Raw genomic sequence first — 126,549 nt, 5'->3', positions numbered from 1 at the left:
TCATGTAATAAGGATACATGCTCTACTATGTTCATAGCAGCCCTATTTATAATTGCCAGATGCTGGAAAGAACCCAGGTATCCCTCAACAGAAGAGTGGATGCAAAAAATGTGGTATATCTACACAATGGAGTACTATTCAGCCATTAGAAACAATGAATTCATGAAATTCTTAGGCAAATGGATGGAGCTAGAGAACATCATACTAAGTGAGGTAACCCAGACTCAAAAGGTGAATCATGGTATGCACTCACTAATAAGTGGTTATTAACCTTGAAATCTGGAATACACAAAACATAATCCACACATCAAATGAGGTACAAAAAGAAAGGAGGAGTGGCCCCTGGTTCTGGAAAGACTCAATGAAACAGTATTTGGCAAAACCAGAACAGGGAAGTGGGAAGGGGTGGGTGGGAGGACAGGGGAAGAGAAGGGGGCTTATGAGACTTTCGGGGAGTGGGGGGGCTAGAAAAGGGGAAATCACTTGAAATGTAAATAAATTATATCAAATAAAAAATTTAAAAAAGGGCGGCGGCAGCGGCAGCAGTGGCTGCTCCAGCTGAAGGGCCATCAGCAGTGGAACCAAGGCGTCACAGGGACCAGTTAGGCCCTGCGCCCACGACCACTGACCTTCGCTGACCAGCCGGGCAGCAAGCAGCTGCAGTTGTGCGGCGCCTTTCCTGCAGGGAGGCCACTTCAGAACTCGGCCTCCCACCAGTCAGGAGAGGAGCATCCATCTTGGTTCCGTACTCCAGGAATCGGACAGACTGAGGTACACAAACATAATCCGAGGCCAATACCGCGGTGGTCTGAGCCCGACGGGTGTTGGCCTGTACCCAGGCCCTGGGCGGGTCGGGGGGCCATCGGGGTGCCAACCCAGCCAGGAGGTTTTTTGCCCAGGCCTGCGAGCGCGCCGCCGCCATTTTGCCTGCAGGATGACAGAGAGCTCAGGCGGGCAGACCTGTAACAGGCATAGCCTAAGGCTAACAAAGCGGGGGTCCAGGCCCCAAAAGGCACAGGACTGACCCCAAGAACTGGGCGGCTTGGTGGGCAATCTGTGAGTCAACCCGCCCAGGTGATTGTTAGCAAAGCAGACTCTCCCGGCGCTTTCAGGGAGCGCGGGCGCGCACGCCCGCCATCCTAGTCACCTGGCAAACCCAATTAACAGTCATAGCCCTAGGGGAACTTTGCTCGGACCTTGGCCTCCCAGGCTTTTGCCTGGACTCAGGGACTGGGCGGCCAGGCTAACCTTGTGTGCGACAGCCCGGTTGGCAGATCGGCTGCCCAGCGGAGTGAGAGGAACACAGGGGAGGTCACAGTAGCATACACCGTCGGCACTCCCTGGGAGTGCACACGGGCTCCATCTGCTCCACAGACACAATCTGGGGCAAGGCCTCAGGCAGAAGCCCTTAGCTCTACTCTCCCCGCTTCCGGATCCAGATCAGTCTGGGCGGCAGCATTACATCTCCAAGTCCTGCAAGTGGCTAGCTGGGCTTCCGGGCGGCCAGCTGGGAGAAGTCAGTGTGCTCCAGTGAATCCAGCGGGCCCCAGCGGGAGCCTTCGGGTGCCTGCTTTGGGATCGGAACAGCCTGGGCAGCAGCACACTGTCTACAAGCAGTGCAGGAGGTAAGCTGTGCACCAGAGGCCAACTGGGAAGGGGCAGCTTGCACTGGTGAGTCCAGCACTGACAAGATAAACTAACACCAGTGAGATCTAGATGGCAAAAGGCAAACGCAGGAACGTCACTAACAGAAATCAAGGCAATATGGCAACATCTGAACCCAATTCTCCTCTACCAACATGTCCTGGATACCCCATCACACCAGTAAAACAAGATTTGGATTTAAAATCACTGGTCATGATGCTGGTACAGGAACACATGAAGGTCATACATAAAGAAATTCAGGAGAAAATGGATCAAAAGTTAGAAGCCCTTGCAAGGGAAACACAAAAATCATTGAAAGAAATCCAGGAGAATACAAAAGCCAACAAGGAGGAAATGCAAAAAACACTTAAAGAAATACAGGAGAACTTTGCTCAACCGGCTGAGGTCATGAAAGACGAAACACAAAAATCTCTTAAAGAAATACAGGAGAACTTTGGTCAACAGGCTGAGCTCATGAAAGAGGAAACACAAAAATAAGAGGAAACACAAAAATCTCTTAAAGAATTACAGGAAAACACAAACATGCAAGTGAAGGAGCTAAGCAAAACCATCCAGGATCTAAAATCAGAAGTAGAAACAACTAAGAAAACTCAAAGGGAGACAACTTTGGAGATAGAAAGCCTTGGGAAGAAATCAGGGGACAGAGATACAAATATCAACAACAGAATACAAGAGATAGAAGAAAGAATCTCAGATGCTGAAGATTCCATAGAAACCATGGACTCAACAGTTAAAGAAAATGCAAAATGCAAAAAGCTTGTAACCCAAAATATCCAGGAAATCCAGGACACAATGAGAAGACCAAACCTAAGGATTATAGGCATAGATGAGAGTGAAGATTTACAACTTAAAGGGCCAGCAAATATCTTCAATAAAATTATGGAAGAAAACTTCCCTAACCTAAAGAGAGAGATGCCCATGAATATACAAGAAGCCTACAGAACTCCAAACAGACTGGACCAGAACAGAAATACTTCCCGTCACATAATAATCAAAACACCAAATGTTCTAAACAAAGAAAGAATACTAAAGGCAGTAAGAGAAAAAGGCCAAGTAACATATAAAGGAAGACCTATCAGAATCACAGCAGACTTTTCACCTGAGACTATGAAGGCTAGAAGGTCCTGGGCAGATCTCACGCAGACTCTAAGAGAACACAAATGCCAACGAAAACTACTATATCCAGCAAAACTCTCAATCACCATAGATGGAGAAACTAAGATATTTCATGACAAAACCAAGTTTACCCAATATCTATCCACAAACCCGGCCCTAAAAAGGATAATAGGAGGACAACACCAATACAAGGAGGGAAACTTCACCCTGGAAAAAGCAAGATAGTAACCTTTCATCAAACCCAAAAGAAGTTAAGCATTCAAATTTAAAAAATAACGTCAAAAATGATAGGAAGTAACAATCACTATTCCTTAATATCTCTTAACATCAATGGACTTAATGCCCCAATAAAAAGACACAGACTAACTGAATGGATACGTAAACAGGACCCTACATTTTGCTGCTTACAGGAAACACACCTCAGGTTCAAAGACAAACACTACCTTAGAGTAAAAGGCTGGAAGACAATTTTACAAGCAAATGGTCTTAGGAAACAAGCTGGAGTAGCCATTTTAATATCAGATAAAATTGACTTTCAACCCAAAGTCATCAAAAGAGACCCTGAGGGACACTTCTTGCTGGTCAAAGGAAAAATACAAAAAGAAGAACTGTCAATCCTGAACATCTATGCCCCAAATGCAAGGGCACCCTCTTTCGTAAAAGAAACTTTATTAAAACTAAAAGCACACATTGCACCTAACACAATAATTGTGGGTGACTTCAACACTGCACTTTCCTCAATGGACCGATCAGGAAAACAGAAACTAAACAGGGACACAATGAAACTAATTGAAGCTTTGGACCAATTAGATTTAACAGATATATATAGAACATTCTATCCTAAAACAAAAGAATATACCTTTTTCTCAGCACCTCATGGTACCTTCTCCAAAATCGACCATATAATTGGTCACAAGACAGACCTCAACAAATATAAGAAGATCGAACTAATCCCATGCCTCCTATCTGATCACTATGGAGTAAAAGTGGTCTTCAATAGCAACAGAAACAACAGAAAGCCCACATACACGTGGAAACTGAACAATACTCTACTCAATGATACCTTGGTCAAGGAAGAAATAAAGAAAGAAATTAAAGACTTTTTAGAACACAATGAAAATGAAAACACAACATACCCAAATCTATGGGACACAATGAAAGCAGTGCTAAGAGGAAAACTCATAGCCCTGAGTGCCTCCAAAAAGAAAATGGAGAGAGCATACATTACCAGCTTAATGACACACCTGAAAGCCCTGGAACAAAAAGAAGCTATTTCGCCCAGGAGGAGTAGAAGGCAGGAAATCATCAAACTCAGGGCCGAAATCAATCAAGTAGAAACAAAGAGAACCATACAAAAAATCAACAATACCAGGAGCTGGTTCTTTGAGAAAATCAACAAGATAGATAAACCCTTAGCCAGAATGACCAAAGGGCACAGAGAAAGTATCCAAATTAACAAACTTAGAAATGAAAAGGGAGATATAACAACGGAAACTGAGGAAATCCAAAAAATCATCAGATCCTACTACAAGAGCCTATACTCAACACAACTGGAGAATCTGGAGGAAATGGACAATTTCCTTGACAGATACCAAATACCAAAATTAAATCAGGACCAACTTGACCATCTAAACAGTCCCATAATGCCTAAAGAAATAGAAGGAGTCATAGAAAGTCTTCCAACCAAAAAAAGCACAGGACCAGATGGCTTCAGTGCAGAATTCTACCAGACCTTCAAAGAAGAGTTAACACCAATACTCTTCAAACTATTCCACAAAATAGAAACAGAAGGAACACTACCCAATTCCTTCTACGAAGCCACAATTACACTGATACCAAAGCCACACAAAGATCCAACAAAGAAAGAGAACTTCAGACCAATTTCCCTTATGAACATCGATGCAAAAATACTCAATAAAATTCTTGCCAACCGAATCAAAGAACACATCAAAACGATCATCCACCATGATCAAGTAGGCTTTATCCCAGGAATGCAGCGTTGGTTCAATATCCGGAAATCCATCAATACAATCCACTACATAAACAAACTCAAAGAACAAAACCACATGGTCATTTCATTGGATGCTGAAAAAGCATTTGACAAAATTCAGCATCCCTTCATGCTTAAAGTCTTGGAGAGAACAGGAATTCAAGGCCCATACTTAAACATAGTAAAAGCAATATACAGCAAACCGATAGCCAGCATCAAACTAAATGGAGAGAAACTTGAAGCAATCCCACTGAAATCAGGGACCAGACAAGGCTGCCCCCTTTCTCCTTATCTTTTCAATATTGTACTTGAGGTACTAGCTCGGGCAATTCGACAACATAAGGAGATCAAAGGGATACAAATTGGAAAGGAAGAAGTCAAACTATCATTATTTGCAGACGACATGATCGTCTACCTAAGTGACACAAAGAACTCCACTAGAGAGCTCCTACAGCTGATAAACAACTTCAGCAAAGTGGCAGGTTATAAAGTCAACTCAAGCAAATCAGTGGCCTTCCTATACTCAAAGGATAAGCAGGCTGAGAAAGAAATTAGGGAAATGACCCCCTTCACAATAGCCACAAACAGTATAAAGTATCTTGGGGTGACTCTTACCAAACATGTGAAAGATCTGTATGACAAGAACTTCAAGACTCTGAAGAAGGAAATGGAAGAAGACCTCAAAAAATGGGAAAACCTCCCATGCTCATGGATCGGTAGAATCAATATAGTTAAAATGGCCATTTTGCCTAAAGCACTATACAGATTCAATGCAATACCCATCAAAATCCCAACTCAATTCTTCACAGAGTTAGAAAGAGCAATTATCAAATTCATCTGGAACAACAAAAAACCCAGGATAGCTAAAACTATTCTCAGCAACAAAAGGAAATCTGGGGGAATCAGTATCCCTGACCTCAAGCAATACTACAGAGCAATAGTGCTAAAAACTGCATGGAATTGGTACAGTGACAGGCAGGAGGATCAATGGAACAGGATTGAAGATCCAGAAATGAACCCACACACCTATGGCCACTTGATCCTCCTCAAAGAGGCTGAAAACATCCAATGGAAAAAAGATAGCCTTTTCAACAAATGGTGCTGGTTCAACTGGAGGTCAGCATGCAGAAGAATGCGAATTGATCCATCCTTGTCTCCTTGTACTAAGCTCAAATCCAAATGGATCAAGGACCTCCACATAAAGCCAGACACTCTGAAGCTAATAGAAAAAAAACTGGGGAAGACCCTTGAGGACATCGGTACAGGGAGAAAGTTTCTGAACAGAACACCAATAGCGTATGCTCTAAGAGCAAGAATTGACAAATGGGACCTCATAAAATTACAAAGTTTCTGTAAGGCAAAGGACACCATCAAGAGGACAAATCGGCAACCAACAAATTGGGAAAAGATCTTCACCAATCCTACATCAGACAGAGGGCTAATATCCAATATATATAAAGAACTCAAGAAGTTAGACTCCAGAAAACCAAACAACCCTATTAAAAAATGGGGTACAGAGTTAAACAAAGAATTCTCACCTGAAGAACTTCGGATGGCGGAGAAGCATCTTTAAAAATGCTCAACTTCATTAGTCATTAGGGAAATGCAAATCAAAACAACCCTAAGATTTCATCTTACACCAGTCAGAATGGCTAAGATTAAAAATTCAGGAGACAGCAGGTGTTGGAGAGGGTGTGGAGAAAGAGGAACACTCCTCCACTGCTGGTGGGGTTGCAAATTGGTACAACCACTCTGGAAATCAGTCTGGCGGTTCCTCCGAAAACTGGGCACCTCACTTCCAGAAGATCCTGCTATACCACTCCTGGGCATATACCCAGAAGACTCCCCACCATGTAATAAGGATACATGTTCTACTATGTTCATAGCAGCCCTATTTGTAATTGCCAGATGCTGGAAAGAACCCAGGTATCCCTCAACAGAAGAGTGGATGCAAAAAATGTGGTATATCTACACAATGGAGTACTATTCAGCCATTAGAAACAATGAATTCATGAAATTCTTAGGCAAATGGATGGAGCTAGAGAATATCATACTAAGTGAGGTAACCCAGACTCAAAAGGTGAATCATGGTATGCACTCACTAATAAGTGGATATTAACCTAGAAAACTGGAATACCCAAAACATAATCCACACATCAAATGAGGTACAAGAAGAAAGGAGGAGTGGCCCCTGGTTCTGGAAAGACTCAGTGAAACAGTATTCAGCAAAACCAGAATGGGGAAGTGGGAAGGGGTGGGTGGGAGGACAGGGGAAGAGAAGGGGGCTTACGGGACTTTCGGGGAGTGGGGGGGCTAGAAGAGGGGAAATCATTTGAAATGTAAATGAATTATATCGAATAATAATAAAAAAAAGAAAAAAAAGAAATGTAAATGAATAAAATGATTAATAAAAAAAATTTAAAAAAATGAAGCCTTTAGAAATACACACACACTCACACACAGACACACACACACAGACACACACACCACGGATTACAATTAGTCAAAATTGTTCCTTCATTTTGATACTGCTAATTCTTAATTTTTACACTTGTTTATGCAAATATAATTTGAGTTTTAAAAAGATATGTTCTTTAAATAAATGACTATCCTCAGGATATTTGAGAACTGATCCAGTGCCAAAGTGAAGGGAGCAGTCTGCCCATAGGCTGTGACTGCAGACTTTAATTTTTCTAAAATTTTAAAGTCAAGGGGCTTGTTTTGGCTCTGGCTTTTTCTGGGTATTTGTCTTTGAAATAAATCGTGAAGTTAGAGTGACCATTTGTCCTTCTAACTCTCCTAGCTCCTTTAAGAGAGCTACTTGTTAGAAATTTTTTCAGTGGCTCTTCTGCTGGCAGCTTTCTCCTCCAAGCTGGCTTCCTCCCTGGGAGATAGAGTGTCATCACCTGAATTATGACTAGATTTCAGAGTTTATAGACAAGGATAGATGTTGGCCTTTTTGAGAAATTAGGGAAAAGAGCAGACATAGACAGAGACTGTTTTAAATGTCCCTCCTCCATATCTATCAGAGGTGGGAGGGATAAGAGAGCACAGAGACAGTGTATGGATGAGCACTTTTTCAGAGAACTAGATCCTGGAAGCCGGAGGAATTCTGAATAATGTCATTAATCAGAGACCAGTAGTTAAAGGCAGTAACCAGAACTTTCCCCTGCCCCCCTCCCCCCCCAGCCCCCCACCCCTCTACATCCCCCCAATAAAAAGTTGCATAGTAATCTAAAACAATTACTTACTCTAGCCATGTTTTCTTATCTATGGTTCCTTCCTCTGGGAACCAGGGACAAATTTGTCTGACATGATACTTAAGACCCTACGTACTTCTCAAGAAGTAAGTACCTAAAATCTCTTTTTATTAACCCAGCCTCTCGCATATTGAGAGATCCCTTGAGCCTTAAAAAAGACTGGATAAATTCTTGTCCCATGGGGTCTCAGCTTCTGAGACGTTGTTGCCATGGAGATTTTCCTCTGGCCGAGTGCTGGCGGGTCAAACATGCCTTGACTTAATCCGCTCCAGGAGCTGCACATGAAGAGCTCTTCCTTTTTTTCCCCTACAGCCTCCTTCCCCATTGATGGATCCATTTTGGGTGCCAGAGTGCCAGACCTGCAGGACAGTCAACAGGGTCCCCGGAACTACCAAGGGAAAGGCGAGACACAAGAGACACGAGATATGGACAGCAAGTCTGTATTCTGATCAAGCAGTCAAATTTTATTTTTTACAAAGTCAATATAAAGGGAAGCTCACAAGGTTTGGGAGGGGTAAAGGGGGAACAATCTCAGGGGGTTGGCATCATTTCTAAGAAACAGTTTATCAGAGTTTCTGGGGAAAGCTAGTTATTGCTGCTGGAATTTTGGCATGATAAAAAGGGGTTCATGAGGAGGTGAAGTGGAAAGGAGTTGCTATAGTAACCTATCCACAGGTAAGCTTCAAAAGAAGAACATTTTGAGATCTAAGTAAGAATGCCCCCTGGCATCGAGATCTAAGTGAGAAGGAATCCTGGTATTGAGATCTCCTGGTATCGAGATCTAGGTGGAGATAGCTCCTGGTATCACATTGAGATCTAAGTGAAGATGGCCCCTGGCATACAAAGAATTTAAGAAGTTAGACTCCAGAGAACCAAATAACCCTATTATAAATTGCATTCATAGCTAAACGAAGAATTCCCAACTAAGGAATACTGAATGGGTGAGAAACACCTAAAGAAATGTTCAACATCCTTAATCATCAGGGAAATGCAAATCAAAACAACCCAGAGATTCCACCTCACACCAGTCAGAATGGTCAGGATCAAAAACTCAGGGGACAGCAAATGGTGGAGAGGATGTGGAGAAAGAGGAACACTCCTCAATTGCTGGTGAGATTGCAAGTTGGTAAAACCACTCTGGAAATTAGTTTGGTGGTTCCTCAGAAAATTGGACATAGCACTATGTAAGGACCCAGCTATACCACTCCTGGGCGTATACCCAGAAGATGCTCTAACATGTAATAAGGACACATGCTTCACTATGTTCATAGCAGCCTTCTTTATAATAGCCAGAAGTTGGAAAGAACCCAGATGTCCCCCAACAGAGTAGAAGATACAGAAAATGTGGTACACTTATACAATGGAGTACTACTCAGCTACTAAAATCAATGAATGAATGAAATTCTTAGCCAAATGGATGGAGCTAGAAAATGTCATCCTGAGTGAAGTAACCCAGTCATAAAAGAATACATATGGTATGCACTCACTGATAAGTGATTATTAGTCCAAAAGCTTGGAATACCCAAGAAACAACCAGAGATCACATGACCCTCAAGAAGAAGGAAGACCAAAATGTGTATTTTTTGATCCTTATTGGAAAGTGGATCAAAACATCCATGGTTCACTGCCAACCAATAGAATGAGCACAGGGTCCACCAATGGAGCAGCTAGAGAAAGGACCCAAGGAGCTCAAGAGCTTTGCAGTCCAGCAGGAGAAACAATATTTGTACCAACCAGTACCCCCAGATCTCCCAGGGACTAAACTCCCAACCAAACAGTACAGATGGAGGGACTCTTGGCACCAGCTACATACGTAGCAGACAATGACCATTTCAGACTTCAATAAGAGGAGAGGCCATTGGTCCTGTGAAGACTCAATTCTCCAGAATAGGGGAATGCAAGTCAGGAAATTTGGGGGGTGAGCAGGGGGAGGAGGGATAGAATGGGGGTTTTCAGAGGGGTAATGAGGAAAGGGGATACCATTTGAAATGTAAATAAAGCAAATATCTAACACACACACACACACACACACACACACACACACACACACAAAAGAAACGTAGAGACAGGCAGATCTCTGAGTTCCAGGGCAGCCTGGTCTACAGAGTAAGTTCCAGGGCTACATAGAGAAACCCTCTCTGGAACACAAAGCAAGAAAACAAAAAGAAAAAGAAAAAGAAAAATTTACTAAGAAAATACAAAGCCGCCTCACACATTCATCTAGGTTACTCAGTACCCTGAGTTCAGGCAGTGGGGCCTGATTACCTGAGCTTGATTCCCAGTACACATAAAGAAAAAGGAAAGAACCACCTCCTGAGGGTTGGGTTCTAGCATCCTCACCAGGTGGTAAATGACCACTGCCCATAGAAATGCCAGCAAATTATCTAGACTCTTATTTTGAGACTAAATACCTTGTTGGCGTTTGTATATATACACCAATGTACGCATAGCATGTGCATAGTCAGATGAGGGCTTCGGATTCCTACAACTGGAGTTATAGATGGCAGTCAGCATCCATGTGGTGCTAGGACCCAGGTCCTCTGCCAAGAGCAACAAGGACTCTTTGTGTGTGTGTGTGTGTGTGTGTGTGTGTGATTCCACCATGGAATGATGATGCTGGACATGGAGATGCAGTATTTGGTGGTTACCCTGCTGGATTTGTCTTGTCTTGGTTTTATCATTGCTATGTTCCCGCTCTTATCTTTGGACTGGGAATGTTTACTTTGTATATCTTCATGCTTAAAGGATGTAACATGTTTTTAATTATGTTGAAGCTCAGAGTTAGGACATTCCCTGAAATGTCACAAGAGACCTAGAAGTTTTAGAACTGTTAGATTCCAGACACTTTTGAAGTTGGAATGAGCATAATTTTGTGTTAGGAGGTAGCATGAACCTATGAAGACAAACAGTAAAGGACTGTGGATTAAGAACAATGTGTTTGGGGGCCAGCACGATGGCTCAACAGGTAAAGCTGTCTATTATCAAACATGACTCCCTAAATTTGATTTTCAAGAACCACATATTGGTCTTCTGACCTCCACACATGTACCTTGGTACTGACACAGTTATATACATATACAAACTAAAGATGTGATAAAAAATATGCTTGATGTGTTTGGGTCAAGTTGACAAGGGGTAGAGGTATGATCATTAATCCTGTCAATGACAGGATCTAGGATCACTGAAGGGACTATGTGTGACTGGTTATCCAGATTAGGTAAGCCTCTGGGCATGCCTGGGAGTGGCTATCTTGACTTCATTAATTGAGGTAGGAAGAACCACCCTAGAAGTGGATATTATTCCCTGGGTCCTGGACTACATGAAAAGGAGAAAGTTAATTGTGTGTGTATAAAGTTTGTTCTCTCCTTCCACCATATGGATCCCAGGAACTGAACTCATGTCTTTAGGCTTGGCCTTTACCCACTGGGCCATCTTGACAGTTCAAGAATAGTTGAATTAAACAGAGGCAGTAAGGAAGAAGGAAGGGGACCAGGCATCCAGATGTCTTAGCTCATTACTATCATCCATGTACTTACAAGGATGAGACAGGAGAAGTGCCTCAAGTTTAAGTCTATCCTCAACAAGAGAACATGATCTTACCTTGGGGTGGGGGGGCAGTGGGGGTGGAGAAGACAGGAGGAGGAAGAAGAGAAAAAAGGAGGAAGAAGAGGAAGAAAAGGAAGAAGAAGGAAGGCAGGAAGGAAGGAAGGAAGGAAGGAAAGAAGGACAAAGCAACAGAAGGGAATAATGGAGTACATCTTGCATTTCCAGTATGAGAATGTATGCTTGCACAAATAGTTTGGGAAATATTTTTACAAATTTAAAATAATTTAAAGCAAAATGTTCACATTGTTTGATAAGGATAAGATACTGAAAGTAGACTATATGTAGCCAAGACATCCAAAACTACTATATAAGGGTAGGTAGCAGGAGATGGAAGGAATCTCTGAGTTTGTGAGGTTTCTACATTTAAGCAGAAGCAGACATTAGCGCTAATAGACTATGAAAGAATGTACAGATTCCCCAGTGTAGGTGCTGAGAATTAAACTCATGTCCTCTACCACACAAGTATGCACTCTTAACCAGAGCCATGTATCCAGCCACTTGTAGTAAAGTTTAAATGGGACCCTAAGCGTTCAACTAACTCAAAAGAAGTATAGGAACAAATCATAAAGAACCAAAATTAAAAAGACAGACCCAAATCCAACCCTAATAATATTCATTCAAATGCTTTCGGGCTAAACACTTCAGTTGTGATGGCTTGTATATGGTTGGTCCAGCGGCACTATTAGAAGGTGAGGCCCTATTGGAGTAGGTGTGTCACTGTGGGTGTGGGCTTTAAGACCCTCATCCTAGCTGACTGGAAGGATTCTGCTAACATCCTTCAGATGAAGATGTAGAACTCTCAGCTCCTCCTGCAGCATGCTTGACAAGATGCTGCCATGTTCCTGCCTTGATGATAATGGACTGACCCTGTGAATCTGTAATTTAGCCCCACTTAAATGTTGTCGTTTATAAGAGATGCCTTGGTCATGATGTCTGTTCACATCGGTAAAACCCTAAGACACCAGTTATGATTGACAGAGTGACTACAAAGATATCCTACTTGTATATGCTATCTATTATTGGGGACCTGTAATATAAATAAATAAAATAAATAAATGGGGGCTTGAGTGATGCCTGGTGATTTTAAATTGTGTACTAAGCTCTAAAGGACCTGAGTTCGGTTCCCAGCACCCACTTCAGGTGGCTCACAACTACCTGTAAGTCCAGCTCCAGAGGGATCTGATGCTTCTGCACTTGGCAGGCACCTGCACTCCCATGCACAGACTCACATAGCACACATACACATTTTTAAATTCACTACAGTTCAAAATCATGCATCAATGAAACTACAGTATGTAATCACCAAGCACAAGACGACTGTGATGGCTATTTTAATTTCAATAATACAGACTTTAAGACAGAGACTACATCCAGATAGTTAAAGACAGGCTTCCTAATGACAAAATATGTGAAAATATTCAGAAGACATGATAATCTGTTGCAATATCTAATAACAGAACTTCGAACTACACATACTGAAAACTGACAGCAGCAGGTCTATCAGACAACTCCATAAGTTTAAAGAGTACACTTATCTCTCTCAGCTACTAATAGGACAACAAGAAAAAACTTCAGTGAAGAATAAATGATCTCAGAAATATAATTTATCTTTAGAATTTACAGAATACCTCATGGCCATTAGCTTTTGCTAATGTGTTAAGGATACACATTCTTTTCAAGTACATGATGTGTATTTACCAAAATGGAGAATATTTTGGGTCTCAAATATTAAGTTTATATTGAAGGGAGGAAAATTACCAAATGATTTTTGACCATATCAGAATCAAGTTAGAAACCAACAGCTGTAAGCTATTCTAAAACAAGCTGGTCCTGTTAATTCTGTCGTACTGGAGACAGAGGCAAGTGGATCTCGTGAGGCTAGCCTGGTCTACAAGGAGAATCCAGGACAGTGAGGGCTGTTACACAAAGAAACTCTTCTCAACAGAACAAGAAAAGAGAAAACAAAACAAAAAGATATTCTAAAACAAAACACAAAAATATTCATACATTTAAGAATTTAATAACCTTCTCCTAAATAATTCACAGGTGAAAATGAAATCATAAAGGACACTGGAGATATTGTATAGTGAGCAACGGAGATGCACTGACCCTAGAGTGTGAGACAATTAACACAGCACCTGGGAGGGAACAGAAATGTTCATCCAGGAAGCAGAAAACAGGTCTGAGGTTCTGGCCAGGGCTGACCCCTCTGGTACTAAGGTAAGAAACAGAGACCAGAGGAAGCCCTCTCTCTAGAAACCATTATGCCCCTACCAATGAGGCCTAGAGCCTAAAATTCCAACACAGTAAGAAGTGAACTCCTGGAGGCTTCATGTAAGAATGGCTCTTTTGTGAAAACACTGTCCTTTGGAAGACACCTGCAAACATATCTTTATAATCTTTTCTGAGATGAGAGGAAGCAGCATTGTAGTTTTAAAAAAATGTTCATTAAAGGATGTCAGATAATGATGAACTACACCCAGAGAAAGACCTTCTGTGTAAATAGAAAGAACATAAGACAAGATGGCTTCATGACACACGACCATGTGTGGGAAATATATTATGCTGGGGGAAGGGCTATGCCTGTTTCCACATAAAAGAAAAGCTGTGGGTTCTTTCCAAGGTGATAAAAATCAGACATGACAAAGAGAGACCTCCTGAAGACCTTAGTGACAGAGACGTAAAGGGAGACTAACACAATCAACAAAATAGTTTTGTATACTACAGGATAAAAGAAGAGAAAGACAGCCCTAAAAAGACTCACACTCTGGGGATGCTGAGATTCTGGGACCTTCCATTCCAGCTTCACACTTGACTCTACTTCAACTCCATCAAAGCTGATTGTTTTAGAGACTTGTTTCCAGAACTACTCACCTATTCAGCCTTTCAGAATGTCATGATCAAGATGTCAGCTGACCAATGAACGTAGCGACTGGAAGGCAAATAATGTCTCCTCTGACGAGTCAACTTTCCTATTTCCCTTTGGGCCTCCAGATGGGAATTCTTCGCCATAATTCAGCTGGAAGCAGACAGAAGATAATCATTATCCCAGTTCCCTATGTTGGGGTAGATGGTTCTGATTATTTTAGGAATTATAGATATGTTGTCATTTTAGAGGTACTTTACAAATGTAGATTTGGACAGGGAGGGAGCTAAAGAAGTTAAACTCAGGTACTTCTACCTTTCTTCTTTCCTATACTTCCTTCTTAGGTAAAGGGGAAGGGGGCAGAAAAGAAAAAGGGGGATATATAGAAATTATAGAAATTATAATTCATAGAAATTATAGAAATAGACAAATAGGGATAGGTTAGCAAATGTACTTTTAAGCAAAACATTACATAGCCAGATCTAACATTGTTAGAAGTCTTTATAACTGATACGAAGTTGAAGTTGTAATCTCTTATATTGGTTCAGAATTTACTTATGCAAATTTAAGGTTTTCGTTGGTATAAATGTATTATTGATATAAAACTGAGATTAATATTATTATTCCCATGTAGGCATTGTGTCCATATAACACATTTAAGAATAAAAGGAGCTGGGTGGTGGTGGCATAGGCCTTTAATCCCAGTACCTGTGAAGCAGAAGCAGATGGATTTCTGAGTTCTAGGCCAGCCTGGTCTACAGAGTGAGTTCCAGGACAGGGCTACACAGAGAAACCCTGTCTCTAAGAACCAAGAAAAAAAATACAACAACAGAAGACCAGATAGCAAAGTTGTGGTTGTGGGTTAATTGGTTGTGGGTTAATTAAAAGTGTGTTACTGAGTTATTTTAATTAGAAATGGCCAAGAGTAGTCAATGCTTAACAGTTTTGAGATGCTTTAGGTAGATAGATGGTCTTCAAATGTGTCAGAAGTACACAGAACATGACATTTATTGACATTTCTTTTTTAAAGTTCATTTGACTGGAGACCTGTCTGCTCCTGACAGCACTCCTTTCTTTAATTCAAAAAGGAAATTGAGCATCAATAGAGTTGCTTCAGTTGTGGCAAGACAGTCACCAAGCAAGAATTGCCTCATTTCATCTACAGAAAAATACTGTCCAAAAAAAAGGACACACTATGCAAAATAGTCGATTGATAATCTCTGCCAAGATAGAGTAATTAGCCCTTCAAAATTCTCCATTACCAAGTCTGTCAGATGATCCTGGGCCAGAAGGCTGAAGACTGATGTTCCAATGTTTTGGTGTATAGGCTCTGTTCAGGTGATCAGCAGTCTCTATAAATTGGCTAAGTTTTAGAAGGTATATGTTGTGTTTCTCATACATTCAGGTAATATTAGTCATTCTTGGATTTCTGATGGGGTTGAAGACTAGTAGGCTCATAGTCAGTTCAAGCTGTTTAGCATTTAGAAATATGGTACAGATTTGAGAGGATGGTTTTCAGATGGGTTACAATTTAAAGCCAGGACTTGAGTCATGTGTAGAATTTTAAGTCTTTTAAGTTCAGATAGACAACAGAAGTACTATTTAATTGATAAAAATTGATGGACTGGGTGTTAGGTCTATCCTGTATATTATAAATTACAAAATGGTAATAATTACATTCAATTGATGTCTGAGATAAAAGAGCCTTTCAATTGGACAGAAAGGGGGAGGAGTTGTGGATACCTCTGGGCTTGTAATTTGATGCTAATTCTACTCCTCTGATGTGCTGCACAAGAGGAGTTGCCTTGTGAACCTTCTCCCCACCCTAACTTTTCAAATAAAGGCTTGAGCCTATGATTGGGCAGGAAGGAGGAGGAGGGGCTGAGAGTTTGTGGGACTAGCTATGGAGGATGCATGGAGAGGCTGCAGAGAGAAGCTCATGGCCTAGAGAAACTGCAAGTTAGATGGGATAATAGAGATGGGAATAGATTAGTGTAGTGGGAGATCAGCCCAATCTAGGCTTATAGCTTATATTGTTACTGATTGAGTTGAGATTTCTTTTACCTGGTTGGAAAAATATAGCAACAACATTTTGTTTGTTTGTTGTTTGGTTGTTTGTTTTCAGTCAGGGTTTCTCTTTGAAGCCTTAGATGTACTGAAACCCTACCTGTTAACAGGGACTCAGGCTTAATCCCATGATCCACCCGCCTTAGACTCCCAAGTTCTGGGACTAAAGATATGTGTCACCATACCTGGCAGTAAAGTTGGTTTTAATGTCATATTTAAAAAACGAAAAACAATATCCTGGAATAGCAAGATGGCACACCAGGTAAACTGGTTAGCCGTTTTAGCATGAGCACCTGACTTCCGTTATTCCATGTTTTATGTATACTTTTCATATACAATCACACTGAAAATTCATAGATGGGTATTGAAGTTTCATTAAATAATACGATTTAAGGAAATTAATTACCAATGGTGAGGAAGTTATGTTGGTAAATGGAATATGGGGGCTGGAAAGATGGTTCAGAGTTTAAGAGAATTGTCTGCTCTTCTAGAGGTACTGAGTTCAATACTGAGCAGTCATGTGGTGGCTCTTAACCATCTATAATGAGATCTGGTGCCCTCTTCTGGCCTGTAGGCACACATGCAGACAGAACGTTGTATAATAAATAAATCTTAAAAAAAAAAAAAAAGAAAAAAGAATAAGGAATTGAGTCCTAAAATGTGACTGTTCTCCTCCTCCTTCTCCTCTGAAGAAAATATACACTACCATTATCCACTTTCTTCAAAAATAAGAATAAACTCCACAAGTAGATGGATTATCCAGGCAGGAATGCTGGTCACCTGAACCACTACTTAAGAGTCACATCGAGGCGGCCAGGATTCTGGGTCTATCTGAGGGAGGAGAAAGCACAGCATTTGTTGATGGTTGGAGTTGGTGGGTGTCCAAGAACTGGAACAAGGTTACGTGACGCTCTTTGCCTGTTCCGGAATAATGGAGTAACCATTTTCTCAACAGGAAGGCTATAGGTGCTGCTAGCTTATTTCAGTATTGGACACAGAGTAAGAAGCGAGGGCTACTAAACACACAGAGAGATGCGCTAAGTCTCCTATGGGTGCCTCCGCATCGCAGGCTCTTCCGTCCTGCGCTCCTCCCTCCTGCACCCACCCACCAAAGCACTCACGGATGGGGCTTAGCTGCCGCTGTGCTGGGCAGTCACAGCCAACTAGCAGGGCCCTCTGTCATCCTCCAGGTCGCCCTGACGCCCCAAACCCGAGCTTTACAGCACTGACCCTGTTCTGCTGAGGGTGCGCTGCGCATGCGCTGCGCAATTGGTGCGGGACCCAGGAACCTCCCACTAGGCCCTGAAAGCAGATTCGCTTTGAAACTTGGGGCGGGCAGGGTTAAGAGAGCGTGGGGGAGTGTGGGTGCGCATGACCAGCGTCCTGCGCATGCGTTGTCTCCAGGCTTCCTGTGGGCAGGAGTTTGGGAGGCGGGGCATCCGCGTCCCTTGGCAGAGCTGGGCAGGTCGGTCCTGACTAGACTAGGAGGTGAGGAGGTGTCGCGCTCTGCCAGGCTGACACGCACCGCGATCCCTGTGTCCCTGGACATCTTCAGGAAGGAATTCGAGTTTTCAGCCTCGGGGTTGGCAGCTCGAGGACTCCTTCGACACGAGGCTGACCTCGCAGGGCGGCCCGGGACCCCAGTTTGCGGTTTCCCGCAGACTCCCAGTTGTCGGGGTCCTGGGAGCGGCCCGGGGCACCCGGACCCGGAGCACCGCGTTCCCGGGCGAGGGGTTGTCCCGGGCCCCGTCGGGCTCGCTCCTGCTTGTCAGATCCCTGGGGTCTTTATTCTGTGTCCCGGTGGCGAGGGACAGGTAAAGGTGCCCATGACGCTCAGCAGGTGGAGGAGAAGCCTCGCCCATGCTCAGAAGTTCGGTTCTCAAGGTAGAATGAGTTAATAGCCTATGTTCTAATAGACAAACAACAGCCCGGGGATAATGTCTTTGTGCAGTGTTTACATTTTCCTTTCATTCCATTCTTATTGCCAAACAGTCTCTTTTTGTTTATCATTGTCTTTACGAAGTTAATTCTCTAGTGAGAAGTGAAACCACGCTGTCCTTCCATATCTTAGTGGTTGCATTTATGAAACTTGGTATTTAATATTTAAATAATCCTTACATGTAAGGGCTGGAGAGATGGCTCAGTGATTAAGTATACTTGTTGCTTTTGATAGGGACCTGGGTTTGGTTTCCAGAGCCCACATGATGGCTCGAAACCATCTTTTTCTCCAGTTCCAGGGGAAACCAACACCCTGTTTTGACCTCTGTGGGCACCAGGCACACATGTAGTCCGTATACATACATGTGGGCAAAACATTCCTACACAAATAAAAAATTGCTTACATATATATTTTACTTTTTAAAAAACTAATCTGTTCATTTAAGGTTGGCATTAAGAACATCAATAATGGAGCTAGCTCACAGTTTATTGCTAAATGAAGAAGCATTGGCTCAGATCACAAAGGCAAAGGGACCAGTGTTCATCTTTGAATGGTTAAGATTTCTTGATAAAGTCCTAGTTGCTGCCAACAAGGTGAGTATTGCCCACTCCCCACCATAAGATTGACATAAAGAAAGATGAAAATATTGTGTTTTTTAAATGTTATGAGTCATTTACCTCAGGAATTGGAGGATGTCATACTATGGGAATTTCTAGCTTATCCGTCTCTTAGTCAGCAGTAAAGCCCAAACCCTGTTTACATCTGCTTGTTGCATGCGTCATATCTGTCTAGGCAGTGCAATGTGACTGGATTAAAACGTCACTGTGCTGGTGTCACTTATAATCCACTTATAATTCCAGTGCCTGGGAAGGCCTCTGCGATAAGAGATTTTTACTTTCCCTTCTACAACCTCTTTGATTCAAACTTGTTTTGTGTATGTTTTTTTTTTTATTTTGTTAGTATTAGATGCTTTCCTCTAGTGGGAAAATGTAAGAGTGAATCCTAAAAGGTTTTCTGGAAAAGGTGAATTTTACAAAGTGAATGTCACAATTGGCTAGACCTGACCTTATCTTAGTATGTTTCTCTAGACTAATTGTTCCCTAGAAGATGCCTTTCTACTCTGTTGTCTGAAGGGAATGTGGATAATTGTCTGGGACTGAGGAATTGGGATAGGGAGACTAAAGACTTTAACATTCATGATGTAAACATTCACTTAATTCCTATTTTAGTACAGCGACCTCAGTCCACAGTTTTGTCTGATCCTTCTTGTTCAAAGATGTCCTATCTCATTTTTTTTCCAGGACGCAAGCCTCTAGCTTTCTTCTGGAATGGAAGAAAGGAGGGTAGAAAATTTTGTTTGTTTGTTGGCTTTGATTTTACTTTGTCTGACCGCTTTATTAGTTATTCCTGGCTGGCCTGGGGCTCATTGCATATCCCAGACTGGCCTCAAACATTCAGCTGTCTTCCTGCATTAGCTGTCTGAGTGGTGAAATGCTGGGCATGATGGGTGTACTCCAGTATAGCCTCTTGGACAGTCAACTAGTAATTCCTTTTATTTCTGGGTGCAGATTTATTCTCGCCTGAAAGACCAAGAATCACTTTTAGGTTCCCTGTTGGCTTTCAAGTTTTGTCCAAGTTCCTTTCCTATTGTTGTGGCCATGGATACCCTAGTAACCTTTAACTGGAATTTTCTTTTTGTCTTTTAAACCTCCTGTAACTGGGCATTTGTTGTTTCCCTTCCAAGGAAAAGTCTTTTTGGAGCTGGCCCATGACTCACACTGCCTACAGCAATCATCTGGATGTGTTGTATTTGGCTCCCTTCTATCTTTACATGTGGCTTATCCTCTGCTTTAAATACTTAGCCCTCACTGTGTTTTGTTGTGAGAGTTGTCAGTCTTCCTTTTCAGTGATACTCACTCCTATGACTCCTACCACCACTTTACATAACTGCTTTGAAAAGACATCTGGGCTGGCCTGGAGCTCAGCTGCTAGAGTACTTGCCTCCACCATGCAGAAAGCCCTGGGTTTAATTCCTATCGCCACATAGAACAAGTGTATGTGGTGGCCGTTGTAATAATCCTAGCCCTGGGAAGTGGAGGAGTGAGCAAAAGTTCACAGTCATTCTCAGCTACATGATGGATTCAAGGCTAGCAGAGATTCATTCGTGTTCTCTCTCTCTCTCTCTCTCTCTCTCTCTCTCTCTCTCTCTCTCTCTCTCTGAGTTAAGACATTTACACCAATTTATTGTTTTCAAACCCATCCTTTGCCAACCCCCTAAAATCATTCCCTTCCCTTATATCATGTGGATTAGCAACTGTTAAGGGAGTTACCCACAAGCATATCTAGAACATATAACCTGGAACACTGGCAAAAGCCTGTAATGTTCAGGGAAGGAGTGTCTATGGGACCTCAGTGGCCAGTGACTTTAGAAGTAACTCATACCTGGCATTGGGCTCTTCTTAGCCTCTAGGAGGAGCATTGTTGCCCTGTTATAGCGTCACTGCATTTTAATGCTCTGCGTGTGTTTGTTCATATATATACATATATATGTATATATATGTATACATATATATGTATCCAGTTATTCCTGGACTAGTTTTCTAGTTTTCTAACCTTTTTTGTTTCCCGAACATTTTACATTTAAGCAAATGTAGCTGCAGTGAAACTTTAAAAGTATACATATGGAAACCATTCACAGAGGTTTACCAATTAGCAATTAGAAGGCTAAGCATTTAGAAGGCTAATGAGGATCACAAGTTCAAGGCCATCCTAGGATGCAATAAGACTAACTCAAAACATATTGAAGATATTTCCATGAATATAACAATTTAGGATTCTTGATTCAGTATAGTGAATTGTTTTCTCCAACTAAAATGCAATTATGTTTTATCTTAGACTTGGTCTCATCATTCCTTGTCCTGAGAGTGGATTCTAGTGGCCCAATGTACCGTGGATACTTGGAACCCACGCTGTCCCTGGTTGTTACCTTGCTGCTGACAGTTCCACCTTCACACACAGAAGTTCACCAGTGTTTGGGCAGATGCTTGGGGGCCACCATAACTACTGTTGGACCAGAGCTGCAGGGTAAGCAAATTCATCTTCAGTTAAAGAGAGTGCCTGGGCAAGTACTGTTCCGCTGGTTTCCTCAATATCACCATTGTGTTGCTTGCAAAGCATTTTAATAATTATCATCTACCATACATTTTGTTTTCCAAAATGTGGCACTCAATGTTTTATATGTGCCATTTTTAAAATAATATGGATGTGATGGTTTGTATGTGCTTGGCCCAGGGAGTGGCACTATTAGTAGGTGTAGCATTGTTGGAGGGAGTCTGTCATAGTCTGATGGGCTTAAATTCCCTCAACCTAGCTGCCTGGGAGTGAGTCTTCTGCTAGCAGCCTTCAGATAAAGATGTAGAACTCTCAACTCCTCCTGTACCATGCCTGCCTGGATGCTGCCATTTTCCCACTTTGATGATACTGAACTTTTAAGTCAGACCCAATTAAATGTTGTGCCTTATAAGACTTGCCATGGTCATGGTGTCTGTTCACAGCAGTAAAACCCTAATTAAGACAGCAGGCAAACCAGAACAGGTGTCAGGGTTTTACTGGCAGTTGTAGAGGGCTTAGACATCTCTATGTAGAGCAGGCTATCGTTGAATTTGCAGTCTCTGGAGTGCTTGGATTAAAGGTATGCATCACCACTCCTGGGTAAAGCATTTTTAAAAGTCTTGAACAGAGAAAACATTTTAAATGAAACTCTACTTGGACATCTCCTCCACCACAAAAAATGGAAAGGAAGTTCTTTTAGTCTGGGATGCCAAATACTGCCTCCATGAGCTTACTCTTTGATTTTACCACCCCTAACGGTGTGTTACCTGTCACTGAGGCAGCTAGTTCAGAGGAAAGGTTCATAGAAGGTTGACTGCTGCTGTACTTGGAACTGGATCTTCCTGATGGTGACTTCAACCTGAATTCAGTGAGTCATGACTGGACCCTGAATGCATACACTCAGAATTCCTGCTTCCCTTTCTGTTTATTTTATGTTTTGAGGAGGTCAACTTCAGGTCTCTGAAGAAGGAAATTGAAGAAGGCCTCAAAAAATGGAAAAATCTTCCATGCTCTTGGATTGCCATGACTAATATAGTAAACATGGCCATCTTTCCAAAAGCAATACACAGAATCAATGCAATCTCCATCAAAACCCCAACTCAGTCCTTTATAGAGTTAGAAAGAGCAATTCTCAAATTTATCTGTAATAACAAAAAAACCCAGGATAGCTAAAACTATTCTCAACAGTAAAAGAACTTCTGGGGGAATCAGAATCCGTTACCTGAAGCAGTACTACAGAGCAGTAGTGTTAAAATATGCATGGTATTGATACGGTGACAGGCAGGTAGATCAATGGAATAGAACTGAAGACCCAGAAATGAACCCCCACAGCTATGGTCACTTGATCTTTGACAAAGGAGCTAACACCATCCAGTGGAATAAAGATAGCCTTTTAATCAAACGGTGCTGGTTCAACTGGAGGTCAGCATGCAGAAGAATGCAAATCGATCCATTCTTATCTCCTTATACTAAGCTCAAGTCCAAGTGGATCAAGGACCTCCACATAAAACCAGACTCACTGAAACTAATAGAACAGAAACTGGGGAAGACCCTTGAGGACCTGGGCCAAGGATAAAATATCCTGAACAGATCACCAATAGCTTATGCTCTAAGATCAAGAATTGACCAAATGGACCTCATAAAATTGCAAAGTTTCTGTAAGGCAAAGGACACTGTCAATCGGAGAAAACGGCAACCAAAAAATTGGGAAATATTTTCAGAAACCTTACATACGACAGAGGGCTAATATCCAATATTTAAAAAAAAGTAAAGAAGTTAGGCTTCAGAGAGCCAAATAACCCTATTAAAATATTGGGTACAGAGCTAAACAAAGAGTTTTCACCTGAAGGATTTAGAATGGCTGAGAAGCACTCTGGAAATCAGTCTGGCGGTTCCTCTGAAAACTGGGCACCTCACTTCCAGAAGATCCTGCTATACCACTCCTGGGCATATACCCAGAGGATTCCCCACCATGTAATAAGGATACATGCTCTACTATGTTCATCGCAGCCCTATTTATAATTGCCAGATGCTGGAAAGAACCCAGGTATCCCTCAACAGAAGAGTGGATGCAAAAAATGTGGTATATCTACACAATGGAGTACTATTCAGCCATTAGAAATAATGAATTCATGAAATTCTTAGGCAAATGGATGGAGCTAGAGAACATCATACTAAGTGAGGTAACCCAGACTCAAAAGGTGAATCATGATATGCACTCACTAATAAGTGGATATTAACCTAGAAACCTGGAATACCCAAAACATAATCTACACATCAAATGAGGTACAAGAAGAAAGGAAGAGTGGCCCCTTGTTTTGGAAAGACTCAGTGAAGCAGTATTCAGCAAAACCAGAACGGGGAAGTGGGAAGGGGTGGGTGGGAGGACAGGAGGAGAGAAGGGGGCTTATGGGACTTTCTGGGAGTGGGGGGGCTAGGAAAGGGGAAATCATTTGAAATGTAAATAAAAAATATATCGAATAAAAAAATAATGTAAAAAAAAAAGAAATTTTCAACATCATTAGTCATTAGGGATATGCAAATCAAAACAAGCCTGAGATTTCAACTCACACCAGTCAGAATGGCTAAGATCAAAAACTCAGTAAACAGCAGGCATTGGTGAGGATGTGGAGAAAGAGGAATACTCCTCCACTACTGTTGGGATTGCAAGCAGATTCAACCACTCTGGAAATCAGTCTGGTGGTTTCTCAGAAAACTGGGCATGACCCTTCAAGGGGACCCTGATATACCATTTCTGGGCATATACACAGAGGTTTCCCCAGCGTGTCTTAAGGATACATGCTATATGTTCATAGCAGCCCTATTTATAATAGCCAGAAACTTGAAAGTACCCAGATATCTCTCAACAGAGCAATGGATATAGAACATGTGATATATTTACACAATGGAATTATACTCAGCAATTAAAAACAATGAATTCATGAAATTCTTAGGCAAATAGTTGGAACTGGAAAATACGATCCTAAGTGAGGTAACCCAATCACAAAAGAACACACATGGAATAATGTGTCACTAATAAGTGGATATTAGCCCAGAAGCTCTGAATCCCAAGACACAATTCACATATCAAATGATTTCCAAGAAGAAGGAAGGAGAGGGCCCTGGTCCTGGAAAGGCTTGATGCAACAATGTAGGAGATTACCAGGACAGAGAAGTGCGAGGGGGTTGACTGGTGAATGGTGGGAGGGAAGAGGGCTTATAAGAGTTATGGGGAGGGAGGAACCGGGAAAGGGGAAATCATTAGGAATGTAAACAAAGAATGTAGAAAAATAAAAAATATGTAATATAATTTCCTTCATTTCCTCTATAAGGTTTTATTATTAGACAAACAGTATTTAAAGTTGTCATAATGAAAGTAGAGTTGTGTTTGTTGAGTAGAGAACCACAGAATGAGAAATCCTATGGTTCTTTAGCCAGAAGACTGGTGGTTATAAAGGATAATATGATTTTTTTAAAAGTAATTCATTTCTAAGACCTAAATTCTTACCTTGCAAATACAGTTGTGTTTCAAAGTCATATTTGTGGACTATATGGGTTGTTTTTTTTTTTTAAAAAAAAAATAATCTGAATAATGATTTGAAGAAGGGTTTAGCTGGAAGATGACTACTTTCTGAGAGTCTTTTTGTGACACTAATAGCATAGTTACATTTAATGTTATCTTTTATTTTCCTATTAGGAAATGCAGCCACCATTTCCACCATCCGCTCCTCTTGCTTGGTGGGTTGTGCCATCACCCAGGACCACTCTGATTCTCTGCTTCAGGCAGCTGCCATCTCTTGCCTTCAAGAGCTTCACATGTTTGCCCCACGACACGTCAATCTGTCCAGCCTTGTTCCAAGCCTTTGTGTGAGTATACAGTCATTCACCATTTTCTATCGAGAGCTTTAAATTTTCTTTGTCCAAAGACCAAACTGGACTAAAACACAAACATACTGGCTGGATTATATGTTTTAGTGTTTAAGTTTCAATAGTTATCTTCTTTTCTTTTATTTACTTTTGTTTTAAATTTTAAGAAATATTTTGATGAACTGCTTATTTCCTAGCTAAGAACTTGCAGTCTGTGGTCCCATTCTCTTAGAACTGTATTTCTTAGCACTTGATTGATGGCTTCTGAGATCTGCTGATGTCATTGCAATGTTCAATGTGTCCATTCAGCAAATATTTATGGATTGCCTGTTAGATGTAAGGTACAAGGCAGACTACTGCAGACAGTTATATAAATAAGACAAGATTAGCCTTTGTCATGAGGCTTAAGCTAAGGAGACCGTTAACAATAGCTATTTACAAAGAAGGTAAGAGCTAGGGAGGCTGTAGAACATTGGTAAAAGGTTGAGGATATTGCTCAGTGTTAAAGCACTTGTGTAGCGTTTAGAAGGCCCTGGTTTTGATTCTCAACAAACAGAAAACAGAAAAGAAAAGGCATACACTTCCCATAAGGAGTATATAACACAGGGCCTATCATAAGCCAGACATTGAGAAATTAGTTTCCTGAAAAATAGTACTAAAGATGTGTTTTGTAGAATAGGATTTAGTGTCAGTACCAGAGTATTCATTGGGAAAAGTAGGAAGGCCTCTATATGAGAGGTATGATGTGCTTAAAGGTGTGGTTAAACCTGGAAGAGGTGAAAGTATGGACAGTGGAAAGCAAGGTGGGAAAGCAAGGATAGCTAGCCAGGGGCCAGATCATGCAGATGTTCATAGATAGTAAAACCTTGGAGTTAATTCTGTAACAAGGAACTTGAAAGGCAGGTGACATGATCAGATCTGTACTTTCTCCATTCTGTCCTCGATGCATAATGGAGACTGGATTCTCCTTTACAGTAAGCTAAGAATCTTGGTATTGTAGGAGAATGATGATAACAGTTGTTTTAGGTTGTTTGCAATTAGAATAAGGGGGAAAAGGATGGTTTCAAATGACATTTAGGAGGAAGAATTGACAGAATGAGTTGATTAATTGGCCCTGAAGGAAAAGCAAGAAGCTGTTTTAGGTTCTGTCCTGAGCATGGTGATGGAATTTCCTGTGATTGGCATTGTTGGGCAGGGTTGGGAGGAGTGGAATACCATTATTTGCTTATAGGTGTGTGACTGATTACATGAGCCTGGAGCTCAGTTAAAAAATGAGTGGATTAAGTTAGGGGGTGGTAGCTCATGTCTTTGATCCCAGCACTTGGAAGGCAGAGGGCAGGCAGATCTCTGTGAGTTCTAGGCCAGCCTGGTCTACAGTGAGTTCCAGGACAGCTGTAGCTACAGAGAGAAAGGTTTTGTCATAAATCAAACCAAGCAAACAAACAAAAGACTGGATTGGAGCAATTGGTTTGGTACTGTAAGTCGTTTAGATGACCAATGGGAGTAGATGAGATCAGAGAGAGTGCTGAGTGAGAAACCCACCGTGGTAGATTTATAAAATAAAAGAAGACTCTCAGTGAACTGAGAGGAAATGGGAAGGGGAACAGGAGGATAGCAGTGATATAAGAAAGACTGAAGGAAAGTAGAGGGTGTATTCACACAAGCCAAACGCAGTAGAGGAGCAGATAGCTGTATCAAATACTGATAAGGCCTGAGGAGAGCTGCAATATGCCCTTTGACCTTTGTCACATGATTGCTCAAAGCAAGAACTTGCTGGAAGAATGATGGCAGTAAGAGTCAAAGTGATTGGGTTAGAGATGGAGCACAAGTAGAAAGTCTGCATAGACGTTTTCAATGTTGGAGCTGGAACAATGGCTCAGTGGTTAAGAGCATGAGCTGCTCTTCAGAGGACCCAGGTTCAATTTCCAGCACTCATGTGATGGCTAACAATTGTCTGTAACTCCAGGTCCAGGCGACCCAACATCCTTTTGTGGACTCCTCAATTACTGGCTGCACATGGTACACAGAACTACATGTAATCAAAACACCCCTACACATGAAATAAAAATAACAAATAAAATGTTACCCTTGAGCCATTTGAACTGTGTTTCCAAAGGATAAGAACGTTGTCTTATGTAACCATAGAACAGTTATTATGTGCTTTTAGTTCAGTATTGACTCCTTGCTTTTATTAAGTCTGTCACGCCTTTAGTCATTGAACAGAACTTTTGACTGTCTGTAGACACTACTGTGTAAACAATGGAGTGACTATTGGTAGAAATCTCAACATAGCAGTAGACTTCTTGCAATGTCTTTATTCAGCCTACATACATTACACCTCATCATCTCTCTGATATGATTCTGGCCTTCATGACTGATGCTGGCTTCCTTAAAACTAAAGCTTGTTTGTATTCCTTTACTTATTGATATGGTGATAATAGGAAAGCTTACTAACATCATAATCTTACCTTTATTGTGTGTACAGTGAGAGTGAATACATGTGTCAAAGAGAGAGAGTTGTATACACACATAAATGATTGAATGGGGTCAGAAGACAGTCTTCGAGAGTCAGTTCTCTCTTTCCCCCGTGGTTCTCAGCCATTGAACTCAGAGTGTCCACCTCGATTGTCAGCTGCTTTTACCCATTCCTAAAAGGCAATACTTTTGAGGTGAGATGGTTTTGAGGTGTTTTTGTGCCTCTTAATTTTTATTATTCCTCAGTTAGCTAAAGAAATTGATCCACTTACATGGGATTTGCCCAAGAAATACATAAATGCGATTAGAAATATGTTCAGAAATACATATAGGGGTGAGGAAGAAACACAAATCACAACAGTCTGCACATATCTTTGATTACATATGACTGTATCAGAAAATCCCATTTACTGTTAAACAGAAGCAAAAACAAAGGAAACAAGCTTGTCCTTTGGGCATTCTTCCCATATAGATTTGATATTGATAACTTCCTAAAACGCAAAGTTATGTTTAATCTTACTATAAAAGAAGTGGATAAGGAGGAGGTGATAAAGAAGAAAGGGACATAGATGTATATTTGGTATTTTTTTTTAAGATTTATTTATTTATTATATGTAAGTACTCTGTAGCTGTCTTCAGATACCCCAGAAAGAACATCATGCTCATTACAGATTAGCTACTATGTGGTTGCTGGGATTTGAACTCAGGACCTTTAGAAGAGTGGTCAGTGCTCTTAACCACTGAGCCATCTCACTAGTCCTTGTGTATTTGGTGTTTTAACCTCCAATGACTCAACAGGCTTTCTGTTTAGTAGTTGTCTCTAAAATAAAAATTTGCTCATTTTTCTAGGTGGGAGCTGCCCTAAGAGCAGCCTTTTCACAAGATACGCCATCAGATATAATAGCAAAAGCTTGTCAGGTAAGAAGAAAGCAGGCTTTCTATAGCCACCTTCTATAAATTCCTAGAAGTCTTAGATTTTACTTAAAGGGAGAAAAATCAAATAGTGGCAAACACTATTGAAATACAGTAGTGTTCATTCCTTTTTTATAAATTTTCAAATAAAATCATTCATTCATTCATCCATCTGTTCATTCATTCAGTTGTCTGATCTGTGTGAGGCACTGCGCTCATATGGATGGCAGGACAACTTGTAGGTGTCAGCCGTCTCCTCCACTGCGTGATTCCCACACAGGTCACCATTCTGACCAAGGGGGGGAACCTGCCAGCTGAGCCATCTTGCTGCCCCTCCTCATCTTGTCTCCTATTTTATTCTATAGGAAATGTAAAATAGTAGGCGTTAATCACACTCCTTTTTTGTCATAGCTCAGGCTTCGACTTTGGATCCTCAGCTACTATATTATGTCCAAGTGAACAGACCTGTAAACATCCTAAGGGGAGCCAAAATAAACATAAAATATAAAATTTGTGATAACAAATGAGTGTAGCAACAGTTAGGGCACTAGACATTTTGACCATAGGTTATGAGAATTCCTGGATTCCTGGAAAGAGCTGCACATTATGGAAGTGACATTGTACCATCAGTCCATGAGAGGTAGTCTCGAATTGTCCCATCTGCAGGGAGAGAGCCACCCAAGCACACGTGTCCTACCCCTGTGCTAAGGGCCTTCCTCTCCCATGTCTCCCCGAGGAAGGATTCCTGCACTGAGTTCCAATCTTTTCAAAAATGGCATTCTTTGTGTGCACAGCATTGAACAGAGCTGTCTCCTCCGCAGTCTGCTGGAGAGCAGAGCCATGGCCCTCATCTTTGCTTGGGATCCATAGGCACACTGCCTGCGACTGCCCTCAGCAGTGCCCAGCATGAAGTTCTTTATTCTTGTGGTTGAATGGTTAACTCCATGTCATTGAGTTGGTGTCTCTGGTACTTCTTGCTCTTTAGGGAAATTAAGTCCTTCCACAGACAGTACGGCACAGAGAGAAGAGGATCTTTGCTGTAAGGGGTAGATCTTTGCTTTGTGGTTGAAGTGTTGGGGTGAAAGTCAATCCTTTGGGACACTAACAAAAAAGTATTGAAAGTAGTCATGTGCAATTTTCCGTTTGATGATGGCGTTGTGAGCACAGCACATCACAGCACTCGGTCCTCCCACAAAGCTGCTGAGTGCTGGAATAGTGAAAGCCCCTAGAATTTCATCTCCCAGGGAGCGGTATGAAGGCTCCTAGTGTTGAGTTCCCTGGAACTTGCTTGTTGGTGGCACAAGTTGCTTTTTCTATAATGGTTATTGTTTCCTGGTAGCAGATTCAAATGTCTGGCCTCCTTTCCACTTGCACAAGGAAACTTAGTGTGGAACTGATGAGACAGTGAGTTGCACATTTGTTTTCTTTATAAAGGAGGGAGCAGCTTACAAGGTTCTTGTTTGTTGGTGAGAATAACTTCACTTCAGAAGCTTCTAATCAGTGTTATCTGTAGGCAGACCGGAAAAAGCTTCACCTGTAGGACACTGGCTGTTTCCGTGAGGCCGAAAAACAGACAGTGAAAGCCAGAGCAGAGTCACAAACAGACACAGTGTACCTTAAATATTTCACTTGAGCCTAAAGTGCAAAAAATGTACACTTGCTTGCTTGGTGTGGGGCCAGGGTCTTTTCTCTGAATACGGTTTTGTTGACTCTTCACCGCATTGTCTTTCTTTACACACAAATCCATAAAGCATTACTTGCATTTTCCAGATATAAATACTCTTAAAAACCCACTTACATTTTTATTTCTGTACGTGTGTTTGTGTGTATATGCTCACATGCATGTGGGTGGCCACAGATGCTAAAAGAGGGTATCATGTCTCCTGGAGCTATACTAGAGTTCTGGGCAGTTGAGAGCTGCCTGACAGTGCTGCTGAGAACCAAACTCTGGGCTTCGTCAAGAGAGCAAGGGCTCCTAAGCACTGAGCCATCCCTTCAGCCCCTAGATGAGTGGTTCTCAGCCTTCCTAACGCTGTGGCCCTTTAATACAGTTCCTCATGTTGTGGTGACCCCAACCATAACATTATTTTCAGAGCTACTTCCTAACTAATTTTGCTGGTATGAGTCATAATGGAAAATATTTTTGGAGATAGAGGACTGTCAAAGTGGATGTGACCCACAGGTTGAGAACAGCTGCCCTAGACTCCTTAAAGAAGAGGAAGTAGGAAGGTGTTTTGCAAAGAAAGTTTAGAGCCACATTTCTGGTGTTCACGAAATTCCCTGACTTTTAGTTACATTTCAACCAAATTGCACAAACGTCCTGTATCTCCAGGATGTTTAGTTCTGTAGGAATCAACTCCTTTATTTCTTCTGACACTCTTATTATATTGCATGTCATTTTGAACTTGGTATTTGCAGAACTATTTTGGTGGAGGAATTTATCTTGCCAGAAGTATGCCTTTAATAGCAATGTTTTTAAGTGCTCTTATTTTTACTAAACATAGTTTTCAGTTTTTGAAAATAAGTTTTTCGTTTTTATTATTATTATTATTATTTTCTAAATTCTTTGTTTATATTTCAAATGTTTTTCCCTTTCCAGGCTCCCCTCTCCCCATATGTCCCATAAGCTCTCTTCTCTCCACCCATTCCCCAGTCACCCCCCTCCCATTTCTCTGTCCTGGTACTCCCCTACAATGCTGGATCAAGACTTTCCAGGATCATGGGAGTCATTTGATGCTGATTGTGTCTTGGGTATTCAGAGCTTCTGGGCTAGTTAATATCCACTTATCACTGATTGCATTCCATGTATATTCTTTTTTGATTGGGTTACCTCACTTAGGATGATATTTTCCAGTTCCAACCATTTGCCTAAGAATTTTATGAATTCATTGTTTTTAATTGCTGAGTAGTATTCCATTGTGTATATATACCACATTTTCTGTATCCATTCCTCCATTGAGGGATATCTGAGTTCTTTCCAGCTTCTGGCTATTATAAATAAGGTTGCTATGAACATAGTGGAGCATGTGTCCTTATTGCATGCCAGGGAATCCACTGGGTATATGCCCAGGAGAGGTATAGCAGGGTACTCCGGAAGTGTCATGTCCAGTTTTCTGAAGAAACGCCAGACTGATTTCCATAGTAGTTGTACCATCTTGCAATCCCACCAGCAGTGGAGGAGTGTTCCTCTTTCTGCACATCCTCGCCAACACGTGCTGTCTCCTGAGTTTTTAACCTTAGCCATTCTGACTGGTGTGAGGTGAAATCTCAGGGTTGTTTTGATTTGCATTTCCCTAATGACTAATGATGTTGAGCATTTTTTTTAAGGTGCTTCTCGGCCATTTGAACTTCTTCAGGAGAAAATTCTTTGTTTAGATCTCTAGCCCATTTTTTAATAGGCTTATTTAGTTCCCTGGGGTCTAACTTCTTGAGTTCTTTGTATATATTGGATATTAGCCTTCTATTGGATGTAGAGTTGGTGAACATCTTTTCCCAATTTGTTGGTTGCCATTTTGTCCTTTTGACAGTGTCCTTTGCCTTACAGAAACTTTGTAATTTTATGAAGTCCCAATAAGATTTTAAGCAAATAAAGTTGTTGATGTAAGTATTTGGTCAGTTTTTAAGGTTTTAAACCTTAAAAGTCCATCAGCTATGATTTGAAACCCAAATACTCCAGAAACCTAGAATGGTTTTATAATCTTTTTGGCAGCAAAACCTGAGCTTACAACACTTATTTGCCCCTGAAGCTGGATGAGGTTTTAGTCTTCATTTGTCTCTGAGTGATTTCTAATGAGTTCTCTATTACAATGTCCATGTGTCCACAGTGTGTTTCACCCCCGACCCTTCCCACTGTGTTCCTCAAGTGGTTCCTTTGTCCATTTTACCCAGAAGTCGTGGGCGTGAGCAGAGTTGCCAAAGCTGGCGCTGCCCAGGCCTCTTCCTGGTTGGCATCCTTCTGTTGACTTCGGTGTCTGTCCTCAGTGCGTTTCCTTTATTTCCCTGGGTTTCCATTTATTTTTCTTGCTCTACTTACCCCTTCAGTATACCTACTTCCTCTGTTGTCTTGGTAGAGGCCTTTAAGATATTCTCTTCCTGAACAAATCTGCCTCCTAATCTTACTTTAGTTATTGCCTTCGTGTGGAAGTTTCTGGTCTTATGTGGTTACCTTCCACTTGCGTCTAGAACAGAGTTTCCAGCTATCTTGTGGATCTTTTAGTGTTACGTACAACTCACATGTGAAAGTGTTAGGAATCAAACTTATGCTGACTTGTCTCTGCTGAACTTTTCCTAGGTTTTAGCTGTACTCCTGATGGTGGTGCCACCTTCCTTCTGTTCTTCAAGGTTGGAGCTCTGACTCCCCAACCCGAGTCTCAGTGTCCACGCCCGCCATACATGGTTTCTCACTTTGCATTCTTGGAGTCCTGTCTCCAAGGTTACCTTGGCTATTATTCCCAGGTCCATCCACGTCATGCATGTCTCTTGCATTGCTGTAGAGACATGGAACTGAATGTGCTATTTATTGTATGTATACTTTTTATAAAGCATAAATCTAACGGCAAGGATCCTTGGCAACTCAGTACCATCATCCGATTTAGTCATGGGATTCGGCAGTTTCATCCTGTCTGACCTCAGCTTTCCCGGTCTTCACTTGTTCCTCACCTCACACCCTGGTGTCTTTATAATCAAGCTCTCCTGATGTCTGAGACTCTTCTCTCCTTCCTAGCTATAAGTGCGTTTATAAACTCTGTACTTATAAATTTGACTTTTCTTTTTCCCTGTTACAAAAGTCTTTCATGATAAGTAATTTGATAGTTTGATAGTAAATAGGTAATTGTTGAAGAAGTTTTCAAGTAGAAAACCACTTATTTTAATTTTTTCATTAAATAGTGGAAAAATAGAATCTGGACATGGTGGCACAAACTTGTAATTCCTGTACTTAGGAGATGAGTTCAGAGCCACCCTGTAGTGCATGGCAAAGCCCTGTCTCAGACAAACAGAGTGGAAACTCAGTGCTGCTCTGTTTTCTGCAGGGGGATGGAATGAGCCCTTTTATTCTCTGTGCAGGGATATGAGGAAATCCATCCCACTCTCCTCTGTTCAGTTACTCCGTACACTGTAACTTCCGCTGTTCCTACCCAGGTGTGCAGCACATGGATTGGAAGCGGTGTTGTCAGCGATCTCAATGATCTCCATCGGGTGCATAATCTACTTGTTTCCTCTCTGGACAAAGTTCAGGCTGGCAAGGGATCTTCTAGTCAACTATACCGAGAGAGTGCCACCACCATGGAGAAGCTGGCTGTTCTTAAGGCATGGGCAGAGGTAAACATGGCCTCCCACGGCTCACCATTCCTCCATTTGAGCCCACTGGAGGACCCTGTGTGTGGAAAGCCTTTCCAACCTTTGTCAGTCAGTCTTTGGCAAACTTTTATCTCATTTTGTATGGTGGCATCCACCTGTAATCACAATGCTGGGGGTGGGGCCTGGAGCAGGAGATTGCCGTGTCAGGCCCACTCTTGCACTTCACAGCAAGTTCTAAGACAGTCAGAGTTACAAACCAAGACCTGCCTGAAAAACAGAACACAAATTCTCTGTATTGTAGAAGAGTTATTATTACTTTCAGAGACCAGAAAAGGGATCTTCTGGAACTGTATTTTTGGGTGGTTGTGAGGCATCATGTGGTGCTGGGACCCAAACTCAGGTCCTTTAGCTTCTGAGCATCTCTGCAGCCCCTCAGCCATACCTCTCTGTTCCTGTGGTTCTGGTGGTTAGGACCACTGAACAGCAATGCTGCCTCAGCATGTGTAATAGTCAGTTGGCATAAAGGATACTGGGCTTCAGGCTAGGGACTTAGATACATTCCTCCAGAGAAAGAAATTATGGTATATCGATGAAGTACCATAAGAATTAATTTTCTCTCCAGGTTTTAGACTATAGATCCAGCTGTCTTGCAAATAAAATATCCCTGGGATCCTGCACTTCACTCTGGTATTTTGGCAAAATAATGATTTTTGTTTATTTTAGTAAAATGTTTGCTTTTATTTATTAAATTTAGTTTCTTAAAATGAATGCAAATATGGAAAAGATACCATTTAGTGGACTTTATTTATTTTTTAAGAATAAGCCCCTAACAGTTGTTCTTCAATCTCAGCTCTTCCTTAACTAATCGGCCCAGGTATGTGTAGCAGTGTGTGTTCTGATGACCACGAAGATCCTTTTTATGGTAGCAGGTCCTCTGCACATTTGCTTCTGTGACTGATGGGCCTGCTGCGAAGTTTGGCAATGCTGAGGGTAAAGAACATTAAAATGGAGTCAAGCCCTGGAACAAGTTCTATCTTAAGATTTATCATCTGTGTGACTCCTGCAAGAGACAACTGGCTCGCTGCCTCAGTTTTATCATTAAAAAGTGGAAATATCTTTTGTAGACTATGCGGTATAACAGTGCAAATATTTGTGCCTGGCACCTAACTGAGATAAATAAATGCCTTCAAAATTTGGTCAGAATGCCACTTAACAGAATTAGTAGTGTGCATTCATTTGGAGTACTTTTGTAGTCGGGGCTAATAGTTTAGCAATTTGTACCTCAGGCTTAGTTTTTTCTGCTGACTGGGAATTGTTACACCACTTCATTTCTTTTATCGCTTTCTTAGGTGCCAGCATGTCCTAGGTCTGTCCACTGAGACCTATTTTACCTCTGTTTACTTCACTTAGAGAGTTTGTTTGACAACTCCTCCAATTCTTTAGGTTTATGTGAACTGTGTGACATTGGATATTACTTACTTGCTTATTCAAAACTTATTTTCTTCACATTCACTTTTATCTTTAATTTTGTTTGCATGCGTGCATGTATGTATGTATATATGCATGTATGTATGTATACCACTTGCATGTCTGATGTTCTGCACAAGTGCTCTTAATCACAGAGCCATATCTTTAGCTCTGTTCTGTTTTTTAATTTAAAAGTTTGGAAATGACTGAATATTTCATAGGATTATAATGTGAATTAAATTACATATAATTTATGTAAAGGACTGTGTGCAACACCTGCTATTTTATTCATAATGAACATTACCTTCTGTAATTAGTTTTACAGTTATTAAAGTTTTGCTTCAATCCAGGGCTAATATTTCTCTTCTTGACACTCTGATTTATCCACCAGTGTGTTATGGATTGTCAGCGCTCTGGCAGGATAGTAAAGAACAAGGCAGCTGTGCTGTATTTACTGAGCAAGACCAAGTCAGAACGAGGAGATGGGACAGAAAGTAAAGTGAGCTACCACAGGAGAACCCAGAGTTCTGAAACAGGGCAGGGCACTGAGCTGCGCTGTAGTCTCAGGGCTAAAATTTTGGAGCAAGTGATGTTTGAGTGGAAATTTGGAGGACAAGAGTAGATAGCAGGCAGGCGCTCATATGAAGAGTTCAAAGCTCTGGTCAGGTACTCTCCCCCCCCATCCTCACATCACCTTCATGCTCTTTGTCTTTGTAGTCTCCTTTTTTCCCTGAAATTTTCTCATTCCCTGACGTTTCCTGTAAGCATTCCTCTATCTGTCAGAAGCTTTCCATGTTAGGCACGTGCATTAGTTTCCTCAGTAGACACAAGGAGCAGTGCTGGAGCGTGAGAGGAGCCTTCACGACTTTGTGTACTGCAGCTGCTTTTCTCACTTGCTTGTTTTACTCCTTTTCTCTAGTTTTTTGTTTTGTTTTTTTCAAGACAGGGTTTCTCTGTGTAGCCCTGGCCGTCCTGGAACTCACTCTGTAGACCAGGCTCGCCTCGAACTCAGAAATCTGCCTGCCTCTGCCTCCCAGGTGCTGGGATTAAAGGCCCCCACTGCCTGGCCCTTTTCCTGTTTTAATTAATATTTTCCAGCACTGTGTTATCGCTTGTACAGATTCTAAATATAAATGTTAAAAAAGAAACTCAAGTAGAAATTACGCTGAATATGCTTTAGGAAACTTGCTATTACATGTCTTTTTTAAAAGGTCACAAACTACAAAGGACACAGAAAATACATGTGGCAAGTACATTGTATTCTTAGATCGGCTATCTGCTGTAATTGTGAGATTCTTAAGTATCATTTAAGGTCTGTGTAGGAGGCAGATTTGGGGTATATTTATGGTGATCCTTTCTCTGGCCACCTCCCTTCTCTCAGTCCTTTTCTTTGAATGCTGTTTGATTGTGTCTAGTAAGCCTGGGAAAGAGGCGTCAGATAGGAAGTTATACTCTGTGCTGCGAGAGACTTTCAAAATGGACCCAGGATGCCAGACTAACTCAGGGAAGCCTACTTGAGATGAATAGTTAGAAATCAGATACATTTAAAAAAAATGCTTGGGAAGCAGGAGGCAAAGTCTCTCTGTAGTAGTTATCAAGAATTCAGAAAGTGACTGGCAGTGGTAGCGCACACCTTTTATCTCAGCACTCAGGAGTCAGAGGCAAGTGATCTCTGTTAATTCAAAGCTAGCCTGATCCTCAGAGTGAGCTTTACAACAGCCAGGGCTTCACAGAAAATCTTGTCTTGAAAAAAGAAAACAAAACATCAAATAAAAGAATCATAAAGTTATATATGCCCTAATATTTATACCACTTTCTGTTGGTCATGTAACTGCATGATTATAACAATCTAAAATATTCCAATTTTTATTTAAACCATATTTTCAACTCATGAATGTCTTATTAGGTATATGTGGTTGCTATGAATATTAAGAAAGAAGCTGAGTCAAAACCAAAGAGAGCAATGAAAAATACTGATGATGATGACGACGATTATGGTGCCATAGACGAACTGCCTCCAGACAGTTTAATAACCCTGGTGCAGCCTGAACTGCCGACACTCAGCCGCCTGTGGCTGGCAGCATTGAGAGACTATGCACTTTTGACTTCCACCAGCTGAGTTTTCCAGTCAGCTTCCCGCAGATGGTAAGTATTATGTGTGGTAGTTTGCTTTTATGAAGTTCAAACTAATAATAAAATGGACTTGGCAGGGTCTAGAACCAACAGTAACATAATAACATCTTGAAATTTGTGGACGTAAATCTGGAACTATTTCCTTCAGGGTATATGTCCTTTGTACTGGTTTTGTGAATTCAGGGTATGACAGCAAGGAGTCTATTATTAACTGAAGCAAAACCATTAGCGATGTTGTAGTGATAGCGGTACAAATAGAGCATTCTAAGTAGCTATAGGAAACAACTAGTGACCTTTAACCCTGATCGAGTATTGTACTGTGCTGCCCAGTGATTGTGTTTTCATGTAAACTATAGTCAAGCCAAAACCTGTTCCTAAGGCCTTTGCTTATATCATATAACTAGTTCTCCTGTTGAATCAATAGAGACACCATTATGAACATATTTTTTGTTTAGGAAAAATTCCTCCTCAAAACTGAGCCTTCTTATCAAATATTTTAATGATAATCATTGAGTTCTCCTTTATTCACTTCTCATCAGGCACCATCAGGTGACAACGAGGAGACAGTAGCAGCTCAGTGTTGGCAGTAGAAATGGGAGGTGTGGGGGGGGGGGAGCAGAAATCAGGAGCCAGTGCCTTAAGAAGTGCGGCTAGTCCCACCAGGGGTGCACAGTATAGGTTACATGCTGTCCCTGGCTGCAGAGAGGAGAGGCTGGAAGGCGGGGGTCGGGAGGCTCAGAGAGGAGCTTGTTGCCAGAGCACTCTTGTAGGAGGCATCTCAGCTAGCCTATGTTATTCTTAAATGTGTGAACCTTTGTAACAGAAAGTGTACTGGATGGTTTTGTGTGTCACCGTGACCAGGCTGGAGTTATCACAGAGAGAGGACCTTCAGTTGAGGAGATGCCCATGAGATCCAGCTGTGGGTCATTTTCTCAGTGATAACGGGGGAGGGCCCACTGTAGGTGGTTCCGTCCCTGGCGTGGTAGCCTTGGGTTCTGTAAGAAAGCAAGCTGAGCAAGCCAGAAAGGAGCATCCTTCCATGGCCTATGCCTGAGCTCCTGCTTTCTAACCTGCTTGAGTTCCACTCCTGACTTCCTTTAGTGATGAACAGCAGTGTGAAAGTGTAAGCTCAATAAACCCTTTCCTCCACAACTTACTTCTTGTTCGTGATGTTTGTGCAGGCATAGAAACCCTGACTAAGATAGAAAGTATGTTTTTACTTGATTTGGTTTTTTTTTTCCCACAGGGGGAGCATTTTATACTCCCGAAACCATTGATACAGCAAGACTTCACTACCGGAACTCCTGGGCCCCAATTCTCCATGCAGTGGCACTCTGGTTAAGCAGCACAGGATTTATATGTCAAGAGTGCACAGAAGCAACAACTGAGTCTGGTGTACAGAAACGCTCCCCAGCGGTCAGTTTAAAGCAGGTTCCAGGAGCAATGGCTAGTGCGGAAGCCTTGCCAGAAGTTAACAAGGACAGAATGCACCTGACCCTAGGTGGGCTCACTGTGATGCACTCCAGGCCCTGCCGCTGCAGAGCTTGGAGCTCTCATTGCAATGCTGTGTAAAGCCTTGTGTAGCACACTTCAGAGAAAGAGTAGTACAAGGACCTTCAGCTCCACTTATGAAATAGATGAATTTCTATCTACAAATTATCTAGAACTACTGTAAAAGCTCAGCCATTATGTTCACTCACAGAACAGTATTGGTATTTCAAGGAAAAAAATGTACGGTTTTTTATTCAACTTGCTTTTTTGAATTGGTATTTATTGTCCAATGGAGAAAAAACATTTTATGATTTGGTTTTCAATAATTTTTAATTTATAAGTGTTCTTAGTTATGAATTTAATATTCTGCAGGGAATTTGTCATCTCATATTTTTCTGGAAGTGCAAAGTAAGACAACTAGTAGGTGTAATTAGTGAAATTTTAAGTAGATCTCACAGTTGAAAATATGTAAAACACCAGAGTCTTGGCCTTGTACACTGTGAGCACTTGTTTGGACAAGCCTTGTATTTAGCTGGGCATTTATAAACCTTGTATGGGAGATGGATGGCTCAGTGGTTAAGAGTACTTACTCCTTTTAGAGAGGACCTAAGTTCAATTCTAGCACCCCTCAGGTGGGTTCCCAACTGCTCTAACTCCAGCTCCAGTGGCTCTGACACTGTCCTCTGGACTCTGCAGGCATGCACACTCACAGGAACAAACCACACACACACACACACATCATTAAATCTTAAAAAACATATGTATACGATATTGTTGGACAACTCTTTAGTGAAAGTAGTAAAATAGTCATAAATTTATTCTTAATGTAGTATATTTTTTTGAGATAAAGTCTCAATGTGTAGCTTGGGATGTCCTCATTTTGTAGACCAGACTGGCCTCAAACTCAGAGATAGACTTGTCTCTGCCTCCTAAGTACTGGGATTAAAGGTGAACATCACCACTGTCTGGCTAATGTACTGTATATTTTTTAATTCTAGAAATTGAAAAGTGATTATCTTCATAACACACCTAATTTAAATATTAAATTAATTGAAGCACTCACTACAACCCCATATTGTGTTTGTCTGTGTAGCCTAGAAAACATTTTTTAACTTCCTGGTATGAATAAGTATATAGTAATCTGGGAAAAATAGAGAAAAATATTATATCAAAGCAACACAAGTGTTTTGTGTTGAAGACTCATGGTTTTACTTTGTGCATTCCAGGTGTGAGTATACAGTTTCTTTGTTCCCCTCGACCAGAGGAGCCCATTGAACATGTTACAGCATGCCTGCAGGCCTTACATACCTTACTGGGTTCTCCTTATGCACGAATCCACATTGTGGAAGATCAGGTACAGTGTATTTCTATAATGGATAATTGTATGCTATGTTTTAATTGCATCTATCTTGGAATAAATTTCTCACATTGGAATTAAACATTGTATATTGCTAACAAGATTGTGTAACTAATACCAACAAAAGGGATTTTGTGTCTCCTTACTCTTAGATGACTACACAGAGTTAGACTGCAGCTACACACCATGGCTTTACCATCTTAGATCGGGAGTAGTGAGTATGGGGGTCAGCCCCCAGGGCCACAGCACTGTGATGCACAGGCAAAGGACACCTTCTCACAGAGAGGTAGTCGAATGGGATCTTAGAGAGGAACTGCCAAGGGACAAGTTTCCTTCTGAGAAAGAGCAACACAAATACAAAAACCAGATCCAGGAGTGCATGGCAAGTTCAAGGGTGTACAGTCATTTACTGTCACTGATGTAAGGCAGATAGACATCATGGGTGGGGCTGGGCAAGGCTGGGAAGGCCAAACGTGAAGCTTTCTTTACAAACAAAGGAAATTGGACTCCATACTGAAAGCTAAAGGAAATGCTTAACAATGTTTAAATAGAAGGACGATTAATTTTGTTTGGATGTAACTCAGTTAAAGAGCATCAGCACATACAGATAGAAAAGTAGATAGATGACTGAGAGTGACAGACACAGAAGGATTATACAGTTAGCCTTGAAGAGGTTGGTTTATGAGGTCTGAGAAGGGAGCACGGAGACCAGTTATGAGGCTCTCTATCTAATCCTCCAGAGAACAGTAGTCTAGAAAACTCGAATGAAGGTGAATAGGGGATCATATTGGGAACCTGAGGATAAACAGCAGTTATGGGTCAAAAATCGAGAACTAGATGGGCAGTGGGGACCAGAGAGGGCAAAAGAGGGAGTAGGGCAAAAGCCAGCAGCTCTCAGGGGCAAGGGATACTCTGGGAGAGGCAGGGACATGGAAGGGAAGAAAGTACAGACAGATTCAGGACTACAGCAAGGGCAGAGGAGGCCTGCAGGGGCTTTAAGTAAGAAAGTCTAGAACATTCAGTTACCGAGGAGAGTAGCTTGACAGGAGAGGCACTGGTCTCTCAGTCCCTGGAAGCCTGCTAGGATCTGTGAAGAACATGAAGAACAAGGAACAGACTGAGATGTATTTTGGTTGTGAATTTCTTTGCAATTGAGGGAATTGGCTCCAGAGCCTCATGTATGCTGAGCCAGCACTTTCTGACTGAGCAGTGCCCCAAGCTGTGTAGGGGCGTTCCTGTATTAAGAGAAGAGAGGAGAGTTCTGACTGAATTAACTTTCTTTTCTGTTTCTTAATTTATGGCAAGCTCATTGTATCAGTTAGATGAAGAAAAATTTAGAGACCTAAAATTACAGTCTGTGGTTAAGAGCACTGACTGCTCTTCCAGAGGTCTTGAGTTCTTTTCCCAACAACCACATGGTGGCTCACAACAATCTGCACTAGGATCTGATGCCCTCTTCTGGTGTGTCTGAAGACAGCTACAATGTACGCACATAAAATAAATAAATAAATAAATAAATCTTTAAAAAAAAAAGATTACAGTTTGTAATAGTTGTTAAAGTGAAAACACACCAATTCCTCAGCTTAGGTGGGCAATTAGGAACTTCAGTGACATTGAATTCTAGCAACACTAATAGCTTAGGTGTTTTATTCCAGTAGGAGAATAATAATCTCTGCATATAAAACATTTAAATATTTAAATACTATATGTTGCTTGAATATCTTATAGGAGAAAATGTGATCTCTCACTCTTCTTATTTCATATATTAAATTTTAGTTATAAAATCATTATTGCATTTGTATTTTCTCAGATTTTAATAGTACACATCTGTCATTTGAAATTGAAATTAACTAAGTGCATTTGTATTAACTATAAAAGCTGATTGGTGTTGAGCTGCTAAGTGTCCTGCACCGCCTGTTACTGACCTGGAACCCACCCGCTATCCATTTGCTGGTCACTGGAGTTGTGCAGCAGATTGTCAGGGCTGCTCAGGACTATGGACAGGAAAAGAGAAGCGCTCTAAGTAAGCACTGGAAGCAACCTTGTTTGTTCCCCAGGGTTTGGAATTGGTTCTTTTATGTGTATGGCTGTTTTGCCACATGCATGCCTGGGGCCCACAGAGACCGGAAGAGGGCATCGGTTCCCTAGAAGTGGACTTTCAGATGGTTGTGAGCTGCCATGTGGGTGCCAGGAATCAAACCCAGGGCTTCTGGAAGAGCAACCAGTGCTCTTAACTGGTTGCTATCTTAACTTGAGCCATCTCTCTAGCTCTACACTCTGAGTTTTATAACCAGGCATGATGGACATACCTGTAATCTCAGCATTTGGGAGGTAGAAACGAAAAGATGAAAAAGTACAATGTTTGTTCAGCACCATATAGCAGATTCAAAGTCAATTTGGACTAGAGACCGGTCTCAAAACAAAATTAAAATGAAAATGAAAATAGTTTATTTTACTTCTTCCATTCCAAAGTATCAATGTTATGTGGTTCACCTAGCATATTTGTTATTCCTGTTGTGAAGTACAAACTTAATAAAATGCCTAGCAATGATTTTCCAGGTGTAATGGCCTGCTCATGGCTTTCAAGGATGTTTCTTCCAGCCTGAGCACTGTACCAAGGGCAGATGGCACCCATTACATATTGACTTATAAATCCTTTACAAATGGCTTTAAATATACTTATTATTTTGTGTATGTTTTTGCTGGAAATGTCAAATTATATCTTTTCCTAAGATGAAGAGGATGTGGAAAAAGAGTCCTGTCCTACATTAGGAGAAGGGGGTGACACCGGTGGCCTCATTCCTGGAAAGTCCCTTGTGTTTGCAACCATGGAGCTGATGATGTTCATTTTAGTACGGCATATGCCACACCTGAGTACCAAGATGTTGGACTCTCCAAGTCACATGGTCACGAAAACTCAGCTGTCAGAGGAAAGTACTCGCTTGGTGGCAGCCACGGTGGCCATTCTCTCAGATCTGCCATCGCTTTGTTCACCGGCTGGTGTGTATTGATCAGTATTTGAGAGTGTGCTATGTGGAAGTAGACAAAGATGAGTGTCCTTTGATTTTTACAGTTTCTGTTTCCTTTCTTAAATCTCAGCTGCTAAATGAGAAGTTTTTTAAAGGGTTAGTTTGCCTTTAACAGCCTGGAAAAAACTAAAATTTCTAAAGCTTACAACCTAATGTAGCCTTGCCCACATGTTCAAAATCCTCATCTTGGTTTTGATTCCCAATATCATAAAACAAACGAACACCTGAAGGTTGAGGGAAGACATGAAGTCAGCAGACAAACATGGAAAGAATGACAGCTCCTGTTTTATAATCTGGTTCCCATTCATGAGTGTCATTGCTAACTAATGCATGCCTGAAGACAGTGACAGTCAACTGTAAGGAGCACTGAAAAGAACTGGTGAATAAAGGTGATAGTTGTCAGTAGATTGAACAACTATGGCACGGAATAGACTTCCCTCAGTGTTAAAGCCAAAACAGTCCCAGGAAGTGTGTGGGCCCATTCAGCCCAAGCAGACCTTTCAGACGCCTACCTGGCAAGCATGAACTGGTGACTTCTCCATCTCGGTCTCTTGGAAGGAGCCTCAGTGAGGGCAGGCTCAGGCTCTAGGATGCTTTTGTCTGCACTCTCTGCTCAGGAGTTTATTTCCCTGACCTGAGTTGACTCTTGCCTACTGAAAGGTGATTACATATCTTAGATTCCCCAGGCTACTCAGAGTGCGTGGCTAGTTTTGGACTGTTCGTGGCTCTCCTCTCTTCCCTTATGAAGGGCAGTGTTATATAGCCACCATTGGACGTAAGAAAACCGAAATTCAGTTGGAACAAAAATGAAAATGCCACTTCTGTTTTAAAAACGATGTGGCTCTTTGTCATTTTTAGATATTGATTTATGATAGTAATACAGTAAATTTTGAATAAAATCAAGGATAGAATTAATATTAAATCACTGTCAGCCAGGCACAGTGATGCTGAGGCAGGATTGTTTGAGTGCAGGAGTGTGAAGCCAGGTGAACACAGTCATGAGCCCTTATCTGAGGGGGAGAAGAACACAGTTAACTGTTTAAAAACAGTGTGTGTGTGTGTGTGTGTGTGTGTGTGTGTGTGTGTGTGTGTGTATGTGTGTATGTGGTGTGTATATGTGTCTGTGTATCTATCTCTGTTTGTGTCTGTGTGTGTATCTGTGTGTGTATCTGTGTGTGTCTGTGTATATATCTGCGTGTGTGTGTCTGTGTGTGTGTGTGTGTCTGTGTGTCTGTGTGATGGAAACAGTTATCATGGGAGAATTGAAGGAGTTACAAAATATTTTATTTTATTTGTTTTTATTTCAGGATGTATGACAATCCTGCCCACAATTCTGTTCTTAATTGCAAGAATATTGAAAGACACAGCAATAAAGTCTGCGGACAACCAGGTTCCTGCCCCAGTCAGTGCAGCTCTTCAGGGAATAAAAAGTATCGTGACTCTGTCCATGGCCAAAACTGAGGAAACTCAGAGACAGTGGACAGCTCTAATTCGGAGCACTCTTGCCTGCATCCTGGAATATTCTCAACCAGGTAGCCTGTCTGAGTTTTCAAAGTTTTAATTTCTGAAGATGTTTGTTCCTGGGGCTGGAGAGATGGTTTAGTGGTTAAGAGCACTGGCTGCTCTTCTGAAGGTCCTGAGTTCAATTCCCAGCAACCACATAATGGCTCATAACATCTGTCATTATATCTAAGGCCCTCTTCATGTGTTTCTGAAGACAGTGATAGTATACTCATATTTATATATATATTATGTATATAAAATAAATAAACAGATCTTTAAAAATAAAAAAGATGTTTGTTTGGTAATAAATTATGACTTGAAGAACCTTGTCAGGAGACTGCTGTACAACACTGCATCAGCCCAAGAGATGTTTTGTCACATCTCAGACTTGAAGTATAAATGCATCTTCCAAGAGCATGGGCTCTAAAAAACCTTTTTCTAAGTGCTTATATGCATGTTCCCAGGTTAAAAGGAGAGACAGTATAGACCCAGAACTGACATGTACTGGTACATGTATGCTTACTTACAGGTTTTCTTCTTATTCTCTCCCTTTGGAATCCTGTTCCTCCCTCCCTCTCTCCTTTCCTCCCTCTCTCCTTCTTTCCTCTTCCTCCTTTTGATATTGTTTCATTTATTTTTTGAATCAGGGCCTTGTTATGAAGCCTAGGATACCTTCAAAGTCATGATCATCCCATGTTAGTCTCTTGATTCCTAAGATTACAGAAATATACCACAATGTCTGGCATGTGTTGCAATGAAAATAACAAAATCATAGCAGGACAGGATAGCACATCCTGCTACCCTATAAGAGGCAGGGCAGGTGTTTCTCTGTGAGCTCAAAGCCTCCCAAGTCTACATAGTGAGTTCCAGGCCAGCCAGAGCCAATATAATGAGGCCCTATCTCCAGAGAAAAAGTAATAAAAGAGGAGACTAAATATTTATGACTGTATCCTAACATATCCCCAAATAAAACTACAGTCTTGATATTGAAATATTTTATCCTATGCTTGTATATAGAAGTGAGGGATTTCTTATGTTAATATGTAATATTAATATGTTAATTATATTTTATGTTAATTATATTAGTATATGTTAATTACATATTATATGTTAATTACATATTATATATTAATATGTTAATATTAATTAGCCCAGAAGCTCTGAATTCCCATGGCACAAATTGCATAGCAAATGACTCCCATGAAGTACAGAGAGGGTCCTGAACCTGGAAAGGACTGATGTAGCATTGGAGGGGAATATAAGGACAGAGAAAAAGGAGGGAGGTGATTGGAGAATGGATGGAGAGAAGAAGTTTTATGGGACATATGGGGAGCGGGGATCTGGGAAAGGGGAAATCATTTGGAATGCAAACAAAAATATAGAAAATAAAAATATTAAAAAAATATGTATTAGTTAGCAAATATGTATATGTTCATGCTTATAATGAGTAAGATAAGTAATTATGAAATATATGGTATTTGTTTATGTTTTTAATTAAGTAAATTTATTATATTAGTAAAATTTCATTATTTTATCTTTTTAATCAATTTGCCAGTTACTTGTTATCTGTTAATGAGTATGTTTTTTAATTTCTAATTTTCCACAATTACAAAGATAGTTGTGATAAACATCCTTAAAGATTCCTCATGTTTTTTAATGGCACATATGAGGACTGAGAATACATATTTTTTAACACCACTTTCATCAGATAATGCCAAATTGATGTCCACTGTGTCTTTATGAATTTATGATTCCATCAGCAACATCTGCTAATCTAATCTCTGTACATCAATTTGTATTGTCCTTGTACTGGTGAATATAACCATTTTGATATTCATTTTTAATTCAGGGAAAGTACTTTTTCATAGTTTTTATCTTTTCCTACTTAAATTGTATTTTCTTTTTAAATAAAATATCATTGCTGTGAAAACAGAGTAAGAAGGAAAAGTCTGCCACCTTGTTTTTGAAACCTTTTCACAGCCAGGCATCAAGGCTCATATCTAATCCCAGTCCTTAGACAGTGAGGGCAGGCTCGCTATGGAGAGCATTTCCAGCCTGGAATGTTTCTTATTTAAAGAATTGAGGATCTGCACTTAAAAGTTGTGTGTACGTTCACTCAGAAATCCTCCAGGGAGCAATGAGTCCTTTAAAACTGTTGCAATACTTTTCGTCATTTTTAGAACGTTTGATTTTGAAAGAATTTCAAACTTTAATCAGATGGTGGAGAATAGATTTGTGGACTTCAGTATTGTCCAGTATTGTCCTAGATACTGCCTCCCACTCCATTGGACCCTGGTGAAATTAATATATCACTACTGTTCCTCATCTTAATTAACTCTACTGAGCCATTTGAGAATATGCCGACATCTTTGTGAGGTTTTACTCCTGAATACTTCATAGGTATCCTAAGAACAGAGAAATTCCTTAAATACCCACAAAAGAATTGCCAAACTTAGGAATTTAGCAATCATGCAGTGTTATTGCTGTTCAAATGTAAATTTCGGAAGTTGTCCTAAGAATGCCTTTTTCTCTGCGTTATTCTCATGTTTCGTTGGGACATTTCCCTAGCCTTTATCTTTTATAGTATTCCGAGTTTGGTTTTATTCTGTTTTGTTGTTTTCTGTGTAGCCCTGGCTGTTCTGGAAGTCACATAGACTAGGTTAGCCTGGAACTCAGGGATACTCCTCTCTCTGCCCCCCCTTACCCCTCAGTGCTAGGATCACGAGCATGCAGTCAATGCATATTCCTGGATTTGAAGACGACAGGACACCTATTGTGTAGAATGTTCCCTGATTTATAGTTGTTCAATTCTCCCCTTGTTTTAATATACATTCAGTTTATACCTTTTGAGCAGGAATATCACATAAGTAATGTATATCTTTCTCAGACAGTCATGTAAGACAACATATAATATTGCTTTGTCCAACATCCAGAATGTCTTGGCCACCAGAATGTCTAGGCCAGGGTTGGTGGCACACACCTTTAGTCCCAGCACTCAGTAGGCAGAGGCAAGTGCATCTCTGAGTTTGAGGCCAGCCTGGTCTATATAGTGAGTTTTAGGACAGTCAGCCAAATCTATAGAGAGAGACCTTGTCTCAAATAAGGAAGCAAATAAACAAACAAAATCTACTTCATTTATTTATTTATTTAATTTCCATATGCATGTGTGCTTGTACAAGAGCATTGGATCCCCTAGAAATAGAGCACCAGACAACCATGAGCTACCGTGTGGATGCTGGGAATTGATCCCAGATCCTCTGGAAGAACAGCCAGTGCCCTCAACTGCTGAGGCATCTCTTTAGACCTTTGGGTTTTCCTTTTTAAGACAAAGTTGTACTTTGTAGTCTACACTGGCCTGATGTCACTCTGTCACCAGGCTGCCTTCAAATTTGTGCTGATAATCCTGCCTCCAACTCCCTCTGCCGGGTTTATGGTTATGCAGCACCATGGCAAATCTAACTTTCATTATTTTGTCAAGATGGCGTCTGCCACAATTCTACATTATAATGCTGCATTTCTCGTTTCTATAATAAGTGCTCTGCAGAGTCTGTCTTAACTGTCTGCTTCCTGTCAAACTTTAACACACCAATTTAAAAAGTGTGCCTGAAGCATTTATTCCTACCATAGTTCCACAATGAGAATTTTGTAATCTGTATTTTTCAGGTTGAGACATACTCTGGTAAACCTTGGAAGAGTGTTGTCCACGTCTGTAACCCCCAAATCTCCCCACGTTACTTGCCTTTTGTTTCGTAGATGACTGTATGCCCGCGCCTGATGAAGCGAGCATGCTTACAGCCATTGTGCTCTTCCTGTGGTCTGCCAGCAGTGAAATAATAGGAGTGCAGTCCCTGCAGAATGGCTGCGTGAACAGATTTAAAAGTGCCCTGAACTCATGTGACCCATGGGTGAGTTACCCCACCAAAGCCTACTTTCTCAGGGGTCTTCAGGTGAGCCCACTAAGAGCTGATGATGCGTGTGACAAGAACTTCCATGCCTGCAGTACGGCTTCATCTTTTGCATCTCCTTATTTGTACTGTGTGCATATGTGTGATGTCTGTGTGTGTGCACGTACTTGTGTGCCACCACACCTATTCTTACCTGCATAACTGTATGGTCAGCCTGTAGAGTGACTTTTAAATGGAAAAGCTGTTTAAGAGCTCTGTGTTTATGTGCTCCAAGTGACATATATAGATACTCACATATGCCGAAATTATCTAATGAATGAAATATTTTATTAACCTAGCCATAATTATTAGAGACTTTACCTGGGTTTTGTTTCATACTATTTATTTCAGTGATACCAAGGATGTTAAAGGATAACATTGTTGCATCTTTTCTGTTACCCTATCCCCCAGACTGGGTTTCTCTGTGTAGCTTAGCTGTCCCAGAACTGGATCTGTGGAATCTGAGGGATCTGTGGAATCTGTGAACCAGGCTGGCTTTGAACTCACAGAGATACGCCAGCCTCTGCCTCCTGAGTGCTGAGATTAAAAGGCCTGCGTCACTGTCACTATTGCATCTTTCAATGAACATGTTTTATGGTTTATTTTGTCAAAGTCCAAGTTAAGGCTTCTCAAACATGCTGCACACCAGGAAAAGAAAATCAGTATAGAACATTCCTGCCTCCACGCTGAGTTTCCTTAAAAATCTTCAGATTTGTAGCTCAGGGACCTGTATTCTTAAACTCACCCTCACACTTTTCTATTTGCAGAGGAATTAATGGTGGTTTACTTTCTGACAAAGTATTGAAACAAATGTACACAATGAGAATGATGACAAATGCTAGCACTCAGGAGCAGAGGCTACCCCATCTCTACAAATTTGAAGCTAGCCTGGTCTACATAGTGAGTTCCATGCTCACTGGAACTATATAATGAGAACTTGCCTCAAGAGACAAGAAAAGAAAAAGCTAGTATGAGGCTTATCTAATCTAGGTATATCCAATGGGACTCTCCTTTCTAGTCCTAGAAATTGATATAAACAGTTGTTTCCAAGAATCATAAGGGGTTGACACATCTAAATAGTGTTTTTATAGCTTTATTCAGTCTTTTGTTAGCCTCTCTTACTCTATTGCATTAAAATTAGACAATTATACATTAAAGGAAGAATTGAAAAGAAATCAGGCTTTCTAGTTCTGACTTTCCCACACAGTAGAAATATTGGTTATATAAGCCTGATGATTTTGGTAACTCATGTATAAGGAATTTCTCTAATCGCCAGTTTCATTTTGTTAGCATGAAGTTCCATTGTTGTCCTTTTCAGAAGCTGTTAGGTGCAGTGTGACTCAGACCTGCTGCATTAATTAAAATCTCTCTTTTACATAGGTTCAAGCCAAATGCTACCAGCTTCTCCTCTCGGTCTTCCAGCATTCCAATCGCGCGCTTTCTACTCCCTACATCCACTCATTAGCCCCACTAGTGGTCGCGAAGCTGAAAGCTGTGGAGAAAAACAGACCAGCCAGTAGCACGGAACTTCTGGCTGTCCAAGAAGGAATTAAAGTTCTTGAAACATTGGTTGTTCTTGGGGAAGAACAGAACAGTAAGTATTTTCTGATTAAATGCCACTAGTCCAAAATGAAGACCTGTGTTATTTATGAATCTTAACATTAAATATGGGCTTTGTAGCAGTGAGCTTTCTGAGAAGCAGTTATGGTCTGAGTACATGATGTTTTCGCTCATGTTACTAGTACAACATATTGGGTTTCTGTATATTTATTTTTCAGTGAATTACTCAGTGAATTACCGAGGGCATTTTAACACATGCATTCCGGTTTTAATTTTCTAGCAATGTGTTCTTAAGAACTAGAAATAGTATAGATTTAATATAATTTTTAAAATAAAATAAAAATTACATAAACCTTCTGTTATAACCATGAAGTAGAAGCACCAAGTATCATAAGATACCTCAGGATTTGATACTTAACTTTTGCTTCATGAAAACTGTAAAATGCCTTTATTGAACCAGAAATGTATGCAGATGCACACTCAAATTGGATTTTTAATTGTTGTGGGAAGGCTAAATTCCCAACAAATGCCTTATGATTAAACATTAAGCTGCTCCTAATTTTCAAGACCCTCTTCCTGAGCGGGGAAAGACTTCCCCTTCACAGGGAATCCTGGCCTCCATGCTAAGCAGGGGCGGGGTCTCATCTCTGTTGGTCTCCATGTGAAGCTTAAATCTAAACTGGGCATCTGTTAAGGAACTGAAAGGCAAGTCAGTTCCAAAGTACTTTAAATATTGAAGGACAGTAAGATCAGTGTTACCATTACAAAGTGAATAAGATTAAGTCCTGTCTATAAAGTTTATAGTTAGCAAAATAAAAATAGAAATACAGTTAATCCTACTTTGTATCCAAGTAACCTACACATTAATTTATTGCTTCCTGTAATAAATTCTTGTGAACAGTCCTCTCTTCCTTACTGCCTCAGTTCTGACATGACTTCATTTTGTGCCTGCTGCAAACTTGAGTCCATGGCTTCATGCCTGTGATCAACTGCTGAGCTGTGTCTCCAGTCACACAATAGCTTGTCAAAATTCTCAACTTTCTTCACAAGTTTCTGGGAAAGTTTTTCATGAAAAGAGATCACATTTGCAAAGAGGTCAAAAAAGTTAAATGATAATTCAAAACGTAAAGGTCCTCTTAAAGTCATATGACTATATAAGACTTTTAAAAATCTGAAAAATGTTATCAAAGTAACATCATTCATTCAAGTCCTTATTCATTTAGTTATTACTATCCTCCTAGTCTATCTAATCCTATTAAGTGATTATTTTACCATTTTTATCCCTGTGAATTGATATTAAACCCAGGCACATCCATTTTCTCACCAAGCTATACCTCCACACTTAACCTTTATTTTGTATAGCATTTAGTCTTGAATTTTAACCAATGGCAGAGCTAGAGAAGGGACTCAAGGACCTGAAGAGGTTTGCAGCCCCATAGGAACAATAATATGTACCAACTAGTAATCCCAGGGCTCCCAGAGACTAAACCACCAACCAAACAGTACACATGGAGGGACCCATGGCTGCAGCTACACATGTAGCAGAGGATGGCCATTGGTCCTGTGAAGGATCAGTGCCACAGTTTAGGGGAATGCCAGGTCAGGAGAATGAGGAGGAGAGGAGATTGGAAAGCAGGGGGTGGGGGAATAGGATAGGGGGTTTTGGGAGGGGTAACGAGGAAAGGGGATACCATTTGAAATGTAAATAAAGCAAATATCAAATAAAAAAAAGTCCAGTTACTTTTTATATGTATTTACTAACTATATACTTATTTTTTCTCTTAAAACTCTTGCTGTAGTATAAAACATTTATAATAAAAGTAAAACCAAGTATTATTGGCACATCTTACTAATAATGCAAATTGATCCTATTAGAAGATGGAAATTGTAATGCTTTAGTTGTACTGATGTTTTAAACTTTACTTTTTGAGATTTATTTAGTTCATAGATACGGCTGCAGCCTTGTTTGCTATTAAACTGTAGTTGCACAAATAAATGTTATATATTACATAAAATATCGTTATTATTCCAGATGATGAGCTGCAGGACTGAGTGATGGTCAGTGGTTAAGAGCACTGGATGACCTGGGTTCAATTCGCAGCATCCACACGACAGCTCACAATTGTCTGTAAAAAAAAAAAAAAAAAAAAAAAAAAAACCAGTCAATCTTCTGAGTTTGAGGCCAGCCTGGTCTACAGAGTGAGTTCCAGGACAGTCAGGGCTATACAGAGAAACCCTGTCCTGAAAAACAAACAAACAAACAAAAAACAAAACCCCAAAACCCAGTCCATCTGCACTCTCTCCAGTCATGTCAGTCCTTTCTGCTCTCTGTTCCAGGAGTCCAGTTACTCACTCTTCTAGTGCCCACTCTGATCTCTTACCTGCTGGATGAAAGTTCTTTTGCCTCAGCAAGTCCGATCTCCAAAGATCTTCATGAGTTTGCACTCCAGAACTTAATGCATATTGGACCTCTGTACCCACATGCTTTCAAGACAGTGATGGGGGCTGCTCCTGAACTGAAAGCTCGCCTAGAGACTGCTGTCCGAGCCAGCCAGGCAAGTAAAGCTAAGGCAGCCACCAGGCAGCCTGCCCCCACCACACATTCTGCACCAACAATCAAGCTGAAAACAAGCTTTTTGTAGTGTGCTTTCCATTCATCTGTATCTATTTTTTTCTCAAACATTTACCATGTTATAGATTAATACTAACATGCACATAATATATTACAATGGTCACACAATATAAAATTCAAGATAAATAAACTGACACACAGAACATGTGTACATTGCATTCATATTACAGATTAAGACATGACACTTTCTGATCTTGTAAAAACATAGTCAAGATCATCATAACTTATCATTTTTAAAAACTGAGTGCTTTGCATTACATGGTAATTCTTTGGTTTTATTTAAAATCTTTGTACTTACTAAAAGAAGTAGCTTTTCTGCAAAGCTTGATTGTTTCATTCATGATAGAAGACAAAACTTCCATTTTATGAATAACTACATATTTATGTACAGTAAACCCATAGGATGCATAAACTCCAAACTCCGTTAAGACCTTTGCTGGAGGACATGGTGATGAGAGTCTTAAAATGAGACGGAGCCCTCAAGACTGAGATGAATGGACACCAAGCGATCACACGCATTGCAAAGGCATGAGAGAAGTCTGACCGAATGAGAAACAAGTTGGCAAAACAAAACTGCCATTACGAGTCATTTAAGGTTTTCTTTGGAAGGCTGGCACCCAGAACTCCCAGCACCCGGATGACTGAGAGCAAGAATATGTGCGTTCTGGTGGATAAGGGCTGACTCGGTCTGCTAGCCAGCTGAGGGAAGCACTGTCTGCTCCATGCACCAAGCAGCCACCTCTTCCTCTATCTGAACAGTTTAGCACAGTTGCAGACAAGGACGACAGGATCGGCTTGTTTGGAAAGATACTGACCACCTGTCTGGATCTCCGCCATGGATGCTCGAGCTCCCATGGAGATGGCTTCCCGATGGCCGCGGTTATACTTCTGCTTTGGCTTCTGGCTCCTTTCCATTGTCCGTCGGACAACAGCTTCATGGAGCCCCTAATCCTCCTCCAGTCTGCCTCCTCTCCTCCTCCACCACAGCCCTCCTCCTGCTCCTCCTCCAGCTGCTGCTCCTCTAGCTTCTTCTGCATGTCCAGGTGCCTCTCATAGCGCTGCCTGGCTCACTCTTCCCTCTCTAGCCAGATGTTTTCCCGTGCAGCTAGATGTTTTTCTCGTTCCTCACAGCGTTCTCTGGCGAGATGCTGCTGGTCAGGTCAAAGCATAGCACAGGGGGATCTGGTTTATTCCTGTGTGGTTGTCAGTTTGTCCTAAAATGGAAGTGGGGCGGCTGGGGGCAGTTCTCTTTTCTTGTGCTTTATGCCATCAGACGCTAGGACAGCAAAGGCGCACACTCTCATTTGTATTTATATTTCTTGTAGTTAGTGACTACCCTTGAGCCATTCCACATTACGGATTGTTTTATTTGTATATTGGAATTATAATGCTTTGAAGTTGATTAAGTGAAATAGTGTTTATACCTCTTACTGAGTTTTAAAAATCAAGTGGTAAAATATTTTCATTTTTTTCTCAGTATATTTCTCTTTTGTTGATTCTTGTTTGTTGTTCCTGTGGGGTTTTGTTTCTGGTTTTTGGTACAGGTTACTGTACCAGAGCCTTGCTCAGTACTGTAAGCATGCACTGTACTGATGGATGCCCCTGGTCCCTAATTAATTTAATGTTCTTAACTCTAAGCCACAGTCCTTTAACTTTCTTCGAATATAATTTCATCATGTAGTTAGTCAGTCATTGGATAGTACTAGGAAGAGAAAATGGGTTAAATTTTAGCATTTGTCATAAAAAACTAATTGAAAAGCAAACAGAGAATAAAATTGGAAATGGCTCAAATAACAGAAAAAACTTTGTTTATGGTAAATATCCTATGAATAAAAGCACATTTTCTAGCCATTCCATCAAATATCCTTGTCTTTCTGATGGGCTTTTGACTTTTACATTAAATGCCTAAATTATGCTGCATATATCTGTCTTGCTTACTGAATTGAAATCCTCATCTAAAGATCTGCGAAGGCATTTCCAGTGTGCTGTGCTATTCTGCTTATTTTTAATGGCTAAAATTTGTCCTGCTCCATGAACTTCCCTAACCTAAAGGGAGAGAAGCCCATGAATATACAAGAAGCCTACAGAACTCCAAATAGACTGGACCAGAACAGAAATACACATACTAGTCAAAACCCCAAATGTACTAAATAAAGAATATTAAAAGCAGTAAGAGAAAAAGGCCACGTAGCATATAAAGGAAGAACTGTCAGAATTACACCGGACTTCTCACCAGAGACTATGAAAGCTTGAAGATCCTGGGCTGATCTCATGCAGACTCTAAAAGAACACAAATGCCAGGCAAGACTACTATACCCAGAAAACTCTCAATCACCATAGATGGAGAAACCAAGATATTCCATGATAAAACCAAATTTACACAATATCTTTCCACAAACCCAGCCCTACAAAGGATAATAGGTGGAAAACACCAATACAAGGAGGGAAACTACACCCTGGATAGAGCAAGATAGTAATCTTCTTTCATCAAACCCAATAGAAGATAACCACTCAAATATAAAAATAACATCAAAAATAACAGGGAATAATAATCACTTTTCCTTAATATCTCTTAACATCAGTGGACTCATTCCCAAATAAAAAGACAAAGGCTAACAGACTGGATATGTAAACAGGACCCTCCATTTTGCTGCATACAGGAAGCACACCTCAGTGTCGAAGACAACACTACCTCAGAGTAAAAGGCTGGAAAACAATTTTACAAGCAAATGGTCTCATGAAACAAGCCGGAGTAGCCACTCTAGTATAGGATAAAATTTAGTTTCAACCTGAAGTCATCAAAAGAGACATGGAAGGACACTTCTTACTGGTCAAAGGAAAATTCCACCAAGAAGAACTCTCAATTCTGAACATCTATTCTCCAAATTTAAGGGAAATCTCATTCATAAAAGAAACTTTACAGTGTCCTTTGCCTTAAAGAAACTTTGTAATTTTATGAGGTCCCATTTGCCAATTCTTGATCTTAGGGCATAAGCTATTGGTGTTCGGTTCAGGAACTTTTCCCTTGTGCCCATGTCCTCAAGGGGTTTCCCCACTTTCTTTTCTATTAGTTTCAGTGTGTCTGGTTTTACGTGGAGGTCCTTGATCCATTTGGAGTTGAACTTAGTACAAGGAGATAAGAATGGATCAATTCGCATTCTTCTGCATGCTGACCTCCAGTTGAACCAACATTATTTGTTGAAAAGGCTATCTTTTTTCCACTTTCAGCTCCTTTGTAGGGAGCTATTGTAGGGATCAAGTGACCATAGGTGTGTGGATTCATTTCTGGGTCTTCAATTCTATTCCATTGGTCCACTTGCCTGTCACTGTGCCAATACCATGCAGTTTTTAACACTATTGCTCTGTAGTATTGCTTGAGGTCTGGGATACTGATTCCCCCCAGAAGTTCTTTTACTGTTGAGAATAGTTTTAGCTATCCTGGGTTTTTTGTTATTCCAGATGAATTTGAGAATTGCTTTTTCTAACCTTATGAAGAACTGAGGTGGGATTTTGATGGGGATTGCATTGAATCTGTAGATTGCTTTTGGCAAGATGGCCATTTTAACTATATTAATCCTGCCAATCCACGAGCATGGCAGATTTTTCCATTTTCTGAGGTCTTCTTCGATTTCCTTCTTCAGAGACCTGAAGTTCTTCCAACAAAGTGGGAAAAGATCTTCACCAACTCTGCATCTGATAGAGGACCAATATCCAATATATAGAAAGAACTCAAGAAGTTAGACCCCAGGGAACCAAATAACCCTATTAAAATATGGGGTACAGTCCTAAACAAACAATTTCCACCTGAAAAAATTTGGATGGCCGAGAAGCACCTTAAGAAATGCTCAACATCATTAGTCATTAGGGAAATGCAAATCAAAACAATCCTGAGATTTCACCTCACACCAGTCAGAATGTCTACAGTTAAAAACTCAGGAGACAGCAGGTGGTGGCCAGGATGTGGAGAAAGAGGAAAACTCCTCCAGTGCTCATTGGATTGCAAGATGGTCCAACCACTCTGGAAATCAGTCTGGTGTTTCCTCAGAAAACTGGACATGACACTTCCAGAGGACCCTGCTATACCTCTCCTGGGCATATATCCAGAGGATTCCCCAGCATGCAATAAGGACACATGCTCCACTATGTTCATAGCAGCCTTATTTATTATAACCAGGAGCTGGAAAGAACCCAGATATCCTTCAATGGAGGAATGGAAACAGAAAATGTGGTATATTCACACGATGGAATACTACTTAGCAATTAAAAACAATGAATTCATGAAATTTTTAGGCAAATGGTTGGATCTGGAAAATATCATCCTAAGTGAGGTAACCCAATCACAAAAGAATACACATGGAATGCAATCATTGATAAGTGGATATTAACTAGCCCAGAAGCTCGTAATACCCAAGACACAAATAGCATATCAAATGACTCCCATGAAGAAGTAAGGAGAGGGCCCTGATCCTGAAAAGGCTTGATCCAGCATCTTATGGGAGTACCAGGACAGAGAAAAAGGAGGGGAGTGATTGGAGAATGGGTGGAGAGAAGAGAACTTATGGGACATATGGGGAAGGAGGAACCAGGAAAGGGGTAAGGATTTGGAATGTAAACAAAGAATTTAGAAAATAAAAATAAAAAAACCCCAAAACCAACCAAACAAAAAAGAAACTTTACTATAGCTCAAAGCACACATTGTACCTAACACAATAATTGTGTGTGACTTTAACACTCCACTCTCCTCAGTGGACCAATCAGGAAAACAAACCAAACAGGGATACAGTGAAACTATTAGAAGCTTTGGACCAGGTGGATTTAACATACATATATGTTAAATATATATAAAACATTTCATCCTAAAGCAAAAGAATATACCTGTTTCTTAGCACTTCATGGTACCTTCTCCAAAATTGACTGTATAATTTGACACAAGGCAGACCTCAACAGATATAAGATCAAACTAATCCCATGCCTCCGATCAGATCACTATGGAGTAAGGGTGGTCTTCAATAGCAACAAAAACAACAGAAAGCCCACATACACATGGAAGCTGAACAATACTGTACTCAACTATACCTTGGTCAAGGAAGAAATAAAGAAGTCAAAGACTATTTAGACTTTACTGAAAATGAAGGTACAATATACGCACATTTATGGGCACAATGAAAACAGTGCTAAGAGGAAAACTCATAACTCTGAGTGCCTCCAAAAAGAAACTGGACAGAGCATACACTAGCAGCTTAATGGCATACCTGAAAGCCCTGGAAGAAAAAGAAGCTAATTCACCCAAGAGGAGTAGAAGACAGAAAATCATCAAACTCAGGGCTGAAATCACTCAAGTAGAAACAGAGAACCATACAAAGAATCAACAAACCCAGGAGCTGGTTCTTTGACAAAATCAAAAGATAGATAAACCCTTAGCCAGACTAACCAGAGGGCATAGAGATATTATCCAAATTAACAAAGTTAGAAGGGAGATATAAGCCGGGTGTGGTGGCTCACGCCTTTAATCCCAGCACTTGGGAGGCAGAGGCAGACAGATTTCTGAGTTCCAGGCCAGCCTGGTCCACAGAGTGAGTTCCAGGACAGCCAGCACTATACAGAGAAACCCTGTCAACAAAAAACAAAAAACAAACAAAAAAAGAAGGGAGATATAACAATAGAAACTGAAGAAATTAAAAAAATCATCAGATCCTCCCGCAAAAGCCTATACTCAACACAACTGGAAAATCTGTAGAAAATGGACAATTTCCTAGAAAGATACCAAATAACAAAACTAAATCAGGATCAGATAGATCATCTAAACAGTCCCATAACTGGTAAAGAAATAGAAGTGGATATTGAAAGTCGTCAAAAAAAAAAAAAAAAAAAAAAAAAAAAAAAAAAAAAAAAAAGCACAGGACCAGATGGTTTTAGTGCAGAATTTTATCAGACCTTCAAAGAAGACCTAACACCAAAACTCTTTAAACTATTCCACAAAATAGAAACAGAAAGAACACTACCCAACTCGTTCTATGAGGCCACAATTAAGCTGATATCAAAACCACACAAAGAACCAACAAAGAAAGAGAACTTCAGACCAATTTCCATTATGAATATCGATGCAAAAATACTCAGTAAAACTCTTGCCAACTGAATCCAAGAACACATAAAAAAAAAAAAAAGATCATCCACCATGATCAAGTAGGCTTCATCTCAGGGATGCAATATACGGAAATCCGTCAATGCAATCCACTACATAAACAAACTCAAAGAAAAAAAAAAACACATGGCCATTTCATTAGATGCTGAAAAAGCATTTGACAAAATTCAGCATCCTTTCATTCTAAAAGTCTTGGAAAGAAGAGGAATTCAAGGCCCATATGTAACAATACCAGTAAACATGCAGTAAAAGCAATATACAGCAAACCAGTAGCCAACATCAAACTGAATGGAGAGAAACATGAAACAATCCCACTAAAATCAGGGACTAGACAAGGCTGCCCCCTCTCCACATATCTTTTCAATATAGGATTAGAAGTTATAGCTAGAGCAATTAGACAACATAAGGAGGTCAAAGGGATACAAATTGTAAAGGAAGAAGTCAAACTATCACTATTTGCAGATGATATGATAGTATACTTAAGTGACACAAAAAACTCCACCAGAGAACTCTTATAGTTGATAAACAACTTCATCATACTGGCTGGTTATAAAATGAACTTAAGCAAGTCAGTAGACTGCCTGTATTCAAAGGACAAGCAGGGTGAGAAAGAAATTAGGGAAATGACACCCTTCACAATAGCCAAAAACATTATAAAGTATCTTGGTGTGACTCTACCAAACAAAGGAAAGGTCTGTATGACAAGAACTTCAGGTCTGTAAAGAAAGACATCGAAGAAGACTTCAGAAAATGGAAAAATCTTCCATGCTCTTGGATTGACAGAATTAATATAGTAAATATGGCCATCTTGCCAAAAGCAATGTACAGATTGAAAGCAATCCCTATCAAAATCCCAACTCAATTCTTCATAGAGTTAGAAAGAGCAACTCTCAAATTCATGGAATAACAAAATACCCACGATAGCTAAAACTATTCTCAAAAGTAAAAAACTCTTCTGTGAGCTATGAATACCCAAGGCACTAATAGCATGACAGATGACTCCCATGAAGAAGTATGGAGAGGGTCCTGATCCTGGAAAGGATTGATCTAGCATTGGAGGGGAATATAAGGACAGAGAAAAAGGAGGGAGGTGATGAGAGAATGGATGGAGAGAAGAAGGTTTATAGGACATATGGGGAGGGGGGATCTGGGAAAGGGGAAATCATTTGGAATGTAAACAAAGAATATAGAAAATAAAAATATTAAAAAGAAAAAAAAGTTACAGGCCAACCTAAGTGTCAGAGGACATTCCCAGATAGTGAAGCCCTACTTTAAAAATAGTTTATTCCTATTACCCTGGATTGTGTTGCCATGTTTTCCCACCTCATCTGTTGAAACCAACAGCTGTTTTCATGCCTGGGAGCCCAACACAGCCAGTACAGAGAAGACATTTCCTAAGTGTTATCTAAGTGAACTCACCAGGGAAGTACAAGTTAATAAAATCTTTTCTCTTGTATCAGCCATGGAGAAACTTAGCACATTCATTACAAAAAATATTGAATCAGTGCTGCCACTAAGTAGCTTGGAAATATAAAGACTGCTCATAGGAATTTTTATTTCCCTCCCAGAGTCCATCAAATTAATTATGAGCACATATGTGATGTGGGGGCAGAGGACATGCAGGGATACCACTAACTGAAACACACTCATTTTTATTAGACTGTAGTTTTATTGCAAGGTAGGTTTTCTTTCCCCCACACTAGGCTGATATCTGCACTGTCCAATCCAGTAGGCGCTACCTATAGATGGCTATTGAAGTTTCAGTCCATTAAAATGAAATAGAATTTGTCATTCTGTCCTTCTGTAGCCACATCTCAAGTGCCCCAAAGCGATACCTGTCTGGTGGCTGTGACGCTGCACAGTACAGACACAGACATCGTTAGCAGCACTGTCTACACAATTACAAAGATGTCCTCAGAAAGCCTGACTTACTTCTTAGCTCCAAGGATCCTGGTGCTCCAATGCTGCTTACTGGATGTGGGTCCCGGGTCTAGCAAATTGCAAGCACACAAGTGAGTGCCAGGGACCTTTGTACCTCATCCCCAAAGAGATGAATCCCCCTGTCCCTAGATGTGAAGCTGTCTACATTATACAGACGGGTTAACAATATCAGAGCTTTCATCATTGCCCATTCTCAAAACCCTATCCTAGATGGAGGCTTGAAAAGAAAAGATGGAAAAATATATGTAATATATTATACAGCAACGGGAGGCACTAGGGATGCTGAAGGATTATGAATAATTACAATATGTTGAGGAACTGAGTCCGAGGATATGAGGAATAGGCAATAAAAATAAAACGGGGGGGGGGAAGTAAGTAAGTGGATCTGATATAAAAGGGTGGGGCCTACTGGGCTCTGAATAAAACCAACTATGAATTCAAGACAAAAGCAATGGACCTGACCTTGTGTTCTCTGCTCCACAGTTCTATCTCCAAAGTATAATGGTCACACCAAGAAAATCCCTGCAGTGACTGCACCAAGTCTGGAAGACATCACTCCCCCTCCACGCCTAACAATTTCACCCAAGGGCTCCGGCCAGAGCAAAGCCAATTCTGCTCTGCTCGCCCTGCTCTGAACATCTACTTCTGCCTAGTGACCTCTGAGGACCTGCAGTGGAAAAGGAGTCACATGAAGACTCAGCTTCAGCTTCCATTGAGACCCCGCCCCCATCGCTACAGGAGAGAAGGGAGGCTGACTGACTGGAAGAGAGGGTTGGAGCAAATGGGAGGAGTCTGAAGGTCCTCTGAACCTGCATTTGCACAGCAGGTCCCACCAATCCCAAAAGTGGTCTCACAGATGCTAATGGGGTTCAAATCGCACTTTTCTTTATTGATCTTAAATTACAGACCCATTCTCTTCCCCTTCCCTCCCAGATAGCTGAGGGTGCAGGCAGTGGCTGAGCAGGAATACACTTAACAGGGGCAGATCTCTCCTTATCCACTAACTTCATGCCTCCACACGTCTGGATTTTCGGTATGGTCCCTGGAAGACATGACCTCTTTAGCCAAGATCGATAGGGGAAGCATTAGGGGAACGATGCTTGAGCCTCTCCCTGGGAGTGTGACAGGGTCTCTCATAGTGACAGTGCTGGTTCCTCTCAGAGAGACTTCTGTGCATCTTCTCAGAATGACTGTGTCTGCTTTCAGAGGGACTATACTGTGTTCTCTCAGAATGACAGGATGAGTCTGTAAGAATGCCTGTGTAGCCTGGGTTAGAGGAACTGTCCTGGGCTTATTCCAGATGTTGTGATTATAAAAAGATAAAGAAATATAATATGTTCTGCAGGACTGTGGTGAGGCGTGGGGCAAGGGGATAGCTCCGCAGGCCCATGCCAAGGCATCCCTTCCCCCTGAGGGACCACACACATGATGCTATAGTATAGTATAGGGTTTATTTATGGGGAGAACGGTTAAGAGAGTAGTAGCGACAGAGGAAGGCAGAGAGAAGGAGAGAGCAAAGAAGTTGAGGCCAGCCAGGGAATGGGGAAAGATGGGAGAAAAGGGGCAAGAGAGCAGCAGTAAGAAAAAGAAGAAGGGAAAAGCAGCCCCTTTTATAGTTGGCCAGGCATACCTGGCTGTTGCCAGGTAATGTTGGGGTAGAGTCCATCACCGGAACTACATCTCTTCCAGCGAGAGGGAATGGAAAAAGCTCTTTCAGAGAAATCACCATGGCTCCTTTCTGAAGGACTGCCCCGTGACCTTCGCATGAGAATGAGATGGCTCTTTTTTGAGGGACTGAGGCATCTCAGAGAAGAGGGACTCTGTTGGCTCCTCCCAAAATGACTGTGTAGACTCTTCTTCACAGAGGGACTGCATCCTCTTCTCTCTAGAGGTCTGCAAGGGCTCCTCCTTGAGGGACTGTGAAGGATTCTCCTTGAGGGAATGCGAGGACTTCTTAAGGGACTGCTAGGGCTTTCCCCTGAAGGACTTTGAGGCCTCCTCCTGGAGGGACTGTGGCCTCTCCCCTTAAATAGACCGTTATGGCTTCTGTCAGAGAGACTTCTTATGGAGGAGATAAGACTGTTGATCTGGGAAGGAGTGTGATAAATCCGCTCCAAAAGACGTCTAAGGGTTCTGTCAGAGAGACTGCTATGCCTCCTGTCTAGAGGTCTACAAGGGCGCCTATGTGGGCTCCTCCTTGAGGGACTGTGACTGTTTCTTCCTGAAGGACTGCAGGGACTTCTGACTGAGTGCCTGTGAGGGCTCCTCCCTGAGGGACTATGAGGACTTCTCAATGGATTGCGAGAGCTCCTCCTTGAGTGAATTCGAGGGCTCCTTGAGCCAATTTGAGGACTCCTTGAGTGAAATTGAGGGATTTCGAAGGCTCCTCCTGGAGGGGCTGTGGCTTCTCCACTTAAATACACTGTTTTGGTTTCTCTCAGATACCCTTCTTAAGGAGGGGCTGAGACTGTTTCTCTGGGAGGGATTGCAATATATCCTCTCCAAAATACTTCGAAGGGTTCTGTCAGAGGGACTGCTACACCTTCTCCGAGAAGGACTGTGATGTCTCCTCTTAGAGAGATTTTGCCAATGAGTTCCCTGAGGAAGCAGGCAATGGCTTCTTTCAGACGGCTGATTACATGGGGTTCTCTCCCTGAAGAAGCCGAGTTGCTGTGGTTGATTTTTTGGTGCTTTATCACCGTAGACATTGTCATTTATTTTGGGGACTTAAGTCATCTCTTCCACAAACCATGGTCTTCTGCGATTGCAAGGGTCTGGGTGGGAGAGAGCTCGCTGGTTTGGGCTCTGGAGCTTGTCTACCACGCTCTCTTCCTCCCTGCCACGTGTCCTTTTGCTTAGCGCTTGAGCCTGTTGACCCGAGCCTGACAGCTGGTGTCCTCGCTCCTTCGCTATCTCCCATGAAGTAATAACAATTGGCACTTTTGTTGTGGTGCAAGTTGTTGACTGAGCACAACTTGTCTGGCCTCATCTTCTTCAATTTCTGGCTCATAAAAGTCACAATTCTATGTGCTGCTTGGAATGCCTGCCTTAGGCCTTGAACAAGCGGTTGGATGATTTTGGGCTGAGAGGATTTCTCAGGTTGTGTCTTGGAAGAAACAGTGCTTGTTTGGGGGGTTTCAATTCTGTTTCTTGACAGACCCCTCAGTGTTCTAGGACTGATTTTGTATAGCCCTGTGTTTTGTGTTTTAGGTCCCTTGACAAATTTCTTCAAAGGATCTGTCAAGACAGAGGTCTTTCTGAGGCTTGATTTAATCCATGTTTCATCCTGATTGCTTCCATAGTCAGGATGGTTGGAAGCCAGCTTAGAGAATTTAGCTTCTCTATGTGATGGTGATGCACTACCCTTCTGTGGATACCCTAATTTAAATCCAAGATGCAATTGAACATCACCATGGCCTTCAGGGCTGTTTAAAAGGTGGAGCTTTGGGGTAGATGAGAAGGTACGGCCCCCAAGTAGACTGTAACTTATGAGAGCAATTAAGGCCTGAACATCGGCCACATTCTAAGCATATTGGATACTTTAGGACAAGACCTGAATCTAGAGGGACATTGTGGGGTATTTGACTTCTTATGAATTTTCCTGCTATTTTTAACTTGAGTTCTCTTAGAAGATGTTCTGAGTTATCGGTGTTTGACTGGGATAAAGAACTTGTTTTGAGGGAATGCTGAGACTCAAAAGTCCTACTCGGTGCACATGGTGAGATTTTACTCTGCTCCCTGGAAACAGAATCTTCCCTAGTGTAAAGCATCTCTGATCTCATCAAGTCAGGAAACCAGGTCCCGGTACATGAGACGGACACATGCTCAGTGGCTTCCTGGAAAATATTGTGGGATTTTGAGCTTGGTTTCCTTACTCCCAATCTTGTGCCAGAGAATCTCTGTATTATGGAAGATGTGGAGCCGCGGGTCCACATCTTCAGTGGCATTTTCTTCTCATTACTGTGAAATAAAATATGTCTCTGTATGTACTTTTTATCCACTGACGTCTGAGACATGGTCCTTGGAACCCTCTCTAGCAGGCTTTGTGAAAATGCCATCAGTTCAGCTGGAACCCCAAATAAATTTTCGATGGACTGACAGCTGTCCATAGTGAATTTTTCTATTGAAAAGGGTTGAGAACAAGGCTTCCTTTCCATAGTGGTTCCCAGGACATTCCCCAGCATTAGCATACTGGAGAGGTATTTCCTAGGTAGTCTCTGCCTACAGACATGGCTTTCCCAGACATTCTGCTGTATGCCCAGGAAAGAATGGATAGCGATAGCGCTTCTTCGAGCCACTAATCCTGCCTGAAACTCCTGGGATAGTAATCTGAATGGGTATGAAGAATACCCCTGGAATTCCTCCATTTTCTTCTTTCCACTTTCTTCCTTAGATAAGACATTCATGCTCCAGATATCAGGATACCTGGTTCCCTTGCTGTCCCCTGTCTTATCAGAGGGTAGATTTTGAAGGACCAAAGGAAGAACTGATGATTTTTTTCATAGTATTGTCTGTTTAGGACTTTGAAGACTGCAAACTACCAACACCAATGTTTTCCATACCAAAAGCTATGGAAACTTCAGGCACCCCAGAACCCTGGCTGTGCCCTAATTCAGTTGTTCTGTCAATGATAGAAGGACATGGGATTGAAGGGCTGTGTATGGATCTAGATAAGGAATTCTCTGCATCTAACTTTGCTGGTGCGATCATCTCAGTGTCTTTATTCTCACACATTGATCCTTGATTCGAATCCTTGATTTTCTTTAGTTTAGGAGATTTTGTTTTGAGACCTAGAGATTTTACAGCCTGAAGCCTTTGCTCATGAGTTGACACTGTAGGATCCTTAAGGGGAGATGTTTGCTGAGATATTAATTCTGCAGAAGTCACTTGAATATCTGCCCTTTGAGTTAACTCCATCGGTTTTACCAGGTCTTGAAGATGTGGTCTTGGGTGTAAATTCAAACACTCCTTTACTCTAATGCTTGGTCTCATGCCCAGTCCTATTGGTTCTACAGCCTGGGGACATGGTCCTGGTGCCTCTTCTTCAGATTTTACGATCTGAATCAATGGTTTGGCAGTTACTAAAGTCTTTATTAGTGGAAAGCCTGGCCGTTGTTTTGTTTCTAAAGCCTGATGTTTTGGCTCTATGACTACTTTTTTGGATTGCACATTTTGTAGCTGAAGGCTTGGAGGAAATTCTGAACTTATCACATCATGTGTTCTGGAAGTCAAATCATTGTATTTTGACATTTGAGGGATACTTTCTGGAATCATCACAGACTTTGCAACTTGAAGTGGTGGTCTGGAGATCATTTCCACAAATTCACACACTTTTGGGAGGGCCACTGAGTGAGGAACTGAAAGCTGTGTCTTCACAGATTCTGTTACTTGATCTCGTGGCTTTACACTAATCCCTACAACGTTTATCATTTCATCCAGTGATTCTGTTGGAGTGATGCTTACATTTTCCAGGCTCAGATTCTGAGGTTTTGTTAGCTTAGCCACTACCCCTCCTGACTGCTGTGTACCAAAGGTGAGCTCTACAGAGTCTCTCTTTCCCACAACTTGACTCTTTTGCACGCCTGCCAACTCAATGGATTCTTTGTGCAGCCACACCATAGAGGCCAAATTTTTAGATTTGGGAATCTGAGGTCCTGGCCCTGGTGTTATTCCTGAAGTGGAATCTGGGATGGGACAGAATTGCCTTGTTGTTATTACAGATTGTTCCCTTTGAGATCTTTCCTTAGAGCCCACCCCCAGAGGTCCTACATGTTGAGGACATGGCCTTGGAGAGTTTTCTATAAATCCAATCTCTCTATTTATCGCCTTTGGAGTCATTCTAAATTCTTCCCCTTGCTGTCTTGCTTCACAAGTCAACTCTATGGTGTCTGCAACATGGTTCTTGAAGCTGAGGGTCATTCTATCAGATTTTGTACCCTCTTTTGTCTGTAACTTCTTGAAATCTTGAAATTGAGGCCATGATCAAAGAATGTAATTCAGGAGGTTCTGGGAACTGGTAGCTTTTCTGTAGATTTGGCTCTGAGGATTTTAAATCATGATCACTTAGTGTTGGAGTCAGATCAAACAATTTTGGTACTTGAAGATCTAGCTTCGGGGGCATCTCTAACGATTCTAGGATGTTATCTGTTGGTTTGGAGCTCAACCTCATAGATTTCCCTGTCATTTCTCTGCTTTTATGTCCCACCCCATTTGTAAATTCTAAAGATCCCACATCTTGGGAAACTGATGTTGAAGTAAAATGCACCGATTTAGGGGCTTGACACCTAGGCTTCATGCACATCTCTGCAAAGTCCTTCACCTGTCGCTCTGGTCTCATGGATTCTGTGAGGGGATGAATTGTCTGGGGCATAAGGTTCCCAGGTTTCACGTTTTGAAAAATTGATTTTGGTGGTAACTCCACAGATTTTCCAATTTCCTGCAGACACACTGATGACAATTTCACCTGTTTTACACCTTGCCACTTTGGCTCTGAAGGAAATGCCAAAGATTTTCTATATTTCTGCTCTGATTATAGTGGCAAATCTGAGAATTTGACACTGGTTAGTGATGATCCTGCTAAGAGCTTCCTGGTGGACTGCTGTGGCAATACTATCATTGGTTCTTTTGAAGACCGCCCACTTTGAGACTGTGATGCTGGCTTCAAATGTATGGCTTGAACATTTTGAGAAAGAGGTTCTTTCAAAAACACCTTACTTCTCAAGGCATTCAGATCACTGCCAGGAGTCAGTTTTACAGCATTTGTACAAAAAGGTGTGTGTGTGGAAACTTTTTATCTTCAGGAGATGACGTTGGTAAAACCACAGAATTCACACCATTTGACTGAGGTCTCAAATTAAATATAGGTTTTGTACTTTGCTGCCATGACCCAAGCTGGTTCTTCCAAACTGGGATCTTTTGAAACTTTGCCCCTAGCATTAAGTTAGATGAATTCATATCTTGAGAAGGTGATACACCCAAATTGCTTGACCCTGGATTTAGTTCAGACACCAAATCTTTCAAGTGGAATTCTTGAGATTTTAGAGCTTGTAAATGTGCCCCAGGGTTGTAGCCAATAGAATTTACAGACTGAGATTGTTGACTTAGAGTACATGCAGAAGAATTTATATCTTTCAAATGTATTCTAGTATTGAACCAAACAGGATTTACACACAGAATTTGTGGTGGTGGAAATGAGGAAAAGTTCATACCTTGAAAAAGTGGCCCAAGATTATACCTATTAGAATTTTCACACAGATGGTTTTGCCCTAGAGTGTATACAGAAGAATTCCCAGCTTGCGAATGTAATTCAGGATTCTCTGGGGTGAATGCAGAAGAATCTGCACACTGAGCATTTGATCTTGGGGTGCATGCAGAAGAATCTGCACACTGAGGACTTGACCCTGGTATGTATGCAGAAGAATCTGCACACTGATATTTTGATCCTGGGGTGCATGCAGAAGAATTTTCATACTGAGGACTTGGCTCTGGGATGAATTCAGTAGAATTTATGTCTTGCAAATGTGACTCAGGTGTGCTCCCAGTAGAACATAGGCATTGCAATTTTGATCCCGAAAAGCAAGAGGAAGAATTCATCCCATCTGAATGTATTCCAGGATTGCACTCAGAGTTTATACACTGAGTGTTTGACTGTGGAATCCACACAGAAGAATTCATATCTTGTAGATATGGCCCAGGTATATACCCACTGGAATCTACGTATTGAGAATGTATATTGGGAGTACATGCAGAATTCACATCTTCCAAGTGTGACCCAGGATAGAATACCTTAAATTTTATACCCTGAAGGTCTGGACTAGGGCTCAACTCAGATGATTCTACATCTTGTATCCCAGTAATCACCTCAGAAGGTTTTATACTTCTCACGTGTCCTTCCATAGAGTCTACACCTTGAAGTTTCATGCCCATGATCAGCTCAGGATATTTCAAATCTTGCAAATTAAAGCCTGAATCCAGCCCTATAGATTGTGTGCTTAAAAACAACTTCCTTGGGGTGACCACAGGTGTCTCACCTTGTAGGCTCATTTCTGCTGGTTTCATACCAAGGACATTCTTCTCTGTGATGACTTCAGATGGCATACTTTCCACGTGTGTTCTAGGACTGAAGCTCATAGATTTGACATCTTGGACTTTTACACCCATGATCGTCCTCAAAGATTTAAGATCTTGTAACTGTGGGCCTGATTCACAGTCTTCCATCTCCATTTCTTGAGGCTTTGTCTTCAGAATTGAATCTGATTTTATACTTTGGGACTGAGGCCCTGATTTATCATCTAGCTTGACCCTTTGAATTTTGGTCGAAATTGGTTTACTTTTCATCGGTGACCTGGGAGTTAGCTTTAATTTCATATTTCAGGATGTTGTTTCAGGTGTGAAGTCAGAACATTTTGTACTTTGGCCCTGGGGCTCAGACTTCATCTCAGACCCTTGGCCTAATACCCCAGATTTTGCTTCTAAAGACCTTGGCTCTTCTTTAAACACTGAAAATGTTACATCTTGAGGCTGTTGAGTTCCTGGAGATGACTTGAATGGTTTCAATTCTCGTGACTGTATTCCAGGGGCCAGTTTAGGAAATCTCCTGTCTTCTATATGGAACCTGGATTTGAATGTCACTAATTTTTTATTAGTGATCAATGACCTTAAGGTAGGATCACATTTGGGATTTTTCCATGGCAGCATAGATTTGTCAAAAGTTTTGAACCTGTGAGACAAGCATGCCTGGGTTGACCCGGAAGGTTCTTTACCTTCTGTCTTGAGCCTTGTCATCAAGCCCTCAGATGTCTTCACATCCCTTTCTTGTACTGAGGGTTGTAACTCTGTGGCTGTGTTGCCTTTAGGCTGTAAGCCCAAGGGAGATTTTGTGTTTTCAAGCCCTGCTCCATGGTGAAATGACACAATTTCCACACAATGAAACTGTAGTTCTGAACACGATGTGAAGTTTCCCCCTTTTTGTACCTCTGGTCCTGGTAACAACTGGAGGGTCTTCACACACTGTTCTTGTGGCCTGAGGTTAAAATCCCCAGATTTTTTTTCCCTTAAGTTTTGCCCCATGAGTCATTTCCAATGGCTTCCCACCTCCCAATTTTATGAAGGGTTTCTGTTCTGTGTATGTGACACCTTGAAACGGTGACCCACTATTGAATCCTGACATCTTTACACCTCGGAACTCCTTTCGAGGTGTCCACTGAACAGATCTAACACTTGCAGCCTTTGGCTCTTTGTTTAGCTCCCCGGATGTGATGCCTTGAGTCTGTGGCTCTGAAGTCAAGTGAAGTGGATTTAGTTCCTGCAACCGTACTGCTAATGGAGAGGTTTTTACTTCCTGTAACTGTGGTTCAAGATAAAATGCCACCTTTTTTCTCCTTGAGTCTTTGACCTGGCAGTCACTTTGGATGACTTCACACTTCTCCATAGCATGGGAGGCTTCAGTTCTGTAGCTCTGGCATCTCCAGACTGTGACCTTGAGTTTGAAGCTACACCTTTCTCACTTTGAAACTCAGATATTGGTATCCATTGAATAGTCTTTGTGCTTTCAATTGAAGGTTGTGCCAGAGTTTCCACACCTTGAAGTTGTAGGTCCAACGTTGACTCCAAGGCTTTTTCTTGGTATATCTGGGACCCTGGAGTCAAATGGCAAGGTTTCATACTTGGCACCTGTAGTTCATTTTGGAACCCTTCAGATTTTACACTTTGAACAATTGGCTGAGGACCCAATTCAAATGAGGTTGTATCTTTGAATTTTAACTTAGGGTTGAGCTCTATGGGTTTCATATGTGCAGGTTTGGGTTCTTGAGCTGACTCCATGGGTAATGTATTTTCTGATCCAAGCTGCTTTTTCTGTTGATCAAAAATCCCACCTTTCCACTCTAGTGGATTTACAGTTCTCTGGTCATCCTCTCTAGACTTAGGAGTTGAGTCCATGTGTGCCTTTCTTTGACACTGTTGTATTGAGGTGAAATCTACACATTTTACCTCTCGGATTCCTTGGGTTGGGGCTACAGTTGTAGGTATTAAACTTTGTTGTTTCAAACAAGGGGTGATCACAGGTTTCCTATCTTGCATTTGTGTCTGTGACATCAGTTCCTTGTGCTTTATGCCTTGCAGTCGAAGCCTTTCAAACATCTCTATTGATTTATCTTGAAACAGCATGCTTGGTACAAAAGTCACAGAACTCTCCCGTTGCTTCTTTGGCTCAATTTTCAAGTCCATGGCATTTACATCTTGAACATGTGTATCACGGTCCAACCCCTTATTTTTTATATCTTGAATTCTTGAACCAGGAATCAACTTCACAGGCTTCATATCTCCTCTCAGGGAACCACTTGGGGATATCACAGCAGATTTTATCCTCTTGAGACATTCTTCTACAGTTAAGATCACAGATTTCCTATCTTCCATTGTTGGCTTTGAAGGTAGTAACTTTGGTTTTAAACCCTTCAAGCTGGAGACTGGAGGCAGTCCTTTAAGGGTCCTATCTCCTGTTTGCATCCCTGAGGTTGACAGCATAAATTTGACATGCTCCAGCTCTGACTTTGACTTTAATTTTGTAGATGTAATGTCTCCCAAATGTAGCCCTGGTGTTAATTCCACAGATGTCAGAGCTTCTTGCTTTGAGACTATATTGTCCTCCATGGGTTTTATATGTCCTAAAAGCTGTGCTTCAACCAATTCAGAAGATGCTATGCCTTGGGTCTGTGGTCTTCTGATCAACTCAAAATGATCTACATTTGATAAGTGTTTCCCAGGGTTCAATTTCGTTGTTTCCCATGTTGCTACCTGTTGCTCAGATAATGTTTCATAAGACACTTTCTCTTCAACACTTGGCACTTGATTCCATGTGATATATGTTACATCTTGAATCGGGGACTGGTGTACTATCAATTTGGACTTCATCCCTTCCCTCTCTGGTGGTGTGGTCAACTCAGAAATTTTTACACATTCTAAGTGTGGCCCTGACTTTAGGTCTGATATTTTCACACCTTGAAGTTGAGTTCCTGGTATTCCATCCCAAAATTTGACATCTTCCAGCTGTGGTCCTATGCTAAAACTCACTTGGCTTGTATCCTGTAGCCCTGGAGTCATCTTGGCTAAATTGGGATTCTGTATCCCAAATTCTGGAGTCATATAACTGTCACTAACAAACATTGATTCTGAGTTTAGCTCCCCAAATTTGTCCCCTTGAAGTTTTGGTCTTGAAGCCAGCTCAGAAAATTTGGCATCTTGTTCCCAAGATCTTATGTTGACCTCCTCAGATATCATGCTTGGATGCTGTATTTCAGAAGCTTGTGTTGCAAATTTCATCCAGTGAAACTCTGATCCTTGTATAGGCAGAGCAAGCTTCCGCTCTTCCACCTTTGGCTCTTGGCTTAATGGCAGTAATAATTCTCGCATACATCCTTGAGACTTCTCTTGAAGTGGAAAGCCCTGTTCGAGCTGTGTATCTTTGGGGATAGGATCAGAAAATCTCCCATCTTGCAAACATGGTCCCAGATTTACTTTCATAGATTTCACATGTTGTGGTTGTGGTTCTGAAACCTTTGGCCCCGGAATAAAACTAGATATGATTTCTGGCATTGGGGAATATGATATTGCTTCATTAGATTTCAAACCATAATGTGGGGGGCCTGAGGTAGAATTTGCTGGATTTTCCCCTTGAATAAGTAGCCCTTGATATAACTTTGGAAATCTGACACTTTGCAGTTGTGGCCATGGAGTTAGTCCTGATTTGGCAATTGGCTGCTCTTGGCCCAGATTCAAATCCACAGATTTCACATTTGGAATCTTTGTTCCCTCAAATGACTCCTTTGGTGATAAACTTTGTAGTCCTGGCTCTGGTTTTCTGTTTTCAGAATCTATCACTCCTAGAGATGGCTGTTTTACTAAATCCACTGATAACTCACTTTGTAACCCTAATCCTGTATCTAATTGGGTAGACTTTATGTTGTGGACCTGTGGCCCTGGAATCACATCTATAATATGTGATATGGGTCCTGCAGTCAAATCTATAGGTTCTACAACTTGTACAGATGGTTCAGAGGTTAATTCTTCAATTTTCAAATTTTCTACCAATGACTCTGATTCCTCACTTTGCACTCTTGGTTCTAGATTCAACCCCTGAGATCCCATTTCTGAATAGGTTTCTACAGTGGTCCCCTGGGAATCAACTTCAAGTAATGCCAATTTGGTACTTTCCGTGTATTCATATAGACTTCTTTCTGATGGGTTAGTAATTTCTGAACATGGTTCTTGTGTCATATGAGCAAAGTCCACATCCGGGGCTGTGGTTCTGGGGTCATCACTTCCAGGCCTATGGTTGGCACTTCTAATTTCTGCTAGCAAATTCAGAATATCTTCTGGAGTCTCCTTTACCTCTTTTACAAGGTGGATCCTAGTTTCAAGAATATCTTGGAGTGGTGGTAAGTCCATCTCTATAGATTCTGAGGTTTGGCTCGGTGGTGCTGGAGTCATTCCTACTGATGAGTGTGTCAACTCAGCAGATTCTTCTATCTGATGACAAGTGTCAGAGGTCACCCGTGCTTCTGAGGCTTGTTGGTTTTCAGTCAGCCCTTCAAAATCTGGGGACAAAGAACTTAAGATGAGGTTCACATCTGAAGATTTTACTGCATTAATGTGTGTGGTCAACTCATCAACTTTCATACTTTCCACCAGGGACTCGGGAATTAAACTCCTACAGTCTAGCAATGAAATCTTTGTATCTTCAAGCAGTGGCACACTGGCAATATTCTCAGAGATGTTTTTTGGTACCAAGTTTGAAGATTTTATATCTTCAAGTGGTAGTCTTGAGGCCAATGCAACCATTTTTATATCTTCTAGTACCTCCTGTGGTAGGGCCGAATGAACACCTTCCATACCTTGAGACTGTGAAACAGTAGTCAAATTTTCAGATTTATTATTTTGCACCGGTTGATTTGGGGCCAACCCAGGAGATTGTACATCTTGGAGTTGTGGTTCAACTGTACCTTGGGCAGACTTTTCATCTGGAAGCTGAGACTCTGGGACTAATGGGACAGGTTTCTCAGTTTGCATTTTTGGTATTGGGGTTAATTCCTCAGACTGTATGCCCTGCTCTTGTTGTTCTGGGGCCAAATCTGTAGATACCACCGTTGGGGTCAGTAGTCCATTTTCTACCATTTGTGGAGCTAAAACCTTGTATATGTCCACAGGTTTTATAACTTGCAGTCTTGAATATACATTCTGTAATTCTGTTGTTAAGTTTACTGACTCCATAACCTTAGATTGTAGTGTTGTGTTTTTCTCCAAACACTCCACTTCTTGAAGTTTTGGAGTAGCTGGCATGACTTCAGAATTTTCAAATTGATGCCATTGGCTCATCCCTGTAGGTACTGTCCCTTGATCTGGGGCCCCTGAGGCTGTTGTCACAGATTCTGTCATTTGATGATGTGATGGAGTCATCGCTGTAGGATTCTTCCATTGTGGCCACATATCAGAGGTTAACTCTAGAGGCTCTGTCATCTTGTGACTTTGTGTTGGACTCACCTCTGAGCAGTCTATGTCTCGGTGCCATGGAGTGAACTCCGAAGGGTCCATGACCTGATGAGGTGGTTTTGGACTCAATGACAGATTCTCTGTGCCTGGATGTCGTGTCATCCCAATGGAGTCTCTGACTTGAACCTCGGATGCAGAAGGCAACTCTAGAGAGTCTTTGGCGAGAGCCACTGACGGTGCAATCAAACCAGTTTGTAAAGGTGGGATCACTCCCGTGGGGGACCGCTGAACCCTTGAGTTTACCTTTATGGATTGCACTGGTGGTTCTGGAATCATCCTTGATGAGTCAAGGACTTTAGATGATGGCTGTGAAGGTTGAAGAGAGCTAGGAGTAAACCTGACCTCTTTTGTGGCTTGATTCTGTGACCCCGAGTTCATGTTTAATGTTTTTGGGACGTTATGCTGATGCAGCAGAAGCCTTTCCCCAGCTTTGAAGACTGGATGGTGTGGGTCTTGACTCATCTTTGCTGGTTCTACAACTTGTTGTTTATGCAATGTTTCTACCCCCAATGTATCTACACCAATGACTTGGTGTTGTGGCTTTGGGGCTATTTCTGTGGATTCTGTGACATAAGAACATAATTCATTAATTATCTCCCTAGAATCCACAATGTTAAACAATATCTTTATGTTTGAGGTATTTGTGATTTGATTTAGTCTTGAGGACATACTCTTTGATGCCCTTGCTTGATGTTGAGGACTTGCTATTGGGTTTGATGACTTGGGAGGTATACTCACTGTTTCAGCTTGGTTTGATGGCTGTGATAAGTTAGTCTTATCTTGTGCTTTCCCCATAGAGTCTGTATGCTCTGAAAGTGAATCTGGGATAATTCCCATTGATTCCATGACCTGAAGCAATGCCATCTGAGTGATCTTTGTGCTGTTTGTGGCTGAATATGGTACCTTGGGTGTCAGTTCTACAGAGTCTGTATCCTCTGAATGTAAATCTGGGATAATTCCCATTGAATCCATGACCTGAGGCAATGCCATCAGAGTGATCTTTCGGCTGTTTGTGGCTGAACATGGTACCTTGGGTGTCAGCTCTACGGAGTCTGTATCCTCCGAATGTAAATCTGGGATAATTCCCATTGAATCCATGACCTGAAGCAATTCCATCGGAGTGTCCTTTGTGCTGTCTGTGGCTGAACATGGTACCTCGGGTGTCAGCTCTACAGAGTCTGTTACCTCTGAATGGGAATCTGGGTTTATTCCCATTGAATCCATGACCTGAAGCAATGCCATTGGAGTGACCTTTCTGTTGTCTGTGGCTGAACATGGTACCTGTGGTGTCAGTTCTACAGCGTCTGATTCAGAAGAGATGCTGTAGCTAGTGGAATGTTTCCCAAACTCCAGAGTCGCAGTGTCAGAGATGGAGGAAGAAGACGTATACTTTGATTCTGATGAATTCAGGTCTTTAAGTGCTGAGCTGAAAAGCAGAGAGAATATTTTTTTCATTGTCTTTGGAATCAGTAGTGAGAAAATTAGGACAAAGAAAGAAAGTGATCATTTCAAGTCTAACATAGTTCTGGTGTAAGAAAGGAGAGGGTGGAAAAGGGGTTGCTTCCATGGGCATCAGTTATTGTAAAGAATCCCTCCACCAGGAGCAAGGGAGATGAGTCAGTGAAGTGAATGCCATACAAGTAGAGAAGCTGCACCCTATCCCCAGATCACACACGATAACAGAGTGCATGGTGTCCCAGTGCTGGAGAAGAGGAGACAGGCATGTACCTGGCGCTCACTGTCCCACTGAGAGACTTTATTTCAAAGAACAAGATGGATGGTTCCAAAAAATGACATCCAAATTTCAATACCCATTAAGCTGGATGACCTCAGTTCAGTTCAGTCCTTAAGATCTGCATGTTAGAAGAGAACTGACACCTGTGGCCTGCCCTCTGACCTCCACATACATGTGGCATACTTGTGCACACATGCATAAAAAAGAGAAATGCTAAAAATGAATAAATGTATTTTTAATTAAAAAAAAAACTTCACCGTTTTGGGGGTTAGATGGTTCAGTACTTAAGAGCAGTGACTTCTCTTCCAGAAGATGCAAGTTTGATTCTCAGCACCCACATGGTGGTTCACAAACATCAGTATCTCTAGTACCAAGAGATCATATACCCCATTCTGCATCTGAGGGCACCAGGCATGCATGTGGGGCACAGATAGTCATACATGCAAAACAGGCATACATGTAAAATATAAATAAATTTAAAAAAATGGTTCTTTCTGACTGAAATTTCCCCTTTACTCTTTTTCCTTCCTTTTATTTTAAATATTTCCCTACCCCCCTACCCAGAAACTCTGTTTCCTGACCTTGCATTTTCCAGGTGTTGAAAGATGTTTTTAAAGCTTCTATCGATTGAGCATAATATACAGTCCTGGGTTTGGTCCTTACGACGACGACGTCCTGGAATACTGAACACAGCAGGTTAGGTCAGTGGAACTGAAGTGATATCAAAGTATCAGTAAGTTAACTAATAAGAATAGAAAACTGATTTAGGAATGAGACAATTACTCTCATAGTAAATGATGTAAGAGTATCAGGTATTTTATACTTCTAGCACTTACAATTAAGGCTATGTCTTAGTTGGGGGTTCTAGTGTTGTGATGAAACCACATGACTAGAAAATTCTTGCAGGTAAAGGGTTAGTTTCACCGACCAACTTTCAAGTCATACTCCATTGTGGAGGGAAGTTAGAGTAGGAACTCAGGGCAGGATCCGTGAGGCAGGAGCTGATGCAGAGTCTCTGCTTACTGCCTTGTTTTCATGGTTTTCTCACCCTGACTACTTATGTCACCTATGACACCAGCCTGGAGTGGCACCACCCACAGTGAGCTGGAATTTCCCACAGTCATTGATCATCAATTAAGGAAATGCACCACAGGGCAATCTGGAAGGAGCAGTTGAGGCTTCCTCTTCTAAAATGAGGCTAGTTTGTATCAAGTTGATGTGAAACAATCTTAGGACAGTCTGAAGACAGACTCTGCTTACCATGCCAGATCACTTGCTTTGGCATACTTCTTGGATTCTTCCAATTCTAAAGCTGGTAATAGGAGTAAAGAAACTACTTAGCATAGTAACTACTGATATAATGTAAAAGAATCCCTTTCATTCAATAATCATGAGGGCAAAGATAGAGTCATGCCTGCCATGGAGCTAATTAGTGGCACGACACAGCTACCACGTTTTAAATGTTCATATTCTCTGCTTTCTTCATCATGGACCAGAAGTGTCTCCACTAGAAGCATGGGAATGGGAACATAACAGTGGGAGACACAGAGAGCCTGATACATCTCTTCCTTTAGAGATGTTTACCCAGAATACATAGTAGAGGAATAAAGGCAACAAACTCTTAGTAGTTATTCTTTGTCCAGTCTCCTGACCCAGTGAGTTTCTTTCCAGGACTTTGAGTTTCCATGAAAATATATGGGACATGGGAAAGGGACCATGCAGGAGTTATGGGGCTGTTGTATGCATGACTTTGCAAGTGAAGATGTTAGAAAGATGCCTTTACTCTAGTCACACCCTCATTTTCAATTTTCTTTCACATGCTGTCAACGATCAGTGTCTTAAAGCAGAAACACAGCAGCTTGAGCTAACAATAAGGGATAGAGTAATTCTGACCTTTGATTTTCCTGTTATCTTCAAGAACCTGTTGCTTTGAAGCCTAGAGAAACACACAGAAAAAAAGAAACAAGAAAGTTAGGTTTATGTTATAGATTGGAGATTTTATTGACAATATATCTCATCTTCCCTGTGGGTTATTGATATGCTTTAGTCATATGTAATCATCTTGAAAAATGTGTAATTATGTCATTAGATACTAATTTATTAATGAATAACTTATTATATATAATAAGGAAATACCAAGATGGCATTGTAGGCAAAGGTGCTATACACCATGCCCAAAACCTGTGTTGTCTGGAGCTCTTGTAGTAAAAGGAGAGAAGCAGTTTTCACCAGTCCTCTCACTTCCCTCCATGTGCATGCCATGGCATTTGTGCATGCATACACACATGCATACATGTTATTCAGTGTTTTCAAAAATTACATTCTAGATTACTATGTGGCATACTGAGACTAAAGATAAATATGCCCCCTTTACTCTAGAGCCAAGCATTAGTAAGGAAAACAGCCACCTAAACAGATAAGATACTGTGTGGGAGCCAGCAAAATGGCTCAGTGGGTACAGGTACCTGTTGCCAAGCCTTGCCAACTGACATTTACCTCCTATGGCTTTCAAGGTAGATGGAAAGAACTGACTCTTGTAGGTTGTCTTCTACTTCTCTGTGCCCCATGACACATGCACACACTTACACACTTACACACACACACACACACACACACACACACAATTTTTTTCAGTGTGGTAAATGTAATAGAAATGCATCACTGAACTCAGAAGAACTTGATTAATTTCCTTAAACAGAATGAAAGAATACTCCATAAATTTCTATTTGAGCAACAGATCAGAGAGTCAGCTGATTTCTAGGCTAAAAAGTGCATTATAAGCAAGTAAAACACCACTGAAAAGGCATATGGAACTTGTGTTGTGGGGCATTCACCAGAGAAGACTGGATGGACATGGATTTTAGCCACCAGCATGTCTTTATTAGCCACTCAGCAACTACAATGGATGTTCAGGACCCCAGTGTATCCACAAGCCTTTTTCAGAGTGACCTCTTAAGCACAAAAACCATGTTCTGGGTTGACATAAATTAACAAGAATGGTTAACCAGAAGCAGAAGCCAAAAAGTGAGGCTAGTCCATTTTGAGGCTCCCAGAACTATGGACTTTGATGGATTGGGCCATTGTTTTACCTGTGGCAGGTGGTGCTGACTATGTGCTGAGATTTACAGTCTGAAAGGCACTTCCATCATGGAGTCAGCTGTGCTAAAGTCTGGAGCCCTGTAACCATTTGCAAGTGCACTTTTGCTCAGCTGTGGGAGATGGTGCTGAGAGGGTGAGAAGCAGGGAAAGCTTAGGGGTAGGAATTCAATTCTATTCCATAAGGTCTTCCTAGCAAGTAGTAAACTCATAGGACATTGCAGTGATGCCCACAGTCAGGTTAAGGGCATTAATGACATTTGTCACCATTAAAATGAGTCAAATATGTACTCCCTCCTTTTGTGTCAGGGCATCAATGTCTCAAGAGCCTAGCCAACAATTCTGGGGCATTTGGTGAATATGTCTATGATTTAGTAACCCAGTTTACCACAGAGTTAAGTATGTCTGGTGGTAGTATTGATAGTTTTGAGCTTATTTTATGCTTAATCATGCATTATGTATAAATCTATATTCATGGTGAGACCATTAAGATACAAAGCAAAAGAAAACTGGTGTTGAAATACCAGTTAATATGTCTACCAATGTGCCTTCTGTATCTGTATCTCCACACGATCTACAAATATCACACATGTAAGTAATCTGGAAACACCCTCATGGTGAAATACCTACAGATACTGCATAGAGCATGGCATGTGCTTGGAATGTAGTTTATCCTGTGTGAAAAGAAGGTTACAAAGAAAGCTAAGCTGAATGCTTTTCACAATTGAGCCCAGGATGCTACTGATGGAAGCTCTTCTTGGCCCATGTTGCTGCTTAGGAGCTTGGTCACCTCCATCCTGTGCTGTGGACGTTTGAAATAAACAGTGGATAGACCAGGTGACTAGAGACTAGGGACACATATCTATAGGTATTTGGCTCCTGTTTTATGAGCATTTTACCAGATAAGTAGATTCTTTTCTTTTGTCTTCCATTGGTCATGTGGATCCTGTTCCTCTCAGCACTTCACAGCCAGAACTGCTTGCTCATGCAAAGCCCCACTTTCTCCTGCTTTCCTTAGAACATGGATTCACAGGTTCCTGAACCAATGTTTCCTGAGTTATGACATATAGGATCTCAAAGAATTCCTTTTAATTTTACAGGTTCTGGATGACTTGATTAGCATTAGAGAAAGGGAGAGGGGGGTGGGAGAGAGAGAGGGAGAGAGAGAGAGAGAGAGAGAGAGAGAGAGAGAGAGAGAGAGAGAGAGAGAGAGAGAGAGAGAGAGAGAGACTTCCTAAAGGGAAAACACTGAAAAGCAACAGTGAAAACTCAGGTTACTTTGAGGTCCTAAGTCAAACTGTTAAAAAAAAATGGGTTGGCAAAAGTGTTGGGACAAAGAAATGTCCCATATAAAGACCTCATTAAAAAAAAATCAAGAATCTTAGAGTGCCACATGCTCAAAGGACACACAGTGTCTGTGCTGACACAGAGATAAAATTGGTCTTGCTACACTCAATATCTGAGGCAAGAAGAGCAGTCACTCCTAACTGCTGGAGATGAATACACTTCCAAAGAACACATGCACCACAAGAGAGTCCTTCTACATCAGTGGTTCTGATTCCATAGGTTGGGTGTCAAAGGACCATTTTACAGGGGTCACCTAAGATGATCAAAAAACAGAGTTTATTTACATTATTATTCATAACAGTAGCAAGATTACAGTTATGAAGTAGCTATGAAAATAATTTTATGGTTGGGGGTCACCACAGCATGAGGAACTATTAAAGGGTTGTAGCATTAGGAAAGTTGAGAACCACTGTTCTTCATGAATTGCATGTGTGTTGTATGCCTCAGTACATACACACATTCTACAGGTTTATCTTTGTGTCCTCTAAAATGGCAACCTTATAGCCCACAGGTTATCTGCCTAGTGACAGCCCTTCAACCAATATACTGATGCAAACTTGTGCTTCAGATCCATGAAGTTTGAGTCCAAATAGCCTACACAAATTTCTCTTTTTAAAAATATATATACTCTCACTAGGTACTATACCACCCTGAGCTTTAGATTACTGGTGGTGCCAACCGCCAGGGGTCTGCCTGCACTCAGGAACTGAGCACATAGGCGGGTTTGTCTACCAGCCTGCCTGGCCAGGGGCCGTGTCCTGCCTAGGGAGCTGTGGAAGGGGAGAAGCCCCTCCGCCATATTTGCTGACTGCCGGGGACAGAAAAGGATCACTAGGTACTGTGTCACCCTGAGCTTTAGATTTCTGGTGGTGCAAACTGCCAGGGATCTGCCTGCACTCGGGAACTAAGCACATAGGCGGTTCATCTGCAAGCCAATCCATCACAGGACCTGTGTCCTATGTGAGAATCAACAGAGGGAGTGACCCCCACCACAACATCTTTGCTCCATAATAGAGCAGACAGAGAACACCTGGTTAACCTTGACAATCTAAGTATAACATTGCTTGAGGCAAGACAGAGAAGGGCTCCAAAGGCACAAAACAGGAAGGGAGCATATCAGTAATCTATGCCAGAAGAAACCCAGTCATCCAGTGTTGCAGAGATAACCTTAAAGATCCACAGTAGGTTGAAGCACCAGCCAGTGACAATAAGACCATCTAACACCTGGGAGAACTAGATGGCTAAAGGCAAACGTAGGAACGTTACTAACAGAAACCAAGGCACTATGACAGCATCTGAACCCAATTCTCCAACATTAGCAAGTCCTGGATACCCCCAACACACCAGAAAAACAAGATTTGGATTTAAAATCACTGGTCATGATGCTGGTACAGGAACACATGAAGGACATACTTAAAGAAATTCAGGAGAAAATGGATCAAAAATTAGAAGCCCTTACAAGGGAAACACAAAAATCATTGAAAGAAATTCAGGAGAATACAAAAGCCAATAAGGAGGAAATGCAAAAATCACTTAAAGAAATACAGGAGAACCTTGAGCAACAGGCAGAAGTCATGAAAGAGGAAACATGAAAATTTCTTAAAGTATTAGAGGAAAACACAGACAAGCAAATGACGGAACGGAGCAAAAACTTCCAGGATCTGAAAACAGAAGTAGAAACAACTAAGAAAGCACAAAGGGAGACAACTTTGGAGATAGAAAACCTTGGGAAGAAATCAGGGTCCATAGACGCAAATATCAACAACAGAATACAAGAGATAGAAGAAAGAATCTCAGATGCCGAAGATACCATAGAAACCATGGACTCAACAGTTAAAGAAAATGCAAAATGCAAAAAGTTTGTAACCCAAAACATCCAGGAAATCCAGGACACAATGAGAAAGCCAAATCTAAGGATTATAGGCCTTGATGAAAGTGAAGATTTACAACTTAAAGGGCCAGCAAATATCTTCAACAAAATTATGGAAGAAAACTTCCCTAACCTAAAGAGAGAGATGCCTAATGAATATACAAGAAGCCTACAGAACTCCAAACAGACTGGACCAGAACAGAAATACCTCCAGTCACATAATAATCAAAACCCCAAATGTACTAAATAAAGAATACTTAGGGCAGTAAGAGAAAAAGGGCAAGTAACATATAAAGGAAGACCTATCAGAATTACACTAGATTTCTCACCAGAGACCATGAAAGCTAGAAGAACCTGGGAGGAGCTCATGCAGACTCTAAGAGAACACAAATGCCAGCCGAGACTACTATACCCAGCGAAACTCTCAATTACTATAGATGGAGAAACCAAGATACTCCATGACAAAACCAAATTTACACAATATCTTTCTACAAACCCAGCCCTACAAAGGATAATAGGGGGGAAACACCATTACAATGAAGGAAACTACACCCTGGAAAAAGCAGGATATTAAGCTTCTTTCATCAAACCCAAAGAAGATAAACACACAAGTATAAAATTAAAATCAAAAATGATAGGAAGCAATAACCACTACTCCTTGATATCTCTTAACATCAATGGACTCAATTCCCCAACAAAAAGACATAGACTAACAGGCTGGTTACGTAAACAGGACCCTACATTTTGCTGCATACAGGAAGCACACTTCAGTGTCAAAGACAAAAACTACCTTAGAGTAAAAGGCTGGAAGACAATTCTACAAGCAAATGGTCCCAGGAAACAAGCCGGAGTTGACATTCTAATTTCAGATAAAATTGACTTTCAACCTAATGTCATCAAAAGAGACATGGAAGGTCACTACTTGCTGGTCAAAGGAAAAATCCAACAAGAAGAACTCTCAATCCTGAACATCTATGCCCCAAATACAAGGGCACCCTTATTCATAAAAGAAACTTTACTAAAGCTCAAAGTACACATTGCACCTAACACAATAATAGTGGGTGACGTCAACACTCCACTCTCACCAATGGACCGATCAGGAAAACAGAAACTAAACAGGGAGACAGTGAAACTAATTGAAGCTTTGAACCAATTGGAGTTAACAAATATATACAGAACTTTTCATCCCAAAGCAAAAGAATATACCCTTTTCTCAGTACAACATGGTACCTTCTCCAAAATAGACCATATAGTTGGTTACAAGACAGACCTCAAAAAATATAAGAAGATTGAAATAATTCCATGCTTCCTATCAGATCGCTATGGAGTAAAAGTGGTCTTTAATAACAGTAAAAACAACAGAAAGCCCACATACACATGGAAACTGAACAATACTCTACTCAATGATACCTTGGTCAAGGAAGAAATAAAGAAAGAAATCAAAGATTTCTTAGAATTTAATGAAAATGAAGGCACAACATACATAAATCTATGGGACACAATGAAAGCAGTGCTAAGAGGAAAACTCATAGCTTTGAGTGCCTCCAAAAAGAAATTCGAGAGAGCATACACTAGAAGATTAACGGAACAACTGAAAACCCTGGAACAAGAAGAAGCTAATTCACCCAAGAGGAGAAGAAGACAGGAAATCATCAAACTCAGGGCTGAAATCAATCAAGTAGAAACCAAGAGAACCAGACAAAGAATCAACAAAACCAAAAGCTGGTTCTTTGAACAAATCAACAAGATAGATAAACCCTTAGCCAGACTAACCAAAGGGCACAGAGAAAGTATCCAAATTAACAAAATTAGAAATGAAAATGGAGATATTACAACAGAAACCGAGGAAATTCAAAAAAATCATCAGATCCTACTACAAAAACCTGTACTCAACACAACTGGAGAATCTGGAGGAAATGGACATTTTCTTAGACAGATACCAATTACCAAAATTAAACCAGGATCAAATAGACCATCTAAACAGACCCATAACCCCTAAAGAAAAAGAAGGGGTCATAGATAGGCTTCCAACCAAAAAAGCACAGGACCAGATGGTTTCAGTGAAGAATTCTATCAGACCTTCAAAGAAGACTTAACACCAATACTCTTCAAACTTTTCCACCAAATAGAAACAGAAGGAACACTACCCAACTCCTTCTTCAAAGCCACTATTACGCTGATACCAAAACCACACAAAGATCCAACTAAAAAGAGAATTTCAGGCCAATTTCCCTTATGAATATCGATGCAAAAATACTAAATAAAATTCTTGCCCACCGAATCCAAGAACACATCAAAACGATCATCCACCATGATCAAGTAGGCTTCATCCCAGGGATGCAGGGATGGTTCAATATAAGGAAATCCATAAATGCTATCCACTACATAAACAAACTCAAAGAAAAAAACCACATGATCATTTCATTGGATGTTGAAAAAGCATTTGACAAAATTCAGCATCCTTTCATGCTAAAAGTCTTGGAAAGAACAGGAATTCAAGGCCCATATCTAAACATAAAAGCAATATACAGAAAACCGGTAGCCAACATCAAACTAAATGGAGAGAAACTTGAAGCAATCCCACTAAAATCAGGGACTAGACAAGGCTGCCCCCTCTCTCCATATCTTTTCAATATAGTTCTTGAAGTCCTAGCTAGAGCAATTAGACAACATAAGGAAGTCAAAGGGATACAAATTGGAAAGGAAGAAGTCAAACTATCACTATTTGCAGATGATATGATCGTATACTTAAGTGACCCTAAAAACTCTACTAGAGAACTCCTACAGCTGATAAACAACTTCAGCAAAGTGGCTGGCTACAAAATCAATGCAAGCAAATCAGTAGCCTTTATATATTCAAAGGATAAGCAGACTGAGAAAGAAATTAGGGAAATGACCTCCTTCACAATAGCTACAAACAGCATAAAGTATCTTGGGTTGACTCTAACCAAACAAGTGAAAGACCTATATGACAAGAACTTCAGATCTCTGAAGAAGGAAATTGAAGAAGATCTCAGAAAATGGAGAAACCTTCCATGCGCATGGATTGGCAGGATTAATATAGTTAAAATGGCCATCTTGCCAAAGGCGATCTACAGATTCAATGCTATTCCCATAAGAATCCCAACCCAGTTCTTTATAGAGCTAGAAAGAGCAATTCTCAAATTCATCTGGAATAAGAAAAAACCCAGGATAGCTAAAACTATTCTCAACAGTAAAAGAACTCCAGGGGGATTCAATATCCCAGACTTTAAACTACTACAGAGCAATAGTGATAAAAAAAAAAACTGCATGGTATTGGTACAATATCAGGCAAGCAGATCAATGGAATAGGATTGAAGACCCAGAAATGAATCAGCACACCTATGGTCACTTGGTCTTTGACAAAGGAGCTGAAAGCATCCAGTGGAAAAAAGATACTCTTTTCAAGAAATGGTGCTGGTTCAATTGGAGGTCAGCATGCAGAAGAATGCGCATCGATCCATTCTTATCTCCTTGTACCAAGCTCAACTCCAAATGGATCAAGGACCTCCACATAAAACCTGACACACTGAAACTAATTGAAAAGAAACTGGGGAAGACCCTGGAGGACATGGGCACAGGGGGAAAGTTCCTGAATAGAACACCAATAGCTTAAGCTCTAAGATCAAGAATTGACAAATGGGACCTAATAAAATTACAAAGTTTCAGTAAGGCAAAGGACACTGTCAACAGGACAAAACGTCAACCAACAGACTTGGAAAGGATCTTCACCAACCCTAAATCCGACAGAGGGCTAATATCTAATATATACAAAGAACTCAAGAAAGTAGAACCCAGAGAACCAAATAACTCCATTAAAAAGTGGGGTACGGAGCTAAACAAAGAATTTTCACATGAAGAACTTCGGAGAGCTGAGAAACACCTTAAGAAATGTTCAACATCATTAATCATTAGGGAAATGCAAATCAAAACAACCCTGAGATTTCACCTCACACCAGTCAGAAAGGCTAAGGTCAAAAACTCAGGAGACAGCAGGTGTTGGTGAGGATGTGGAGAAAGAGGAACACTTCTCCACTGCTGGTGGGATTGCGAGATGGCACAACCACTTTGGAAATCAGTCTGGCGGTTCCTCAGAAAACTGGGCATGTCACTTCCTGATGACCCTCTTATACCACTACTGGGCATATACCCAGAGGATTCTTCAGCATGCAATAAGGACACATGCTCCACTATGTTCATAGCAGCCCTATTTGTAGTAGCCAGAAGCTGGAAAGAACATAGATGTCCTTCAAAGGAGGAATGGATACAAAAAAATGTGGTATATTTACACAATGGAGTACTGTTCAGCCATTAGAAACAATGAATTCATGAAATTCTTAGACAAATGCATGGAGCTGGAGAACATCATGCTAACTGAGGTAACCCAGTCTCAAAAGATCAATCATGGCATGCACTCACTGATAAGTAGATATTAGCCTAGAAACTTTGAATATCCAGGCCATAATCCACAAATTAAATGATGTCCAAAAAGAATGGAGGAGTGGCCCCTGGTTCTGGAAAGACTCAGTGCAAGAGTATAGAGGAATTCCAGAACAGGGAAGTGGGAAGGGGTGGTTGGAAGAATAGGGGGACGGAAGAGGGCTTATGGGACTTGTGGGGAGTGGGGACCCAGAAAAGGGGAAATCATTTGCAATGTATATAAAATAAAGAAAGTCTGAGAAAAAAAAGAAGAAGAAGATTAACGGAACAACTGAAAGCCCTGGAACAAGAAGCTAATGCACCCAGGAGGAGAAGAAGACAGGAAATCATCAAACTCAGGGCTGAAATCAATCAAGTAGAAAGAAACCAAGAGAACCATACAAAGAATCAATAAAACCAAAAACTGGTTCTTTGAAAAAATCAACAAGATAGATAAACCCTTAGCCAGACTAACCAAAGGGCACAGAGAAAGTATCCAAATTAACAAAATTAGAAATGAAAACGGAGACATTACAACAGAAACCGAGGAAATTAAAAAAAATCATCAGATCGTACTACAAAAACCTGTACTCAATACAACTGGAGAATCTGGAGGAAATGGATATTTTCTTAGACAGATACCAATTACCAAAATTAAACCAGGATCAAATAGACCATCTAAACAGACCCATAACCCCTAAAGAAATAGAAGGGGTCATAGATAGGATTCCGACCAAAAAAAGCACAGGACCAGATGGTTTGCACTCACTAATTAGTGGATATTAACCTAGAAAACTGGAATACTCAAAACATAATCCACACATCAAATGAGGTACAAGAAGAAAGGAAGAGTGGCCTCCTGTTCTGGAAAGACTCAGTGAAGCAGTATTCGGCAAAACCAGAATGGGGAAGTGGGAAGGGGTGGGTGGGAGGACAGGGGGAGAGAAGGGGACTTGCGGGACTTTCGGGGAGTGGGGGGTTAGAAAAGGGGAAATCGTTTGAAATGTAAATAAAAATATATCGAATAAAAAAAGAAAAAAAACATATACCCCACATACAAAAAAAAAAGATATTAAGGATTAGTGATTGTTGCTTCCTGTTATTTTTGATGTTATTTTTATGTTTGTGTGCATATCTTCATTTGGGTTTGTTGGAAGAAGATTACTTTCTTGCTTTTTCTAGGGTGTAGTTTCCCTCTGTGTGTTGGCGTTTGTGTTTCCATCTATTATCCATTGTAGGGTTGGATTTGTGGACAGATACTGTGTAAATTTGGTTTTATCATGAAATATCTCATTTTCTTCATCTATCGTGGTTGAGAGTTTTTCTGGGTATAGAAGTCTGGGCTGGCATTTGTGTTCTCTTAGGATCTGTATGAGGTCTGCCCAGGATCTTCTAGCTTTCATCATCTCTGGTGAGAAGTCTGGTATAATTCTGATAGGTCTGCCTTTTTAAGTTACTTGACCCTTATTCCCTTACTAAATTTAATATTCTTTCTTTTTTGAATGCATTTGGTGTTTTGATTATTATGTGCTTAGAAGACTTTCTGGTTTGGTCCAGTCCTTTTGGAGTTCTGAAGGCTTCTTGTATGTTCATGGGCATCTCTTTCATTAGGATAGGAAATTTTTCAATATAATTTTGTTAAAGATATTTAGTGGCCCTTTAAGTTGGAAATCTTTATTCTCTTCTAAACCTATAATCCTTAGGTTTGGTCTTCTCATTGTGTCTTGGATTTCCTGTATGTTTTGGCTTGCAGGCTTTATGCATTTTGCATTTTCTTTGACTGTTGACTCAATGTTTTTTATGGTCTCTTTAGCACCTGAGATTCTTTCTTCGATCTCTTGTATTATGTTGTTTATGCTTATAGCTATGATTCTTGAATTCTTTCCAAGCTATTCTATCTTCAGAGATGTCTCACTTTGTGATTCCTTTATTGTTTCTACTTCAACTTTTAGAGCCTGGATACTTTTGTTCAATTCCTTCACTTGATTGTTTGTGTTTTCCTGTAATTCCTAAAGGGATTTTTTTTTTTCATCTTTAAGGGCTTCTGCCTGTTGACCCAGGATCTCCTGTGCTTCTTTAAAGTATTTTTGTGTTTCCTCTTTAAAGGCTTTTGCCTGTTGACAGTTGTTCTCCTGCATTTCTTTAAGGGAGTTAAATATTTAAGTCCTTCTTGAAGCCCTCTATCAACATCATGAGATAGGATTTTAAATCCAACTCTTGCTTTTCCAGTGTGGGACTTGCTGTGGTGGAAGAACTGGGTTCTGATGTTGCCAGGTAGCCTTGGTTTGTGTTGGTAGGGTTCTTGTGCTTGCCTTTCTCCATCTGGTTATCTCTGGTGCTAGTTGGTCTTGTTGTCTCTGGATGGAGCTTGTCCCTTCTGTGGGCCTGTAAGCCTGTGTCCATACTCCTTGAAGACCAACTCTCTTCTGACAGGGTCTGTGCACAGAAGGTGGTAGAGCTGCCTGGCTCCCTGGTGCCAATGGTGCCCAGAAGACTTCCATTCCCAGCTGCTCCACTGATCGCCTGCCCTGTGAGCTCCTAGCTGGTTCCCTCCAGAGAGGAGCTGGAGATCTCACCTCAGAAGCTCAGAAGTGAAAACACTGCTGGGAGATCACTCTCTCTTGGCAGGCTGTGCATAGAAGGCTGTGGAGTTGACTGGCTCCCTGGTGCAAAATCTAGATTTAATTTTTTAAAGAAGCCTTTTGGTTGGTCTCAGCAACCGTTGGAGTCTTTTCCTATTCGACTTCTCTTCTGACGTCCACGGGTCTGTGGTGCACAGACATTCATGTGAGAGCAACACAAACACAGAAATAAATCTAAAGGGTTTTAAGTGAGTTCTCCCAATGACTCCAATCCTAGTTGAAAGAAGAACCCATTTGCCTTCATAATGCTTAACAATTTTCTCGAGGTACACACCGACACACACCCCTTTTACCACAACTCCTGGAAGACCTTATGAATGCATTCATCTACGGAGAAAAAAATAACATTTTTCCAATTATTTTTCACAGATGGTAATTCTTAAGTCTGCACTTCAGATCAGCTCTTCCTTTCAGTACAAATCCATTCATTTTGTTGTAATGTTACATCTTGTTTCAGAAATTCCCACTTTGGTTTATGAATGCAAAATCCAGATGTTGCCAAAGACAGAAACCTGTGGACACCCTGTTTCCCCTCCCCCCTTAACTCTCACCTCCTCTTATCATATGCACCTGTGATACAGTTATGATTATAGGCCACATTTCACTTTTCTCCTTAGGTTTGAGTATAATATTCTTAGTACCAGTTTTCAAGCTTCTTTCTTTCATTTTTTTAAATAAAAAATGTTATAAGAACACATTCAATTAAAAAAAGATAAAACAATATATTCTTCATTTACATTGCAAATACTAGAACCTTTCTCGGTTTCTCCTCTCCCAGAAAACCCCCAACCCCTTCTCCCACCCCCTGCCTCCAAGTATATGCCCCTCCACCCAATCTGCTCCTAGCCTACCACATCCCTCGATTTCTCTATATTGGGGCATCTATTGAGCCTTCACAGGACCAAGGACCTCTCTTACCACGGATGCCGGACAAGGCATTCCTCTGCTACACTTTTGGCTCTAACCATCTATACCACTTGATTGTTTAGTCCCTGGGAGACCTGGGGTGTCTGGGTGGCCAACATCATTGTTCTTCCCATAGGGCTACAAACCCCTTCATCTCCTCCAGTCTGCCCTCCAAGTCCTCCATTGAGGACCCCATGCCCAGACCAATGGTTGGCTGCTAGCATCTGCCTCTGTATCTGTAAGGCTCTGGCAGACCCCCTCTGGAGACAGCCATAGCAGCCTCCATTCCGCATACACTTCTTGTCGACCATAATAGTGCAGGGGTTTGGTTCCTGTTTATAGGATGAATGCCCAGGTAGGGCATTCTCTGGGTGGCCTTTCCTTCAGTTTCTGTTGCACACTTTGTCTCTGTTATTGCTCCTGTGCGTATTTGGTTCTCCTTCTCAGAGGAACCAAAACACCCCTACTTCAGTTCTTTTTTTTTTCTTTTTTTTTTTAATTGAATATATTCTTCATTTACATTTCTTTTTTTTTTGTCTTTTTTTTTATTTGATATAATTTATTTACATTTCAAATGATTTCCCCTTTTCTAGCCCCCCCCCTCCCCGAAAGTCCCGTAAGCCCCCTTCTCTTCCCCTGTCCTCCCTCCCACCCCTTCCCAGTTCCCCGTTCTGGTTTTGCCAAATACTGTTTCACTGAGTCTTTCCAGAACCAGGGACCACTCCTGCTTTCTTCTTGTATCTCATTTGATGTGTGGATTATGTTTTGGGTATTCCAGTTTTCTAGGTTAATAACCACTTATTAGTGAGTGCATACCATGATTCACCTTTTGAGTCTGGGTTACCTCACTTAGTATGATGTTCTCTAGCTCCATCCATTTGCCTAAGAATTTCATGAATTCATTGTTTCTAATGGCTGAATAGTACTCCATTGTGTAGATATACCACATTTTTTGTATCCACTCTTCTGTTGAGGGATACCTGGGTTCTTTCCAGCATCTGGCAATTATAAATAGGGCTGCTATGAACATAGTAGAGCATGTATCCTTATTACATGGTGGGGAATCCTCTGGGTATATGCCCAGGAGTGGTATAGCAGGATCTTCTGGAAGTGAGGTGCCCAGTTTTCGGAGGAACCGCCAGACTGCTTTCCAGAGTGGTTGTACCAATTTGCAACCCCACCAGCAGTGGAGGAGTGTTCCTCTTTCTCTGCACCCTCTCCAACACCTGCTGTCTCCTGAATTTTTAATCTTAGCCATTCTGACTGGTGTAAGATGAAATCTTAGGGTTGTTTTGATTTGCATTTCCCTAATGACTAATGAAGTGGAGCATTTTTTAAGATGCTTCTCCGCCATCCGAAGTTCTTCAGGTGAGAATTCTTTGTTTAACTCTGTACCCCATTTTTTAATAGGGTTGTTCGGTTTTCTGGAGTCTAACTTCTTGAGTTCTTTATATATATTGGATATTAGCCCTCTATCTGATGTAGGATTGGTGAAGATCTTTTCCCAATTTGTTGGTTGCCGATCTGTCCTCTTGATGGTGTCCTTTGCCTTACAGAAACTCTGTAACCTTATGAGGTCCCATTTGTCAATTCTTGCTCTTAGAGCATACGCTATTGGTGTTCTGTTCAGAAACTTTCTCCCTGTACCGATGTCCTCAAGGGTCTTCCCCAGTTTCTTTTCTATTAGCTTCAGAGTGTCTGGCTTTATGTGGAGGTCCTTGATCCATTTGGATTTGAGCTTAGTACAAGGAGACAAGGATGGATCAATTCGCATTCTTCTGCATGCTGACCTCCAGTTGAACCAGCACCATTTGTTGAAAAGGCTATCTTTTTTCCATTGGATGTTTTCAGCCTCTTTGTCGAGGATCAAGTGGCCATAGGTGTGTGGGTTCATTTCTGGATCTTCAATCCTGTTCCATTGATCCTCCTGCCTGTCACTGTACCAATACCATGCAGTTTTTAACACTATTGCTCTGTAGTATTGCTTGAGGTCAGGGATACTGATTCCCCCAGATTTTCTTTTGTTGCTGAGAATAGTTTTAGCTATCCTGGGTTTTTTGTTGTTCCAGATGAATTTGATAATTGCTCTTTCTAACTCTGTGAAGAATTGAGTTGGGATTTTGATGGGTATTGCATTGAATCTGTATAGTGCTTTAGGCAAAATGGCCATTTTAACTATATTGATTCTACCGATCCATGAGCATGGGAGGTTTTCCCATTTTTTGAGGTCTTCTTCCATTTCCTTCTTCAGAGTCTTGAAGTTCTTGCCATACAGATCTTTCGCATGTTTGGTAAGAGTCACCCCAAGATACTTTATACTGTTTGTGGCTATTGTGAAGGGGGTCATTTCCCTAATTTCTTTCTCAGCCTGCTTATCTTTTGAGTATAGGAAGGCCACTGATTTGCTTGAGTTGATTTTGTAACCTGCCACTTTGCTGAAGTTGTTTATCAGCTGTAGGAGCTCTCTAGTGGAGTTCTTTGGGTCATTTAGGTAGACGATCATGTCGTCTGCAAATAATGATAGTTTGACTTCCTCCTTTCCAATTTGTATCCCTTTGACCTCCTTATGTTGTCGAATTGCCCGAGCTAGTACCTCAAGTACAATATTGAAAAGATAAGGAGAAAGGGGGCAGCCTTGTCTGGTCCCTGATTTCAGTGGGATTGCTTCAAGTTTCTCTCCGTTTAGTTTGATGCTGGCTACCGGTTTGCTGTATATTGCTTTTACTATGTTTAGGTATGGGCCTTGAATTCCTGTTCTCTCCAAGACTTTAAGCATGAAAGGATGCTGAATTTTGTCAAATGCTTTTTCAGCATCCAATGAAATGACCATGTGGTTTTGTTCTTTGAGTTTGTTTATGTAGTGGATTGTATTGATGGATTTCCGTATATTGAACCAACCCTGCATTCCCGGGATAAAGCCTACTTGATCATGGTGGATGATCGTTTTGATGTGTTCTTGGATTCGGTTGGCAAGAATTTTGTTGAGTATTTTTGCATCGATGTTCATAAGGGAAATTGGTCTGAAGTTCTCTTTCTTTGTTGGATCTTTGTGTGGCTTTGGTATCAGCGTAATTGTGGCTTCGTAGAAGGAATTGGGTAGTGTTCCTTCTGTTTCTATTTTGTGGAATAGTTTAAAGAGTATTGGTGTTAACTCTTCTTTGAAGGTCTGGTAGAATTCTGCACTGAAACCATCTGGTCCTGTGCTTTTTTTGGTTGGAAGACTTTCTATGACTCCTTCTATTTCTTTAGGCTTTATGGGACTGTTTAGATGGTCTAGTTGGTCCTGATTTAATTTTGGTATTTGGTATCTGTCAAGGAAATTGTCCATTTCCTCCAGATTCTCCAGTTGTGTTGAGTACAGGCTCTTGTAGTAGGATCTGATGATTTTTTGGATTTCCTCAGTTTCCGTTGTTATGTCTCCTTTTTCATTTCTAAGTTTGTTAATTTGGATACTTTCTCTGTGCCCTTTGGTCAGTCTGGCTAAGGGTTTATCTATCTTGTTGATTTTCTCAAAGAACCAGCTCCTAGTTTTGTTGATTTTTTGTATGGTTCTCTTTGTTTCTACTTGATTGATTTCGGCCCTGAGTTTGATGATTTCCTGCCTTCTACTCCTCCTGGGTGAAATAGCTTCTTTTTGTTCTAGGGCTTTCAGGTGTGTCATTAAGTTGGTAATGTATGCTCTCTCCATTTTCTTTTTGGAGGCACTCAGGGCTATGAGTTTTCCTCTTAGCACTGCTTTCATTGTGTCCCATAGATTTGGGTATGTTGTGTTTTCATTTTCATTGTGTTCTAAAAAGTCTTTAATTTCTTTCTTTATTTCTTCCTTGACCAAGGTGTCATTGAGTAGAGTATTGTTCAATTTCCACGTGTATGTGGGTTTTCTGTTGTTTCTGTTGCTATTGAAGACCACTTTTATTCCATAGTGATCAGATAGGAGGCATGGGATTAGTTCTATCTTTTTATATTTGTTGAGGTCTGTCTTGTGACCTAACCCTAACCCTAACCCTAACCCTAACCCTAACCCTAACCCTAACCCTAACCCTAACCCTAACCCTAACCCTAACCCTAACCCTAACCCTAACCCTAACCCTAACCCTAACCCTAATGGTCGATTTTGGAGAAGGTACCATGAGGTGCTGAAAAAAAGGTATATTCTTTTGTTTTAGGATAGAATGTTCTATATATATCAGTTAAGTCTAATTGGTCCAAAGCTTCAATTAGTTTCATTGTGTCCTTGTTTAGTTTCTGTTTTCCTGATCAGTCCATTGAGGAAAGTGCAGTGTTGAAGTCACCCACAATTATTGTGTTAGGTGTAATGTGTGCTTTGAGTTTTAATAAAGTTTCTTTTATGAAAGAGGGTGCCCTTGCATTTGGAGCATAGATGTTCAGGATTGAGAGTTCTTCTTGTTGTATTTTTCCTTTGACCAGCAAGAAGTGTCCCTCAGAGTCTCTTTTGATGACTTTGGGTTGAAAGTCAATTTTATCTGATATTAAAATGGCTACTCCAGCTTGTTTCCTGAGACCATTTGCTTGTAAAATTGTCTTCCAGCCTTTTACTCTAAGGTAGTGTTTGTCTTTGACCCTGAGGTGTGTTTCCTGTAAGCATCAAAATGTAGGGTCCTGTTTACGTATCCAGTCAGTTAGTCTGTGTCTTTTTATTGGGGCATTGAGTCCATTGATGTTAAGAGATATTAAGGAATAGTGATTGTTACTTCCTATCATTTTTGACGTTATTTTTTAAATTTGATTGCTTAACTTCTTTTGGGTTTGATGAAAGGTTACTATCTTGCTTTTTTCAGGGTGGAGTTTCCCTCCTTGTATTGGTGTTGTCCTCCTATTATCCTTTTTAGGGCTGGGTTTGTGGATAGATATTGGGTGAACTTGGTTTTGTCGTGAAATATCTTAGTTTCTCCATCTATGGTGATTGAGAGTTTTGCTGGATATAGTAGTTTTGGTTGGCATTTGTGTTCTCTTAGAGTCTGCATGAGATCTGCCCAGGACCTTCTAGCCTTCATAGTCTCAGGTGAAAAGTCTGCTGTGATTCTGATAGGTCTTCCTTTATATGTTACTTGGCCTTTTTCTCTTACTGCCTTTAGTATTCTTTCTTTGTTTAGAACATTTGGTGTTTTGATTATTATGTGACGGGAAGTATTTCTGTTCTGGTCCAGTCTGTTTGGAGTTCTGTAGGCTTCTTGTATATTCATGGGCATCTCTCTCTTTAGGTTAGGGAAGTTTTCTTCCATAATTTTATTGAAGATATTTGCTGGCCCTTTAAGTTGTAAATCTTCACTCTCATCTATGCCTATAATCCTTAGGTTTGGTCTTCTCATTGTGTCCTGGATTTCCTGGATATTTTGGGTTACAAGCTTTTTGCATTTTGCATTTTCTTTAACTGTTGAGTCCATGGTTTCTATGGAATCTTCAGCATCTGAGATTCTTTCTTCTATCTCTTGTATTCTGTTGTTGATATTTGCATCTCTGTCCCCTGATTTCTTCCCAAGGCTTTCTATCTCCAAAGTTGTCTCCCTTTGAGTTTTCTTAGTTGTTTCTACTTCTGATTTTAGATCCTGGATGGTTTTGCTTAGCTCCTTCACTTGCATGTTTGTGTTTTCCTGTAATTCTTTAAGAGATTTTTGTGTTTCCTCTTTCATGACCTCAGCCTGTTGACCAAAGTTCTCCTGTATTTCATTAAGAGATTTTTGTGTTTCGTCTTTCATGACCTCAGCCTGTTGACCAAAGTTCTCCTGTATTTCTTTAAGTGTTTTTTGCATTTCCTCCTTGTTGGCTTTTGTATTCTCCTGGATTTCTTTCAATGATTTTTGTGTTTCCCTTGCAAGGGCTTCTAACTTTTGATCCATTTTCTCCTGAATTTCTTTAAGTATGTCCTTCATGTGTTCCTGTACCAGCATCATGACCAGTGATTTTAAATCCAAATCTTGTTTTACTGGTGTGATGGGGTATCCAGGACTTGCTGGTAGAGGAGAATTTGGTTCAGATGTTGCCATATTGCCTTGATTTCTGTTAGTGACGTTTCTGCGTTTGCCTTTTGCCATCTAGCTCTCACTTGTGTTACTTGGTCTTGTCAGTGCTGGACTCACCAGTGCAAGCTGCCCCTTCCCCGTTGGCCTCTGGTGCACAGCTTACACTCTGCACTGCCTATAGACAGGGTGCTGTTGTCCAGGCTGTTCAGATCCCGAAGCAGGCACCTGAAGGCTCCCGCTGGGGCCCGCAGGATTTATTGGAGCACACCGACTTCTCCCAGCTGGCCGCCCGGAAGCCCCCACTAGCCTCTTGAGGGACCTGGAGATGTGGCGGCCACCCAGGCTGATCTGAAGCGGAGAGAGTTGAGCTGGGGGCTTCTGCCTGAGGCCTTGCCCCAGATTGTGTCTGTGGACCAGGTGGAACCCGTGTGCACCCCCAGGGAGCTCCGAAGGTGAATGTTGCTGTGACCTCCCCTGTGCTCCGCTCACTCCGCTGGGCAGCCGATTTCCCCAACCGGGCTGGCGCACACTAGGTTAGCCTTGTCGCCCAGTCCCTGAGTCCAGGCAAAAGCCTGGGAGGCCAAGGTCCGAGCAAAGTTCCCCTAGGGCTATGTCTGTTATTTGGGTCCGCCAGGTGACCCGGATGGCGGGCGTGCGCGTCCGCGCTCCGCGAAAGCACCGGGAGAGTCTGTTGTGCTAATAACCTCCTGGGCTGGTTGACACACAGATGGCCCACCAAGCCGCCCAGTTCTTGGGGTCAGTCCTGTGCCTTTTGGGGCCTAGACCCCCGTTTTGTTAGCCTCAGGCTACGCTTGTTAGCAGTCTCTGCCCTCCCGAGCACTCTGGCTCCTGTAGGCAAAATGGCGGCGCGTGCACTGGCCGGGGCAAAAAAAAAAGAAAAAAACTCCTGGCTGGGTTGGCGCCCCGATGGCCACTCGAACAGCCCAGGGCCTGGGTGCAGGCCAACGCCCGTCTGGCTCAGACCCCTGCGGTGTTGGGCCTAGGATTATGTTTGTGTACCTCAGTCTGACCGATCTCTGGAGCCCGGGATCAAGATGGCGGTGAGTCTCTCCTGACTGGCGGGCAGCCGAGTTCTGAAGTGGCTTCCGTGCAGCGAAAGGCTCCGCAGAACCGCAGTTGCTTGCCGCCCGGCTGGTCAGCGAAGGTCAGTGGTCGTGGGCGCAGGGCCTAACTGGACCCTGTGTCGCCTTGGTTCCACCGCTGATGGCCCTTCAGCTGGAGCAGCCACTGCTACCGCCGCCGCCGCCGCCGCCGCCGATCCTGTGTCTTCATTTACATTTCAAATGTTATAGTCCTTGCAGGTTTTCCCCTTCCCCATTTCTCCCCTCCTGGAAACTCCCAACCCCTGCTCTTACCCCCTGCCTCCCAGAATATGCTCCTCCACCCAACCCACTCCCACAACCCCCAATTGATTTCCCCACACTGGGGTCTCTATTGAGCCTTCACAGGACCAAGGACCTCTCTCCTCCCACTGACACCCAACAAGGCATTCCTCTGCCACTATTTTAGCAGGAACCATGTGTACCCCTTAGTTGATGGCTTAGTCCCTGGGAGCCCTGAGGCATCTGGATGGCTGACATCATCGTTCTTCCCATGGGGTTGCTAACCCCTTCAGCTCCTCCAGTCTACCCTTCAACTCCTCCATTGTGAACCCCATGCTCAGTCCAATGGTTGGCTGCTAGTATTAGCCTCTGTATCTGTAAGGCTCTGGCAGGGCCCCTCCAAAAGGCAACCAGAGCAGGCTCCTTTCAGTATGCACTTGTCATCCATAGTACTTTTGGGGTTTGGTGTTTTCCAGGTAGAACACTCTCTGGGTGGCCTTTCCTTCCGTCCCTGCTCTAAACATTGTCTCCATTATTGCTCCTGAGAGTATTAGGTTCCCTGTCTCAGAGGAACCAAAGCAACCCTACTTCAGTTCTCCTTCTTCTTGAGTTTCCAGTGGTATGTGAATTGTAACTTGTTTATCTTGAGTTTTTTTGGGGCTAACATCCACTTATCAGTGAGTGCATACTATGTGTACATACTTTTGTGATTGGGTTACCTCACTCACGATGACGCTTTCTAGTTCCATCCATTTGCCTAAGAATTTCATAAATTCATTGTTTTTAATAGCTGAATAGTACTCCATTCTGTAGACATTTTCTGTATCCATTACTCTGTTGAAGGACATCTGGGTTCTTTCCAGCTTCTGGCTATTATAAATAAGGCTGCTATGAACAGAGTGAAGCATGTGTTCTTATTATATGTTGGAGCATGTTCTTGGTATATTCCCAGGAGTAGTATAGCTGGGTCCTCAGGTAGTACTATGTCTAACTTTTGATGAACTACCAAATTGATTTCCAGAGTGGTTTTACCAGTTTGCAATTCTACCAGCAATGGAGGAGTGTTCCTCTTTCTCCACATCATCTCCAGCATCTTCTGTCCCCTGACAGCTAACACCAGAGATATCTAATGGCAAAAGGCAAATGGAACATCATTACCAACAGAAACCAAGGCAACATGGCACCATCAGAACCCAGTTCTCCCACAACAGCAAATCTTGAATACTGCAACACATCGGAAAAGCAAGAGCTGGGTTTAAAATCTGTCCCAACCCATGGGACAGTCAGTAGGGTCCTGGAACCACCTAGGGGAATGGCAAGAGAGAAGACAGACACAAAAGAACCGGACAGCAAGTCTGAATCCCGATCAAGCTGTCAATCTTTACTTTTCACACAAGGCATTATAAAGGCAAGCAAGCAGGTGTGGGGAGGGGTTAAGGGGGAAAGTCATTGTATTTGGGGAACAATCTCAGGGGGCTAGCATCGTATCTCAGGAACAGTTTCTCAGAATTGTCTCTCAGGGTCTCAGCTAAGATTTGGCAGGTGCTGTAGGAACTTGGCATCATATTTTGATCATGAGGAGGTGAGGTGGATAGGAGTTGCTATGGTAACTTAACCACAGGTGAGCTTCATTTGTTCGAGCCCACTCGGGTGAGCTCTGTACCTACTGACCATCTAGCTTACTTGGATAATCTTTAAACTGGTACATTTCCTGCTAAAAGCAGCCTAGAGAAAGCAAGCTGGAAATGGCTGAGAGGAGGGGGTTTTTGAGATCTCTGTGAGAATAGCTCCTGGCAAAAATCACATCTCATGATGTTGATAGAGGACTTCAAGGCCATAAATAAGTCCCTTAAAAAATATAGGAGAATATGGGTCAACAGGTAGAAGCCCCTAAGAAGAAACACAAAAATACCTTCACACTTCTTTCTTTCTTTTTTTTTTTTAAGTTGGCTTTCTCCACTTGTTTTTTTTTCTTTTTTTTATTCGATATATCTTTTATTTACATTTCAAATGATTTCTTTTTCTAGCCCCCCCCCACTACCTAAAAGTCCCGTAAGCCCCCTTGTCTCCCCCTGACCTCCCACCCACCCCTTCCCACTTCCCCGTTCTGGTTTTGTTGAATACTGCTTCACTGAGTCTTTCCAGAAAAAGGGGCCACTCTTCCTTTCTTCTTGTACCTCATTTGATGTGTAGATTATATTTTGGGTATTCCAGTTTTCTAGGTTAATATCCACTTATTAGTGAGTGCATACCATGGTTCGCCTTTTGAGTCTGGGTTACCTCACTTAGTATGATGTTCTCTAGCTCCACCCATTTGCCTAAGAATTTCATGAATTCATTGTTTCTAATGGCTGAATAGTACTCCATTATGTAGATATAGACTTCCCTGTCATTTCTCTGCTTTTATGTCCCACCCCATTTTTAAATTCTAAAGATCCCACATCTTGGGAAACTGGTGTTGAAGTAAAATGCACCGATTTAGGGACTTGACACCTAGGCTTCATGCTCATCTCTGCAAAGTCCTCCACCTGTCACTCTGGTCTCATGGATTCTGTGAGGGGATGAATTGTCTGGGGCATAGGTTCCCAGGTTTCACGTTTTGAAACATTGATTTTGGTGGTAACTCCACAGATTTTTTTCAATTTCCTGCAGACACACTGATGACAATTTCACCTGTTTTACACCTTGCCACTTTGGCTCTGAAGGAAATGCCAAAGATTTTCTATTTTTCTGCTCTGATTTCAGTGGCAAATCTGAGAATTTGACACTGGTCAGTGATGGTCCTGCTAAAAGCTTCCTGGTGGACAGTGGTGGCAATACTATCATTGGTTCTTTTGAAGACCGCACACTTTGAGACTGTGCTGCTGGCTTCAAATGTATGGCTTGAACATTTTGAGAAAGAGGTTCTTTCAAAAACACCTTACTTCTCAAGGCGGTCACTAGGCAGAAGTAGATGTTCAGAGCAGGGCGAGCAGAGCGGAAGTGGCTTTGCTCTGGCCGGAGCCCTTGGGTGAAATTGTTAGGCGTGGACGGGGAGTGATGTCTTCCAGACTTGGTGCAGTCACCGCCGCGAGTTTCTTGGTGTGACCATTATACTTTGGAGATAGAACTGTCGAGCAGAGACACACGGTTCTTTGCTTTTGTCTTGAATTCATAGTTGGATTTATTCAGAGCCCAGTAGGCCTCACCCTTTTATATCAGATCCACTTACTTACTTCCCCCCCCCGCCCCCGTTTTATTTTTATTGCCTATTCCTCTTATCCTCGGTCTCAGTTCCTCAACATATTGTAATTATTCATAATCCTTCAGCATCCCTAGTGCCTCCCGTTGCTGTAAAATATATTACATATATGCATATTTTTCCGTCTTTTCTTTTCGAGCCTCCATCTAGGATAGGGTTTTGAGAATGGGCAATGATGAAAGCTCTGATATTGTCAACCCGTCTGTACAATGTAGACAGCTTCACATCTAGGCACAGGGGGATTCATCTCTTTGGGGACGAGGTACAAAGGTCCCTGGCACTCACTCATGTGCTTGCAATTTGCTAGACCCGGGACCCACATCCAGTAAGCAGCAGAGGAGCACCAGGATCCTGGGAGCTAAGAAGTAAGTCAGGCTTTCTGAGGACATCTTTGTAATTGTGTAGACAGTGCTGCTAATGGTGTTCTGTGTCTGTACTGTGCAGCGTCACAGCCACCAGACAGGTATGGCTTTGGGGCACTTGAGATGTGGCTACAGAAGAATAGAATGACAAATTCTATTTCATTTTAATGGACTGAAACTTCAATAGCCATCTATAGGTAGCGCCTACTGGATTGGACAGTGCAAATATCAGCCTAGTGTGGGGGAAAGAAAACCTACCTTGCAATAAAACTACAGTCTAATAAAAATGAGTGTGTTTCAGTTAGTGGTATCCCTGCATGTCCTCTGCCCCCACATCAAATATGTGCTCATAATTAATTTGATGGACTCTGGGAGGGAAATAAAAATTCCTATGAGCAGTCTTTATATTTCCAAGCTACTTGGTTGCATCACTGATTCATTATTTTGTGTAATGAATGTGCTAAGTTTCTCCATGGCTGATACAAGAGAAAAGATTTTATTAACTTGGACCTCCCTGGTGAGTTCATTCACTTAGATAACACTTAGGAAATGTCTTCTCTGTACTGGCTGTGTTGGGCTCCCAGGCATGAAAACAGCTGTTGGTTTCAACAGATGAGGTGGGAAAACATGGCAAAACAATCCAGGGTAATAGGAATAAAACTATTTTTTAAAGTAGGGCTTCACTATCTGGGAATTCCCTGTGACACTTAGGTTGGCCTGTAACTTGTAGTCCTCATGCATCTGTCTCCTGAGTGCTGGGATCACAGGCCTGTGCCATCAGACACTTATTTCTGTTTGAGACAGGGTTTCACTATGTAGCCCAGGCTGATCAGGAGCTGACTATATAGTCCAGGCTGAACTTTAACTTATGCAGTCTCTGCCCAAAGCCTTCCCAGTGCAGAGTTCACAGGCATGCTTTACGCTTTTAATCTGTGCTCTGCTAGTAAACACGTTTATAGTGGAATTTAATACCATTTTTGGGAATATTTTTCAGTGTTACCAGAATAGTCCACTCATAGACAGAAGCTGGAAGGTCTTTGAATAATAGCTAGTAAGGAGTCCCGGCTTCCTGTCTCAACAGAACAGTATTGGAACTGAAGAAAGAAGTTTAAAATAACTAGTTGTGTATCCTTGGCATGGAGGATGATAGCAGGTAGAGGGTATTGCAGGGTGTCTTTGAGAGGAGTTAGCAAGAGCCAGGTCTTTTAGGGCATGCTAACATGTTGCAATTGTCATTGTCCTGGAGGGGAAAGTTCACCTTTGAAGGCATGGATTGAAAGAAGTGTGGCTGCAAAAAATGTGGTATATCTACATAATGGAGTACTATTCAGCCATTAGAAACAATGAATTCATGAAATTCTTAGGCAAATGGGTGGAGCTAGAGAACATCATACTAAGTGAGGTAACCCAGACTCAAAAGGCGAACCATGGTATGCACTCACTAATAAGTGGATATTAACCTAGAAAACTGGAATACCCAAAATATAATCTACACATCAAATGAGGTACAAGAAGAAAGGAAGAGTGGCCCCTTTTTCTGGAAAGACTCAGTGAAGCAGTATTCAACAAAACCAGAACGGGGAAGTGGGAAGGGGTGGGTGGGAGGTCAGGGGGAGACAAGGGGGCTTACGGGACTTTTAGGTAGTGGGGGGGGGCTAGAAAAAGAAATCATTTGAAATGTAAATAAAAGATATATCGAATAAAAAAAGAAAAAAAAAACAAGTGGAGAAAGCCAACTTAAAAAAAAAAAAGAAAGAAAGAAGTGTGAAGGTATTTTTGTGTTTCTTCTTAGGGGCTTCTACCTGTTGACCCATATTCTCCTATATTTTTTAAGGGACTTATTTATGGCCTTGAAGTCCTCTATCAACATCATGAGATGTGATTTTTGCCAGGAGCTATTCTCACAGAGATCTCAAAAACCCCCTCCTCTCAGCCATTTCCAGCTTGCTTTCTCTAGGCTGCTTTTAGCAGGAAATGTACCAGTTTAAAGATTATCCAAGTAAGCTAGATGGTCAGTAGGTACAGAGCTCACCCGAGTGGGCTCGAACAAATGAAGCTCACCTGTGGTTAAGTTACCATAGCAACTCCTATCCACCTCACCTCCTCATGATCAAAATATGATGCCAAGTTCCTACAGCACCTGCCAAATCTTAGCTGAGACCCTGAGAGACAATTCTGAGAAACTGTTCCTGAGATACGATGCTAGCCCCCTGAGATTGTTCCCCAAATACAATGACTTTCCCCCTTAACCCCTCCCCACACCTGCTTGCTTGCCTTTATAATGCCTTGTGTGAAAAGTAAAGATTGACAGCTTGATCGGGATTCAGACTTGCTGTCCGGTTCTTTTGTGTCTGTCTTCTCTCTTGCCATTCCCCTAGGTGGTTCCAGGACCCTACTGACTGTCCCATGGGTCGGGACAGATTTTAAACCCAGCTCTTGCTTTTCCGATGTGTTGCAGTATTCAAGATTTGCTGTTGTGGGAGAACTGGGTTCTGATGGTGCCATGTTGCCTTGGTTTCTGTTGGTAATGATGTTCCATTTGCCTTTTGCCATTAGATATCTCTGGTGTTAGCTGTCAGGGGACAGAAGATGCTGGAGATGATGTGGAGAAAGAGGAACACTCCTCCATTGCTGGTAGAATTGCAAACTGGTAAAACCACTCTGGAAATCAATTTGGTAGTTCATCAAAAGTTAGACATAGTACTACCTGAGGACCCAGCTATACTACTCCTGGGAATATACCAAGAACATGCTCCAACATATAATAAGAACACATGCTTCACTCTGTTCATAGCAGCCTTATTTATAATAGCCAGAAGCTGGAAAGAACCCAGATGTCCTTCAACAGAGTAATGGATACAGAAAATGTCTACAGAATGGAGTACTATTCAGCTATTAAAAACAATGAATTTATGAAATTCTTAGGCAAATGGATGGAACTAGAAAGCGTCATCGTGAGTGAGGTAACCCAATCACAAAAGTATGTACACATAGTATGCACTCACTGATAAGTGGATGTTAGCCCCAAAAAAACTCAAGATAAACAAGTTACAATTCACATACCACTGGAAACTCAAGAAGAAGGAGAACTGAAGTAGGGTTGCTTTGGTTCCTCTGAGACAGGGAACCTAATACTCTCAGGAGCAATAATGGAGACAATGTTTAGAGCAGGGACGGAAGGAAAGGCCACCCAGAGAGTGTTCTACCTGGAAAACACCAAACCCCAAAAGTACTATGGATGACAAGTGCATACTGAAAGGAGCCTGCTCTGGTTGCCTTTTGGAGGGGCCCTGCCAGAGCCTTACAGATACAGAGGCTAATACTAGCAGCCAACCATTGGACTGAGCATGGGGTTCACAATGGAGGAGTTGAAGGGTAGACTGGAGGAGCTGAAGGGGTTAGCAACCCCATGGGAAGAACGATGATGTCAGCCATCCAGATGCCTCAGGGCTCCCAGGGACTAAGCCATCAACTAAGGGGTACACATGGTTCCTGCTAAAATAGTGGCAGAGGAATGCCTTGTTGGGTGTCAGTGGGAGGAGAGAGGTCCTTGGTCCTGTGAAGGCTCAATAGAGACCCCAGTGTGGGGAAATCAATTGGGGGTTGTGGGAGTGGGTTGGGTGGAGGAGCATATTCTGGGAGGCAGGGGGTAAGAGCAGGGGTTGGGAGTTTCCAGGAGGGGAGAAATGGGGAAGGGGAAAACCTGCAAGGACTATAACATTTGAAATGTAAATGAAGACACAGGATCGGCGGCGGCGGCGGCGGCGGCGGTAGCAGTGGCTGCTCCAGCTGAAGGGCCATCAGCGGTGGAACCAAGGCGACACAGGGTCCAGTTAGGCCCTGCGCCCACGACCACTGACCTTCGCTGACCAGCCGGGCGGCAAGCAACTGCGGTTCTGCGGAGCCTTTCGCTGCACGGAAGCCACTTCAGAACTCGGCTGCCCGCCAGTCAGGAGAGACTCACCGCCATCTTGATCCCGGGCTCCAGAGATCGGTCAGACTGAGGTACACAAACATAATCCTAGGCCCAACACCGCAGGGGTCTGAGCCAGACGGGCGTTGGCCTGCACCCAGGCCCTGGGCTGTTCGAGTGGCCATCGGGGCGCCAACCCAGCCAGGAGTTTTTTTCTTTTTTTTTTGCCCCGGCCAGTGCACGCGCCGCCATTTTGCCTACAGGAGCCAGAGTGCTCGGGAGGGCAGAGACTGCTAACAAGCGTAGCCTGAGGCTAACAAAACGGGGGTCTAGGCCCCAAAAGGCACAGGACTGACCCCAAGAACTGGGCGGCTTGGTGGGCCATCTGTGTGTCAACCAGCCCAGGAGGTTATTAGCACAACAGACTCTCCCGGTGCTTTCGCGGAGCGCGGACGCGCACGCCCGCCATCCGGGTCACCTGGCGGACCCAAATAACAGACATAGCCCTAGGGGAACTTTGCTCGGACCTTGGCCTCCCAGGCTTTTGCCTGGACTCAGGGACTGGGCGACAAGGCTAACCTAGTGTGCGCCAGCCCGGTTGGGGAAATCGGCTGCCCAGCGGAGTGAGCGGAGCACAGGGGAGGTCACAGCAACATTCACCTTCGGAGCTCCCTGGGGGTGCACACGGGTTCCACCTGGTCCACAGACACAATCTGGGGCAAGGCCTCAGGCAGAAGCCCCCAGCTCAACTCTCTCCGCTTCAGATCAGCCTGGGTGGCCGCCACATCTCCAGGTCCCTCAAGAGGCTAGTGGGGGCTTCCGGGCGGCCAGCTGGGAGAAGTCGGTGTGCTCCAATAAATCCTGCGGGCCCCAGCGGGAGCCTTCAGGTGCCTGCTTCGGGATCTGAACAGCCTGGACAACAGCACCCTGTCTATAGGCAGTGCAGAGTGTAAGCTGTGCACCAGAGGCCAACGGGGAAGGGGCAGCTTGCACTGGTGAGTCCAGCACTGACAAGACCAAGTAACACAAGTGAGAGCTAGATGGCAAAAGGCAAACGCAGAAACGTCACTAACAGAAATCAAGGCAATATGGCAACATCTGAACCAAATTCTCCTCTACCAGCAAGTCCTGGATACCCCATCACACCAGTAAAACAAGATTTGGATTTAAAATCACTGGTCATGATGCTGGTACAGGAAAACATGAAGGACATACTTAAAGAAATTCAGGAGAAAATGGATCAAAAGTTAGAAGCCCTTGCAAGGGAAACACAAAAATCATTGAAAGAAATCCAGGAGAATACAAAAGCCAACAAGGAGGAAATGCAAAAAACACTTAAAGAAATACAGGAGAACTTTGGTCAACAGGCTGAGGTCATGAAAGACGAAACACAAAAATCTCTTAATGAAATACAGGAGAACTTTGGTCAACAGGCTGAGGTCATGAAAGAGGAAACACAAAAATCTCTTAAAGAATTACAGGAAAACACAAACATGCAAGTGAAGGAGCTAAGCAAAACCATCCAGGATCTAAAATCAGAAGTAGAAACAACTAAGAAAACTCAAAGGGAGACAACTTTGGAGATAGAAAGCCTTGGGAAGAAATCAGGGGACAGAGATGCAAATATCAACAACAGAATACAAGAGATAGAAGAAAGAATCTCAGATGCTGAAGATTCCATAGAAACCATGGACTCAACAGTTAAAGAAAATGCAAAATGCAAAAAGCTTGTAACCCAAAATATCCAGGAAATCCAGGACACAATGAGAAGACCAAACCTAAGGATTATAGGCATAGATGAGAGTGAAGATTTACAACTTAAAGGGCCAGCAAATATCTTCAATAAAATTATGGAAGAAAACTTCCCTAACCTAAAGAGAGAGATGCCCATGAATATACAAGAAGCCTACAGAACTCCAAACAGACTGGACCAGAACAGAAATACTTCCCGTCACATAATAATCAAAACACCAAATGTTCTAAACAAAGAAAGAATACTAAAGGCAGTAAGAGAAAAAGGCCAAGTAACATATAAAGGAAGACCTATCAGAATCACAGCAGACTTTTCACCTGAGACTATGAAGGCTAGAAGGTCCTGGGCAGATCTCATGCAGACTCTAAGAGAACACAAATGCCAACCAAAACTACTATATCCAGCAAAACTCTCAATCACCATAGATGGAGAAACTAAGATATTTCACGACAAAACCAAGTTCACCCAATATCTATCCACAAACCCAGCCCTAAAAAGGATAATAGGAGGACAACACCAATACAAGGAGGGAAACTCCACCCTGAAAAAAGCAAGATAGTAACCTTTCATCAAACCCAAAAGAAGTTAAGCAATCAAATTTAAAAAATAACGTCAAAAATGATAGGAAGTAACAATCACTATTCCTTAATATCTCTTAACATCAATGGACTCAATGCCCCAATAAAAAGACACAGACTAACTGACTGGATACGTAAACAGGACCCTACATTTTGATGCTTACAGGAAACACACCTCAGGGTCAAAGACAAACACTACCTTAGAGTAAAAGGCTGGAAGACAATTTTACAAGCAAATGGTCTCAGGAAACAAGCTGGAGTAGCCATTTTAATATCAGATAAAATTGACTTTCAACCCAAAGTCATCAAAAGAGACTCTGAGGGACACTTCTTGCTGGTCAAAGGAAAAATACAACAAGAAGAACTCTCAATCCTGAACATCTATGCTCCAAATGCAAGGGCACCCTCTTTCATAAAAGAAACTTTATTAAAACTCAAAGCACACATTACACCTAACACAATAATTGTGGGTGACTTCAACACTGCACTTTCCTCAATGGACTGATCAGGAAAACAGAAACTAAACAAGGACACAATGAAACTAATTGAAGCTTTGGACCAATTAGACTTAACTGATATATATAGAACATTCTATCCTAAAACAAAAGAATATACCTTTTTTTCAGCACCTCATGGTACCTTCTCCAAAATCGACCATATAATTGGTCACAAGACAGACCTCAACAAATATAAAAAGATAGAACTAATCCCATGCCTCCTATCTGATCACTATGGAATAAAAGTGGTCTTCAATAGCAACAGAAACAACAGAAAACCCACATACACGTGGAAATTGAACAATACTCTACTCAATGACACCTTGGTCAAGGAAGAAATAAAGAAAGAAATTAAAGACTTTTTAGAACACAATGAAAATGAAAACACAACATACCCAAATCTATGGGACACAATGAAAGCAGTGCTAAGAGGAAAACTCATAGCCCTGAGTGCCTCCAAAAAGAAAATGGAGAGAGCATACATTACCAACTTAATGACACACCTGAAAGCCCTAGAACAAAAAGAAGCTATTTCACCCAGGAGGAGTAGAAGGCAGGAAATCATCAAACTCAGGGCCGAAATCAATCAAGTAGAAACAAAGAGAACCATACAAAAAATCAACAAAACTAGGAGCTGGTTCTTTGAGAAAATCAACAAGATAGATAAACCCTTAGCCAGACTGACCAAAGGGCACAGAGAAAGTATCCAAATTAACAAACTTAGAAATGAAAAAGGAGACATAACAACGGAAACTGAGGAAATCCAAAAAATCATCAGATCCTACTACAAGAGCCTGTACTCAACACAACTGGAGAATCTGGAGGAAATGGACAATTTCCTTGACAGATACCAAATACCAAAATTAAATCAGGACCAACTAGACCATCTAAACAGTCCCATAAAGCCTAAAGAAATAGAAGGAGTCATAGAAAGTCTTCCAACCAAAAAAAGCACAGGACCAGATGGTTTCAGTGCAGAATTCTACCAGACCTTCAAAGAAGAGTTAACACCAATACTCTTTAAACTATTCCACAAAATAGAAACAGAAGGAACACTACCCAATTCCTTCTACGAAACCACAATTACGCTGATACCAAAGCCACACAAAGATCCAACAAAGAAAGAGAACTTCAGACCAATTTCCCTTATGAACATCGATGCAAAAATACTCAACAAAATTCTTGCCAACCGAATCCAAGAACACATCAAAACGATCATCCACCATGATCAAGTAGGCTTTATCCCGGGAATGCAGGGTTGGTTCAATATACGGAAATCCATCAATACAATCCACTACATAAACAAACTCAAAGAACAAAACCACATGGTCATTTCATTGGATGCTGAAAAAGCATTTGACAAAATTCAGCATCCTTTCATGCTTAAAGTCTTGGAGAGAACAGGAATTCAAGGCCCATACCTAAACATAGTAAAAGCAATATACAGCAAACCGGTAGCCAGCATCAAACTAAACGGAGAGAAACTTGAAGCAATCCCACTGAAATCAGGGACCAGACAAGGCTGCCCCCTTTCTCCTTATCTTTTCAATATTGTACTTGAGGTACTAGCTCGGGCAATTCGACAACATAAGGAGGTCAAAGGGATACAAATTGGAAAGGAGGAAGTCAAACTATCATTATTTGCAGACGACATGATCGTCTACCTAAATGACCCAAAGAACTCCACTAGAGAGCTCCTACAGCTGATAAACAACTTCAGCAAAGTGGCAGGTTACAAAATCAACTCAAGCAAATCAGTGGCCTTCCTATACTCAAAAGATAAGCAGGCTGAGAAAGAAATTAGGGAAATGACCCCCTTCACAATAGCCACAAACAGTATAAAGTATCTTGGGGTGACTCTTACCAAACATGCGAAAGATCTGTATGGCAAGAACTTCAAGACTCTGAAGAAGGAAATGGAAGAAGACCTCAAAAAATGGGAAAACCTCCCATGCTCATGGATCGGTAGAATCAATATAGTTAAAATGGCCATTTTGCCTAAAGCACTATACAGATTCAATGCAATACCCATCAAAATCCCAACTCAATTCTTCACAGAGTTAGAAAGAGCAATTATCAAATTCATCTGGAACAACAAAAAACCCAGGATAGCTAAAACTATTCTCAGCAACAAAAGAAAATCTGGGGGAATCAGTATCCCTGACCTCAAGCAATACTACAGAGCAATAGTGTTAAAAACTGCATGGTATTGGTACAGTGACAGGCAGGAGGATCAATGGAACAGGATTGAAGATCCAGAAATGAACCCACACACCTATGGCCACTTGATCCTCGACAAAGAGGCTGAAAACATCCAATGGAAAAAAGATAGCCTTTTCAACAAATGGTGCTGGTTCAACTGGAGGTCAGCATGCAGAAGAATGCGAATTGATCCATCCTTGTCTCCTTGTACTAAGCTCAAATCCAAATGGATCAAGGACCTCCACATAAAGCCAGACACTCTGAAGCTAATAGAAAAGAAACTGGGGAAGACCCTTGAGGACATCGGTACAGGGAGAAAGTTTCTGAACAGAACACCAATAGCGTATGCTCTAAGAGCAAGAATTGACAAATGGGACCTCATAAGGTTACAGAGTTTCTGTAAGGCAAAGGACACCATCAAGAGGACAGATCGGCAACCAACAAATTGGGAAAAGATCTTCACCAATCCTACATCAGATAGAGGGCTAATATCCAATATATATAAAGAACTCAAGAAGTTAGACTCCAGAAAACCGAACAACCCTATTAAAAAATGGGGTACAGAGTTAAACAAAGAATTCTCACCTGAAGAACTTCGGATGGCGGAGAAGCATCTTAAAAAATGCTCCACTTCATTAGTCATTAGGGAAATGCAAATCAAAACAACCCTAAGATTTCATCTTACACCAGTCAGAATGGCTAAGATTAAAAATTCAGGAGACAGCAGGTGTTGGAGAGGGTGCAGAGAAAGAGGAACACTCCTCCACTGCTGGTGGGGTTGCAAATTGGTACAACCACTCTGGAAAGCAGTCTGGCGGTTCCTCCGAAAACTGGGCACCTCACTTCCAGAAGATCCTGCTATACCACTCCTGGGCATATACCCAGAGGATTCCCCACCATGTAATAAGGATACATGCTCTACTATGTTCATAGCAGCCCTATTTATAATTGCCAGATGCTGGAAAGAACCCAGGTATCCCTCAACAGAAGAGTGGATACAAAAAATGTGGTATATCTACACAATGGAGTACTATTCAGCCATTAGAAACAATGAATTCATGAAATTCTTAGGCAAATGGATGGAGCTAGAGAACATCATACTAAGTGAGGTAACCCAGACTCAAAAGGTGAATCATGGTATGCACTCACTAATAAGTGGTTATTAACCTAGAAAACTGGAATACCCAAAACATAATCCACACATCAAATGAGATACAAGAAGAAAGCAGGAGTGGTCCCTGGTTCTGGAAAGACTCAGTGAAACAGTATTTGGCAAAACCAGAACGGGGAACTGGGAAGGGGTGGGAGGGAGGACAGGGGAAGAGAAGGGGGCTTACGGGACTTTCGGGGAGGGGGGGGGCTAGAAAAGGGGAAATCATTTGAAATGTAAATAAATTATATCAAATAAAAAAAAGACAAAAAAAAAAGAAATGTAAATGAAGAATATATTCAATTAAAAAAAAAAAGAAAAAAAAAAGAACTGAAGTAGGGGTGTTTTGGTTCCTCTGAGAAGGAGAACCAAATACGCACAGGAGCAATAACAGAGACAAAGTGTGCAACAGAAACTGAAGGAAAGGCCACCCAGAGAATGCCCTACCTGGGCATTCATCCTATAAACAGGAACCAAACCCCTGCACTATTATGGTCGACAAGAAGTGTATGCGGAATGGAGGCTGCTATGGCTGTCTCCAGAGGGGGTCTGCCAGAGCCTTACAGATACAGAGGCAGATGCTAGCAGCCAACCATTGGTCTGGGCATGGGGTCCTCAATGGAGGACTTGGAGGGCAGACTGGAGGAGATGAAGGGGTTTGTAGCCCTATGGGAAGAACAATGATGTTGGCCACCCAGACACCCCAGGTCTCCCAGGGACTAAACAATCAAGTGGTATAGATGGTTAGAGCCAAAAGTGTAGCAGAGGAATGCCTTGTCCGGCATCCGTGGTAAGAGAGGTCCTTGGTCCTGTGAAGGCTCAATAGATGCCCCAATATAGAGAAATCGAGGGATGTGGTAGGCTAGGAGCAGATTGGGTGGAGGGGCATATACTTGGAGGCAGGGGGTGGGAGAAGGGGTTGGGGGTTTTCTGGGAGAGGAGAAACCGAGAAAGGTTCTAGTATTTGCAATGTAAATGAAGAATATATTGTTTTATCTTTTTTTAATTGAATGTGTTCTTATAACATTTTTTATTTAAAAAAATGAAAGAAAGAAGCTTGAAAACTGGTACTAAGAATATTATACTCAAACCTAAGGAGAAAAGTGAAATGTGGCCTATAATCATAACTGTATCACAGGTGCATATGATAAGAGGAGGTGAGAGTTAAGGGGGGAGGGGAAACAGGGTGTCCACAGGTTTCTGTCTTTGGCAACATCTGGATTTTGCATTCATAAACCAAAGTGGGAATTTCTGAAACAAGATGTAACATTACAACAAAATGAATGGATTTGTACTGAAAGGAAGAGCTGATCTGAAGTGCAGACTTAAGAATTACCATCTGTGAAAAATAATTGGAAAAATGTTATTTTTTTCTCCGTAGATGAATGCATTCATAAGGTCTTCCAGGAGTTGTGGTAAAAGGGGTGTGTGTCGGTGTGTACCTCGAGAAAATTGTTAAGCATTATGAAGGCAAATGGGTTCTTCTTTCAACTAGGATTGGAGTCATTGGGAGAACTCACTTAAAACCCTTTAGATTTATTTCTGTGTTTGTGTTGCTCTCACATGAATGTCTGTGCACCACAGACCCGTGGACGTCAGAAGAGAAGTCGAATAGGAAAAGACTCCAACGGTTGCTGAGACCAACCAAAAGGCTTCTTTAAAAAATTAAATCTAGATTTTGCACCAGGGAGCCAGTCAACTCCACAGCCTTCTATGCACAGCCTGCCAAGAGAGAGTGATCTCCCAGCAGTGTTTTCACTTCTGAGCTTCTGAGGTGAGATCTCCAGCTCCTCTCTGGAGGGAACCAGCTAGGAGCTCACAGGGCAGGCGATCAGTGGAGCAGCTGGGAATGGAAGTCTTCTGGGCACCATTGGCACCAGGGAGCCAGGCAGCTCTACCACCTTCTGTGCACAGACCCTGTCAGAAGAGAGTTGGTCTTCAAGGAGTATGGACACAGGCTTACAGGCCCACAGAAGGGACAAGCTCCATCCAGAGACAACAAGACCAACTAGCACCAGAGATAACCAGATGGAGAAAGGCAAGCACAAGAACCCTACCAACACAAACCAAGGCTACCTGGCAACATCAGAACCCAGTTCTTCCACCACAGCAAGTCCCACACTGGAAAAGCAAGAGTTGGATTTAAAATCCTATCTCATGATGTTGATAGAGGGCTTCAAGAAGGACTTAAATATTTAACTCCCTTAAAGAAATGCAGGAGAACAACTGTCAACAGGCAAAAGCCTTTAAAGAGGAAACACAAAAATACTTTAAAGAAGCACAGGAGATCCTGGGTCAACAGGCAGAAGCCCTTAAAGATGAAAAAAAAAAATCCCTTTAGGAATTACAGGAAAACACAAACAATCAAGTGAAGGAATTGAACAAAAGTATCCAGGCTCTAAAAGTTGAAGTAGAAACAATAAAGGAATCACAAAGTGAGACATCTCTGAAGATAGAATAGCTTGGAAAGAATTCAAGAATCATAGCTATAAGCATAAACAACATAATACAAGAGATCGAAGAAAGAATCTCAGGTGCTAAAGAGACCATAAAAAACATTGAGTCAACAGTCAAAGAAAATGCAAAATGCATAAAGCCTGCAAGCCAAAACATACAGGAAATCCAAGACACAATGAGAAGACCAAACCTAAGGATTATAGGTTTAGAAGAGAATAAAGATTTCCAACTTAAAGGGCCACTAAATATCTTTAACAAAATTATATTGAAAAATTTCCTATCCTAATGAAAGAGATGCCCATGAACATACAAGAAGCCTTCAGAACTCCAAAAGGACTGGACCAAACCAGAAAGTCTTCTAAGCACATAATAATCAAAACACCAAATGCATTCAAAAAAGAAAGAATATTAAATTTAGTAAGGGAATAAGGGTCAAGTAACTTAAAAAGGCAGACCTATCAGAATTATACCAGACTTCTCACCAGAGATGATGAAAGCTAGAAGATCCTGGGCAGACCTCATACAGATCCTAAGAGAACACAAATGCCAGCCCAGACTTCTATACCCAGAAAAACTCTCAACCACGATAGATGAAGAAAATGAGATATTTCATGATAAAACCAAATTTACACAGTATCTGTCCACAAATCCAACCCTACAATGGATAATAGATGGAAACACAAACGCCAACACACAGAGGGAAACTACACCCTAGAAAAAGCAAGAAAGTAATCTTCTTCCAACAAACCCAAATGAAGATATGCACACAAACATAAAAATAACATCAAAAATAACAGGAAGCAACAATCACTAATCCTTAATATCTTTTTTTTTTGTATGTGGGGTATATGTTTTTTTTCTTTTTTTATTCGATATATTTTTATTTACATTTCAAACGATTTCCCCTTTTCTAACCCCCCACTCCCCGAAAGTCCCGCAAGTCCCCTTCTCTCCCCCTGTCCTCCCACCCACCCCTTCCCACTTCCCCATTCTGGTTTTGCCGAATACTGCTTCACTGAGTCTTTCCAGAACAGGAGGCCACTCTTCCTTTCTTCTTGTACCTCATTTGATGTGTGGATTATGTTTTGAGTATTCCAGTTTTCTAGGTTAATATCCACTAATTAGTGAGTGCAAACCATCTGGTCCTGTGCTTTTTTTGGTCGGAATCCTATCTATGACCCCTTCTATTTCTTTAGGGGTTATGGGTCTGTTTAGATGGTCTATTTGATCCTGGTTTAATTTTGGTAATTGGTATCTGTCTAAGAAAATATCCATTTCCTCCAGATTCTCCAGTTGTATTGAGTACAGGTTTTTGTAGTACGATCTGATGATTTTTTTTAATTTCCTCGGTTTCTGTTGTAATGTCTCCGTTTTCATTTCTAATTTTGTTAATTTGGATACTTTCTCTGTGCCCTTTGGTTAGTCTGGCTAAGGGTTTATCTATCTTGTTGATTTTTTCAAAGAACCAGTTTTTGGTTTTATTGATTCTTTGTATGGTTCTCTTGGTTTCTTTCTACTTGATTGATTTCAGCCCTGAGTTTGATGATTTCCTGTCTTCTTCTCCTCCTGGGTGCATTAGCTTCTTGTTCCAGGGCTTTCAGTTGTTCCGTTAATCTTCTTCTTCTTTTTTTTCTCAGACTTTCTTTATTTTATATACATTGCAAATGATTTCCCCTTTTCTGGGTCCCCACTCCCCACAAGTCCCATAAGCCCTCTTCCGTCCCCCTATTCTTCCAACCACCCCTTCCCACTTCCCTGTTCTGGAATTCCTCTATACTCTTGCACTGAGTCTTTCCAGAACCAGGGGCCACTCCTCCATTCTTTTTGGACATCATTTAATTTGTGGATTATGGCCTGGATATTCAAAGTTTCTAGGCTAATATCTACTTATCAGTGAGTGCATGCCATGATTGATCTTTTGAGACTGGGTTACCTCAGTTAGCATGATGTTCTCCAGCTCCATGCATTTGTCTAAGAATTTCATGAATTCATTGTTTCTAATGGCTGAACAGTACTCCATGTAAATATACCACATTTTTTTGTATCCATTCCTCCTTTGAAGGACATCTATGTTCTTTCCAGCTTCTGGCTACTACAAATAGGGCTGCTATGAACATAGTGGAGCATGTGTCCTTATTGCATGCTGAAGAATCCTCTGGATATATGCCCCCTAGTGGTATAAGAGGGTCATCAGGAAGTGACATGCCCAGTTTTCTGAGGAACCGCCAGACTGATTTCCAAAGTGGTTGTGCCATCTCGCAATCCCACCAGCAGTGGAGAAGTGTTCCTCTTTCTCCACATCCTCGCCAACACCTGCTGTCTCCTGAGTTTTTGACCTTAGCCTTTCTGACTGGTGTGAGGTGAAATCTCAGGGTTGTTTTGATTTGCATTTCCCTAATGATTAATGATGTTGAACATTTCTTAAGGTGTTTCTCAGCTCTCCGAAGTTCTTCATGTGAAAATTCTTTGTTTAGCTCCGTACCCCACTTTTTAATGGAGTTATTTGGTTCTCTGGGTTCTACTTTCTTGAGTTCTTTGTATATATTAGATATTAGCCCTCTGTCGGATTTAGGGTTGGTGAAGATCCTTTCCCAGTCTGTTGGTTGACGTTTTGTCCTGTTGACAGTGTCCTTTGCCTTACTGAAACTTTGTAATTTTATTAGGTCCCATTTGTCAATTCTTGATCTTAGAGCTTAAGCTATTGGTGTTCTATTCAGGAACTTTCCCCCTGTGCCCATGTCCTCCAGGGTCTTCCCCAGTTTCTTTTCAATTAGTTTCAGTGTGTCAGGTTTTATGTGGAGGTCCTTGATCCATTTGGAGTTGAGCTTGGTACAAGGAGATAAGAATGGATCGATGCGCATTCTTCTGCATGCTGACCTCCAATTGAACCAGCACCATTTCTTGAAAAGAGTATCTTTTTTCCACTGGATGCTTTCAGCTCCTTTGTCAAAGACCAAGTGACCATAGGTGTGCTGATTCATTTCTGGGTCTTCAATCCTATTCCATTGATCTGCTTGCCTGATATTGTACCAATACCATGCAGTTTTTTTTTTTATCACTATTGCTCTGTAGTAGTTTAAAGTCTGGGATATTGAATCCCCCTGGAGTTCTTTTACTGTTGAGAATAGTTTTAGCTATCCTGGGTTTTTTCTTATTCCAGATGAATTTGAGAATTGCTCTTTCTAGCTCTATGAAGAACTGGGTTGGGATTCTTATGGGAATAGCATTGAATCTGTAGATCGCCTTTGGCAAGATGGCCATTTTAACTATATTAATCCTGCCAATCCATGCGCATGGAAGGTTTCTCCATTTTCTGAGATCTTCTTCAATTTCCTTCTTCAGAGATCTGAAGTTCTTGTCATATAGGTCTTTCACTTGTTTGGTTAGAGTCAACCCAAGATACTTTATGCTGTTTGTAGCTATTGTGAAGGAGGTCATTTCCCTAATTTCTTTCTCAGTCTGCTTATCCTTTGAATATATAAAGGCTACTGATTTGCTTGCATTGATTTTGTAGCCAGCCACTTTGCTGAAGTTGTTTATCAGCTGTAGGAGTTCTCTAGTAGAGTTTTTAGGGTCACTTAAGTATACGATCATATCATCTGCAAATAGTGATAGTTTGACTTCTTCCTTTCCAATTTGTATCCCTTTGACTTCCTTATGTTGTCTAATTGCTCTAGCTAGGACTTCAAGAACTATATTGAAAAGATATGGAGAGAGGGGGCAGCCTTGTCTAGTCCCTGATTTTAGTGGGATTGCTTCAAGTTTCTCTCCATTTAGTTTGATGTTGGCTACCGGTTTTCTGTATATTGCTTTTATGTTTAGATATGGGCCTTGAATTCCTGTTCTTTCCAAGACTTTTAGCATGAAAGGATGCTGAATTTTGTCAAATGCTTTTTCAACATCCAATGAAATGATCATGTGGTTTTTTTCTTTGAGTTTGTTTATGTAGTGGATAGCATTTATGGATTTCCTTATATTGAACCATCCCTGCATCCCTGGGATGAAGCCTACTTGATCATGGTGGATGATCGTTTTGATGTGTTCTTGGATTCGGTGGGCAAGAATTTTATTTAGTATTTTTGCATCGATATTCATAAGGGAAATTGGCCTGAAATTCTCTTTTTAGTTGGATCTTTGTGTGGTTTTGGTATCAGCGTAATAGTGGCTTTGAAGAAGGAGTTGGGTAGTGTTCCTTCTGTTTCTATTTGGTGGAAAAGTTTGAAGAGTATTGGTGTTAAGTCTTCTTTGAAGGTCTGATAGAATTCTTCACTGAAACCATCTGGTCCTGTGCTTTTTTGGTTGGAAGCCTATCTATGACCCCTTCTTTTTCTTTAGGGGTTATGGGTCTGTTTAGATGGTCTATTTGATCCTGGTTTAATTTTGGTAATTGGTATCTGTCTAAGAAAATGTCCATTTCCTCCAGATTCTCCAGTTGTGTTGAGTACAGGTTTTTGTAGTAGGATCTGATGATTTTTTTGAATTTCCTCGGTTTCTGTTGTAATATCTCCATTTTCATTTCTAATTTTGTTAATTTGGATACTTTCTCTGTGCCCTTTGGTTAGTCTGGCTAAGGGTTTATCTATCTTGTTGATTTGTTCAAAGAACCAGCTTTTGGTTTTGTTGATTCTTTGTCTGGTTCTCTTGGTTTCTACTTGATTGATTTCAGCCCTGAGTTTGATGATTTCCTGTCTTCTTCTCCTCTTGGGTGAATTAGCTTCTTCTTGTTCCAGGGTTTTCAGTTGTTCCGTTAATCTTCTAGTGTATGCTCTCTCGAATTTCTTTTTGGAGGCACTCAAAGCTATGAGTTTTCCTCTTAGCACTGCTTTCATTGTGTCCCATAGATTTATGTATGTTGTGCCTTCATTTTCATTAAATTCTAAGAAATCTTTGATTTCTTTCTTTATTTCTTCCTTGACCAAGGTATCATTGAGTAGAGTATTGTTCAGTTTCCATGTGTATGTGGGCTTTCTGTTGTTTTTACTGTTATTAAAGACCACTTTTACTCCATAGCGATCTGATAGGAAGCATGGAATTATTTCAATCTTCTTATATTTTTTGAGGTCTGTCTTGTAACCAACTATATGGTCTATTTTGGAGAAGGTACCATGTTGTACTGAGAAAAGGGTATATTCTTTTGCTTTGGGATGAAAAGTTCTGTATATATTTGTTAACTCCAATTGGTTCAAAGCTTCAATTAGTTTCACTGTCTCCCTGTTTAGTTTCTGTTTTCCTGATCGGTCCATTGGTGAGAGTGGAGTGTTGACGTCACCCACTATTATTGTGTTAGGTGCAATGTGTACTTTGAGCTTTAGTAAAGTTTCTTTTATGAATAAGGGTGCCCTTGTATTTGGGGCATAGATGTTCAGGATTGAGAGTTCTTCTTGTTGGATTTTTCCTTTGACCAGCAAGTAGTGACCTTCCATGTCTCTTTTGATGACATTAGGTTGAAAGTCAATTTTATCTGAAATTAGAATGTCAACTCCGGCTTGTTTCCTGGGACCATTTGCTTGTAGAATTGTCTTCCAGCCTTTTACTCTAAGGTAGTTTTTGTCTTTGACACTGAAGTGTGCTTCCTGTATGCAGCAAAATGTAGGGTCCTGTTTACGTAACCAGCCTGTTAGTCTATGTCTTTTTGTTGGGGAATTGAGTCCATTGATGTTAAGAGATATCAAGGAGTAGTGGTTATTGCTTCCTATCATTTTTGATTTTAATTTTATACTTGTGTGTTTATCTTCTTTGGGTTTGATGAAAGAAGCTTAATATCCTGCTTTTTCCAGGGTGTAGTTTCCTTCATTGTAATGGTGTTTCCCCCCTATTATCCTTTGTAGGGCTGGGTTTGTAGAAAGATATTGTGTAAATTTGGTTTTGTCATGGAGTATCTTGGTTTCTCCATCTATAGTAATTGAGAGTTTCGCTGGGTATAGTAGTCTCGGCTGGCATTTGTGTTCTCTTAGAGTCTGCATGAGCTCCTCCCAGGTTCTTCTAGCTTTCATGGTCTCTGGTGAGAAATCTAGTGTAATTCTGATAGGTCTTCCTTTATATGTTACTTGCCCTTTTTCTCTTACTGCCCTAAGTATTCTTTATTTAGTACATTTGGGGTTTTGATTATTATGTGACTGGAGGTATTTCTGTTCTGGTCCAGTCTGTTTGGAGTTCTGTAGGCTTCTTGTATATTCATTAGGCATCTCTCTCTTTAGGTTAGGGAAGTTTTCTTCCATAATTTTGTTGAAGATATTTGCTGGCCCTTTAAGTTGTAAATCTTCACTTTCATCAAGGCCTATAATCCTTAGATTTGGCTTTCTCATTGTGTCCTGGATTTCCTGGATGTTTTGGGTTACAAACTTTTTGCATTTTGCATTTTCTTTAACTGTTGAGTCCATGGTTTCTATGGTATCTTCGGCATCTGAGATTCTTTCTTCTATCTCTTGTATTCTGTTGTTGATATTTGCGTCTATGGACCCTGATTTCTTCCCAAGGTTTTCTATCTCCAAAGTTGTCTCCCTTTGTGCTTTCTTAGTTGTTTCTACTTCTGTTTTCAGATCCTGGAAGTTTTTGCTCCGTTCCGTCATTTGCTTGTCTGTGTTTTCCTCTAATACTTTAAGAAATTTTCATGTTTCCTCTTTCATGACTTCTGCCTGTTGCTCAAGGTTCTCCTGTATTTCTTTAAGTGATTTTTGCATTTCCTCCTTATTGGCTTTTGTATTCTCCTGAATTTCTTTCAATGATTTTTGTGTTTCCCTTGTAAGGGCTTCTAATTTTTGATCCATTTTCTCCTGAATTTCTTTAAGTATGTCCTTCATGTGTTCCTGTACCAGCATCATGACCAGTGATTTTAAATCCAAATCTTGTTTTTCTGGTGTGTTGGGGGTATCCAGGACTTGCTAATGTTGGAGAATTGGGTTCAGATGCTGTCATAGTGCCTTGGTTTCTGTTAGTAACGTTCCTACGTTTGCCTTTAGCCATCTAGTTCTCCCAGGTGTTAGATGGTCTTATTGTCACTGGCTGGTGCTTCAACCTACTGTGGATCTTTAAGGTTATCTCTGCAACACTGGATGACTGGGTTTCTTCTGGCATAGATTACTGATATGCTCCCTTCCTGTTTTGTGCCTTTGGAGCCCTTCTCTGTCTTGCCTCAAGCAATGTTATACTTAGATTGTCAAGGTTAACCAGGTGTTCTCTGTCTGCTCTATTATGGAGCAAAGATGTTGTGGTGGGGGTCACTCCCTCTGTTGATTCTCACATAGGACACAGGTCCTGTGATGGATTGGCTTGCAGATGAACCGCCTATGTGCTTAGTTCCCGAGTGCAGGCAGATCCCTGGCAGTTTGCACCACCAGAAATCTAAAGCTCAGGGTGACACAGTACCTAGTGATCCTTTTCTGTCCCCGGCAGTCAGCAAATATGGCGGAGGGGCTTCTCCCCTTCCACAGCTCCCTAGGCAGGACACGGCCCCTGGCCAGGCAGGCTGGTAGACAAACCCGCCTATGTGCTCAGTTCCTGAGTGCAGGCAGACCCCTGGCGGTTGGCACCACCAGTAATCTAAAGCTCAGGGTGGTATAGTACCTAGTGAGAGTATATATATTTTTAAAAAGAGAAATTTGTGTAGGCTATTTGGACTCAAACTTCATGGATCTGAAGCACAAGTTTGCATCAGTATATTGGTTGAAGGGCTGTCACTAGGCAGATAACCTGTGGGCTATAAGGTTGCCATTTTAGAGGACACAAAGATAAACCTGTAGAATGTGTGTATGTACTGAGGCATACAACACACATGCAATTCATGAAGAACAGTGGTTCTCAACTTTCCTAATGCTACAACCCTTTAATAGTTCCTCATGCTGTGGTGACCCCCAACCATAAAATTATTTTCATAGCTACTTCATAACTGTAATCTTGCTACTGTTATGAATAATAATGTAAATAAACTCTGTTTTTTGATCATCTTAGGTGACCCCTGTAAAATGGTCCTTTGACACCCAACCTATGGAATCAGAACCACTGATGTAGAAGGACTCTCTTGTGGTGCATGTGTTCTTTGGAAGTGTATTCATCTCCAGCAGTTAGGAGTGACTGCTCTTCTTGCCTCAGATATTGAGTGTAGCAAGACCAATTTTATCTCTGTGTCAGCACAGACACTGTGTGTCCTTTGAGCATGTGGCACTCTAAGATTCTTGATTTTTTTTTAATGAGGTCTTTATATGGGACATTTCTTTGTCCCAACACTTTTGCCAACCCATTTTTTTTTTAACAGTTTGACTTAGGACCTCAAAGTAACCTGAGTTTTCACTGTTGCTTTTCAGTGTTTTCCCTTTAGGAAGTCTCTCTCTCTCTCTCTCTCTCTCTCTCTCTCTCTCTCTCTCTCTCTCTCTCTCTCTCTCTCTCTCTCTCTCTCTCTCACCCCCCTCTCCCTTTCTCTAATGCTAATCAAGTCATCCAGAACCTGTAAAATTAAAAGGAATTCTTTGAGATCCTATATGTCATAACTCAGGAAACATTGGTTCAGGAACCTGTGAATCCATGTTCTAAGGAAAGCAGGAGAAAGTGGGGCTTTGCATGAGCAAGCAGTTCTGGCTGTGAAGTGCTGAGAGGAACAGGATCCACATGACCAATGGAAGACAAAAGAAAAGAATCTACTTATCTGGTAAAATGCTCATAAAACAGGAGCCAAATACCTATAGATATGTGTCCCTAGTCTCTAGTCACCTGGTCTATCCACTGTTTATTTCAAACGTCCACAGCACAGGATGGAGGTGACCAAGCTCCTAAGCAGCAACATGGGCCAAGAAGAGCTTCCATCAGTAGCATCCTGGGCTCAATTGTGAAAAGCATTCAGCTTAGCTTTCTTTGTAACCTTCTTTTCACACAGGATAAACTACATTCCAAGCACATGCCATGCTCTATGCAGTATCTGTAGGTATTTCACCATGAGGGTGTTTCCAGATTACTTACATGTGTGATATTTGTAGATCGTGTGGAGATACAGATACAGAAGGCACATTGGTAGACATATTAACTGGTATTTCAACACCAGTTTTCTTTTGCTTTGTATCTTAATGGTCTCACCATGAATATAGATTTATACATAATGCATGATTAAGCATAAAATAAGCTCAAAACTATCAATACTACCACCAGACATACTTAACTCTGTGGTAAACTGGGTTACTAAATCATAGACATATTCACCAAATGCCCCAGAATTGTTGGCTAGGCTCTTGAGACATTGATGCCCTGACACAAAAGGAGGGAGTACATATTTGACTCATTTTAATGGTGACAAATGTCATTAATGCCCTTAACCTGACTGTGGGCATCACTGCAATGTCCTATGAGTTTACTACTTGCTAGGAAGACCTTATGGAATAGAATTGAATTCCTACCCCTAAGCTTTCCCTGCTTCTCACCCTCTCAGCACCATCTCCCACAGCTGAGCAAAAGTGCACTTGCAAATGGTTACAGGGCTCCAGACTTTAGCACAGCTGACTCCATGATGGAAGTGCCTTTCAGACTGTAAATCTCAGCACATAGTCAGCACCACCTGCCACAGGTAAAACAATGGCCCAATCCATCAAAGTCCATAGTTCTGGGAGCCTCAAAATGGACTAGCCTCACTTTTTGGCTTCTGCTTCTGGTTAACCATTCTTGTTAATTTATGTCAACCCAGAACATGGTTTTTGTGCTTAAGAGGTCACTCTGAAAAAGGCTTGTGGATACACTGGGGTCCTGAACATCCATTGTAGTTGCTGAGTGGCTAATAAAGACATGCTGGTGGCTAAAATCCATGTCCATCCAGTCTTCTCTGGTGAATGCCCCACAACACAAGTTCCATATGCCTTTTCAGTGGTGTTTTACTTGCTTATAATGCACTTTTTAGCCTAGAAATCAGCTGACTCTCTGATCTGTTGCTCAAATAGAAATTTATGGAGTATTCTTTCATTCTGTTTAAGGAAATTAATCAAGTTCTTCTGAGTTCAGTGATGCATTTCTATTACATTTACCACACTGAAAAAAATTGTGTGTGTGTGTGTTTGTGTGTGTGTGTGTAAGTGTGTAAGTGTGTAAGTGTGTGCATGTGTCATGGGGCACAGAGAAGTAGAAGACAACCTACAAGAGTCAGTTCTTTCCATCTACCTTGAAAGCCATAGGAGGTAAATGTCAGTTGGCAAGGCTTGGCAACAGGTACCTGTACCCACTGAGCCATTTTGCTGGCTCCCACACAGTATCTTATCTGTTTAGGTGGCTGTTTTCCTTACTAATGCTTGGCTCTAGAGTAAAGGGGGCATATTTATCTTTAGTCTCAGTATGCCACATAGTAATCTAGAATGTAATTTTTGAAAACACTGAATAACATGTATGCATGTGTGTATGCATGCACAAATGCCATGGCATGCACATGGAGGGAAGTGAGAGGACTGGTGAAAACTGCTTCTCTCCTTTTACTACAAGAGCTCCAGACAACACAGGTTTTGGGCATGGTGTATAGCACCTTTGCCTACAATGCCATCTTGGTATTTCCTTATTATATATAATAAGTTATTCATTAATAAATTAGTATCTAATGACATAATTACACATTTTTCAAGATGATTACATATGACTAAAGCATATCAATAACCCACAGGGAAGATGAGATATATTGTCAATAAAATCTCCAATCTATAACATAAACCTAACTTTCTTGTTTCTTTTTTTCTGTGTGTTTCTCTAGGCTTCAAAGCAACAGGTTCTTGAAGATAACAGGAAAATCAAAGGTCAGAATTACTCTATCCCTTATTGTTAGCTCAAGCTGCTGTGTTTCTGCTTTAAGACACTGATCGTTGACAGCATGTGAAAGAAAATTGAAAATGAGGGTGTGACTAGAGTAAAGGCATCTTTCTAACATCTTCACTTGCAAAGTCATGCATACAACAGCCCCATAACTCCTGCATGGTCCCTTTCCCATGTCCCATATATTTTCATGGAAACTCAAAGTCCTGGAAAGAAACTCACTGGGTCAGGAGACTGGACAAAGAATAACTACTAAGAGTTTGTTGCCTTTATTCCTCTACTATGTATTCTGGGTAAACATCTCTAAAGGAAGAGATGTATCAGGCTCTCTGTGTCTCCCACTGTTATGTTCCCATTCCCATGCTTCTAGTGGAGACACTTCTGGTCCATGATGAAGAAAGCAGAGAATATGGACATTTAAAACGTGGTAGCTGTGTCGTGCCACTAATTAGCTCCATGGCAGGCATGACTCTATCTTTGCCCTCATGATTATTGAATGAAAGGGATTCTTTTACATTATATCAGTAGTTACTATGCTAAGTAGTTTCTTTACTCCTATTACCAGCTTTAGAATTGGAAGAATCCAAGAAGTATGCCAAAGCAAGTGATCTGGCATGGTAAGCAGAGTCTGTCTTCAGACTGTCCTAAGATTGTTTCACATCAACTTGATACAAACTAGCCTCATTTTAGAAGAGGAAGCCTCAACTGCTCCTTCCAGATTGCCCTGTGGGCAAGCCTGTGGTGCATTTCCTTAATTGATGATCAATGATTGTGGGAAAGTCCAGCTCACTGTGGGTGGTGCCACTCCAGGCTGGTGTCATAGGTGACATAAGTAGTCAGGGTGAGAAAACCATGAAAACAAGGCAGTAAGCAGAGACTCTGCATCAGCTCCTGCCTCACGGATCCTGCCCTGAGTTCCTACTCTAACTTCCCTCCACAATGGAGTATGACTTGAAAGTTGGTCGGTGAAACTAACCCTTTACCTGCAAGAATTTTCTAGTCATGTGGTTTCATCACAACACTAGAACCCCCAACTAAGACATAGCCTTAATTGTAAGTGCTAGAAGTATAAAATACCTGATACTCTTACATCATTTACTATGAGAGTAATTGTCTCATTCCTAAATCAGTTTTCTATTCTTATTAGTTAACTTACTGATACTTTGATATCACTTCAGTTCCACTGACCTAACCTGCTATGTTCAGTATTCCAGGACGTCGTCGTCGTAAGGACCAAATCCAGGACTGTATATTATGCTCAATCGATAGAAGCTTTAAAAACATCTTTCAGCATCTAGAAAATGCAAGGTCAGGAAACAGAGTTTCTGGGTAGGGGGGTAGGGAAATATTTAA

General features: G+C 41.4%; 2 protein-coding genes across 2 annotated transcripts; one reads left to right on the top strand and one right to left on the bottom strand.

The window, feature by feature from the left end:
* Positions 1–17,826: 17,826 nt before the first annotated feature.
* Positions 17,827–61,999, top strand: LOC127688001 (HEAT repeat-containing protein 5B-like). Its single transcript, XM_052186760.1, is given in 16 exon segments — positions 17,827–18,454; positions 21,405–21,593; positions 25,318–25,487; positions 28,812–28,880; positions 34,014–34,193; positions 37,546–37,749; positions 37,751–37,784; positions 39,019–39,273; positions 40,490–40,617; positions 42,499–42,643; positions 43,354–43,620; positions 44,957–45,181; positions 48,906–49,057; positions 50,477–50,690; positions 52,994–53,211; positions 61,855–61,999. Coding segments are annotated over 16 exon segments (3,126 nt in total). The 3' UTR covers positions 61,903–61,999.
* Positions 62,000–64,081: 2,082 nt separating this feature from the next.
* LOC127688000 (uncharacterized protein C2orf16-like) lies at positions 64,082–69,531 on the bottom strand. The gene is given in 3 exon segments (XM_052186759.1): positions 64,082–64,819; positions 64,821–65,857; positions 69,402–69,531. Coding segments are annotated over 3 exon segments (1,905 nt in total).
* Between the last annotated feature and the right edge of the window lie 57,018 nt (positions 69,532–126,549).

This window comes from Apodemus sylvaticus, chromosome 6 (genome assembly GCF_947179515.1).
Source record: "Apodemus sylvaticus chromosome 6, mApoSyl1.1, whole genome shotgun sequence".
NCBI lineage: Eukaryota > Metazoa > Chordata > Mammalia > Rodentia > Muridae > Apodemus > Apodemus sylvaticus.
This window is presented reverse-complemented; position numbering and strand designations above follow the sequence as displayed.